General features: G+C 37.4%; 3 protein-coding genes across 6 annotated transcripts; all 3 read left to right on the top strand.

Moving 5' to 3' along the window:
- The first annotated feature begins 464 nt into the window (after window positions 1–464).
- LOC120318124 (collagen alpha-1(XXVIII) chain-like) lies at window positions 465–73,373 on the top strand. 4 transcript variants are annotated; one of them, XM_039365422.1, is made up of 37 exons: window positions 465–560; window positions 23,195–23,367; window positions 24,636–25,204; window positions 26,383–26,403; window positions 26,697–26,756; window positions 27,893–27,946; window positions 28,468–28,512; window positions 29,678–29,704; window positions 29,969–30,013; window positions 30,792–30,836; window positions 33,227–33,280; window positions 36,461–36,529; window positions 37,267–37,335; window positions 41,395–41,463; window positions 44,378–44,446; window positions 44,920–44,988; window positions 45,082–45,150; window positions 45,601–45,669; window positions 48,671–48,742; window positions 50,392–50,460; window positions 50,868–50,939; window positions 52,376–52,444; window positions 53,886–53,954; window positions 54,057–54,125; window positions 54,253–54,321; window positions 55,327–55,395; window positions 56,585–56,653; window positions 57,318–57,386; window positions 58,776–58,856; window positions 59,356–59,391; window positions 61,846–61,882; window positions 63,005–63,562; window positions 66,513–66,754; window positions 67,159–67,249; window positions 67,348–67,485; window positions 70,310–70,501; window positions 71,404–73,373. In XM_039365422.1, the coding sequence occupies exons 2-37, from the start codon at window positions 23,211–23,213 to the stop codon at window positions 71,409–71,411; spliced, it is 3,639 nt and encodes a 1,212-aa protein (XP_039221356.1). In that variant the 5' UTR covers window positions 465–560; window positions 23,195–23,210; the 3' UTR covers window positions 71,412–73,373. The 4 variants fall into 4 exon arrangements, with proteins under 4 accessions (XP_039221356.1, XP_039221353.1, XP_039221352.1 ...); XM_039365419.1 differs by lacking the exon at window positions 465–560 and adding an exon at window positions 15,411–15,458; XM_039365418.1 differs by lacking the exon at window positions 465–560 and adding an exon at window positions 21,643–21,765.
- A 2,755-nt stretch (window positions 73,374–76,128) lies between these two features.
- BBS5 (Bardet-Biedl syndrome 5) lies at window positions 76,129–91,421 on the top strand. The gene is made up of 12 exons (XM_039365424.1): window positions 76,129–76,319; window positions 79,354–79,436; window positions 80,725–80,790; window positions 81,960–82,009; window positions 83,907–84,034; window positions 84,899–85,034; window positions 87,201–87,296; window positions 88,200–88,262; window positions 89,954–90,088; window positions 90,187–90,270; window positions 90,922–90,945; window positions 91,049–91,421. Exons 1-12 carry the CDS (start codon window positions 76,252–76,254, stop codon window positions 91,148–91,150), a joined length of 1,035 nt encoding a protein of 344 aa, XP_039221358.1. The 5' UTR covers window positions 76,129–76,251; the 3' UTR covers window positions 91,151–91,421.
- A 3,232-nt stretch (window positions 91,422–94,653) lies between these two features.
- KLHL41 (kelch like family member 41) lies at window positions 94,654–104,893 on the top strand. Its single transcript, XM_039365423.1, has 6 exons — window positions 94,654–95,840; window positions 97,678–97,835; window positions 97,928–98,035; window positions 100,248–100,433; window positions 102,428–102,574; window positions 104,229–104,893. Exons 1-6 carry the CDS (start codon window positions 94,731–94,733, stop codon window positions 104,338–104,340), a joined length of 1,821 nt encoding a protein of 606 aa, XP_039221357.1. The 5' UTR covers window positions 94,654–94,730; the 3' UTR covers window positions 104,341–104,893.
- The last annotated feature ends 3,800 nt before the right edge of the window (window positions 104,894–108,693 follow it).

Here is a 108,693-nt window from a genome sequence, read left to right as displayed (position 1 = left end):
ATGCAGATCTTAGTGTAATTAGTATTATTATTTTGAGATGTCATAAGACATGAAACTGTTATCTTAGTTGCTCTGTGATAATGAATTCACACATATAAAATAGCGGCTCCAGTATCTACACCACCCACACAATAAATATATGCATTCAAAACTGCAGCTTTTGTTTAAGTATTATTCCTATAGTGTTCATTTTTTTTCTATAATTATATATTTTAATATAAAATACCTACAGGACAGCATTGCTGTTTTTACCCAGTCTACCATACTAGTTTCTTGTGGAAGTAAGGGAAACATCTGTAAATGCAGCCCTGAGCTCTTCAGAGAAAAGACAGGCAATAAATGCAAAAGACAAAAAAACCACATTTGAGAAGTCAAATCCAAATGCATAATATTTTATTGTGCAACTTAGATATTCAGCTTTTCGAGTGATCCATCGTGTAAGACAGTTTGCAAGCTGCTGGAGCTTTCAAAAAAACGCCTAGAACTACCAGCTGTTGAGTTACATTTCTTCTTCCATTGCCAAAGAATGCATGATTGGTTGTAGATGTTCCTCTCAACAGGTACTGTATAAATTTGAGGTGTATGGATATTATTATTGAAACCATCACTACCCCTTCTGCACTGCAACAGTCTATATACAAAGGGAGGCAAAACTATATCTTCAGTATTTGAAAGTAAGGTAGAACTGTTGATTGTGTACTAGGAGACAAGCTTTTTCAGCCCCTCCACTTTTATTCCCCCCCCCTTATTAGATCACTCAAGGACTCTAATCTCCAAAATGTTTCCATTAAGGCGAGGAGGAGGAGGAAAAAGAAGAAGAAAAAAGCACAAGTGTCTGCAGGTTTGGTAGAGTTGTGATTTATGCAGGTTCAGGGTTGCTTGGGGTATGGTACGACACAGCACCGGGGTCAAGCCACAAGAAACTCTGGGGGCAGATCAGAATATTCAATGAGCTTCCTGGCACCTTTGAATCACAAAGAAGGGATAAGATCTCTCCATCACAAGATCCAGAGACATGGAGATTGGAGGAGGGGGAGGAAGAGAAGGGGAGGGACGGAGCGGCTTTTCCAGGCTCTGTCTGCCTGCCTCCATGCGCTGTGGGTGAACAGGGCTTGAAACATTCCTTTCTGCACGGAAGGGCTTTTCCTATTGTTGTTTGCTTTGTGGTTCAGTGGAATTCTTGTCGTGGTTTCACAGCAAGTCCCAGGCAGCAAGCTGGCCAAATGAAACCAGCTGCTCATGGAGAAGAAGGGATTGAGGGGGACGGGGGGGGGGAGGAGGTCTCCCTTTTTTAATCCCAAGCAAAAGGAAGGGGGTAGGAATTTAGGGAAGGCTGCTGATCTCCATTGCCCCAATAGAAAACAGAGGCACTGTTGCTTATTGGCTGCTTACACAGAAGCTGCAAGCGAGCTAGCATGGCCAGCTGAGGCCTAGACACAATACTGCAACACCCCAATTCACTCAAGCAACTGGGTCCCAAAGAAAGCTGGAAGGTTTGCACTTAGGCAACCGGAAAGTCTGAAGATGCAATAGAAAAAATCATCAGCATCTCGTTAAAAGCTTAGCTTGATCTCTACAGAATTGTGCCAGTCTTTCTTGGAAGGAAGCTAGAGCTACTGTGGAATACCACTTCCCAAATTTGGAAATGGGGAGGTGATAATCTATTTTGAACTCAGTTTTCCTATGATGCCTGAACAGTATCTTTTACAAATCTAAAAAATATTTTGGGGATGACTTCAACAAAGATACATTGAAAGCGACATATGAAAATCAAATAATGGTGCAATATTAACCCTTTTTTACTTTTCATGTTCAAAACTCTGTTTTGTTGCATTATCTTTTAAATAGATAAATATATTTTATTTATTTATTTATTTAAAAGATGTATATGGTTACCAAGATAACCGCTTAAAGGAATTGTGAGAATCCCATCTCCTTTTTCAGATATGAGCATTTCTTAAAAGTGGTCAGAGTTTTATGCTCATTCAGTATACCACTTTAAGAAAACACGATTAGTTTCGGGTATCTGTACAATGCTTAAACCACAATTTGCCTAACAATTTGGTTAACTGCATGAGCCACAGTAGCTGGGTTCACATATACTGCATCAATAAACAAAAAAGCACAGTAGGGTATAACACACTGTGTTACTTCAAACTTTCTGATAAAATATATATTACAAATTATATTTAAAAGCCAAGTATTGGCTATATGATTACTTAGGATTGTAATCTTTATTTTAACCTAGAAAAGTTGGATACTATAAAACAACTTTGGTTCTTTTCCCAGCATTTCAGCTTGAATACCTGTTCATATTCAACAGCATTGTGAACATTAAGATATTCAGTAAGGGTATTGATTTATTTGTTTCATGAGAAGTTTGTGTTTGCCAAGACTCTGACCTCAGTCAATATTATCATTCAGGTTGGAAAGGAAACGATACTCTTGGTAATTTAAGAAGATATGCCACAATTGCATTTGTTTGCTTAGATTAGGGAATGTTTGTCTATTCACTTAAAAAACCAGAAAAGTTGTTAGTGGCTTCCTGCTCAAAACAGTCCATTGCACAAGTTGCTGGTAAATCAAATACATGACCCAGCCACTCAGGTTAAAAATGTGAATTTGGACCAGAGTTCATTTTTTGTTGTCTCAAAGTGTGGCAAACTCTTTAGGTTAATGTATGTCAAAATTGAGAAAGGATCAGTAATTAAAGAGGGGCAAAGCATGTCAAAAAGTTAAAACTAAAATGGTAAAATAATTATTAGTAGCCTCTAGCAGTTTTGTTGACAACTTGGTCTCAGAAAATGAAAGACAATACCATTTAATTTTTTTATTACAAAGACTTAAAATAGCTATTTTGACAAAGTAAAAATTGGGCTACATTAATACTTCAGCAGCTTGGTCATGTAACATGAATTGTAAAATGTAACATTGCACTTAAATATAGTATAGTTTATATGCACTTAGCTAAATATGATACATGCACCTAGTGTTTCTGGTTTAAAAATACTTATTATGTGTGAACCAGCCTGCTGCACCTTGTTTTACAAATCATTGTTCACTGAAGTACAATGCAATTTCAGTCAATAATTAGCTAATGAGTTAGCCTCCTACTTTATCTAGCTCTTTGGCGAGGTAAACCAGAATGTCTAATTTGCCTCAAAAAAATATTGTTGGTTTCATCTAAACGTTGCAAACTATAATTCCAGTAAACCTTCGCCTCTCCTGATTTGCTAAGTCTACAGTTGCTATAATTCTCTAATGCTATAACTATGCAGTAGTCCTTAATTTAGAATGTCATAATTTATTCTCAAATAAAATAAATAGTATATTTGTTCGCTGCATGTTGATCCACTTAACAAGATACAAAGTCATTTAATACAGTATAGGTTTGTTACATGTTTAGAATGACTATATAGCAAAACCTGTGTCAAAGTCTTGTTCTCAATAAGGATAATACATATTTATCCTGTTACAAACTTAATAGATCCTTTAATAGACGGACAAGCACCCACTGAGATGATGCCACAAATTAGGGTCCTGAAATTATGACTGATCCATAAATATATATGCAACATTAGTTTGTCCAAAACGTATTGCCCTGCAGCCCATGTCTGTAGATCTGTATTGATAAGAGCATATCAGATTCAGTCTCCTGACCTCTGTTATACAGAATCATGGTATCGCAATAGTCATGATCATTTTAGAAACAATGGAAATGATTAGCCTTGCAGTACAAAGAAAAGCGGTCCTGCAAAGCTAAAATTATTGAGCACTTAATAGGTCACATTACAGAGTCAGTAGGCTATTTAATGTACAGACTAGGTGGAATGATGGAGCATTGGGAAGCAACTCAGCTCATGGACCTGATCAAGGGATATTGGCCCTAGAGAGGCACTTCCCATCTTTATCTTTTAATAGAGCATGTATGAATTGAAAGTCGAAAACTAGTCTCCCCTAGTTTAGTATGGGGAGCAAAACATCTTCTATTCCTGGATTTGATTTTAAATGAGATATACTGACATGGGCCGAATTTTCATCCTAAATTTAAATCTCATCCCATATTTGGTTCAGGTTAGGAAATCCTAACTTTGCACTGTCGATCATATCTACCCCTTCAGTGTAAATGAGGCATGTCCAACCTTTTGGCTTGCCTGAGTTGCATTGAATGAAGAGGAATTGTCCTGGGCCACTATAAAATATATAGTATATTCAATGTATATATATATACATACATTGGGTAAGCTATTTTGTGTGCTCCCTCCTCCAAAAAAAAAAAAAAAGGAATAAGGAGTTTTTCCTGTCACAGGAAAAGGAAGGATCCTGTCCAGAACTGGCTTAGAACCAGATAAATAGCATTCCAGTCTCCAGGAATATAAGACCGGAGATCCAAAAATATTTAGCAGTCTTGGAACTAGTGTCAGCTAGATGTGACTACCATGTTTGGATTAATCATATAAGCTTTGTATACCTTCTATACTTGTTTTGCTTATGTTCTGTATGTACGTGTGTGAGTATTCCTGGTGAGGAAAACCAGTATCTGAAATAGAAGAAAATGACAATTGACATCTGTAGTGTTTGTTTATTTATTTATTTACATGTGTGCACATCCACTCACCTGCGTGTACACACACATAAGCACTTGCATTTCTTTTAAATCAGCATTCTTGTTCTGACAGTGAGTCCATACCGGCTGCCAAGGTAAACAGTTTGCCACTTTCATTTTCCTGGATAAACCAGCACAAAAAGGGATTTTTGTGGATGGTGGATGGTGACAGCACAACCAAGTAAGCTTTCCCTCAGAAGCTGTGGGAAAGTTGTGACTGGTGGATTGAGAGACTCCATTCATGGGATCTGTGGGGACAATACCCCATAACCCAGACATGCCTGTGCTTTGATCATTACAAACATTTACAGTCTGAAGACAATCCTTTCAATAAAAGTAATTGTGTTCAGGTTGGAGAAGACCGATCTCCTAGAATGTATGGAGACTAACCACAGCTTCCCTAAATTTGAGTGTGCCCCTGGGCAGAGATTGTGAATAACAAAGTCAGTTTTACTGAGTGAGATTTAATTCAAAGAGGGGAAAAAAGAATTATACTGAGGAGACATATGGGAAAGTGATACCAGAAAGCAAAAACAAAACCAGCCAAAGTCCTTCTAAGGATTTAGAGAGCAAAGGTGATGGAACAAAGAGAAACAGTGGCATACAGACATCAAGGCAGAGGAGATGGCTGTCCTGGGCACACAGGCACAGAAGCTCCCCAACCAGACCTTTAGTCTTTAAAAACAAAATGCCGCTGAGTACAATCTGCTGCAAAGTTGTCATGCAATCCTAGAGGAATTACACCCTTGTCTAAAGGAGCACAACATATGGGCAGAATGCACACGATCTAAGCCAGTGTCCTTCAAACTTGGTAACCTAAAAATGTGTGGACTTCAACTCCTGGAATTCCTCAGCCAGCATGAGAACATCTTCAGGTTGCCAAGGTTGGAAAATGGTGACTAAGAGCAACCACTTTTGTGTACAAGCACCAGAATACACCTATTCCCCCAAATCAAGCCACCTGCTGTTTAAGCGAACACTAATGCTAGCTTGGGGAACCCAGCAACGCATGCCTTGCGCTGCAGAGAACTCAGCCTACAGTACTGAAGCTTAAGATACAGACAGTTATCTGTTAGTACTGTATAACAGCAAAGCCTCTTCAAACCATAGATATAAACATATACCTCCCACTCTTTGAACATTCCTTTTTACAGTAAGACAACTGTATACTAAGCATTATAGTTTTTCCTCCCATTCTACCACAGCTGATGCTGGTGAGACTGGTGTGATAGTAAAGCTATCCACTTGTATCAGCAGTCATAATCCAGGTGGTATTCATCAAGCCTGATCTGGCTGTAAAGTTCATGGAAAAGGTGTTCATTTTAGCAACCTGGAGTATTTATATGATTGGAAGTGCTGGAAGTATTTATGTGGGCTGAGTAACTGGCATCAATACATTTAAATCCGAATTGTAGGAAGTGATTCCTGAGCTTAAAGGCATCCTTGGGATAGTCAAGGGAGTCAAATAATTAAAGCAACATTATGCTGTTGCAATGCAAGCCTGCTAATGTTATATGTGCATTAGGGTGTCACATAGGCATACAAAAGGGAAGAGCTTGCACCACAACAGCGAACACGTCTGAGATTCATTCTCCTAATAGTGCTCTACTGAATGAAGAGATTGAGCTAGTGCTAAATTCGTTTTGCATTCCCAATTTGTATTTTTACCAAGGGAACCAACACTGTTAGTGAATCATTGCTTCTGGCTGGGACATCATAAATAGAGATGGGTCTTGAAGCAAAACAGGATTAGGCCTGCCACTTTGAGTTGTTTGTAAAAATAATAAAGGTATGATCCAAATAAAATATGTACCTTTTTTTGGCTGACAGCTACACTTGACCTCAGATGGGATCATAGCAAAAAAAAAAAAAAATGAGGGTGGTTAGGATAAAAGCTAAATCTGATTTAATAAAATAAAAAAAAAAATTTACCTTAATCCCTAACCTACCCAGAATAGTACCTCCAACCTTGCCATGAGATTGTTACAGTAGATCAAAGAAATCTTCCAGTTATGCATCTTTTTCTGAGGGATACTATTTAAGGTGGCCAGTTCTGGTTTCTGTACCAGCAGTTTGGTGTAAACATTTTTTTTGACCTTTCTGAAGCCATCCTTGATTACCGCAAGGTAGAGGAGATAATGGCACTTATTTATCTGAAGCCTTTCTTGTTTTATTGGGGATGCAGCCAATTTCATAGAACTTACTGGCTGGGTTTTCTTTTAAGCACAGTCTGATAACACTGACCATTCTATTTATCAACCGATAGTGGGTCATCTTTTCCTTAATGGATTACATTTTGTGGTATTTAAGAGAAGAAAACTTCTTTCTTTCATGCTTATCATATCAAGATGGGGAACCTGCTGATGAATAGAAAATTCTTACCATTAAAAATGAAATGTCAAGGAGGCAATAGATCCCTTTCCTATTAACTACATTTACATAGCCACAATTTCATTAGCCTTTCTAAAGTTGGTTTTGTTTTTGCTTAAATGCCTTGGTATTATATAGCATCTCTTAAAACTAGTAACTATTCTCAGTGGAAAGTTTGATTAGTTTTGTCAACCTACAGCTTCAAACCATGGAATACAAATCCAACTAGGAATAGCTCTGAGGTTATGAATACTGTGGAAATTAACATAATAGATTGAATCTAGGCTAAATTAGTCAAATTTAAGCCTCATTTGAAATAACTATGAAAAATAAATCATGATTCTAATGAAAAGTAAGCAAAAGGATCAGAATCCTATATGTGTCAATTCAGAAAGCAATCATATTTGGTGCAGTATGTATTATTTTCAGGTGATGAAATGTAACGTTATAATCTGGATCCAATCCCACTAAATTTATAAATATTACTGTTAGATTACCTGACTTCATCTAAGGAGGTTTGGTAGGATAGGAGACTATCAGGAAATAGGACAATCCTCAACGGATTGAAAAATCAGAAAAGGTAAAGCAGTTCAATCAGAATTCAATCAAAGCCATATCTGTCAATTGTCCCATCAAAATGAGATCTTTTTCCACCTGAATTTAAAAGGAAATAATATCCTTTTCTCTTATGCAAAATTCTAATAATAATTTTTAAGAACAACTATATCTATATGATCAGTCTTCAGTCTTGTATTAAAATGCTGCTGCAAAACCAGATCCCTTGTTTTCTTCCTGACAAAGTGTGCCAACATTTCCCTTGGAACATTTCTTAATCTCACAGATCTTGTATTTATTCTACATACCTTATCAATTTATGCCTCTGCATTCTCATCCCAATCCAAAAAAATATTCTCTTCTCTAATATCTTCACCACAATCCTCTGCAATTGATTGCTCTGAATCTTAAAGTAAATTCTTTTTTTCTCAAGTTCAATAGATCCACTTATCTATTTTCTTTCCAACTCTCTGTCTATAATTTCTATATTATTCTCCAAAATGTCCACTTTGTCATTATTTTACATCATCAGATACCTGTTTTAAAGAGCTTTTCATCTTAACTTTTTCTTTCATCTTCTCTTTCATCTTTAAAAGTTAGCTGAATCACTTGATACTAAATTGACAGCTTTTGTAAAATTAAAAAAAAAGAATTGTTGAAAGCCTTTATATCATAGCCGTTGAACCGAGAATATGCAGCTATGTACTCTATGCATAGTTGATCACATCTTTGTTCCTTTATGAAATTAAGTTAATGTTCTTCACTAGAAGTTAGAAGTTCTTCCAGTTCTTTCTTTTGTTCAGGGCCGGCAGAAAATATTCATGACTGAGATAAGTTCAGTACAGTTGATGGAAAAAGAGGTCATGAGATATGTTATTCTGATTCTGTTCTTATTGATCTTCCAATTGTAATTACCTACTGAATTTCAGATGTGTTTGCAGGTTGAGGAGATCATCTTATTTAGACAGAGATATATTTTATTTGCTAGTTTTTAATGGAATATTATTACTTTAGCTATCTTGGAAGCATTACTGCAATGATGAATGTTGGATTCAATCTTAAATAAGAAAACAATGTCCATATCATACTGGGAAAAAATATGTTTGCAGGCCTATGGAAATCACAAGGATGCAAGCTCAACTCAGAGGCTTTAATTTGACAACAATATATGCAGCAGGCCAAAACCGTTAGGTTTCAATTCAACATCCATTCTAGATAATGCTGTATCTTAGTGTTTCTCAAACTTGGCAACTTTAAGACGTATGGACTTGAGCTCCTAGAATTCTCCATTCAGCATGCTAAGGAATGTTAAGAAATCCTGCTCCATCTCATCTGCCAATCAGAAACCCAGTACTTGTCTAATCAGTGTTTCTCTTTAAGACTTTCTTTTTAAAGGAATTTTATTTGGATACATTTGTGTGGAATGTATGGAAATGTATGCATGCCTGAACAGAAATAATTTCCATTCTTTTCTTACTCCTAGGTGGATGGGTGCAGAGAAGTATTGTATAACTCTGCAACCTTTCTCAGAATTTTAGAGAAAATGTTTTTAAACTGAGTGACAGTACTAGCAAAGCTACAGTTACGTTGAAGCCCAATCACCAAAAAACAATTGGAAATTAAACCTGCATGATCATCTGGTTTTTTAAGAGATCACTAATGTTGCAGTTTATTTTATAGCCTATTAATTTTGCTGCCTTCAATTTCATTTTTTATTCCATTATACAGTAAAAAAACTAATGCTCTTATAACAAGCAATGCTGCTCAAAGTGACGTCCAACAACAAATGGAGGACTACAGTTTCTATCCTTAGCTAAATGAAGTATTATAAATGAATATTTTAATCCTTACTAGGATTCATTCATTGCAGGTGAATCCTTTTTCCCTGCCTCCTTCCATTACTGTACAGTTGTATTATAGCTGGTTATAATGTCATTACGTAAGTACAGCCATAGCTCTATGATAAAATGCATTGTAACAAAAAATACAGCTTCTTTTCCTCAAATTAGGAAAAAGCTAAACATAGTTCTATTCACTCTTAACATCTGATCTTTCATGAAAGTACAGTTCCAGTACTAGTGATAGTACTATTTCCTCATTTTTATATCTGAATATATTTTAATGATATGTCTTTGATGATTCTGTAACTCCTGGAGATATGCAGCAGGACAGGTTGTCCTTTTTAATAATACAAAAATAAATGGCAGAATCAAATAAAGCAAGAGAAGGAGCAGCTAATGCCTATTTGGTGTACTTAATATGCAATTATATTCAATTTCTGTTTTAACTTCCTATACTGTTTGATGGCAAGTAATTTTTTCCCCCTCTTAACCTTTTGGTCTCTTCCTGATTTTACTCCTTCTTATCTTTCTTCTCTGCTTTTACTCACTTTTCTTCCTCTGTTGATCTCTGCTGTTCAACCATTAATCTTCTGGTGCTGTTTCTTGCATACATTTTCTGTGATGATCCTCCTGGTGGGTAGCACTATCTCCTTTTAAATGATTGACTGGGCTCTGATATGCTCATTATAAATACTTGTTTTCCTTTCTTATGTTTCTCCCACATTTTATTTCATTTTATTTTGGATCACCCTATTTCAAAGTTAACTATTGTTTTCATTAACCTTTTTAGTTTCCCCTGCCTTACCAAGTTTCCTTTGTTCTTTCAAAAAATCCTCCATTTTTCTCTTTTTAGGCTATGACTTTATGCAAAACTTTAAAAGTTTCTACCTGTTAGTATTGTTACATTTTTTTATATAGAACATAGAGCCCATTAAGTACCTTAGAAGCAATAAACATTGGTGCTGGTAGTGAAGTTGTGGCAGAGAGTCTCAGAAGGATTATTTCCTATCCATATATGAGTAGATTAAGAAATGAAAGGAGTAAGTTCCCAGATTATTAACATTTTCATTATTTAGCTGACAAACATTATATTCTGATTCAAGCATAAGGTAAAGAACACGATTTCTCTCTATTTTAGGAGCCTATATATATATATATAGGTCTTTGGTTATTTGGGTTTTCTCCCGCGTAAAATTGGAAGTGTCTTAGCAACATTTCAACAAAGTCCCATTCATCATCTTCAGGCTTGGAAGTGTCTTGGACTTCGTCGAAACGTCGCCAAGACACTTCCAATTTTACGCAGGAGAAAACCTGAATAACCAAAGACCTACATACAAACACCCGCGAAAACCTCAGAATATATATATATATATATATATATATATATATATATATATATATATATATGCCTGTGTTTCATTTTCTACTCTATGAAATGACACAATTCATGAGCCTCTGGTGATACTTAATTCAAATAGAAACTGTCCTTGTAAACCAGTGGTTCTCAACCTTTCTAATGCCGCGACCCCATAATATAGTTCCCCATGTTGTGGTGACCCCCAACCACTTATACTGGGTGCCAGGGGTGTGGCCAAAGAAAATGGGAAAAAAATGGCAGACAGCCTTGTTTGGCGACCCCCGTGAAATGGTCATTCGACCCCAAATGGGGTCCCGACCCACAGGTTAAGAACCACTGTTGTAAACAAAAGGCATGTGTTGTTACCTAATGATATACTGAGATAACAGAGAAGAATAGCTCAGTGGGAAGAGGTTGAAAGTTTAATTAAAAGATTACAAGACCAACAAAATAATAGGCTCACAGGCTCATCATTATGCTAGAGAGATTAGAAAACTTATAGAGGCAATTTAAAACCAAATCAGGTAAATTTAATTGTACCTGGCTGATAGGAACTTTTATCCCCTCAGATGCCTTTGCCAGAAAATGAAATTCTGATTATTTCAGCAAACATAGTTTTAGACTGGAAAATTGCTACATTTCTGATATATAGCAGAGTTACAAGTAAAAATCCTTTCTTCAGTGGAGCACAGAATCATATGACTCCAGCTTACATGGAAGTGTGATTTTACTCACCTCCCAATAAGGATCAAAACTGATCTCATGCCTCTGCTTAATTTAAAAGACCTATTTTGCCTTAATTCTTTTAAAAAGAAAGGTCATCTCTAGCTGCAGCTGCTAAAAAATTTTCCTGCCCCTGCCCTCAACCAGAATCTGATAAAAACCCCAGGCTAGATAAGCAGCTTTCATGTCCTTACATTGCTCCTGCACTGTATCATCTCAGATTGCAACCTTGAAGTCTGGATATATTAAGAAAATACCAGCACATCCCAAAAAATGAGGAAATTCCTAACTCTATGTGGATTACCACATTGTCACAGAAAGCTTTTAAAAATATAAGATAGGTATAGGCATTGCAGTGCCGGATGGGAACTGATCATACATGGCTGCTTAAATTGCCTTAGAAGGACCTCAACATTAAATAAATTAAACTTTTTAATTAAAATGGTCAAAAACTAGAGACTACCAAATATTATGAAATGCTGATGTTCTCACCTGAAATCTTGCAAGAGAATGCCACATCTCATTTTTTTCTGCATTCCTTGACAGGTTGGGGAATTATTTAAAACTAAAGTTTAGCACCCATCACAGGATCAGTTATTAGTGCATTCATGGAGTCCACTGATCTGATCAGTTGGGAAGTATTGAGTTAGAACCCTGTTCCCTAACACACATACATAGTTAGAAGTCTTCTCCCTAATAGAGAAGAATCTTGCAGACTGAACTGATACAGTCCAGCGTAGTTTCACCCTTAACAAATGAGGAGCAAAAAAAGCTGTTCTGCCCTGAGAAACTGAATGGCATAATTACAGACAAGTAAAGGGATCCCCATCCCCAGCCTTTTCAAGAGCTGCCTTTTTAAAGTCTACTTTTCATATGGAGTGGCATGTAATAGTAACACATATAGATGCAGGCAATTTTTGTTTGAGCCTTTTTTTTATCAACCAGCCTTATCTCAACATTTCTCAAACCAGCACATGTACAGGGGCACAGTTATCATGGAAGCTACTTATTTCTATAATAATTGCAGTGTTACGATATAAAACAGGCATATGATAGAAGATATGTGCAAACACCCATTTACAGAAAAAAGAAATGTTCACCAGATGTGTACACTAGGGAAGACTGCATATTAGGTAGTTTCATTCATTGACATTGGACAATATGAATTTATGAATGAACACTAAGGACATTGATGAAGACTAGGTATACATTCATTCTTTCTTCCAGGCCATCGTCCTTCCTTGTCATAAGAGCTGGAAATACAGAGGTTTACAGCAGGGGTCTTCAAACTTAGCCCTTTTATGACTTGTGGACTTCAACTCCCAGAATTCCTCAGCCAGCGTGCCACGTTTGAAGACCCCTGATTTAGAGGGATTGGTTTCAAGAAAAGAATCCCAGCCTCTGAAAGAACCACACTTCTTAATGTAATTAGACCCTAGCTAGTAGCAGCCTAGTTTGAGGTTAGCATTTGTAAGCTTCATGTTCTTCAGCTGAACCTGTGTGCCTCTAGATCCCATAGTGAGCTATCCACGGTCCTGATGGCCTGCTGATTGTCCTGGTTTCTTGTCAGACAATACAGTATAGTCAGTGAGCTTCAGCCAAGAACAGGAGAAAAAGTTGCAGGTATGTCACTCCTTCCCCCCATCCAAATAACTTTATACTGTCTGTGGAAGTGCCCAATCCACAAGCTACAGTAGAAGATTCTGAAGATTGTCACTGCCGAAAGGAGAAACAACAGCAAAGGTTCCTCTGTGAAATCTTAGGCTTGTGTGGCATGATTCCTCTAGTGGTGGCTATGAGTATGGGCCCATACTGCTGGAAACGATCAGTATGGCAGCCACTAGTCCTTATTCCCTCTACAAAAGAGTTGCTGTTGTTGTTGTTGGCTCAATCAACTGAGCCAGACATTTCGTATAACTATCCTAGACCAACTGAGATGCCATGAAGTTAACTGATTGGGGGTGGGGCATTCTCTTCTAATTTCACCAATCCTCCATTTGCCCTACTGGCTACTACTATTTGAAGCTCAGCATTTACTAATTTCCTGTGCGTGGCTCTTAGATCACAGTACTAAAAGACAAAACTTTCCCTTTGAAATTTGTTGTATGTAATATAAAAAAGGAAGTTTGTAAAATAAGATCTACACTGATTGGGTGCAATATATCTCTATCTCTATCTATCTATCTATCTATCTATCTATCTATCTATCTATCTATCTATCTATCTATCTATCTATAAAAAAAAGCAAGAAATTAGGAAGTCAATGCACCTTAATGGGAGCCACAAAGAAAATTATTTTAACAGCCTCCTTTAGTCTCCTCTTCCATTTAAATATGGGTAAAGGCTGACACCCTGTGGTCACAATTGACAACAGAGTTTTTAGTCTGGGTCAGATACATTATTGGCGTGTGTGTGTGTGTGTTCAGGTCTAAAATCACTCAAATCACGGAGAAAAATAATTTAAGGTCTAATTTTAACATGCAATAACTCAGGAAGAGGAATCCTTCCAGTTCCCCTTGCAGCATCTATCTACAAGGTGTTTTGCTTTATTGCACCTCAAATTACTCTGACTGTCTCCAGGGATTTTCAGGAGCTTCCCCCACCCCCTTTTTTTAATCGTTTGGATCTGCTTTGTGACTTCCAGAGTTATCACAGCAAATGGTGGTAGATGATTTTCAAAACCATCAGTAAAGAATGACTAATTTGCAAGCAAAGAGAGAGCAGAGCTAGGCAGCGCTGGCTGAAATATCTAAATTCCCAGAAAATATTGTGTAAAAATGGACACAATTCTTGCTGGAAGTTGGGTCCCTTTTTCTACACAAAGAGGAGTCAGGCTCAATGTATACATTACTCTCTTGTCTCACATCTTGCAATTTAGGTATGCCTTAGTATTTTTTTTTTCTTAAATTACAAGGAATCAACTGAAGGGTAGGGAGCACAAGGGAGAGGAGACTTATCCTTTTCTCAAGTGGGAGATCTTTTGGTTCTTATAATGCAATTTTCCCACTGTCCCTCTCTCTTTGCACATGACTGAAACATATAAGGGGGTGGACTCTAACCTAACTCTTAGCACCTTTTCATGACACCCTCAGGACTGAAGGAACTAATGGAGACTTTGCAGCAGCCTTCTCTGGTGTATGCTGGATGGGGAGGGAAAAAGGAGAGAGAAAAAGATATTGGGAAATGAGAAAGGGAGATAATTGGGGGGGGGGAGGCTATATCCATTATGACTTGGCCCTGCCCTTGTGTTCCGTTGGTCCCTCCCCCCAATTTTGACACAAGATTTCCAATAGATTATCCCCATAAAATAATGCAGCTTTTACTAAATAAAAAGTGCTTCATCTGTCTTTGAGCATAATCGTAGGCATAGCTATGCAGAGGTCAGTCCCACTGAGTTCAATGACACTTGGTCCTAGCTGAATGCTACAGAATTCCATCCTTGTTGTCATTCTACACCAGAATATCAGTTGGTTTAGTGCTAGCAGAATATTAGTTCTGGCTCTTGGAAGCAATTCATTGAGAAGCAGAAGTTAGGAGACTCATATTCTGTCTGCCTGATGAACTGCTGTGCTGTTTTACAACTGAACCTTCTCTGACCTTTTCCTTCTTGTGATATTGTGATTTTCTTCTGTTATACGCCCTGAAAGGTGCCAGTTCTGTAAGGTCTTAGGCCAGCAGTTCTCAACCTGTGGGTCATGACCCCATTTGGGGTCGAATGACCATTTCACGGGGGTCGCCAAACAATGCAGTCTGCCATTTTTTCCCCTTTTCCTTAGCTGTGCTACTCCCTTTTATTCTATTGGCTTTTGAAAGCCAATAGAATAGATTCTCTTGAATAGAGTCTAATTCTATTGGCTTTCAAAAGCCAATAGGAATTGTCCAGGTTGTCTCTGCCCGGCTGAGCCCACCAAAGGTCCCATTCTGCAAACGGTGCTGCAAGTTGTCTGCAGCAAAGGCGAGCTGTCTGGAAGTTTCCACCCCTTCCTGCTGAGCAACTACTAAAAATGTAAGTAAAAGAGGGCCAGGGGTGGGAGATGGGAGGCCGGTGGGCGCAGGGAGGGTTGCTGGTGCGCATGGGGCCCAGTGGGTGCCTTTCCTCCCTTAGGCTCGGCCGGCTGGTTGCCCAGCTGGTGGTCGGCCTGCTCCGTCTCTGCCGCTTGCCAGCTACGCCTCGGCCAGCGCAGGGGGCGGCATCACGCATGTGCGGCGCTCCCGGGCAGGGAAAGTCCTCGACTTATGACCGGTTGGGTAGTCCTCGACTTATGACCGGTTGGGTAGTCCTCAACTTACGACCGGTTGGGTAGTCCTCGACTTACAACCGGTTGGGGCTCGCGGCATTAAAAAGGTTGAGAACCACTGTCTTAGGCAGATGTTTTTCAGACCTTTCTACAGGTAGAGCTTCTTAAACTTATTCTGGGATTCACACCAAATGACTGTTGTCACTTTCATTCTTGAGGTCCCAAGGAGATGAAAAGGGAGAATTGAAGGTCGAGAAGATATCTGAGTTATGTCATGGGGCTACAGCAGGATATCCAAGAGACTAGCTGTGTTGGGGGCTCCCTCACTTATATATCTACTTATTGCACTTATTTTCTCCAGGAATTCTGAGTAGAATTCTTCTCCCTGAAAAGATTTTTATCCCTATGAAATAAGTTAGATTAGACAAATAGTCCTGCCTTTTTCTGGATAGTGGCCACATTTGGCATTTTAAAAGCATGTTATGAGTACTGTGGCCATCAAGGGGATGCTTGCCATTCACAAAATGGCTTTTATGGCTGTTTGTCCAGTCATAAAGCAAATAAATAATTTAGAGTATGGAACCTGAAGAATATAAGGTTATTAGGCATGCTAGTGACCATAGGACATGATTTAAGACTCCAGCCTTAGCAATAGAAAGTGGCATAAAGTTACTCAAAATTGAATAAGAACTTAAACACAGGACAATTTTTGAAACATCATACCTGCTGGTTTTCTTTAAGATAGCAAAGAAAGTTTTTATGCATCCCCAATTTTACCCAGAGGACGTCACCTAACTAGACAGTTAATTTCATATTTACAGCCTTATCAGTTACTGAGAAAGAGTTATGACCAGATGGCAGTAAGGAATATTTTTGTCTCCCTCTTACCAATGCTTCAGGTGCTTTCAATCACTTGCTCCATAGGATTATTAAATTCATAGGGATCCAGAATCCAACCTGATTCTGATGGAGATTTATTACTAAACTATTATCTAACTTGGATGTTGCTGTTCCCTAAAGAAACTTGAATAGAAATGGGGAAATGTGCTTTAGAAGTTTTACAAAAGTAAAACATTCTCATAAGTATATACTTAATTATGATGTATAGAGCACAAATGCTAGGCTCTATCAGTTGCACTTCTATGAGAGGCATCTAAAATATATTCCAATTTAGCATAATTTAATCAAAAGTGTTGAGGTCAAAATCTTTAAAAGGTTTAAAATTATTTTCAGTTTGGGGATATGCTTCAATCTGGAGATACATTTCAGACATTATATAGATAATTTCTTGACCTTTTATAGGCAAATCAAATCTTCAATGCTATGGGTATAAATTTTTGCATAGACCTGAATAATTGTCAGACATTAATTATCATGTCATTCTTTCTCTATGGGAGTGATGCCTTAGGCTCCTTCAACAATTGGAATATACTCTGCATGTAACAACATATCAACACATCAGATTTCTAACATTCCTATTTTTTTAAAAAAAAAATGGTTTTCAACTTCATTATGGATGGATAAGTTAACTCAGAGAGCCTCCAGGCATATGTGGGTTCAGTGGCATATTTTTAAAAAATACTTTAGAGAAAACACATTTTGCAGTTTTAAAAAAATGTATAAAACCAAACAGTTTCTACCTCAGAAAGATTTTGTTCCTGATCCCCTCTTATTACTGAATAGTTGTAGGATTTTTTTCTTAACTACCATTTAGTAACTCAGAGATATAATCCAGCATGGCAACATAAATTAGGAATGTTTGAATACTGCAATATTCTGACACCCATTATCTCTGACAAGACAGGTTAGAGAGTAATATTCATGATGATTTACCAATCATCTCAAATATTCAGGTGAATCCATTAGATAGACCTCTCAGACTCAAGAGACCCATACAGTGACAAATTTATATAGCTCTGTTTGAAACAGATCTATATACCATTAAAACTCTTGGGTCTCATTGTTCGTAACTTTCTTTTGAGCAAAAGAGTGCATCTGAGGGCAATAACTGAACCAACTTTTTGAAATTGGCAAAGTCATGGCCACTTCAATGCTACTGAACACTGTCACTCATGATCACATGATCATTTCCAATGTTCCCTGCTAGCTTCCTACAAGGAATGCCATTGGGGAAGCTGTCAAAAAGTTGGAAGTCACTCCTGCTCCCATTGCTCTTTTGCTCACCCATGTTCATTCTTTTTCTCTGTTGGAGTAAGCAAATATATCTGAAACAATGGGTCATGGGTTTGTCCAGTTGCAACTAAAAGCAAGGCCTGCTTGGTGATGCTAGCTTTGGACTTTTTATTCCAAAGAGTGCAACAAGAGGGGGTTTTGTTTGTTTGTTTCCTCAGTCCTCAGATGTTTTGAATTGTGATTTTCCTTCTTTTTTATTGTTGTTGTTATGTTTGAACTATTTGAATTAATTACATTTGCACAGCTTTGCATTTACATCGTGAGTTACATTGAGACTGTCTGTACTGAAAAATAGGTTGTTAAAAAAAGCAAATAAATAACTCAATGCTGAAGAATATCCAGGATGAATTATTTGTGTAGTGTTATTGTATGAATAGGCAGCTCATTCTATGATAGAACAATTAGATCAGAAATTGGATTTCTGCCTTAGAGTGGGTAAAGACTATATTTAATTATGCTGTTGTGTGTGACAAAATAATACTGCATTTCTGTTATTAATTTTGCTTGTTATTTTTTAAATCAAGCTGTCTGCTTAATGTCTAGGGTGAACATAGACAATCTCAATTTTGCTTACCCCAACACTCCGAAATGCATTTCAGCTCTGATTTATATTACAATTTTAAACAGCTACATGTCTAGAAGTGCCCAGTATAGCAGCCAACCTGTCACATACCATGAATTTTATTTAGGATGATGTCAAGTAGCGCATACTTAAAACTTCTAAGAAATCTACTAACCAACTGGAGGAAAAACACCTGGGCAAAATGAAATAGTGTCCTGTAGGTAATTGTGTTAGTTAATAATGTAATCAGCCTGCAGCTAAGAATTTGCTACTAAATAAATAGATATGCATGCACATACAATCATAAGGAAGATCTAGACTTAGTAATGCTAAACAAACAAATACACACACACACACACACTTTCTTGGTTTATACATTTTCAAACATTTTGTGGTAATGGAAGTATACCAGTATTTCTCAACTTTAGCAACTTTAAGTTGTATCAACTTCAACTTCCAGAATTCCACAGCCAGTTTACTGGTTAGAGAATTCTGGGAGTTGAAGTCCATAAAACCTAAAGTTGTTATGATTGAGTAGCACTATTCTGTACATTGTGTATTATGTTGCTTTTTTAAAAAAATCTGAGGGACTTTGCAGCAGGCAATGCAAGTCAAGACAAGAAAAATAAATAAAATAGGTAATCAGCTGTATTGCATTATCCTGGAACAACCCTGTAAAGTGGGTTGGGCTAAGACAGAGTGACTGGTCAAAAGTCACTCAGACTTTCATGGCTAAGGCTGAACTTGAACCCACAGTCTCCTGCTTTTTATCTTAGTGCCTTAATCACAAGACCAAACTAGCCAAACTGATTCTTTCTTTCTTTCTTTCTTTCTTTCTTCCTTCCTTTCTTTCTTTCTTTCTTTCTTTCTTTCTCTTTTCTTTCTTTCTTTCTCTCTCTCTCTTTCTCTCTCTCTCTCTCTCTCTCTCTCACACACACACACACACACACACACATTCTTTTAGTACATTTAATCCATAAATCTTTTTATAGCTCCACTGAATTCATAAGAAACATATTTATTAAGCACAAAATATGTAATACGTAGTGGGTTTCCAATGTAATCCAATACTAATCAACCTGATAAATTTCCTTGAACTACATAGAGCTTACTGACAGGATTTTGACTTAAAAAAATACATCAAATGAGATCTTTATTACAGCCAGAAGGCCAGCAGTCAGGAAAAAAAATCAAGAATAAATGGAGATTTTTTTATAAAAAAAAATACAGATTCTCCAAGCTTGAGGAAAGGCAGAAGTACGCACAGAGTACATATAGGTAGTACATTTGTTTACTTTAGTATGAAATGGTGTATACTGTAAGAACATTATGAAATGCAATAATCCTGTGATGTTGTATGTGTTTTAGCCAATCATGGAGGGTTCTAAAAAAGACAGGCACTCTTTTATGAATGATAAGGAAACATGGGAAATCTATGGGACTGGAGGATTATTAGCTACTTTGTCCACACCAGCACACTGCAGGCCCAATCCATCTCTCCCACCTGAAACTCTCCCATGGCTAACCATTGGAAGGGAAGTGGAACAAAATGGAGCCACAAAGAAAATAAAGTGGAGCAACAAAGTGAAGCATCAAAGGGACAAAAGGTTGTAGTAGAGCCTCTCTTCCTTTGGTGCTCTAGGCCTACTCTAAAACTGTCCCTCCCCCAAATATCTTTGAGGAAGCACTGCTCAAAAATAATGTAATATGGAATACAAAAGCTGAATAAAGCCTTGTGAGTCTTTAAGAGGTTAAAAAATACATGATAGCATGAATGAGTATAGACCATGCCCATGCTTTTGAGGGTTTTTTATTTTTGTTTTTGTTTGCTGCATCATTCATCCAGTAATGTATGCATCCTAGCTTTAAGTAAAAGCAATCAATTACAAATATGAGTTGGCAGCTGAACACATAACATATTGAAATGGAAGTGGTTGGCCTCCTCCAACTTTCAGATGTCCTGAGCACGCTGGCTGAGGAATTCTGGAAGTTGAAGTTCACAAGTCATAAAAGGGCCAAGTTTGAAGACCTATGCTCTAGCCAGTCATGCAGATGGCAATTATGGAATTGTCCACCTTATTGAAGGACCCAAAGCTGAGGAAGCTTATGGTTTTGCTTCATAAACTCATCAGTATCCAGTTTAGGTATTTATACGATTGATGAAAATTCCAGATATGGTATCACTTTGGAGTTCCCCTAACCTGCTGCCAGTATGATTGATGCTTATTTTATTTTTCCCCAAACTCCCCATTGTCTCTATCTTCTCTAGAGATAGCATGATGGTAGTTGAAGTTCAACACATCTGGACAGCCTACATGTTTGTTTATTTATTTTTCAAAAATGAATCTTCAGTCCAAACTGTTTTCTTCTTCTATCTGATTCTTAATTTTCCTCCTCTACTCCTTGCCTAAAAATTAGGAGGAGGATGGCAGCATTTTTGCAATTATCCATTGCATCTGATGAAGGAATTGTAGCCCATGAAAGCTTGTATTTTTAATAAAATTTGTAAGTCTGGAACAATGCTATTATATTCCTTCTGATTTTTTGATACCATAGGCTAGAGATTTTTAGCCTTGTGGTCCATGAATCCTTGGCAGTCCATAGGCAGATTTTGGGGACCCCAACCTTTTATCCTTCAAGAGAGCACTTATGACCTGGCTCTTTACCCATGCAATGATAGGGTGAGATTTGAGTGAGATGAGAAGGTAGTGAATGGCATCAGGGAAGTGTGATTCTGGCACTAGGTTTTTCTCTTTTGGTTTACTGTTTTTTGCATTTCTATTATTGTGCATATTGTTTTATTCTTGGATTGTAAGCTACCCAGAGTTTGGCTTTCAGTTTGGCTTTTTATTTATTATTAAATAAATAAACAAAATAGATTAACACAGCTCTCTTTCTATAATGTTTCTTATCAGAGGTGAAAGAGTAAAAGAAAATAGGAGGGAAAAAACGTTTTCTCTCAAACTATTTATCATGAAGTATAGCTTCCTCTCTAACTTGGTCATCATGAAATATAGCTTTAGATGTATGACATGTACTCATCTCTTTTATTGATAGAAGTGTGAATAAATGTGTCTGGAAATGTGGATTTCAGTCATTGTGAATGTTGTGAGGGGGAACCTAGATAATGGAGGACTGGTCTGTTGTTGGTTTTTTTGTCCCACTCCCCTCTTCTGTTCCTCTTTCCCTCCCCCTAGTCCCACCCCTTTTCACTGTTTAGCTACTAAATTAGCAAAGCAGCTACACTAGGCAGAAGAATCCACATTCTTCCTGAAGCAGTATCCAGTTTCCACTGCATCCGTATCATTTTACCAAGAGAGGTAAGTCCACAGACAAGAATTAAAAGTTTGCATAAAGTTTCAACCAGATGCTAGATTGGTGTAGTCCTCCTTAGTCATCCTGAGACTAGTGAGAATTTGTAAACAACTTTATCTTGATTTAAGTTGTTGATTTATACTTATCCAGCAATATTTATGGCTGTTGATATTTCTCAGGCAACTTTTACTTAATTGATGTTCTTCTGGGATTGGCACAGAGAATGTGGCAGCCCACAAGGAGGGCAGCAAGCTCCATGAGAAATTCTCAGCATTGTTAAGGACTGCCATTAGCCAACTGTGACAAGCCTGCAAGAGATTCGGCCAAATTTGTAATTGAGGGTAAGAGTTGAAGACAATTGTGGGAATGCTGTTTCTTTTCCATCACAACACACTGTTGATGAATGGCTTCTTGGGGCGAACACCTGCCACTTAAAAGTGGTTTGCATTCATAGCTTACTATAGCATGGATTCTGGTTCTTAACATTAATTGAGATTTTAATTTTTTTTTCTATCCTGTCATTTTTTGCAGGGAACCCAGGGCATATGATGCAGATTATATTTCATTTATCTAATTTCTTTTTTTCTTTATCTCTACAGACTGTAGAAATTGAAAACAAAGCCTTTATTTAATAGTTGTACAATAGTCCTGGGGACAATTTTATTTCTTTAGCAATGATTGTTTCAATTAGATATATTGATACATCTTAATTTGTGGATGTAGCTGGTTATAGCAAGTTTCAATCTCAAGGCACAGTCATCCTACAAAAAGCAAAGGAGGACAATTCTATTTGCATGTTTTATGGCTTCTAGTCTAGACCTTGTTACCCTTTTGATCATTTTTCTTGTTCTTGTACTGCTGTGTGATATAAGTTATCAAAATAATTCAATACACCGAAGTAGCTGAAATATTATTTTGCTGAAATCAAACTTAAAGCTTTGCTCAGTTTGGAATTTTGGGTGGTTTAGAGCAGCACTTTTCAAACTTGGCAACTTTAAGATGGGTGGATTTCAACATCTTCGGTGCTAGCTGGGGAATTCTGGGGGTTGAAGTCCGCATATTTTAAAATCACAAGTGCAAACCCAATCCAAATAGGCATTACAAATCATGGTCACATGTCTATGGGACATTCCAACTGGTTGTAAAGGTAAGCTAGTTGCCAAGTGCCTGAAATGCAGTCATGTGACTACATGGGGATTGCGTGACATTTTAAAATGGCCAAGGGTTGTAAAATACTTGTTCCAGACCCATCATAATTTTGAACAGTTGTTAAATGAATGGTTGTAAGTTGAGGATTACCTCTACTTTAATGGAAGAACATGGAATGAATACTTTATAGATTACACACGTGCATATGCAAAAAGAATTATTTGCATGTCATGCTTTTTGCTAAATGGGGACTATATTTAATTTACTGTTCTTTGTGCTTTTCAGTAAAACAGAGCAAACCATGATCTCTAGATTATTGTGGCCTTTGGTTTTGCTGGATCTTCATGTATTTCTAGTAGAAAACACCAATGAAGAAAAAAGAAATGGAGTCAGAAAGCAGAAGAGCAAACCATTTATCTCAAATGCAGTAGAAAAATATCCCAATTCAAGCGACCAAGGTGATAATTTTTGAATAGTTATTAAACCAAGTTTAATCTACCAGAGTCTAAAATTTATTTTGTATTCTGCAAGTGCAATAGTCTGAATGCTGGACTTATGTATCGCAATCAAGCACTACTTACTCTCCTTAAGGAAGATGAAGCTGGATTGTCTGAGTGCAGCTGGGTGTTTGAACAGGAAATGTAACCCAGCTGTCAAGTTGCCCTACAAGTGTTTTGTATCTGTGATTTGTCAGTTAGGCTATTTCTGGCCGTAGATTTAGTGCTCTTTTGATGTCCATTAAATAGCCAAATGAATAGCTCATTGGCACAGAAGGCCACAGGGTGAAGAATGACTATGCCATTATCACACCCTTTGTGTGTGGTTTTGTGTTATATGATGCCCTCCAGATTGTTACATTATAACTTCCATCAGACATAGCCCAACTAACTGGAAGAGATGGGAAGTTTGTCCAATTTACCTTAAAGATGCTTGATTGGGGAAGATCAAAAACAAGTAAGTGGACACATATACCTTCTACTTCTGAAGTAATATGTATGGCTACAACTTCATTTCTTTAGGTTTACCACAGAGGCAGAAAGATAAACCACAGATTTTCAGCTCTGTTTTCGGGAGAGGCTGCAAAATGGATGGTTCAAAGGCAGGAGCCAACAGATCGTCTACCTCTGTTATATACAAATGAGTGGCTCATCTCAGGAAAAAAAAATATCTAGTTTTTCCAGCTTTTCAGACTTACTCAATATTTTGCAGGAAAATACTTAGTATGTCTGAAAAGCTGGAAAAACTAGATATTAGAAAATATTGACATTTAAATAACTATGTCCACATTTGCCTATTATGCACGCCGTATTTAAAGTTTCTTTATGAGAAACTCATTCTCCAGCATTCAACTCCAGAAAAGCCTTTGCCATTCTAATAGCCACCCCAGCTGGGAATTCTGGGGCCTACAATCCATCCAGAAGCTACCAGACCAGAATAGCTCTGAGAGTGGTATGGGCAGATGCATCTTTTCTCCCAGACACAGACCTATGGCAAGGCCCATGCCCACTTCGGAATAAACTCCTCTGAACTCAGTAGGACTTCCAAGTAGATTTGTATAGAATTGTGCAGAACTGTGTTAGTGTGTGTTGGAGGAAAACAAGTTCAATGTCTTCAGTAGGTTTTCCAAACATCTGTGGAAGACTGAAGGATACAAAAGAGGTCATGTCTTTAGCGTTCAAGTGATTAATCTGAGCTATTTTCTTCCTCTGACTTTTTTGATTTCTAGATGAAGACTGCATTCTGGAAATGGCCTTTCTCTTGGACAGTTCAGAGAGTGCTAAGAACTTCAATCATGAGCAGCAGAAAAAGTTTGTCTTGGAGACAGTAGACAGAATGAAAGGCCTGCAGCTCAGCTCCGGCCGCGCACTCAGCTGGAGGACTGCCTTACTTCAGTATAGCAGCACGGTCCTGATTGAGCAAGCATTTAGAGACTGGACGGGCCCCGAGGCTTTTAAGTCTCGAATTGCTCCCATTACATACATTGGCCATGGGACCTATACCACCTATGCCATTACAAATCTCACTCAGCTCTATATGACTGAGGGAACTCATGGTAGTGTGAAAGTTGCTGTGTTGTTGACTGATGGGGCAGACCATCCGAGAAATCCAGATATTTTTTCAGCTACTGCCGATGCTAAACATCAAGGTATCGTGTTCTTCACTGTGGGAATGACCAGAGTAGCCGAGGAGGTGGCCAATGCTGCCAAACTCCGGCTACTGGCCAGTGTTCCAGCCTCCAGGTTTGTCTTCAATCTGCAGGAAAAAGACGTGGTGGAAAGAATCCTCAAAGAAATGGTAGGGGAAAATACTTCAGTGGGCCAATATACTGGATTTATCCCTTATGCAGATACAATTTTTCAGTGGGTTATGTGCAAATGTTCTGTAATGGAATATCACTTGTAACACATGGCTCCAAACATCCCTCCTTTCAGGAAACCAGAATTATATCCCTCCTCACAAGGTAGCTGTCAAAATGCTAACTGTTCAACGGCATATTAGAATTTAGTCAAATTACTTGAATATGTGCTGCGTAATCAGTTGGAAAAGATGAGCCAAGAGCTGGGTTGATTACTCTTTTAAGAAGATGACAGAAACCAGTCTAGAAATTAGTGTGCAGGACTAGGAACTAAGAGATCATGACTCTCGTCTACCCTCAGCTACAGTAATTCCTTGGCTGACTTTGACCAGCCAGTTGCACCCTGCCCATTCCACCACACAGGTTTGTTGTTGGAGAAATAAGAGGAGGGAGATGTACAAAGGAGGAAGGAAGAGAGAGAAACTGGAGGAAGGAGATGTATAGCTCAAAATGTACACCATCTTGAGCTATACAAAAGAAAGGAAACATAAATACAAGTAAATAAAAAAAACATGGAGGGGCAAAATGTTTTGTTTGTGAGTATGAGGCCATGTTATGGGCCAATAATATAACCAACATGTTCCGTTTTTCCATGCTGATTTATTAAGACACTAGAGTTATGTATGTTTTTGATGTCCTACATTACATTTTTTCCAACCTCTGCTTCCATAATGCATTCATGTAGATATCCAGGGTAGGAAAGCCCTTGCATTTGGGCCTTTGTGGACTGAGGTTTCCCTCTGTTCCAGACTAGGTAGGTTGGGCTTCAGGGTGGTGAGGATGAGGACAGGAGGAATGTTGGGGGTGGAGCTAAAGGTATCTCCCACCTTTTCCAAAAAGCTTTACCACTTTAGAACTTCAAATATATAGATACTAATACTTGTTGTCTTATGTTCTCAGTATATTATGAATCAACTAAGCAACCTTTCCTTGTCCACTCTGTTATGTAACTATTAATTATACAGAGGTTTTGTCAAATAAAACAACAGAAATGGCATAGTACACGTATTGCTATGTTGGAATTATCTTCCCATGACCTTGCTTTTTCACTTTTTAAAGAACTATGCTTTATGATCTGTAAAAATCTAATTTTCTTTCCGTTTATCTATCTCTCTAGAAAGACCTGGCAGAAGAAGGGGTAAGTCATATTTGTGGATAGCTGAATGAAGGAGGGGGGGGATTATGTTTAAAACTAGTTGCCTGATAAATGAACATGAAAGTTAAATAATTATCCACGTTGGTGAAAATGTTACTTAGTTTTATTACTGGTATTCTTTAATCAATACAACCCTCCCTTAATGGTATGGAGGCATTACAAGTGTATGATATAAATTGATTAAAAACAGAAAATATAAGAATAGTTATAAGCAAAACACAGTCTGTCTCAATTATATTGAAGATTCATTTGCTTGGTTGTTTTCCCCCAAAAAGTGTCCTCAGCCTCCTGTATGTGACTGTGAAAAAGGAGAAAAGGGCCTTCCTGGCCCTGCTGTAAGTATCTTTCTCCCCCCCCCCCTCACTTTTCTGGTTCTGTAGCTTACATTCTATGTACAATGTGGATTAATTTTAACAGTGGCACTTTGTTAATTTGCAGTGCTGGTGAAATGTGCATTGAGAAAAGGCAGGCTTGTGATTCAGTAGGACGATCACAGAAACTGTATCTGCATGCAGTTGTGCAGATATATAAACTCGGTTGGCATACCCAAGACAGTTGCTCTAAAGTTGCTTCCCAAAACTCAGTGGGAGAGTTTCAGATGAACAGACATTAGGTTAAACTGAAATTGTCAGCAAGGCCAAGGAGAGTTCATTACATTTCTATTTTGCCTTGTCTTTGGAGAGCAGGGGGTGAGACCCAGGAAAGTCTTCCTTCATTTTATTCTGAGAACAAAAATCACCAGTGAGTTTCATCAAAGAACAATTACAACACAATCATGCGAATTAGAGAGATGCCTGCTTTAGGCACTTTTGTAATTTTTTATCATAGCTTAAGCCATATTTATTTTTTGTTGCTTTGTAACAGATCTTCCCCCTGGCTGTCAAGGCCATCCTCTCTACTCTCTACAGTGCAGCTAGGCCTGGAGGGGGGGGCACACCCTATGTTAGCTCATTAGTCATTTTGAATTATGGAATGGACAGATAGGGAGTTGAAATCATTATGAGTTCAATAAACATGTTATATGATGGAATTAAAGCATGAGAGTAAGTGGAATGTATAATAAATGGTTCAACATTGATGCTGTTGGTTATATGATATATGTAGTCCACTTCTCTTAACTATTCAGAGTAGAAAGATACTGTAAAGATATGTCCCAGTCTCTACATGACTTCCACCCTCCCTCTTGACAAGTGAGAATTTCTCTGTTTTTTCGCAGTATACAGTACATTCTGAGAACTACCTCTACTGTATATTTCCTCTTGCAGCATCACTATGAGCCACAGTCTTTAGTAACAAAATTTAGGTAGTACTTTAAGCAAAAGTTCCTAGAATATTGTTCCTTGTTTTCCTAGCCATCTTCTCTTTTGTTCTTGGGAGCAACAAGTGAAAGTTGTTGAAGTATAATAATGTCTAGGAAGTTGGAGAATAAAGAACTCCATTAACTTTCCACTTTTACATCTTTTACTTCCAGGGTAAAAAAGGTCGCCCAGGGGATGATGGAGCGCCTGGTGCAAAAGGAGGAAAGGTGCTACGATCTTTGAAATATGCTTTAAAAGCTCATTTGTGAAAAATCAGTCATTTAGAACAGGGGTCCCCAACTCCTGGTCCATGGCCCACTACCAGCCCATGGCCTATTCAGAACTGAGCTGCGCACGCAAATGTGCAAAGCTCAACTTGCATGCGCGCTGGCCCACCACTCACGCAAGCACTGTATGCGCATGCACACCGGCCCGTTGCTTGTGTGGCCCAATTCCCCTCTCCTCCCCCCAGTAGGGTCACCAAGCCATAAAGGCTGAGGACCGCTGATTTAGAATGTATCTGGTTGAAATTAAGAGATCTCCCATCGTAGTAGAAATTAGAAGTTAAAGCATAACACATACATTTCAGCATATGAAAGTAGAACTAGACTGGTCTAGAAGACTCCAGCCAATTGAGAATTGTCCATTAAGAGTTTTTAGAATGTTCTCAGAACACTTACAATGTTCACTAAGCTGTGAAAGTAGCAGGTTGTAGAGGAATAGTATTAAAATATCCTATTGCTTCTAGGGGGAGCCAGGCCTAAATGGAATTCCAGGAAGAGATGGGACAGAGGTAAAAATCAGTATTTTGTGTCATGAATTAATTTGCTTTGAAAGAAATATCTAGGTACTTTAAAAATGTATGCCATCACACACTGATAATCACAATTTTCATTCACACAAACAGAAGGAGGTAGCAATCTTTTTTCTATCCAAAGCTGTACTCATTCAGGGAGAGTGTGTGATAAATGGAGATGAGAGCCAAAAAGAGGGGGGCTACCCACTTCTTTTTGTCCAATAATGTCCCCCTTTTTCTTGCTCTCATTTTCTTTCTTTGTGACATTCTCTGCCTAGGCAACAGGCTGCCAGGCAGGAGACAGGATCTTACAACACTATTGATCTGATCCCTCGGATCATGAACAATTAGGCTAAGGTAGGCTTACTGTATGAGGATTTCAAAATGCCAGATAACCACTAGCCATCAGCAAACAGTTAAAATTTTCTGTGTGTCTTTGTGGCTATATAGTGACAATCAGATTTTTGCAATCCAGATTTAGTAGCCTTAGGCTGTTGGTTGCATGGGGTCCACTAATAAAAAGCAAAAAAATGTGAGAAAAAATAAACAAACTTAGCAATGTGTGAAGTACTGCTCCTCCCACATCATCGGCCTCACTCATAAAATCTTTAACCCACTATTCCAACTCATGTGGGCAATCTGGAGTAGATTATGCAGCAACTGTAACATTAATCCCAAACTACAAAAGCTACCTAGACTATCCTGGGATATTGGAAATGGCTAGACTATGGCATGGTCTAGCATAGTGCTAACTGGATTTTTATAATGACAGCCTTAGAGTGGATTTTCATTGACAGAGATTGCAACAATATCCTTTTATTTTATTCAGGAGCTCAGATACTGCTTTGTAAAAAAATGAGACAAAAACAGTGACTGAAGCATTAGTCATCCCTCTGCAAAATCTTTCAGTGGCTTTTCTGGGGGTCTGATGCTAGAGAATCAGGACCCCTGTACATTGCCAAGGTACTGGGTTGAGTTCACCAAATAAAAGTTAAATAAAAAACCAAGTAAAAGAAGAGCCAACCACTGTTTCTTAGTTCCTTTTTCTCACTCCAAGACAGGCACATTTTTTAAATTAAATGCCTAGTGTTAATCCTACATGTTTTGGCTAGCAAGTGCCTGTACTAATTCAGTTAAAAGATATCTCACTTCTTTTTGTTAGGGGAAATCTGGATACAAAGGAGAAAAGGTATGGATTTCTCACCTTCTTGGATCCTCTGTTTGCTGCATGCAAGTAAAAGGTGAGTTACTGGATTTAAAGAGAAAGGATGGAATACTTATTAATTAATGAATTGTATAACCCACATTTTTCTTTTTTTGTAAAATCTTTAACATGTTTCCAAAAAGAAAATATAAGGGGAATGGAAATCTTGAAATGAAGGAAGACCAGAGTTGTTGCTTGCTATTGTCTTTTAATGTGGAGATAATATTAATGGCATTTTTTAAATCTCAGGGTGAAAGAGGTGAATGTGGAACACCAGGCATAAAAGGAGACCGAGTAAGTAACTATCACAGATTTAACTGGGAGGAGGGGAGAGATGGTAAAGTAAAGACTTGGAAAGAAGATAAGGAGATAAGATCTACATAGAGCAGATGTAGATGTAGCCTGATGCTAAAATATCTAAATCAGGAGTGTCAAATTTGCAACGTCGCAACGTATCCAGTGGTGGGATTCAGCCGTTCACACCAATTCGGCAGAACTGGTAGCTAATTTTTTGTTGCCCAGGCCCAGAATGGACTTCCAGAAGCAGCATCCACACAGAGAACTGATTGTTCACATATTTGAATCCCACCACTGGACGTATCATGACTTTTTTTGCCACCCCGGCAATGGGGTGGACGTGATGTATCCGGCCCACGGGCCGGCAATTTGACACTCCTGATCTAGATCATCATTGTGTAAATATGATTAGGAAAGAGAGGACTATTGGGGTGGAAATATTTTCAATAGGTGTAAAGAATATAATAGTATCAATTAGTTTTTAAATTAGCTGCCTTTACATTAATGATCTGTAGCAGGCCTGCAAAAATGTCTTCCTGAATTTGTGGACAGCTGCCACCAATCAGTGTGAGCACTATGAGCCTGGCTAGACTTACACCTTGAGTTGGTCAAAGGCAGCTTTCTAATTCAGTGTTTCTCAACCTTGACAATTTTAAGGCATGTGGACTTCAACTCCCAGAATTCCACAGCCAGCAATTCTGGGAGTTGAAGTCCACATGCCTTAAAATTGTCAAGGTTGAGAAACACTGTTCTAATTTCTTCTCTTATCTTGTAGGGTCCAGAAGGCCCAGGTGGTCCAAGAGGCCCCCGAGGTCTGCAGGTAATAGAGACTAGAAAGTCTGCTTAAAGATTGTGCTACATGCCACCCTTCTCTGTCTCTCCAGATTTAATCCTGATCCCAATTGCTGTTGTAACCTGAGGACTAGTAATTTCATAATGAAGTTTGTTACTGCATAATTTATTCATTTTTAATTGTATTATTATCAGAATAGAGTTGATTAGTGGGGATAATACAAATTCTCACATCATGAGGCTATTTTCTAATGTCATCCTCAAAATATATTTCTTCTGCAGGAAAGAATGGGATGAAATAAACTTGAAATTCTTCAGATGATATTACTTTTTGCATCATAACTCTGATACCTATAACCTATCCTATATGTTTCCTATACCTTTTTCAGTTCCAATCTTTGATCCAGAAATAAATCTTAATCCTAATCCTTTGTATTGTTGCATGTATAATACATATTATTAAAAGTTCAGCAATACAAAGCAATTTTTTTTTTGGTCCTTTGGAGCATCCTGACTTAGTTTTCATTGTCTCAGCCACATTAACTCAGTAGGAGTTATAAAAAGGTGATTGAGAGTCTCTTCATTTTCTTTTTTTTTAAAAGGATATGACTTTGCCTAAAAGTTTGTAGATGACAGAACAAAAACAAGAAGGCAGAATAAATGTCACTCACTAATCAATATTTAATATAAAAACACGGTAGATAAATGCCAAAAAAAGTATTTGCTTAGTTCCACTAAATGAAGATCTTTTCACACATAATTCCCTGCACAAGAACATACTATGTGTAGGAAAATGTTATACTGTTACTTGTTTGTAAGCTCCAAGAACACATGGAAAATGTCCATTAGGTTCCATCTCCAGAAATCTATGACCAGGTAAGCATCTGTGGCATCTCACAAATTCTTGCCTCACAATTCCCACTCCATTTGCCCCAGGTGTTAGTAAATAGTACATAATTTTAGGCTCTAAATAATGTGCCTGGGATCCAGCAATGGTGGGGAGCTCTTACAAAGTCTGTATTGAGTTGATATCAAATGAATGCTGCTGTGAATTGTGATTTTATGTTTTTTAAGCTGATTGTGGACAGTTCTTATATTTGTATCTTTGTTATTAAATTATTTTTACCTGTTGTGAGCCACCCAGAGTCACTTACTGTAGATTGTATGGATGGCCATACAAATTGAATGAATGAATGAATGAATCATTCATTCATTCAATCAATCAATCAATCAATCAATCAATTAGCTAAGTTTGTACATTGTGCCCAGTCATGATTTGTTTTAACAATGGTTGTTGGATAAGTCATAATAGCCTGGTCCACACATGATATTGTTGAGCATTGTATAGCTTAATTAAATATGTGAGACCAGTCATAAATTGACACCCATCATAGTCAACATCTATTTGTAATCTGTCATAATTATAGCCTAGGCATACAAGTACCTAGACTGGGTCATGCATCCCCAGGGGTGCTGTGACAGCTGGAAATTTGAGAACTGGTCATATCTCTATTATTTTCAGCACCACTGTAACTTTGACCAGTCATTTAACAAATGGATTTAAGCTATAAGCACAATTCAGATGCATGACTGTCCCCCAAATCTTTTTCCTTTCCCAGTTTAAATAAACAGTCCTTAAATTTATTGTGGTATATATCAAGATTTGAAGTGTTTATTCCATCTAAGTCCTGTCAAGTGTTTGGAAATCAGCAATTTGGAAATAATTGTACTATAATGATGTATAAGTATACTGACCAGGATTACTTTCACATGAGATGGAAGGCTATACAAATATGATGATGGTGATGGTGAGAATGATGAAGACAGACAGACAGACAGACAGAGTATAAGTAAAACTGGACAGAAAGACAAGTGACCTGGGGGAGGGAGGACCTACTTCCTCTTCCACCCAGTGGCCTCTAATGGACTTTTTCCCCCTTTTTTTCTCTCACCTGCAGTAGGAAATGTTTTTTTCAAATAGAATTTATTTTTATTTATTACATTTATATGTTGCCCATCTTACTGATAAGGTAACTCTGGACAGCTTACAAAAAGTTATGGTTATCCCAGAAAGGCATAACTTTCTACCTATTTCAGAAGATCCATCCAGACCATTAGCAGGAATCTAATCACCGAAGGGAAGGTAACACTGCTGATACCAACATTGTTCTCTTGTTGGCCTTTATTAAGCTATTCCCAGGACTACACTATTTTTTAATATAAATTTACAGACTGTTTGAGATAGAAATTAGCACTGCTGATGCTTCTGGGTGAGTGTAACCAATCTTCAGATATACAGATAAATGATCTTACTACTCAACTATTATGTCTACTGCAGTCAGTTGAACATATCCTTATTTATCTATCATCTTAACTTGAGTCTTTGAAGATCTTTATCATGGTTTCATATTTTAACAGGGGCCCCAAGGAGTGCCTGGAGATCAAGGACCTGAAGGAGTGCAAGGATCAAAGGCAAGCATCCTAATCATCATTTGTTGATTTTCAGCATCATAAAGCATCTCAACTGCATTCATAATCTTGGCAAGCATGTGACTAATTCATAACACTTGGACTAAAGCTCTCCTAGAAAAAGGGAAAAACCAAAAACCCTGAGCTCGGAGCTGCCCAGAGTTTCTTACAAAATAGGCAGCTATATAAATGTTGTACATAAACAAATAAAAACAACCCAGAAGCTCCTTAATTTTAATTTTAAACATAACTATAGAAGTGAGGTTTAAAAGGGACAATGCGATTCAAATTTGTGGAGAACTTGTCTGCTGCTTCAAACATTCCGTGAAAGTTTTCCCAGTTGGCATTTTCAGAGGTCACTGCTTACTCTCTCTGTGTACGTTATTGAAATATAATAATTGCTCAGAAATACTACATTTAATTGTAGCAAAAAGCCCTACTTTTAGTTATAATGTATTTATGTTTCAGACATTATGACTTGGTTATTTTTCAGTGAAGTCATCGTGATATAATTTGTGTCCTTTTATATAAATACTGTAATTTCTGTGATTTGTGTATTATACTTTAGTGGCCGATTAAGTATTGCCAATTAATTAACATAAATATATTTGATAAATAAATAACAGATATTCTCTTCCCCAACTAGTCCATTGAATGGAGGTTTTACAATACTGTTCTGTTTCCTCTGCTACTGATTCTAGCTATCATAGCTAAACTGGAAGAAAGTTCCTTTAAAGTCAAAGCAGAAGTTCATCGAACAGCAAGAATCCAATCTTTCACTGTGGGTTGTAAACAGAAGATCAAGCTGCACAAACAGAAATGTTCACAATATTCCATATCATCAAAATCCCCTTTAAGACACTTCGGTTCATTTGAAACTTTGGTATGGCTTCAAGCCTCAGGGAGCTATAAAAGCACAGCTCATAAATAACATCTTGTTGAGACTTTTATGATTTTTTTTTCTTTAAAGTACAAGAAAGCTATTTAGCTCCAGGGCGTCTTTCCATACCACGTTGCTCTATATGCATAGTAAGAAGTGGATTCACATAACTCTTTTCTTCCTCTTTGATATCGTATTTGAATTCTTTGGAAAATACAGTATTCGTGGTAATGGAACACATGCCTGGCTTCTGAACTGCCTTAAAAATTTTCCTATTTTATGTATAAATGTTATGATTATATAGTTGGTGCAAAGTTCATCTGTGACCTTATTTCCCTCTTGTTTTATTGTTATTTTATTTATTGTATCTGAGTGGTCCTTGTTTAACAACCACCGATGGTTCAAGCTTGTGACAGAGCTGAGTGAGTGGTACTTATGAAGGTGCCTCAGAATTCTGTTCACCATAGCATCCCCATCGTCAGGGGTAGGCAACCTTGGCTCTTTTATGACTTGTGGTCTTCAACTCCCAGAATTCCTGAGCCAGCCAGGAATTCTGGGAGTTGAAGTCCATGGAGTCATAAAAGAGTCAAGGTTGCCTACCCCTGACCATGGTCATCTGATCACTACAGTATTTGCTATATTTTTTTGCTGACTTCCTACAAGCAAAGTCAGTGGGGAAGCCAGCAGGTGTTGCAAATGCTGACCATGTCACATTCTTGCTTAACAACCTGCGGTGATTTGCTTCATCATAGTAACCAGGAATGTCTTTAATTGCTGTCACTAAGCAGCATGGTTGTGTGACATTGCACTTTATAGTCACATCTCGTAGCAATGGCAATTCTGGCCTCAACTGTTAACCGAGGACTACCTGTAGGTCAAATTCTCTTCCAAACCACTGATATGGTAATAAAACACTACACAAAACCAACATTTATGCAGATACATAAGTACACTAAAATGTTCTTCATAAGTGAACATTTTTAACATATATAAGAAGAGCCAAAGATGAATGATGAATTTTGCAATTTCTGAATTTAGAAATTACCCTAGTTTAGCTGAAATTTAGGAGGAGCTGCATCACAAATTGATCTAATTCTGCCCCATGGCATATCCTTAAAAGCCATTTGTCAGCCCTCACAGGAAAATCAGACAGGAAATATGACTAGATGGGCTCATTCTACTTAATTTTAAAACTACATGAACAGAATCCTGCAAATCTCAAGATAGAAACTTCCCACTGCCATTTTTAACTGTCTCAACAATTAGGCCAAGCCCTTTGTAAATTTCTTCCTCTGTCTGTTAATCCATTGGAGGCTCCTGCCTCTCTTGTCTGATAGTTTGCTAAGCAGCATCTTTTCCCCTCATCCCCTGTAATGTATTGGCCACAATTGTTTTAAATCACTTGCTTAATGTCTGACCTATTTTGCTGTATTGTTTAACAGTTGCTGTTACTGAAAGACAGACTGGCTGTCTCCAAGCTGATAATGAGGTTTTGGGGCAGGAAATTGTTACTTTAAACCTATTGGTTGCCACCTAGAGGCTAACTGTATAAATAGCTGTACAGCAGCCTTTAGGGCTGCTTCTGTTCTGAGTTAATAAATTTGTTTGCTGTTTTAACACTCTACCTCAGTGTTTCCCAAACTTGACAATTTTAAGGCATGAGGACTTCAACTCCCAGAATTCCGCAGCCAGCAACGCTGGCTGTGGAATTCTGGGAGTTGAAGTCCACATGCCTTAAAATTGTCAAGTTTGGGAAACACTGCTCTACCTTGTTCAATGCCTAAAGAACTGAAGATACAACATTCCCCAAGTCTATCTACACATTGCATTACATCATTCTATCCTATTTTCACATCAATCTATGATTTTAAAAAAAGAATGAAAATTAAAATGATTTTCTTCATGTTCTAAAATGCTTGATTGTGAATGATTTCTCTATGATACATATTGTTTGTATATATGTGTCTTTCCTATACTATGTATACATGTTCATCTAAATATGTTTATGCTCTAGAACTGTAGTACAGCATTTAGAAAACTGAAAACCAAGTGATAGTTGTGATATTTTTGCTAAGTTTCTATTTTCTATTCTATTCTCTCAAGTTTATATATGCTCTCCATTCTCGTAATATTTTATGCCCTATAGCTAACTCTCACCACTTCATTCCAGACAATAATTACAATTAATTGAAGCATGATGATTTATTTTACAATTATTTCCTTTGAAAAGGAAAAAGAGATAGTTTACCTTCCTTAAAATCTTATCAACATAATTAAAGCATTGATTTCTTTTACCTTTTAAGGGTGAAAGAGGCCTCCCAGGCCCTGTTGGATTGACTGGAGAAACAGGAGTGGGTTTGCCTGGCCCAAAGGTAAAAAATATCAGTCAATCATAGGAAAAGAGGAGACACAGTTAAAGTAATAGATAATATTCCAATAGCAGTGTTCCAATATCTCAGGGGCTGCCATAAAGAAGAGGGAGTCAAGCTATTTTCCAAAGCACCTGAAGGCAGGACAAGAAGCAACGGGTGGAAACTAATCAAGGAGAGAAACAACCTAGAACTAAGGAGAAACTTCCTGACAGTGAGAACAATTAATCAGTGGAACAACCTGCCTCCAGAAACAGTAAATGCTCCAACACTGGAAGTTTTTAAGAAGAGACTGGACAGCCATTTGTCCGAAATGGTGTAGGGTTTCCTGCCCAAGCAGGGGGTTGGACTAGATGACCTCCAAGGTCCCTTCCAACTTTACTACTACTATTATTATTACTAAATGTCAATAAATAATAAAAAGTTCAACCACTACAAATGTCTTTGTATTACTTGGAAATTTTTTTAGAAACTTGGAATACTTTTGGATATACGGTATATATCCAAAAGTATCTGAAGTTTCTAAAAGATTTTTCAAGGAATACAAATATAAATAATTATGAATTATTTTATTAGTAGTATCATTTGATTGTCATGCATGAGGTTATTGGTCCTGGGATAGTATTTGTTTCAATTTCTTCTCACACTGCCAGAGAGATTATAGCCAAAATAAGAATGCTATATTTGTCTAATAAAAACTATATTTTCTTAAATTAAAATATAAAATTTCTGTTTTGAAGGGTGACATTGGCTTGACAGGCAGACCGGGCCCGCCTGGCCCACCAGGTATTGGGGAACCAGGTTTACCGGTATGTATTGAATCTCGGGAAATTCCATGAAGGAAAGGGTTGAAAATAATATGGGTTGCTTTTCTGAAAATAAGATGCAAAACTCATATCTGGTATAAAATGAAGAACATAGTTGAGTATCTTCTAGTCGTATACAGGTAGTCCTTGACTCATGACCGTTCATGTACTGACCATTCAGATTTATGATAACGCTGGAAAAAGTTATTTATGAGCGATCCTTCAGCTTACAACTGTCCCTGCAATCATGTGGTTGCTATCCAAGCACTTGGCAAGTGGCTGGTACTCCTGCAATCACATGATTGCCATTTGCGATCTTCCCTACTGACTTCCAACAAGCAAAGTTAATGGGGTAATTGGGGTCACATGATATCTCCCTTAAAAAGTGTGGCGATTCCAACTATTTTTGTTGGGTGTTATTGTAGATTGTGATGCTAAAAAAACTAATTTGATGTTGAATTTTATAACAGCTGCAAGGTTATTAGTAGGGCAATACTGGAAGAAAGATTCTTTGCCTACTATAGAAGATTAGATGCTTAAGGTGTCAAATTTAGCAGAAATGGCAAAAATTTCTGCTTACTTGAAGGATCACTCACAAGAATGATATATTTCGGTTTGGAGAAGATGGATAGATTATATTCAGAATAAATATGGCATTAAAAAGTTTCATTTAGCTTATGAGTAAACTTTAGAGTATTATTAATAGTTTCTTTTTTAATTTTTATTAGTTTTAGTATGGTTTAACAATATTGATTTGTTTATATTATTATGTTTATTTTTAATTTGTTTATATTTATGTTATAAGGGAGTTAAAGTGCGTTATGGACTTGGTTACTTGTATAGTTGGGTAATGTTTTTTTTTAGAGTTTGATTGTTTATTTGTAACCCTGTACTCAGCTCTGGGAAGTTGGGGGGGAGGGTGGGTGGGTCTTGGGATGTATATCGTATAAAATTTTCAATAAAAAAAGTGTGGCGATTCACTTAACAAACATAACAAAAAAGGTAATTAAAATTGGACGCAATCACAGGATACCTCACTTAACAACTGTACTCCTTAACTATGAATTTTTTGTTGAATGTAAGTCAAGGGCTATCTGTATAACATGTTTTTCAAACTTGGCAATTTTAAGAAGTGTGGACTTCAGCTCTCAGAATTTTATATTGACAATTGTCAATTGTTCTATCCTTTTGCATTTGTCAATCAAAAAAGTTGGGAAAATGTCAGTATGTAGTGCAATGTTATCATTGATTGATTGACTAATCGATTGAATATGTGTCATCAAATTGATGTCAACTTTCAGCTAACACATAGATACATTTTCTCCATGACAATCTCTGTCCCTAATCTGGTCTTTCAGGTCTCCCAAGAGTGCACTCACTGCTACTGTAATTGAGCCATGCACCTTCTGCTTATCCTCTTCTTCTCTTTCTCTCTCCCTTTCCCAGCATCAGAGTCTTTTCCAGAGAGCTAGGTCTTCACATAATGTATTCAAAGTAGGATAATGGAGCCTAATAATTTGCGCCCTGAGTGAGAACTCTGAGTTGATTTGTTCAGGGATCCATTTTATTGTTAACATGAGAACCCATCACTCAAACCTTGGATGAAAGTGACCATGTCATGTTGAAATTCAATATAATGCAAACATAAACAATAGAAAATAATCCAACCAGAGTCTTCAATTTCAAAAGAGCTGATTTTAACAAACTCAGAGAGAACCTAGGAAAGATTCCATGGACAAAAATCCTAAAGGAGAAAACAACCCAAGAGGTATGGGAAACTCTGAAAAATATGATCATAAAAGCTCAATCCAGTACAATACTACTGAAAAAGAAAAACAAGAAATTCAAGAAGAATCCAGCATGGCTGCACAAAGATCTCTCAGACAAACTGAAAAAGGACAAGTACAAAAAATGGAAAGAGGGACACATAACTAAGGCTGGTTATCAGCAGACAGCCAGAACACGCAAAGATGAAGTCAGGAAAGCAAAAGCTCAGAATGAACAAAGACTTGCAACAGAAATCAAGGACAATAAAAAAAGTTTCTTTCAATATATTAATAACAAGAAGAAGGTCAAGGAAACTGTAGGTCCACTAAAGAGAGAAGATGGCAAGGAAGGAACAGCAGTAGGGAGAAAGCAGAACTGCTTAACTCATTCTTTGCATAAGTCTTCACATAAAAAGAAATTGTAGCCCAACATACAAAAAAAACCTACTGCAAAAGACAAACTAGAAACAAAAATTAAAATAAGCAAGAAAATGGTAAGAGAACACCTATCTGACCTTGATGAATATAAATCACCGGGACCAGACAGATTACATCTCAGAGTTCTGAAGGAGCTGGCAGATGTTATCTCAGAACCATTGTACCATATCTTTCAAAAATCCTGGAGCATCTGATGTTTGGAAACTGGCTGATGTGTTTCCCATCTTTAAGAAAGGGGAAAAAAACAGACCCAGGAAACTACAGACCAATCAGTTTAACATCAATACCTGGGAAGATCCTGGAAAAGATAATCAAAAAACAGATCTGCAAACAACTAGAAGCAAACAAAGTTATAACCAGTAGCCAAACTTGAACAATGAGCCCTATCCAACAAAATGAATTTTAATGTGGAGAAAAGCAAAGTTTTACATTTGGGCAGGAAAAATGAAAAGTACAAGTACAGATTAGGCAAGACCTGGCTCAAAAACAGTAACTGTGAGAGGGACCTTGGAGTTCTAGTGGATGATCACTTGACTATGAGCCAGCAGTGTGCAGCAGCAGCCAAAAAAACTAATACAATAGTGGGTTGTATAAATAGAGGCATAGAATCAAGATCATGTGAAGTATTAGTACCGCTTTATAAAACCCTAGTAAGATCACACCTGGAATACCGCAACCGATTTTGGTCACCATATTACAAAAAAGATGTTGAGACCTTGAAAAAAGTTCCAAGAAGAGCAACTAAGATGATCAAAGGCCTGGAGACTAAAACGTATGAAGAACAGCTGCAGATTTGAGTTTGGCTAGTCTAAAGAAAAGAAGAAACAGGGGTGACATGATAGCAGTATTCCAATATTTGAGGGGCTGCCACAAAAAAGAGGGCATCAAACTATTCTCCAAAGCACCAGAGGGCAGGACAAGAAACAATGGTTGGAAACTGATCAAAGAGAGAAGCAACCTGGAATTAAGGAGAAACTTTAACCAGTGGAACAATTAACCAGTGGAATAGTTTGCCTTCAGAAATTGTTGGTGCTCCATCACTGGAGGTTTTTAAGAAGAGACTGGACAGCCACCTGTCTGAAATGGTAGAGGTTCTCCAGCTCGAGCAAGGGGCTGGACTAGAAGACCTCCAATGTCCCTTCCAGCTCTATTCTATTCTAAACTAAACTAAATAAAAGCATGTACATATACTTTTACAAAATTATATTATTGCTACAAAATTATGTTGTTGCCATATGTAGTTACCAGCAAGAATGACTAAGAACTTTACTCCCACAGTGCATCTGCCTGGATGTGTTCAAGCAAGAGACTTTCAGTTTGTATAGGGCAATAGCATATGGTAACCAGAAAGATTTGGCCTCAGTCCATGTGAATAGTTACCATATGCCACTCTTGGGTCTTCATAATCCTTTGCAGTGGTTCTAGCGAATGCATATTAGAACTCTTCAATAAACACTGAAGTGGAAAGTTTTTCTAAGAATGTTGCAAATTACAAGTGTTGACAACTCAAGCACACCTTTGTGTGATCTAATAAGACTCCATTACTGAAGTTTTGCTCATTTTTTATTATATTGCAGGATTATTGCTGGTTTGTCCTCTCAGGTTCATTTTGTTAAAACACTTATTGGGTGCTGTCATGGAAAAAAATGGAATTACCATAGCTTGATATGTCTTGTTGTTGTTGCAGTTCATAGCAAGTTTGTGAATTCATTTTTTTGTGAATTCATCTTGATGCTTACAATCTGGGGCTGGTTGAAACTAGACTCCAACCACAGAGACAAATAAAATCCATATTTTGGTTGAACTGCTATTGATTTTCACAATTTTCTGAATTGTTTTTTAAAAAAATATTTTACAGGGAACTCAAGGACCCCAAGGTGTTCAGGGAGAGCGAGGACCAGAAGGAGAAGGGCTTCCAGGACCAAAGGTGCAATTCTGTTTTTCGTTAATCTTGTGGCATTTAAATAAATATCGTTCTTTTTTTTCAAATTGGCATTTCTACATCTGAATGTATAGAGAAAAAATAGGTTCTAATTTTGTCCTACAACTCATAAATGGTACAAAGATTTCTCCCAAAACATGGCAGCCAACCATGTTTTACAAGCCCTGTCTACCCCCATAATCTGGGGTTGATTTGGGGAATGGGGCCAGGCTAGCAAAAAGAAGCCAAAAGGAGGGAATTTATTTAGCATAAAAAAGCAATAACAATAATGTAATTAGTAACACTTTTGGATTGTCACTATTTTTTATATTCACTTCTACTAAAAAATTAGAATTAATGAACAGACTATATATACCTCTTTCACCAGCTGTGGGTTTTAGTCGTAAGGTATATCATAAGTCTTTGTATCTTTAATATCTTCTAAATGTTTCACATCAAAATATTGATGATTTGGAAATAGAATATCATCAAAGATTGTCAACTTACTTCCTACTATGCTTCATCTGGAAATTGCACAATGTAATACAGCCAAATATCTGCCCCACAGATACAACATCCAAATTGTCAGTGGGAAAAACAGTGGGTTTTATGGGAAAGAAAGGCATTCTGCAAGGAGTTAAAGCATGGTATTTGTGGGGAGGAAACAGAGGGAAAAAAAAAGGTATCAAGACTGGTGAAACCAAACCCTTGACGTGCTAGTGCCAGAAAGAGATAAGGGGGTAGTAGATTTTGGAATCCTATATGCACTTTCAAGCAAATGTAGCTACTTGCTTCTGTTTCCTAATGGGATGATTAAACCCGATAGAAATAGTGTTCACAGTGTTGGCATCCAAGGAATCTGGGATTCCCTTGGATTCTGGCATGGCAGCAAGCAAAGAAGGAAAAGATCACTGACACTTGGGAAACAGACTGGCTTCCTTCCATGGTCTCAGTTCCCAAAAATTAGTTACTGGTATTCAGCTCCAAGGAAATCTAGCCTGCCTTTATCCATCCTACGTCTCATTCCACTTTACTCTCTTGGCTGTTCTGTGCTTGATCTACTTTTCAGTGTGGGTTTCCCATCTTTCCAAGGGATGATAAATCCACATTTTAAAATAGCTGTAAAAACAGCAAAGCTGGAAAGAGGGCAACAGTTGGAAGGCTAGATGTCTTTCTAGCTACCGTCACTCCAATGGTCAGCTTTTTATTCTTTTAAATATTGATGTAGTCTTCTAAATTTAAAAGAACTGCTTTAATGCTCTATGGGCTATTCTGAAATAACTCTAACTGGGCTCCCTCTGAATGCATCTAAGAAAACAATTTTTTTTTTTTTTTTTTTTTGCTAAACCAGGACAGGTTTTAACATGGCTAAACTCTCTAAATTAGCTGTCTGTCAATACTTGTTCCTCCCACAGCCTTACATGTGTAACAAGCCTTACTCTTGTTAGGAAGAGAGATTAGGGGTGTTTTCTTGCCAACTAGTTATGTTTGGTAGAAAGGAAGCAAAGTGAGGAGTGCTTGACATGAAATTTGTAAGAACAGCATCACTCACCAACCTTGTTACTCAGACAGATTAGAACTTGGCTGTTACAGTGGCGCAACTTATGTCCAGCTATGTTTCTGCTGATGCAGGAAGCAGAGGAATATGTGCTAATGCTACTACCTGGATGTACCCATAATTTTATCTTTTACATCATGATTTTATTATAATTTTATACCCATTCAAAGCCATTATGGGAACTGGTGGCATATAAGTCATGCAAACCAATAAACATATAATCATAGTCCTCTCTTCCCTGTATTTTTTTCTCATACTGACACAGCACTAGCACAGAGAGGAATCCCCAGAAATATTACAGAATTCTTCCTCCCCTGCTCCCTTGTCATGGATGAACTCTAGAATGACATGCTAGAAATGGATATGAGTCAGTCCCCATTCATATGAATTCAAAGAAGTTGAGTTCGCTGCATTCCTTGATCAAGTTGAAGCAGCAAATCTAATTTAGATATAGGAAGTGCACAGAAGTCTCTTATTGATAGGTGTAATGTCCAGGACATTCTTGTTCAGCGTTGCTCAGAAGATAAAAGTAAAAAAAAATCAGTTGGTTTCAATGTCAATGAGACACCAGGAAGACCTTCCTATTGGTAATCCCAAAGATGCTTTTTCCAAAAGGCAACTGGATTTTCTTGTTTGTTTGTTTTTTCTTTGAAAACGTTTCACTTCTCAGCCAAGAAGCTGAGAAAAGCACCTTTGGGACAATCATGACCTGGATGATTGAGAATCTGCATAGACATTTCCAATTCATAAGAACTATCCAACAAAGTGATAGAGTGACCCAGGAGGTAGTAGAGGCTCCTTCCTTAAAGAATTTAACCTGAGGCTAGATTTCTAGAATGCTCTGGTTGTGGATTCCTGCTTTGAGCACATGATTGGAATAGATTATTTCCAAAGAGTTTTCCAAGCCTTCATTGACTATGCTTTATGTCAGGGATATACAAATTTTGCAGAACAAAAGCATCACTTAGGGCTATACTGCCCAAATATCCCACTTTGTTGAATACACAGACAAGAGCAGCAGGATTCTTATATGTGACATAAATAGATGATTTTAGGAGATCTCTAGATTAATCCTCTTACTTTTCCTGGGAATAGAGAGATTGCAGCACAACAACCCCTATCCTTGAGCCAAGTTTATATTTCTCTACCCTTAAGCTTGTTCTATCTTATTTCTTCCATTGTTTGCTGATTCTTTTAGGTCAGAATGGAAAATGTAATATTTCTTCAAAGGTAGTCTTCTTCTTGCATTCTTAATATTTCAAATTCTATTTCTATAAGGCCAATAGTCCATCTAGCTATCTGTTTATCTATCATCTCACTTTTAATTGATAATTACCCTATGATTTTGTTTTCTCCATTCAGGGTGACCGTGGTTTTGAAGGTCCAAAAGGACCTCGGGGCCAACCAGGCATTGGCATAAAGGGTGAAAAGGTAAGTCCTAAAAATGCCAAGGGATTGACTCCATCCAAATAAACTTGAATGCCCTGACTGAGAGGCTCAAAAGGTGTAATGAAGCAAAATAAAGAGTTTGCTTTTTTCAGTGAATGTTGGACAGTGCTATAATGAGCTGGTAGATTTATATCCCATAAATCTATTTTAGCATTTTCTTCTAGTAAAAGGTAAATCGAAATGAAGCAGCTTTTAGTCTGTGGGAAAGTTAAGTTTTAGAAGAAAAAGAAAGAAAAATTGCACATGCCTTTCAGCTCCCAAGAAACATGCCTACAGTATTAACTTTGCGTTAATTGTGTTTTGCCGCTCATCTGTATTTAGATCATAATAAAATATAGTACAGCTTATCTGTATTGATACTATACAAATTGCTTGCAGTGAAGATTTCAGTTATTTGTAGGATAGCTCAAGGGTCTGCCTGTTGTGTCAGTAACTAACCAGACTCTGTTTATCAGGGTGAAATAGGTCCACCTGGTTTGCCTGGGCCTATTGGATTACCTGGAATTGGGATTCAAGGCGAGAAAGTAAGTTAGGCACAAGCCAAGGTTTTAAAACTGTTCATTTCACTATAATGACTTTTATTCATTTCTATAAAGTTAATATAATTTATTTCCTAGGGGGTAGAAGGCCCCAAAGGACCACTAGGACCAAGAGGGCCACCTGGACAGGGGTTACCTGGGCCAAAGGTACGTAAGTTCAACCCTAACAGAAATGTCTTGGCTAGATGTTTTAGATCAAATAATTTTAGAAAGATTAGTCTTGCTCTTCACGTTCCAGGTTTAAGCGAATTTCTGTGATTTTTTTTTGGGGGGGGGGGAATATATTACTTTCTAGACTGCTATCCCAACTTTCCAGTCCAAAACAGTGCTCAAGGCAGCCAACAGAAAAAGAAATGAAATGCAAAAGCAAACTGAGATGCCTTTTCTAAAGTCAGGAAGAATAGGGACCCATTTGGATTTCACTAGGAACATGTTGTATAGTGTGGGAAGGAAATGGGACAAGAAGCTCTAAAATTTGAAAACTTGGGCCATGGAGTTGAATAGTGGCAGAGTACCTTTTCTTAGTGTTAAGGGAATTAGCATCTGGTCTTGCTAACATTGAAGTTTCTAACACGATTGCAAAACTTGTTGTTTAAGGGTGATCAAGGTTTGCCAGGAGAAACTGGAGCTCCAGGAGAAAGAGGCCTTGGAGAACCTGGTGCAAAGGTACAGTAGTTCTTAAAATACTGAGCATTTAAAATGTGGATAATCTCTCAGGGATAAGTATTACCAATATGCTGATGATACTTAATTATACATTCCTGCCTCTGGCCACTCAAGTGATGTTATTGAGATTCATTTTTTAGAACCTGGAGGTTGTAAAGATCTAGACATGGAGGAACTGGCTCTGATTCAAGACTGAATAACTGTGGGTTTTAGATTGAGAGAGTTGTCATCGTTAAGTCTAGACCAGGGGTCTGCAACCTTGACAACTTTAAGACTTTTGGACTTCAGCTCCCAGAATTCCTCAGCCAGCTATGCTGGCTGAGGAATTCTGGGAGCTGAAGTCCACAAGTCTTAAGGTTGTCAAGGTTGCAGACCCCTGGTCTAGATCAGTGGTTCTTAACCTTTTTGAATGAATCGCCCCCTTGAGCCAATGAGGAAGTTGTCATCGCCCCCTTCCCCCAACATAATCTCTCAATCACAACATAGGAAATAATTCTTCAATTTATGCAAACACTTTTTTTGTTTTCCTTAAAATTGTCATCAGGACATATCGATGCAAATAATTTATTTCCAGTCTTTTTCCCATATCTCAACTGTGTGAAAAATTTTGGTGCTACCCGTCACTTTATTTCCAAACTTCGTTTTTCATGAATCGTTGATTCATCAATCTGCATCACAAATTCTGTATTTTTCAAGGTGTCAATAAGCCTTTCTTCCACATCAGCAGCCATTTCATCAATTCTTTTTGATACGGTGTCATTGCTCAAAGGAATCGATTACGTGATAGTGCTTGCGCTGGGCCCCAACATGGTGGCAACAATCTGTTTCACTGCTGGTAAAATCAGCGTTTCTCCAATAGTGTGATGTTTGCCACATTTTGCTATCAGCAAAGATACTTCATAGGAACAAATGAGCCCCTTGCCAGCATTGAGTGACGATTTTCCAAATAACTTCCCAACAGTGCTGCGGCCCTCAGACTTGGCCTTTAAGGATTGAAAAAATGATGCCGGTTTGTCAGCTTTATCCGAATGAATTCTTACCAAATGGTCTTTCAGTCAGGAAGGCTTCATCGCTTCATTTGAAAATGTTTTCTCACAAAGAAGACAAAACGGAAGCTGTACGTTGGAAGGAGATGGAATTAATCCCAATTTTAGGTATTCCGTCAAATATTGGCGACACTTCCTCTTCTCGGCCATGTTGGGAGGTCTTCAAAATGAAAGGCACTACCTGCAAATTAAATTTTCGACTCCACTGGAACACTAGAAAAACACACGTGGACATCAATAAACCTAGTTTCAACAGTTACATTGACATTACAGCTGACGTCACAGGGGACAGCCACTCAGCATGCAATGTTTTGAAAGAAGCGCTCCCCCCTCCATCACTGCCCATTCTGGCCAATAGCGTGCCACTGTATGGGTAGAGGCTGCTGCGCAAGGTGCATGAAGATAAGCAATGCGTTTTCACATATGTATGGCATTCTGTACTGAAGCTAGCTGGAGGAACATTTGAAAACACAATTCAATCCACTAATAGCGAGTGATCTGATATTTTTGTATGACAGATATACAGCGATTCACTGTACGAAAAAGTCTCAAAAGTGTCCCCAAAACTTCTCGCTCCATCGCCCCATATCACCCCCTTTTCGTTCCTTCGCCCCTGCGTTGCCCCTTTTCATTCCATCGCCCCCTTGAAAAATGAAATTGCCCCCTGGGGGGCAATATCGCCCAGGTTAAGAACCACTGGTCTAGATGAGGCATCACTCCCCGTCAGACTTGATGTGCACTTTGGATGTCCTCCTGGGATTGTGGCTCTGCTTAAGGAAAAGAGGGCACCTGTGGCCAAAAGGACTTTGCAGAAATCTATCTTGAGCGCTGGTTGCATCCATTCCTGGATCAGAAGGGTCTGCTTATAGTCACCCATTCTTTTGAATCATTGCATGGGTCTGCCCTTGAAGAACTTTTGGAAACTGAGCCTGGTTCAGAAAGAGATAACATGACTAGCCATGTGTACATCATGGTTTGCATACATATTACTATTCCATGTGAGCTGCACTGGCTTCCAATAGCTTTCCAAGCACAATTCAAGTGCTGATGATTACCTATAAAGCCCTTTATGGTATATAGGGCCAAGATTCTTGAGCGATCATCCAGTGCTTGTAATTGCTGTGCTTCCACCAGATCCAGCAGAGGGGCATGTTCCAGGTTGCCTGTATGAATCAATATCGACCTGTGGAAATTAGGACCTTTTCAGGTAGAGCAACTGCCTGTGGAACATGTCCCCCCCCTCTCCCATTCTTCTTGGCTTTTGGGAAGGCTATAAAAACCTGGGTGTTGCTTCAGACTTTAGGGTCAGGATGTTTGTAGAGTCTAGTTTATGTTTTTGCTATATGCTGATGGAAGCGTTTATTAACTGCCTGGCATCTTTTACCCCCTTGTTTTTATATTTATGTTTCTATTTTTACACATTACCCACCCAGAGTTATTTAATTAGGTTATTCTATAGTTATCTAACTAGTCTGCACAACCATTTAGATTTACAGTATATCATAAGTAAATAAATAAAACCTTAAAATACATTATGTATCTGACCGTAAAATGCATACAATGGAGAAATCCAGATACCTGTCCCAATCCAAAAATATGCACACTTGGAAGGAGATGATCTGCACAGCTAAGAGCAGAAAGAAGCCAGCAGGGAAGATCTCAAAAGGTGATCACATGATCACAGGGCACTGCAACTGGTCATAAGTGCAAACTGGTTGTCAAGCACCTAGATCGTGATCATGTGACCACAGAGGTGGTCACTGAGGACTGGTCATAACTACTGTTCAGCACTGTCATAACTTTGAATGGTCACTAAATGAGTAGTCATAAGTCAAGGACCACCTATAATCTTTTACATGCATTTCCCAGCCTTGGCTGCTTGTCAATTCTGCATTAAATAAAATCCAGGATGTCCTGTTTCTTTGAACAACTTTTTCCTTTCTCCCTTACAACAGGGGGAGCCAGGCACTTCAGGTCTGGCAGGATTACCTGGGCTTCCAGGAGAAGACGGTGCACCAGGACAAAAGGTTTGATTGCTATTTTTAAAATAGGCAGGAAGTGCCAACAGTATTGTTTTCCCTTTCGTCTCTCTTACATCTCAGGGAGAGAAGTCTGAGTCAATGAGAGGGGTTTTTTTTACCAGTGTTTTCTTCATTCCTTGGACTGAAAACCGTATTTTTGTAACTGTCACCGCATAATTTCTCCAAGATTGATCTCTGGTTCATCACATTTTTCTGGAATTATTAGACAGTTGCCCTCTGCAGCCCAACGGCAAAGGAGAAAGCACGTTTAGTTTAAAGAATTGCTTGTCTGCTCCCACATACATTTTGTCTTCCTGATGAAAATGGACTCCAATAAATAGGTAATATACTTGTCCATTCTAACCACCAATTTGCCAAAGTGACTATAGTAAATGTATGTTACAACTTCATAACACCAGCTCCACCCTTCGTAGTAGCATTGTTGGGTTGCACACAAATAAGTAAGGGATAGGCTTTGCATTGCAATTTGTGTTTCTTCGTTTGTCTTTTCCTTGCCTCCTCTGTGCTAAGTAAGTCAATATATACAACAAATAATATAGATCTCTATATCCTATTGCTCAATGTAGTATATATAAGATTTATTGCTTGCACAATCCTCTACATGCATCATCTTGTCATAATCGCGCACTTACTTTATATGGAAGATTAAGCAATAAAACTCAAAGATTACAGAAGTGGGCTGAGACTGTGTTATTCCTTTTTAGAAAACTCTTAGCCATGTAATCAGTCAAAAGACATGATTAGCTAATCCATCGTTCTTTAATATGTTAAAAAATGGAATAAATGGTTGGGAAAAGCAGGAAGATTGCAAGTAGAAGATGATATATGGGATCCATTAAAGAATATATGGTGATGGCAAATAAAAAGTGCCTAATTAAAAGTATTGTGAGATTCCACATACGTACCTTTCCTCGAAAACATCTTGTTGTTCGTCCATCGATTTCGATGAAGACCTTGACATCTTGTGGGTTATGGGCCATCAATGATGTGTCCGTAGATGGCTAATAAGACCGATGTTAGCACGGAATGTTCTGCCACATACTGAACAAAGAAATGTAGACACTGTTACTTCAGCATTTGCAGCTCTGGCTTTGCGGAGTGCTCGCTTTTCTTGTGCCAAGATTGTCCTTCTGTGTTCATATGTCTGGCAACCCTGGTACACCAAGGTCAATCATGCACTAGAAGTTCCCAAGAGATGGTGTTAATATCCAGGGACTTAAGAGAGGCTTTCAACGTGTCTTTGTTATCGCTTCTTTTGTCCCCCGTGCGATCGCTTTCCTTGAGACTGCTCACCATAGAAGAGCTGTTTAGGGATGCGATGATCTGGCATCCTTACAACATGGCCTGCCCAGCGCATCTGGGCTTTTATCAACAGAGTGTGAACTGATGATAGGCCTGCTCTGGAGAGGACATCTGTGTCTGGTATCTTATCCTGCCACCGGATCCTCAGAATTCTACGAAGGCAAGTCAAGTGGAAGTAGTTCAGTTGTCTAACATGTCTCCTGTACACTGTCTCGAAAACATACTGTATTGTAGGATGCCATCCAGGGTCTTCCTTATTCATAGAAACATAATCTCTTACTACCTACACTACACCAAAATATTTAATGCTCATATACTATGCTGTGTTACAGGGAGAACCAGGTTTACCTGGCCCACGTGGTCCAGAAGGTGCTCCTGGAATTGGAATTCAGGGTGAAAAGGCAAGGAATTGTTTGTTCATTGTTTCTGGAATTATCATGCCAAAATAAATAAAAGATTTTTCTGTTATTAGAGGCATGAAACACTTTTTAGAAAATGGATTTTATCAAGCATTTTTTTGTTCAGAAATTCAGTGTCAGATGTTGAGAGCGTCCCTTCTTCTCTTCATTTCCTTCCTGAGCCCAGATTTGCTGTGGACATTTTCCCAGTCCTTTAGAGCAGATGTTAAAGATGCATTGATGCAAGAAGGAATTGTCTACTTCTAGCTGTACTGACCAAAGCAAAATGTCTGTCTTTATGTACAGATACATACTGAATTTTCCAATGTCTCTTGCAATAATTTTCTGTTTACTTTCCTCAAGGAAATTAAAGCATGTGTTGTCTGAACACCTTCTAAAACTTTTTCTAGGGCGATCAAGGTCAAAGAGGAATACGTGGTTTGTCAGGACCAACTGGAGTGCCTGGACCTGCTGGGGCTAAAGTATCACTTTATTTTTTATTCTTATTACGATATCTGGTCTTTCAGAAAAACTTTGTGACTGAGACTTTACTTGATATGGTCAAACTAGCCATGATATATGCCATATACTGTAGCTTGCCATCACATTGCTTGTTTATTTATTTAATAGATATATATATGGCTGCCCATCTTACATATGTTAGACCACAGGTGTCAAACTCGCTGCGTCACGTGACGTGTCGTGACGTATCATGACTTTTTTCTGGGGTGGATGGGCATGGCCTCTGCATGATGCAACTGGCCCGCGGGCTGGCAGTTTGACACCCCTGTGTTAGACTAAGCAGCTTACAATAAAAATAATCAGTATCAAAAGGAACTCCACCTACATTGGAAGTCCCTTCCTCTATGCTCCTCCTGAACTGGTTTGCCAAATGAATAACCTACTTCAGAGCAGCTTTGTTAAATTTGGCACAATAGCTTAGAATACTCAGAATTTTAATATTAACCCATTTGGAGGATGCTGGATTTAGGAAGCCTTTGTTAAAGATTTAGGCACAAAGAACAGAGAAACTCATTTGTGATTAGAATTAGTTAGTTCTCCTTTATAAAAAAAAGTCCATAAATATAGTAACATAGGGAATATATCTGATTTTGCTTTTTCAGATATAAAATTGGAGATTATTTTTAAAACATTTAAAAATTGCAGTAATGTATATGCAATCACAGAATTCAACTTTTTAACATAGGGGAAAGGTTTAAACTGATATCAAGCCATTCGTTTATAGCTGGAAATTTAAGTTTGCTAAATACACTATGCGAGTGTTTTTTAACCTCAAGAACCTTATCATGTTTAGACTTCAACTCCCAGAATCCTGGAGAATTCTGGGAGTTGAAATTCACATTTCATAAAGTTCCTGAGGTTGAAAAACACTGCACTAAATAATACTCCAAGGGGTTTTCATGGCAAAGATACTGGAGTGGGTTGCCATGTCCTTCTCCAGTGGATCACATTTTGTCAGAACTCTCTGCTATGACCTGTCCGTCTTGGGTGGCCCTGCATGGCATAGCTCATAGCTTCATTGAGTTACACAAGCCCCTTTGCCACGACAAGGCAGTAATCCATGAAGTTGTCCATGGGGTCACAATGGGTCGGCCACAACTTCACAACTAACAACAACAAAATAATACTCCTTTGAAAACTTTGTTTTCTTTTTTTATTATTATTATTATTTTAAAAATTCCATTTCTGTATTGAACAGTGTGTTGTCTAGGTATACAAGTATTAAAATATAATAATAATCATATTCATAATAATCTTATCAAGATATAATCATATACTAAGAAATAGCAATCAAAATATTAAAAATAGTATTACACACTTCATAAAGTTCCTGAGGTTGAGAAACACTGCACTAAATAATGCTCCTTTGAAAACTTTGTTCTCTTTCTTATGGCAGGGTGAACCTGGTTCCCCAGGACGTCTGGGAATGCCAGGGCTTCCAGGACGTGCCATTATAGGACCCAAGGTAAAAACGTCTTTCATTAATTTTACAATTACACTCGCATGGACATTTCCTAAGTATTCTAATAAACAAAAGGTGGCCTAGCTGAGCATGTGCAGGGCTGTTCTCTTTAACTCTTCCAGCTGGATCCAGTTTCCTTCTTTCCTGGCAGATTAGACAATATCAGAAAATGAAAAGGAAGCTCTTGGAAGCCAGCTGAACCAAAAGTAATTTTCCAAGGAAGATTCTTACAGTATCTTCTTTAACTGGATGTATTGAAATGAAAGGGATAGGGTTGCTAGAATTTCAACACTGAACAATTTCCAGCTTAGAACCAATTTATAATTCACTATACAGGTAGCCCTTGAGTTACGATTGTAACAGACCTTGTCCATTAAAATCATAAATTGTACCAATAGTAAAACAGGTCAGTCACATGATCAACCCAATTCTACAAAGCTTTTTGCAGTAGTTGTTAAACAGACGTAGTCATAAAACAAATGCTGCAGTACTTAGGCGACCACCACAGTCATTAGGCAAACCCATTATTCACTATGGCAAGGTTTTGCTAAAAAATTGTAAGTGCTGGTTTTCACAGCCACATGAAAATGGAATGCTACCATGTTATCAAGCACCCGAAGTGCAGTCAAGTGATTGAGGGGTGGGGGAGAGACTGGTTGAACTTTGAATCCACACCATAAGTCCCTCTTTTCAGGTAGATCATAACTTTAAGCGGTCACTAAGCAACCAGTTGTAAATCGAGGACTATCCATATTAGGCTAGAGCAGGGGTAGGAAACCTTGGTTCTTTTATGACTCGTGGATTGGTTCAGGAATTCTGGGAGTTGAAGTCCACAAGTCATAAAAGAGCCAAGGTTGCCTAGCCCTGGGCTAGAGACTCCTTTGGTTTCTAAAAACTTTCTTATGAATTAGCAAGGATGTGGTTCTTTTACAAAAGCATCTCTTGTGTCTATCAGTCTATTAAGTGTCCACCTCAGCATAAGCATGTCCAGGGCATCCTACAGGAAGAATTCCCTCCTGCACTGAGAAAAGCACTCAATGTAGGACAAAGCAGAAAAACGTGGAACAGTTTCTCTAGTATTCATTTTGCTCAAAGGAGAAAAGAATGGCCTCCCTTGAGGTTCTATTTCCAGATGAGCCAGCCTATGAGCCAGATTAGGACTATAAATTTGAGGTCCTAATAGTGTTTGTTCTTGTTTTTCCTGATGAGGGTGGAAAAAGACAATGTGATGTAATAGCTGATGTTCTAGTTCAAGTGGGGAGACCAAGTGACTTTGAACCAATCATTTTCTCTCAGTCTGACCTACTCACGAGGTTTTAATTGTGAGGGAAAATAGGATGAAGTAGTACTAGATAAGTACTACTAAGGTTTGTCATAAATCCAATAGACAGATGGAAGAACAACAACAAAAATCACAGTTTTTCTTGTATATTTGTAATTGAAGGGTGATATTGGATTACCTGGACCACCTGGACCAATTGGAGAGCAAGGTATAGGGATTCCTGGGGCTAAGGTAACAACCATATTGATAAATCAGTTCCTTTAAAGGAAAACTATTTTATGGAGTGTAACTACAGCTATAATAAAATGTAAATATGTCCTTCTTTGCAAAAAGGGGGACCGTGGACACCCAGGACCTCCTGGTCCATTTGGGCCCAAAGGAGATGGATATCCAGGCCCACCTGTAAGTAGTCAACATTTTCTGTTACTTAAAAAGAGAATGTTGAACAGTGAATCATAGTAAGAAAGAATAAGGACTGTATGCAATTCAGAGCCATTAACAGTTAAATCTATTTACTTCCCTATATCAGGGTCTTCCTGGTCTTCCTGGAGCTCCTGGAGAGCTAGGCCCTGATGGGATTGGATTACCTGGACCAAAGGTGCACTTTATATAGTGTGATTATATGTATACATTAGATAAATAAATAGTGTTACATAAGATAAATAAACTGTATGTATAAAGTAAAGTGTATATAAGATAAATGACAGAGACAGAGAGAGAGAGAGGAGGGAGAGAGAGAATGTGATAGGCTTGTTATTATACAAAGTAAAAAGCTGAGGCTTGTATGCTATTACCTTATTTTACTGTGCTAAAAAGAGTCGGAAGTCAATGCTTTTTTTTTCTTTTCCCATTTACCCTACTCTTTTTCTTGTACTGAAAATATTTTTTTTCCAAAAATTGAGATATGTGTAGAATATTTTTAGCAGAAATTCTTTTAAATGGGTTCATGTACCATCATAATCCGTGTGTGTGTGTGTGTGTGTGTGTGCATGTGTGCGTATGCGTGCTTTATACACATATTAACTAAAATGTTTAAGCAGAGGTGATTAAAAATGCTACAATGACCTAGTTCACTCTATATCAGTAAACCATAAAAACATAAATAATAATTTGTAAATTACAGTATGTACTAGCTAGGCTCACATATCACACTAGGCCAAAATGAAATTAACTATGCTAAAGTTTAGCATAATGCACAAACCGAGCCATAGATTTGAAACATACACTTTGTTGTTCTATACTCTTTACCTGCTTTAAGAAAAGATCTATGAATTATACTTCACAAGTAAATTCATAGGATTAATACATTGCATCTACATCTAAAATCATCAAACAATATCTATTTTTTCCCAGGTCCTTGGGAGGGATTCAACTGAAGGATAAAATGCCAGATCCAGTCTAAATATTTGGCCAAATGTGCAACCAACCATAATAATAATTACATTTTGTGACAATATCTTTAATGCCGTCAAACAACATCTGCCTGTCCCAGGTCCTTGGAAAGGACTTGATGGGTAGATAAAAAAGCCAAATCCAATCTAAAATCTAACTAACTGTGCAATCAACAATAATAATTTGAAATGTTTACAAATATATTTTTTAGGGTGATCCAGGTACGAGAGGACCACCTGGTCCCCCAGGTCTAACAGGAGAAGGCCTTCCAGGACCAAAAGTAAGTCACAATAAGAATTCATATTGGATCATCATGCGTCGAAAACAATAATTATCTTCTCTATCTGTATGTAGTTAGTTTACTATTCATATTAATTTAAAAGGAACTAATGTCATATAATATTTTGTGAATGAAAAGACAAAAGAAAATGAAAATTTACCAAAATCTAATGATGATGATGATGATAATGATGATGATGATGATAATAATAATAATAATAATAATAGTAGTAGTAGTAGTAGTAGTAGTAGTAGTAGTAATGAAACAAATATAAATCATTCTTGTTTCAGGATTCATTATCTTATTAAAATGAAATTTTATTTTTAGATTTTTTTTTATTTATTTATGTAACAAATTTTTATAACTGCTCAACTCACACAATCCAGGCAGCTTGCAAAATTTAAAAATCATAGATAATTTCAGAAATCATAGTTTTCTTCCAGAGGGACATATGGGAAGTATTTTGAGGTAAAATATAAATAATAAGGTAGAGCTATATGAGATTTTTGCAACTTTTCAACTTGTTCACTAAGATACAAATCATTCAACTTAGTTCCTTTAATGGAGCTGCCAGTTGTTGGAACAAGCTGGCCATTTTGCTGTGACTGGGATCAGAATGTCCTTTTGCCATATAATCTTTCCTGGGCCACCTGTTACTAAGCTAGATATAGCAAGTAGGAATGCCACTATAATTATTATAATTATAAGTCACTTTTAAAAAAAATTCAGGTCTAAGTGAATCATTCATAAACTACTTCTAGTTGGAACGATCTAAAATAAAAAGGTAAAATCTTCCTTGAATCGTGTTTATTTCTGTTGGTTTCACAGATACATCTATGTTATATTTAGGCAGCCATATAAAGGTGGTACTGTATGTTACTGTCATCTTTTGGAATGTTTTTTAGACTTCCTGACATAGTCTACTGTTTACCCAATATGACTTGCTTCCAAATATACATACATAGAACTGTCCTTTAAGGCAGTCATGTATATTTGAAAAAAAAGCAGCCCTAAGATATAAAATCAAGAGTATTTCTAGCATACCTACAGTTAGGGTTAATTTGTAAGATATTGCAAACAGTGGAATTTCAAGGAGCTTCATGGTTCTTATACAGATTTTGGACAGCAGCAAAATGGAACATGGTGGCATTTATGATATCTTTAATGATGACTACTCTTTCTTCCTCAGGGAAATATTGGACGACAAGGACCTCCTGGTGCTTTAGGCCCACCTGGTGAAGGTATACAAGGACCAAAGGTATCATGATTTCTTGGATTCAACCAGTGGTGGGATTCAAATATGTGAACAACTAGTTCTCTGTGTGGATGCCGCTTCCGGAAGTTCATTCTAGGCCTGGGCAACAAAAAATTAGCTACCGGTTCTGCCGAAGTGGTGCAAACTGGCTGAATCCCACCACTGGATTCAACGCTTAGGTATAATAAGAGGGAAAAGCAGACTTTACAAACTAGAGGAAATAGAAATATATATATATATATATATTTCTTTACATATTCCATTCTGAGGCGAAAGTGTTAGTATAGGACAGGGTAGGCAACCTTGGCTCTTTTATGACTCGTGGACTTCAATTCTCAGGAATTCTGGGAGTTGAAGTCCATGAGTCATAAAAGAGCCAAGGTTGCCTACCCCTGGTATAGGAAATCAATTACAATTGAGTTTACATCATCTGTAGTATTATAAAATCAATGTCCCTCAGATAACATAAGGGCATATGAAGAATTGAACCAGTACAGATTAGAATATATTTTGGCAAATGTAGCAATGAATGCTTATGTATGCAAGAATAAGCTGAATTTTTTGAAAAATCTAATTTTTATTTATACTTTCAGTCAAATATGGAAAATAAGATTGTATTCAATAACCAATAAAATTGTCAACTGTTCTGTCAATTAATTATAATTAGGGTGAACAGGGAATTCAAGGAATGCCAGGACCACGTGGGCCTCCTGGAGAAGGATTTCTTGGACCAAAGGTATGCACTATGATTCTACAGAAACATCCTATTTAACTCTGTATAGATATGGACTCTTTATTATTAAGAGGCAACATAGGCATTTAATGCTCTCAAGTGGCCTCTCATTATGTAAGAGGACCTTCCAAGAGATGAAAAAAAATCATCTATCTATCTATCTATCTATCTATCTATCTATCTATCTATCTATCTATCTATCTATCTATCAGATTTTGAAATTGCCCATCTCCCTCACAGAGGGACACTGGGCAGTGTACAAATAAAATATTAAAACATAAAAGCAATATATAAAAGTTTGAATTTTAAAAAAGGCAAGGGTGTTTAAAAATCAATGTTAAAAGTTAATGCAAAGACTGGAAACAATGCTATTTGATATTATTACATCAGCAGATTATCATTTGGCAGCATGGGTTCAGGGTGGATGATCTCTGATGGGGAACAATGGACAAGATGTTACACCTTTCTAAGGCAATTATTATAATACTTTCTAAATATTTGTAATAATCCTCTAAGGAAAAAGAAATAAATTCCTAATTTGGTGAGATGGCCCATTTGTTTACTTGGTCACTGAACTCATAAAGATGGAATGTAAATTCCTAAACTGTCGGGTTTTTTCTTTTCCTTTCTGTTCAATTGTGTCCAATTATCAGGGATTGCCTGGACATGTCTCTGCAGTTTTCTTGGCAAGGTTTTTCAGAAATAGTTTGGCTTTGCCTCCATTCTAGGGCTGAGAGAAAGCGATTAGCCCCAGGTCACCCAGCTGGCTTCATGCTTAAGATGGGACTAGCACTCATGCTCTCCTAATTTTTAGCCTGATGCCTTAATCACTATAGCAAAATGGTTCTCAAAGTATCCTACCCATATATTAAATATTTTCCTGGAAATTGTCCTCTACTTATCAATAACTGTGGCAATTAGAATGGGAAATTGTAAGCCAAAGATTAACTTCCTAATAACTCCAAACATTTCCCTTAGTCCTCACCTCATCTAACTTTAAAAAAGAATCACTAAAAATGGCAAAATATTGGCCTCAAGCATCCTCTTGATTGAGGATAATGCTTCTAGATTCCACAGAAAAAGAAAGAAAGAAAGAAAGAAAGAAAGAAAGAAAGAAAGAAAGAAAGAAAGAAAGAAAGAAAGAAAGAAAGAAAGTTACAATACCAAACAACTTGGATGTAAACCCATTTGCCCAGTGGTCTGATAATCACCACCCATTCAGTGAGCATTCAAAGTTATGATGACACTCAGCAAGTGTGATTAGGACGGATCCCCAAAGTTCCTGCTGTTTCAGCAGCTACCTCACACTTATCAATAGTTGCAGGATCCCATGATCTCATTACATTACATTTAAATAAGATGCTTTACAGATTTTCTATAACTAATTCCAAGGGTGATCGTGGAACTGCAGGGGAAAGAGGAAGAAAAGGCGAAAAAGGCAATATGGGAGACCCTGGAGTAGCTGGAGAACCTGTAAGTACATAAAACCTGTCCATCAGGTGCTGCAGAGCATGCTACTAGAACTCTACATGTGCATACATCTTAAGTATTAGCATTAGTTTCAAGCAAATAATTTAAAGATTACAAAATAGCTACTGACCCTTCTTTTAAGAGTCCGGAACAATTATTAAGAAGAATACACTACAGGTAAGCCTTGATTTACAGCCATTCATTTAACAACCAATTTCTTCCTTTGTCTAAGTTGAAGACATGACAAAGATCTGTGGAAATTCTCAGATCTTTCACAAGCATAGCCTCTGGCCCTCATTCTACCAGTTGTAGAACATAGCAAGCAGGCCGGGGAGCAAATTTTCCCTATCTCCAATAGAAAGAGTGGGAGCTGGTGATCCTATTTTCATAGGTTGGTGTGCCATGTCCCTATTATTATATGCGCACTGATTTAGATTGCTTTTTATATCATCAGATCTTAACAATGAATTAGAAATCATAATAAAATGTATTGTCTTTTCAGGGTAGAACTGGCCCCAAGGGAGTACAAGGTCTAACAGTAAGCAATCTTTTTCAGAATCAACTTTATTTTTATTTATTTATTTAAAAAAATTATATTGCCGCTACTCGCACATGGCAACTCAAGCTGGCTTATACTGTATTGTTCTCAATGTGTCCCTAATAAAAATTATGAAAGTGTGGGGAATGAATTACTAATTGATTAGCAAGTATATACAAAATGGATACTAATGGATGAAACCTAAATTGTTTAAAAAATATCTGTAATTTCCTGGCAAGTGAAAGAAAAAAAATGCAGAAGATATCCCTCTGCCTTTTAAAGACTGTTTCAGGAGTTTATTCCCAGTGATTTATTCTACGGATTCTAAGCAACTTAACAACAATTTTTCTAAACCTTAATATTTCTGTCTGAAAGGGATTCACGTGATAAAAATCTAAGAAAATCAAATTATTTCAAGACTAAGAGATGCCAAATAAAGTTAAAAAAATATACTGTAAATATCTTTCTTTCTTTCTTTCTTTCTTTCTCTTTCTTTCTTTCTTTTCTTTCTTTCTTTCTTTCTTTCTTTCTCCTCTACAACCAGTAGACCTGCAATAGCAATGCACTTAGACTTATAAACTGCTTCACAGTGCTTTTAGAGCTCTCTCTGAGTGGTTTAGAGAATCAGCATATTGTCCCAAACAATCTGGATCCTCATTTTATCCACCTCGGAGGGATGGAAGGCTGAGTCAACCTTGAGTCAGTGAGAATCGAACTGCTGGCAGTTGGTAGAATTAGCCTACAATACTGCATTCTAACCATTGTGCCACCACAGCTTTTATTGCCAAACTCCAAATTTATTTCAAAACTCCAGTGTGTGTGTGTGTGTGTGTGTGTGTGTATAACATATGTCTACACACAGAGAGAGAGAGAAATATACAAACATATATGTTTGCCAAGTAAAAAGTTGCAGAATCAACTAGAATGCATGTTTCCTAGAGTTTTGTTTAGATGTAATGGCACTAATTATGCAGAAGCTCTTCCTAAAGATAAATGGAGTTTCACTGTGCTCCACTCTCTGATTTAGGGAAAGAGATATTAGTTGTTTGGATAACTTTGCTCTGCCTGGAAATGAATGAAAAATTGTATAATAACAATTATGCATATATATCAATTTGTTCACAAGTTATAAATTACAGCAGCTGGCAGCTTGTGGCCAACCTTGGCTGATCTCCTGACCTAAATAAGTCTAGCATTAGACTGTGGGATCTCTTGGAAGTATCGGATGGTCTGTAGGCCAGTCCAAACATTATCTGGAAAAAGTGAACAGCAAATCAGTTTGATATTTGTGCTGTCAAACTTTCATCTTGAGCAATAGAGAAATTTCCCTCTAGCAACACAAATATACACTCATGAGCTTAGCTACAGAAGATTTAAGTACAAGATTCAGACAGGTAACTTTATTGCAGAGGCAAAAGAAGCTTTTAGAACAAAGATCTATGAACAATGATTAAGAACCTAGAAAGTCAGTCATATTTCTAAGTCAGCCCCCAGGATTTAAATTCTGAATTTCTTTTTCTTGCTCTTACAAGATAACTTTTTTTTTTTTTTTTGCCTCAGATGTTAAGTTTCCTGCATACAGCATTGTGGTAATGATCTTATCTGGTCGCATATTCTTTACGACTGACCTCACTAACCATAGTCTTTTGTGTTGCTAAAAAAAAGCTACAGTACACTGGACAATTGATGAATTTGCTAGAAGTGGGGCTCAGCTCAAAAAAGATGCTACTATTTATTTATTTAATTAATTTATATGCTGCCTGTCTTACTATCCAGAATGACTTTTGGCACCTTACACCAGCATATATTTTGTAATACATAGGAGAACACAAAATGAATGTATTTATAAAAATATGTGTTTGTGACATAGCTCAGAAGCAAAAATACAATCTGCCATTCCTGGAGGAAATATAAATAATTTTTCTGGCCTAATTGGAACTCTGCGTTAAGAGTGAGAATGTATATGTATGGATTGAATTAGGATTGTGTTTATGAATGAATTTATTGTTTGAATATGAGACAGAGAATTGGCTTTCCCCACCCAGTAATAATCCCCCATGCTTGATGTAAATGTTCATAATGACAATCTTGGAAAATTGAAGTAAAATATTTTTATGAATACAATGTTGCTTGGCTATTATAATTTTTGGTGAAATGCAAGAAGATAAGAGATTTTCTCACACAGAAATGTTTTATTTGAGGAATTTTAATATGTTGCACCCCCATTTGGAATTATATTATTCCATATAAAGAAAAATGTTTATGTGTCTAAGAGTACTTTGCAAGTATTTTAAGTATTGGTGCTGGATAAAATGACTTTCACTGCATGAAAATATCACATTACTCTAAGTATAATAAACACTATTTTTATGTATTTTTCCAAAGGCCGTGTTATACATTGCGGAAAATGACACTGTTCTGTAATACTATATATGTATTTCTTTTTTAATCTAGAGAGAAGATATAATTAAGTTAATTAAAGAGATATGTGGTAAGTCTGCAACCTGCCTTGCCATCATGTCCTAGGGCAGGCTTTTATTCCTTTCCCCAAAATCAGAAAATTATTAGAGTGCCCTTTACTCAAAGGTAAAATGAAAATGCCAACAATTATGGTACCCCTGTAGAATCTGAAAATCGTTGAAGACTTGGGTTTTTTCCCCAAGAATAGGGATAGGGAGGAGTGGGTGAGAGGATTTAATGTGGGATTGTATCTGTGATGGAAGGGAGAGGTGATGTGATGGACTACAGAGAAGCAGCAGTTTCCCAGAAAGGCAGGAGCACATTCCAAGGAGGGGGATGAGACAAGAGGCAGCCTAGCCCAGAGCTGGATAGGAGACAGAGAATCTCCCAGGGTAGATCCATTAGGGCAGTGGTTCTCAACCTTTTTAATGCCGCGACCCCCAACCGGTCATAAGTCGAGGACTACTCAACCGGTCGTAAGTCGAGGACTACTCAACTGGTGCAGCACCGTTTGCAGAATGGGACTTTTGGCGGACTCAGCAGGGCAGAGACAGCCTGGACAATTCCTATTGGCTTTTGAAAGCCAATAGAATTAGACTCTACTCAAGAGAGTCTATTCTATTGGCTTTCAAAAGCCAATAGAATAAAAGGGAGTAGCACAGCTAAGGAAAAGGGGGGAAAAATTGCGGAGTGCGTTGTTTGATGACCCCCGTGAAATGGTCGTTCGACCCCAAATGGAGTCCCGACCCACAGGTTGAGAACCACTGCATTAGGGTGAGAGTAGTAAATTGGGGGTAAGCAAATAAATAACTGAACGTTGATCTTGTTATATGTCGTTCTTGGGCTGGGGCTAACTGTATGTTGGAGGTTTAACTCTGGTGCCAGGTTTTTAATATTTATGGTTTTAACAGATTTAATATAGCATTGTTTTGTTTTATTATTGATATTGTTTTAATTGTTGATTGGAAGCTACCCAGAGTTCAAAATTGGAAGGGAGCTATATAAATGTTTTGAATAGATAAATAAATAAATAGTTTGAATTAAGAATGTAATAATGCTCATGTTCAGCGCACATGGGAAGGCTTGCCATATATAGCTTGATCTATCATAACAAATACTCAGAATTTGGGGCTTTTCTGTTTTCCTTTTACAGGCTGTGGCATTAAATGCAAGGAAATACCTATGGAACTAGTGTTTGTGATTGACAGTTCCGAAAGTGTTGGTCCAGAGAATTTTGAAATAATTAAAGACTTCGTTACTGCTTTAGTAGACAGAGTAACTGTAGGGAGAAATGCTACTAGAATTGGACTTGTCCTCTACAGCCTGGAAGTTCGGCTCGAATTTGGGCTGAATAGGTACACAGCCCAACAAGATGTGAAACAAGCTATCAGAAAGATGTTATATATGGGAGAAGGCACTTACACAGGAACTGCCATCCGCAAAGCCACACAAGAAGGCTTTTTTGGGGCTCGAACTGGTGTAAGGAAAGTTGCCATAGTCCTAACTGATGGGCAAGCCGATAAGAGAGAAGCTGTTAAACTGGATATTGCTGTCCGAGAAGCTCATGCAGCCAACATTGAAATGTATGCAATTGGAATTGTAAATACTTCAGACCCAACACAAGTTGAGTTCTTACGTGAGCTGAATCTAATTGCATCTGATCCAGACAGAGAACATATGTATCTTATTGATGATTTTAATACTCTTCCAGGTGAGCATTTAAACATAGTTCTGAAGATAAACAGATTTCATTGATATATAGTGGGTATCAGATATACACACACATTCCACTGGTACCATTCAAGCTAAAAGGCCTTGGTTCTGTGTTTTGGCGAGTCAGTCAGTGGGTATCTTTGCAATGACTAAGACCCCAAAACAATCAGAGGGAAAACAGAGAACACAACTATGAAAACAATTATATCATTTTTGAATTTTATCATTCCAAACTATGAAGTTATTATTTTATACGTGTTAACCTACCATTCTAGACTAGTATATGATCACAGATTAAGGGTTTTGCCAATAGGAGTTACCAAAGCACCATTTGAATAACATAAAATGACGTACGGTATCTTTTGCTATATGAATACTGCTAGAGATGATCAGGAGTTACATGCAACATTTACAGTTCTGGTCATTTTTATTCAGCGTAAGCCATGGTGAATCTATCCTTAAGAAGATTACAAAGCTTGAGAAAATGTATTTTTTTAAAATTACCTAATATACACGCCTATGATACCTGTATTTATAACCAACACAAGAAAGCCGTGGATGAACCAAGATGTTATTGGTTAGTCTGGGATTCCAATCCAAATGGATGCTCAGGCAGGGACAGGATCCTGGAGAAAGACGTGCTGATAAAAGTTCTGACTTGGACATTATTGCTGGAATGAAAATATTTGATTGTCTTACTATTGGACTGGCATAGTCTGGATTAGAGTGGTTTGATGGGCAAAGCTGAAACAATATGCTTAATTTTCTGACAACCTTTTTTTAATTATTATTTTTTTATTATATCCTCTTCTTACTTGACCAGCAGCCCTTGGGAAAGAACAACTATTTCATATAGAGACCTAATTGATTTCTTAGTAGAAGGTTTTTCAAATTAGAAGGATCTACATCTTGGCTGGAGAACTAAGATCCTAACCCTAACCTAAGTGGATTGGAACTTCCCTATATGTAGCATCTATATACTACTAAAACTCCCACTATGTTTTTCTGTTTGTAATCTCAGGTTAGCCCAAATGGTGCATTATACCACGACAATTTTTGAATCAAGGTATCTAAAATCTGCTAACCTAATGAAGATGTAGAATATCTGGGACCCATTATTACTGTGGAACTGAAATTTCTACAGTGTTCAGATCAGTTAGTTGTGGCCATTGCAGCACCCCCACAGTCATGTAATCATGATTCCCAATGCTCACTGCTCCAATGGTCATACCTTTCTATATAGAAGTCAATTAGGAAGCCAGCAAGAAGTCAGAAGTTGCTCCCACCCCCATGCTATTTTGCTGGCTCATGGTCATTCTCTTTATCTCTTTAAGTAGGTAAATATTGAATTATTGAGATCATTTTTCTAATTGTAATTGCCACTACAATTATTTTTCTATTTATGGTATATATAACTTTTTGGATGATCATGGGACTGTCCTCAACTGAGGTAAAAAAATAACCTAAAATTTAATGTTCATTCGGTAACATTCATTACATCAGGGCTTTTCAACCTTTTCACCCATTGTACCAGTTTTAAGATATGGCAACATCCGAATACCACCAGTTGCCTAGCAAGATGTCAGAAACCTGATGACCAAAAAAATAAAAAGGAAAAAAGTGATAAAGTACAGGTAGTCCTTGACTTACAACAGTTCGCTTAGTGACCGTTCAAAGTTACAATGACACTGAAAAAAGTGCCCCCCAAGCCACAGCCGAGCAAGACACCTGCCTGCAAGCCTGATGGCGTTCTTCCTCCTGTCTGAGGTTTTCATTGTTGTGAGCATTTCTGTTGAGGATTGGCAGCAGGGGTGGGATAGGGGTGTTTGGTTTTTATTCCCCCCGTCTGCTGGGTGGTTGCAGCAGATTTTGGTCACTTCGCATAACTCTGGGACACTGTGACCATCATAAATATGAATCAGTTGCCAAGCATCTGAGTGTAAATCACAAGACCCCAGAGATGCTGCAACATTCCAGCTGATCGGTGCTTCTTCTGGGTTCAGCAGAAGCACCAGGATCAGTGCTGAGCTCCAGCTGGAGCCTGGTGCTGATCCTGGTGCTTCCACTGAGCCCTGACAGCCCCAAAGAAGCGCCGATCAGCTGGAAAGCGGCATTGATCCTGGCACTTCTGCTGAGCCCTGACAGCCGTGCAGGTCCAGCCATCTCTCACTCAGGCTTGTGCGGTGCTGCCACCAGTTCGGCTCATTCCCCTCCCCTGCTACCACTTTTCTAGGATGGTCGTGTACCACCTGCCAGGTGCCAATGTACCACAGGTGGTACCCGTACCATTGGTTGAAAAGCCCTGCATTTCATCACAGTGCACTAGTTTCTCTCAAAGGGTGACCCAAAAGGTCACAGGTTTGCCTGGTGCTTTAGCTAATCCTAACTCTCAATAATCAACTTCTTTTTCTTCTATGAAAAATATGCTACTGGAAATACCTTTGCTATAAACCATTATGCCTATATCAAGATATTTAGATATTTACAGTCAATGGAAAAATATTTTACATTCTGAAATACTGGTAGCATGTCTGTTTCAGCTCTTCATCCTGTAAGCCAAGAGTGACCAATTTAGAAATTTTGGAGAACAACTTTTGTCAACCAGCATAGGAAAGTGTCAGCCAGCATGGAAAAGATCAGAAATAATAAGAATAGTAGTAGAAAATATCTGGAAAATACAAAATTTTTTATTTTTGCTACACATTTTTTCTACACATGCTAATATCTAGGATTTTCTTAACTGATAATACTGGTAAGAGACTATATGCTGAGATGCCAGATGTGAAAGCAATATTCCAAGCGCTATCCATACATCAAAGAACCAGCCAACATTTTTTTAAAAAAAAATATTGATTCATATTTAAAATGCTATGAATATTTGTATTTCTTAGCCAATACTTGTATATTTTACCATACTTTAGACTTTTCCCTTTCTTCTTATTTTAAAGCTTTAGAGTCCAAACTTGTTAACCAGTTTTGTGAGGATGAACATGGTGCCTTAATATACAACCGAGTTGGAAATGGAGGAAGCATCAGTGGATCATTGATTCATTCAGTATCTTCTCACGCTTCACAACATTTATTACACATGAACAATAAGAATGGACAAGCAGTATCTTCAAGTACATATGAAGCATCAGTGAAAGACAATTCCATAAATACTGGCCAGTTTTCTCAACCGTTAATTCTGGTACTTGTCTGAAGTCCACTTCATTTAAAAAAACAAATTGCAGCAATGGAGTGGGTTTCCTTAAAACTTTCTTAGAGAAACATCTCTGTGCATTCCATTTTTTAAATCAGAGTATTTTTAATAAGTGTTTGGGTTAGTTTCTAGATAATTCCAATGATGGATTTTACAATTCTAATAATATAAATAATATTTAGTAATATAATAATCTGATTTCTGAAATGACTTGTTTGATATTATCTGATTGTATAGAGAATTTCTTAAGCTGGAAACACAGAGCCATGGGTTGGAGAATGGAAGTAATAGTGATGGAAGAAGCCTGTTCACCTTTATCTAATATTGAATATGCCTTTTGTGGATAGAAACTCCACCTACATTTTAAAATTAACCAACTGAATTTACTTTAGGAAAAAGGATCACGCAGAATATTTCTTGAGAACTATGATATGGTATCCAACAAAAGTGATCTTCCAGTCTTGCCTCCAGTTAACAATAAAGGTACTTATTTCATAGCTAATTTCTTAATGAAATATGTGCCACAGATAGAAGAAACCCTCCCTTCTCATTTCTTTGTTTTGTAATATTCTTTGCACTAGTTACTCCGGCACTGCCATTGCCAACAACATCTTCACCACCACCACCACCACCATCATCCCTGCCATCTCTAACAGCGGAAAAGACACTGCCACCATCTCATTCATCAGTTTCTTCCATGCAATCTACCGTCAAGCCAGGTCTTTACATATTGCAAAGTTTCAAATTTGTTTTTTTTCTATAATCATTAATTTATATAGTACTGTACATAAATTCTAATTAATTATAATTTTATGCTCAAATCCTTGGCTTTCCCAATATGGTGACCTTCAAATCTGTTTGGATTTCAACTTCTGCACTTTCCAGCTTGCTGAACCGCCATGATAGCTCTTTGCATTTCATGGAGTTTACTTCTTTTTTGTGCTGAACTTCATCACAAAATATCATTTTCTCCAAAACTGCAGAACTTCTGGGAAGCAGATGCATATCTATGGCCCTGTCTCATTCATCACTGCAATTTGTGCTCATGTTTGCCTTTGTACCACTGATGATTTACCTGTACCATAGATAAATAGATAGATAGATAGATAGATAGATAGATAGATAGATAGATAGATAGATAGATGGCTTTTTTGTCATAGAACGCACCGGAACAGAGTTCCGGCATCTTTTTTCAATGGATTTTCCAGAGTTGCGTTCTTTTCCTATTGTTTCCCTTCCTATCTTAGTTTGTTTTTGAAAATGCCCCGCTGGTGGTACAGTGCGAGCGGGGTCCCCTCCAGCGCTCTGCCTCCTCTAGGAGGAGCCATGAGGCATTGGAGCACCACAGCCAGAGCATGGCTTGATTGGACCATGTGGTGCGGAAGCCGATGGTGGCAGTGGGAGACATATAAACATGGAGACCATCTTTCATGAGAGGGTGAGCGAGCCTTTTGCCTTCCCTTACATAAGGTGGGGTGTGAGGTTAAAAAGAGGCAAAGTGAGAGGAAAGAAAGGCGGCTGGCGTGGAAGTTTGCCCGACAACAAAACTTTGCTGTTTCGGTTCCTTGGGTAGTTCAAAGGCTGGGATGTCTACGAAAATCTCTTTTTAGTCTTTTATACTTTATATTCAAACTGCAGAGGGGGAAAATAAGAATAAAGCTAATGTGTTGTGATTTGGAGGTATTATTAATAATAATATATATTAATTATGTATTGGTCAGATGTAAAGGTAGACCTACAATATAAGGTTTAATCAGATCTATTTATTAAATTGGTTTTAACTTAAAGGTAAATTAAAAGTAATCTGTTCACTGACAAAGTTTCAATTTTAATTTGTTTCAAGTCAATATCCATATTAAACTCCAAATTTAAATTTTTCCACCTTGTTTGACAACTTCTTAAAAGTAATTCAATCTTTTACAAGCAACCAAATTTTGTTTTATTGGGCCAATTTCATTCCACATAGAAAGCTGACATTTCCACTCATTAAACGAAATGTGCTAAATGTCCCAAAAAATTAATAACATGCCTTCTTGTAATTTAAAGCCACACATTGCATGGTAACATTAATAGTATTAACTTATCTTGAACAAAATCCTAGTCTTTTAGATACACTAAAAATGGAAGGGTTTTTAACTACAAAGGTAAACTTTGTAGGGTAGGCAAGGCAGATTGTATGACGTGAGTTCCAGCACTTTTTTTTTAAAGCACTGGAGATAGATAGATAGATAGATAGATAGATAGATAGATAGATAGATAGATAGATAGATAGATAGATAGATAGATAGATATGTAGGTCTTTGGTTGTTCGGGTTTTCTCCCGCGTAAAATTGGAAGTGTCTTGGCGACGTTTCGACGAAGTCCCATTCGTCATCTTCAGGCTGGTGTTTTCAGCTTCGTGCTTCGAGCAGCAAATTGCTTGTCCCACCACATACATCGGACAAACCAATAGAAGAATAAGTGCACGCATTGAAGAACATAAGAACTCAGTCAAAAAAGAGGAACCAATATCTTCCCTGGTCCAACACCTTAAAGCCACAGGACATGAAATTGACTTTAAAAATACCAGAACCATTGCCAAAAGTTAACATTTTAATAACAGAATAATCAGAGAAGCCATCGAGATAGAAAAACGCCCACACAGCATGAACAAGCGAGATGATACCTCCCGCCTACCAGCCATTTGGAAACCCGCCCTTATTGACAAACGACTCCCTAACACAAAAAATGATACCAGACCCACACTCACAAAAACCACACAGGATGTCACCACCACACATCCACGCAAAAAACAAACCCAAAGCCACACCGATGACGAGGCACGACCACAAACCAGAAGCCAGACCACAGCTGCATCATTAGCCACTTTAAACCCCTCCAATCCATACATGAAGCAAACTGACACCCTCCATGAAGAGGAGCACGACCACGAACGCGAAGCCAAAAATAGCAAGGCAGCCCAAAATCTTAAACCCCTCTGCAACTCAGACTAACCTGAGCACAATCAAACAGAACACTCCCCCAGCCAATCAGAGCACAGCCAAGCTCCCACCCAATCAGTTCATACCCCCACTGGCAGTTAAAAGGAAGAAACAGCTAAGACCACACATTGCTGCTCAAAGCACGAAGCTGAAAACACCAGCCTGAAGATGACGAATGGGACTTCGTCGAAACGTCGCCAAGACACTTGCAATTTTACGTGGGAGAAAACCCGAACAACCAAAGACCTACATATATATATATATATATATATATATATATATATATGTATATGTATATGTATATGTATATGTATATGTATATGTATATGTATATATGTATATATGTATATATATGTAGCAACTCTATAAGCCAGCAACTCTATAAACCAAATCTCATGCTAGCTGGGGAATTCTGGGAGCTGAAATCCACATATCTTAGAATTGCCAAGGTTGAGAAACACTGCTATAAAATTATTTGGGATTATTAGTGGTTTCTAAATTCCAGTCTTATTACTCCAACAATACATAACAATTACATCTTTTGTTGTTTTTATTTTTAAAGATAATATCCTGAGGCCTCCAAAGTGTCAGTTAAGATTAGATCAAGGACCATGCCGTGTTTATATAATAAAATGGTATTATGATAAGCAAGCCGACTCTTGTGCTCAGTTTTGGTATGGTGGCTGCAATGGAAATGGTAATCGCTTTGATAGTGAAGAAGACTGTAAAAAGACATGTGTTCTTTTCTCTAGAGGTAAGAATTAACTATAGTTTTCACAGTTTAAAATTCATGTTTCTTGTCCTTTGGAGAAACCTATTCTGATCAAATTCAGTTTTTCAAAAGTTGAAATTTGGTAATGAGAGATCTTGTACATATTTTTTCCCTATGAGCAGAGTTTCGGTAGAAAACTCTGAAAAATTAAGCTTAGCCATAAAATATTAAATTAGTATGTTCTAATTTAACACAGGTTGTTATCTGTACTGTGTCAATGGCATATCTTTAGGATTTGGGTTTTATTTTTGTGTCTTGCATCAGTGTTCATCGTCTCGCCTTCTAGATCATCGTCTCGCCTTCTAGTTATTAAACTGGGGGTGATTCCCATTTTCCTTCCCATCCTCTGTGACCATATAGATCCCCAAGTGCTTCCTTGAATTAATCTGTCGCTGTAAATCTCAAGGTCCTCTAGGGCAGAGGATCCCAGACAGAAATGCAAGTAGCCAAAGCATCATGAGCATTATAAAAAGTAATACTATGTTGATCATAAGACAGAAAAAAAATCTAAAATCTGTAGAGGCTTTCCAAATTTCTTTAGGTTTTCCAGTTTCAAGAAGTCTTCATTAGGAAAGTGAGTTTAACAGGAAAAAAGGGGGGGGGGAGTATATGATTCAGTCTCTGTTAAATTTGTTTTTAAAGGTGTTCAGGAAGAAAAGGACATTGTATTGTAACAGGTATAGAATAGTTTTAGATTCTGATGTGGTTTATCCTAAAGAAGAAACAAACATTTTTGTAAAATGCTTCATCTTGGAAATAAATTTCTAACTACTAAAGTTGCACTAATGAACAATTTGAAAACACAACCTAAATATTTGTCACTATTTATTAACAGCTGACTTTCTTTTACTCAACAAAAACGTAATATGACATTTATTTTTCAGGTGCCTAAAGGTTGCCCACCAAACAGAATTGGAACAGAAAAGTCATAAAAAAGTGGTATAAAGCATAAATATCAAGGGTTTTCTTTATACAATGTACTTAATTCATATGAGGATTTTATCCTCAAATCTCTTATTCTGGTATACTCCTACTAAAATCTACAAGAAATGGTGTTTTTTTTTTTACTTCAGAAACTGATAGCACCTGCAGACAATGTTAAAATATGTATTAGAATTATACAGATTTTCTTTGCATCAAAAAACAATATTCATGCCTTGTTGATTGCAAACAAAGCATTTGCACTGGATCCTAGGTACCTCTGTCATTCCAACTGACATTCCTGTAGGACAAACGTTTCTACAACTGTGGCTTGTTTATTTGCACTCTGCTGCATTCCTAGTTCAAATGATTTATAATGTTCCTGGAGAAGTGAGAAATAGAATCAGATACTTCACTTGCCAGAAAATGAATAGAAGTTACTAAGATGAATCCCAGCACAATTCAAGTAACAAAAAATCCTTGAATGTATTATTGTCAGTTGTCATGGAAAAATCATTAATATGGTGCTGGATGTTTTAATCCTCTACCCAGATGATTGGAAGGAAGAACGATGGATATAAGCCCAGCTGCTAAGTTGGAAATGAAAGAAGGTGATGCTATTGATGAAGCAGTTGATGATTCACAATAATTTAGAATGGGATGGCATACTTCTTATGCATGAATGGATTTGGGGAATCTGATAATCTTTTTGAAATATAATCTTGTACAATGTACAGTAAGAAGTATCTAAAATCATTGGCATCAGTGGCCTGATATGTACCTATATTGGTATAAATTTAAGCAACCCGTAGGCCTGTACTCAGTCTTTTCCAAGAAGTTTCAAATAACTGGAAATGGGACTACTTTAAGGGAAAAGATCACATTGCCTTTTCAAAAACACTTGCAAAAAATAAGATGCGCACTAGAGGAAAAATTAGCATATAAATCATGCATTTAATACAAGTACTCCAGTAATTGGCCATGGAAGTCTTTGCTTTCCAAGTCTGAAATCCAACTGGAACAATGAATATTGTAATGAATCTTGTAATATTTGGAAGCTAGAACATTGAAATGTTGTGAGAGTTGGCTAATTTGTATTTACAAAAAAATATTATCATCATCATTACATTTGGTGTCCATATCATCATGCAAAATCATATGATGGTGCCCAGTATATGAAAATTGCTAGCTCTAAAACAAACTCAATCATCAATGTATTAAGATTTAATGTAACAGCTGATTTTAATAAATCTGTGACTGACAACAAAGTAAAAGAAACTGCAATACCATAGTGAATATATTTACACAGTGCCTACTTTGAAAAGCTATTTATAATTATTAGCATCATATCATTAGCATCATGATAATTAACATATAGTAAAAATATATTAATAATAATTAACATGTAAGAAATATATTCTTTGTAAGAACTACAAATGTATTAGTTTCTTTCATGAAAATAATTTAGTCATAATCCTGTTCATTTGTTTTTAATTATGGTAGGATGATATGCAGATCTATATGCCTATGCCTATATACTATGTGAATCAGGTCACACTGGCTTCTTCAAACTGTAATTTAATAGTTGTGGCTTAGATGCACACAATCACCATCTGATTTTTCAAGTATATGCTACAGAATTAACACATGTTTTTAACATGCTTGTTAATAATTCAAAATATCTATTTTAAATGAAAAGGTCAAACCATGCTGTTCCAGTTAGCAGTAGTCAGTTCAACTCTAAAACTATTTCTGAATTTTCAAAACTGGATTTCAGATGCTGATTTACCCAGCAGGCGAGAGATTAATACAAATGTTTAAAATAGGATGTTGAATTTTGTTTTGCCACTTGCCACGTAAGCTGTTGAAAGACTTATATTTCTGCTCTATTTTATATTATACTCATTTATCTTCATTAAATGTCTGAAATGTATTTTTGTGAGTTGAATATATACTAACAAAACTTTTTGTAAATGGACTACTTGTGTCTTTATTTCATCAGCCAGAACATTTTCACTGCTGTAGCAAAACTAATATCAATGTCTCATTTCATCACTTGAATTAAAAACAATTTATTTGTTTTCATCATTTTCAGGAGGAAGATTTTTACCACTGTATTTATGCTGTTGTGAAACTAAGAAAAGTAAGAATGTAGTCTCTTTCTGAAAAAAAAGTATATGGTCAGAAATCACTTACTTAGTTTACTGTTTACAGACATATCTTTTTACAGTGAGACAAGCAAAAGAACTCCCTGCTCTGTTGAATCAAGATTAAGGCTGCAAATTGGTTGTGTAAAAGGGTGTAAAAAGGAATTTCCTTATGAGCTGAACTCAACCACTGATAACTTCACAAACATATTTATGTAGTTTACTTGCCACAGATACAAAGCTATTTGCTATTACTTTCTTTTAATATTCTTTTAACTTATCTGTCCAATTTATAAATCATATTTATTTATGTAAGGCATTTGACAAAGTAGATCACAATCTACTACTTGATAAAATAGAAAAATGTGGGGTAGACAGCATCACCACCAGATGGATCCGTAGCTGGCTGACCGGCTGTACTCAGTGTGTGGTCCTCAACGGAACCACATCTACATGGAGGGAAGTGTGTAGTGGGGTGCCCCATGGCTCTGTTCTAGGCCCAGTGCTCTTCAACATCTTCATCAATGATTTGGATGAGGGGATAGATGGGGAACTCATCAAATTTGCAGATGACACCAAGCTGGTAGGAATAGCCAACACTCCAGAAGACAGGCTTAGGATACAGGAAGACCTGGATAGACTTGAACACTGTGTGCTATCTAACAAAATGAAATTCAATGGTGAAAAAAGTAAGGTTCTACATTTAGGCAAGAAAAAACAAATGTACAGGTATAATATAGGGGGTATCTTGCTCAATAGTAGTAGCTGTGACAGGGATCTCGGAGTCCTAGTGGACAATCATTTAAATATGAGCCAACAGTGTGCTGCAGCTGCCAAAAAAGCCAACACAGTGCTAGGCTGCTTTAACAGGGATAGAATCAAGATCACATGAAGTATTAATACCACTTTACAATGCCTTGGTAAGGCCACACTTGGAATACTGCATCCAGTTTTGGTCACCACGATGTAAAAAAGATGTTGAGATTCTAGAAAGAGTGCAGAGAAGAGCAACAGAGATGATTAGGGGACTGGAGGCTAAAACATATAAGAAACGGTTGCTGGAATTGGGTATGTCTAGTTCAGTGGTTCTCAACCTGTGGGTCGGGACCCCATTTGGGGTCGAATGACCATTTCATGGGGGTCGCCAAACCATGCTGTCCACCATTTTGTTCCCTTTTCCCTAGCTGTCCTACTCCCTCTTTTTGGTGGCCACACCCACTTGGGGGTCACCACAACATGGGGAACTGTATTATGGGGTCACGGCATTAGAAAGGTTGAGAACCACTGGTCTAGTTTAATGAAGAGAAGGACGAGGGGGGACATGATAGCAGTGTTCCAATATCTCAGGGGCTGCCCCAAAGAAGAGGGAGTCAAGCTATTTTCCAAAGCACCGGAAGGCAGGACAAGAAGTAATGGATGGAAACTAACCAAAGAGAGAAGCAACCTAGAACTAAGGAGAAACTTCCTGACAGAACAATTAACCAGTGGAACAATCTACCTCCAGAAGCGGTGAATGCCCCAACACTGAAAGTTTTTAAGAAGAAACTGGACAGCCATTTGTCCGAAATGGTATAGGGTTACCTGCCTGAGCAGGGGGTTGGAGTTGATGATCTCCAAGGTCCCTTCCACCTTCATCATCGTCGTCATCATCATCATCATCATCATCATCATCATCATCATCATCATTATTATTATTATTATTATTATTATTATTATCTTGCATTCAAATATACTACTAACCAGATCTAATTATGCTGCCAAAATCAAGCTGGTGCTGCTGCCATCTAATATTTTCTTCCATACTCAGCAACATATTTAAAGTTGGACATGACTTTGGATATAAACAATAATTGAGATAATATGCATTTAATGTATTTGTACATCTTTTTAAAGAATAGAATACTGGCAGTCATAGTTTTGATAACAAAGCTAATTTTTAAATTTACAAGGTAGGAGACCTTCGTCATAGTAACATACCAAATCTGAATTTTGCCAGTTTTAAAATAGTGGTTTTCTTCAAATATTTTTCTCTTGAGAAATGTTAAATTTTAAATTAAAACTGTACATTTAAAATGTAAATCTTAAAAACGAGCCATAAAATCTAAATTAGCAGCAAAAATTGTTAACTTTAAGCCAAAATGTAATAAATCTGACATGTGAATAAATTGCTCTAACAGCACAAAACCGATTATTCCTCTTAAGGCTGGTGTCTGCTAGGACTGACTTGTCGAACTGTCTGAAATAGAAGTTTGCCTGATAAAATTGGGACGCTAAGAATCGGAACATAACAAGGCAGCGGACCGTCTTCTATTTGGTCAGAGTCCCTTGAAGTTGGGCGGCCAAAAAATTTAAATCACTCACATTAATAACGCTCCTAAGATTATTGAGAACTTTCCCCCGTGCATTAGAACTACAGCTGTCATTATTCCAAGCCAGCTGTAAACGGACTGTGGGTGTTGTAGCTTTAACACATCTGTAAAGGAGCAGATCGAGAAAACGCCTCCCCAAGGAGTTAATCTTCACTTCTGAGGCCGAACGAGCGCCCTCTAGCCCTCCGCAAGTGTAAATCCAGCAGTTTTTCAAACGCGCTGAGGAAGTTTGTCCTTCGTCGACGCTCGTCGGGAAGCTGGAGTCAGGTACACAGAGATACAATTGACGGTTGTCATGGCGGCGGCTGCAACGGCGGATTCGCTGTGGGAGGACCGAGATGTTCGCTTTGACATCTCTTCGCAGTGAGTGCTCTCGCGCGAGCGCATCTTCCCCCTCCCCCGCCTCTCCCTTGCGGGTCGGAAGGGTCTGCCTTGCACGGGAGTGGCGGTTCGACGGGCGGGCGCTTCCCGGCCTTGGAGCCGAGGAGCGAGTTCCGCGAGTCTTTGTGAGATTTTGTTTGTTGTCTTCCTCTCCCCCCCCCCCCCCACGCTGCCGCCTCCATGGGGACGGCCAGCCCTCACAGTGGACCTCGACCCTCCCCCATCCACGGGATTTCAAATCCAAATCGAGATTTTCACACACTTTTTTTTAATATATATATAATATTGTATTAATTTTCCAATTTTACATTTGAGTATTTAAAAAGCAACGTGGTGACTGGGTTAATCAATCGTTCAATAACCAAATCTTTAGTGCAAATCTCAGGTTACAACATCAGATATTTCTTCTCTTTTTCCCTTGATATTTACTGTCTCGTATTCAAGCTAGTACATTTCTAATTATATCAACTCAATAAAAGCATCATTGTTACATTTTATCAATAAATTTTTAGCTTATATATATCTTAATTACATTCAATCTTCATAAACAATCCATATTCTGTTATTAATTTTTTCATAATTTTTAACTTCACACACTTAATTGGTTCCTGTCAAACCTGTGACAGGTGGCTGTTTATGTTTTTGTTCGTATCGGATCAGATTAACCATTTTACTTCAGAGGTGCTTCATTGTTGAAAACCCCAAGGGCAGGGATAAGTGGCAGAAATTACAATTTATGCTGCTATCTAATCTTCCTTACCACTCTTGGGGTGTGCATGCCTTGGAGTCAGTGTTGACTCCTAGCAACTGCCTAGACTAATCCCTGCAGTTTTCTTGACTAGATTTTAGAAGCACAGGTGGTCCTCGGCTTACGGCCACAACTGAGCCCAAACTTTCCATTGCTAAGTGCGACATTTTGTTAAGTGAATTTTGCCCCATTTTACAATCTTTCTTGCCACCGTTGTTAAGTGAAACACTGCAGTTGTTAAGTTGGTTGTTAAGTGAATCGGGCTTCCCCGTTGACTTTGCTCGTCGAAAGGTCACAAAAAGGGATCACATGGCCCCAGGACACTGCAACCATTATAAATATGAGCCGGTTATCAAGTGTTTGCATTTTGATCATGGACATGTTGTAATGGTCATAAGTATGAAAAATGGTCATCACTCACTTTTTTCAGTGCTGTTATAACTTTGAACGGTCACTAAATGAATTGTTGTAAGTTGAGGACTACCTGTAGTTTGCCATTACCTCATCCTTAGGGCTGAGGGAAGGGGACTGGCCAAAGGTCACCCAAGCTGGTACATTAACCACTACAGTAAAGTGACTCCTTCACCTCTTACTATTTTTGAAAACCTCATGAATGAATGAATGAATGAATGAACCTTTATTATCAAAGTATAACATGTATACAGTGAGATTGGCTGAGCCTCCCTCCGTGCCCGCATCACCACAATTCACAGTGACTACAAACCCACCAACTTATTACACCCTGTGAGCTAATTGCACAGCACACTGGCCTCACAAGTCTATCATGCATAAAGTTATGTCCTGTTCAAGAGCCTGACAGCCCATGAATAGAAGCTGTTCTTCAGTCTGTTGGTACGGCTGGCTATATTTCTATATCTCCTACCCAATGGTAGGAGAGTAAAAAAGTACCAACCAGTCATCCCTGAGAATTTTCCTCATGCTACCTTACAGGGTTGTTACCTGTAACCTGAAGGGCAACAGGACATATATTGAACATTTTTGATTAAATCAAAATTAAAACATTTTAATAACATAATTTGAACACTGTCTTCTGTTTTGAACTGAACAAAGGAAGGAAATTAACAGTTTTACACCTGGAAAAGAGATGTATTTCATTTGGCAAAATAAATATTTGATTTGCCTGTTTATATAAAGTTAACTGAGCCTTCAGAAGAATTATCTGTAAATGTAATGGTTCAAGAGAAAGCCTCTTGAATTAAATCATTCAGAAGCAAAATATCTTAAAAGAGATATTATCACTAGATTCCCATTCAGGGGGAACCCACTTTACAATACTTGAAGTGTGATACTGAACAGGATTGAGGGCCACTGGGAGGCTTGATAGTTGTAATTAAGAATTACTGTAGTACTGTCATTTCTTCCTTATCCAATTTATTTTTTTCTTTTAGATCTTAAGTGTGAAGACGGGCTAGCTATTAATAATAATAATAATAATAATAATAATAATAATAATAATAATAATAAAGTTGGAAGGGACCTTGGAGGTCATCTAGTCCAACCCCCTGCTCAGGCAGGAAACCCTATACCATTTTGGACAAATGGCTGTCCAGTCTTTTCTTAAAAACTTCCAGTGTTGGAGCATTCACCGCTTCTGGAGCAGGTTGTTCCACTGGTTAATTGTTCTAACTGTCAGGAAGTTTCTCCTTAGTGCTAGGTTGCTTCTCTCCTTGATTAGTTTCCATCCGTTGCTTCTTGTCCTGCCTTCAGGTGCTTTGGAAAATAGCTTGACTCCCTCTTCTTTGGGGCAGCCCCTGAGATATTGCAATACTGTTATCATGTCCCCCCTCGTCTTTTTCTTCATTAAACTAGACATACCCAATTCCAGCAACTATTCTTTATATGTTTTAGCCTCCAGTCCCCTAATCATCTTTGTTGCTCTTCTCTGTACTCTTTCTAGAGTCTCAACAACTTTTTTACATTGCGGTGACCAAAACTGGATGCAGTATTCCAAGTGTGGCCTTACCAAGGCATTGTAAAGTGGTATTAATACTTCACGTGATCTTGAGTCTATCCCTCTGTTAATGCAGCCCAGCACTGTGTTGGCCTTTTTGGCAGCTGCAGCACACTGCTGGCTCATATTTAGGCAACCTACAAGCCCTTTCACAGAAATTGTAGACTGGGGGGCAAGGTTGTACATAATTGTTACCTCTCAGAAGGCTATTCATATTCAATTAATATGACTGGCCTTTGTAATTAAGAACAAGCAAACTATTTATAGCAATTTTTAAGAATATAATATTGTTTTAGGCAAATGAAAATGAGACCAGGGGAGGTCTTAATTGATTGTTTGGAGCCTATTGAAGATACCAAAGGAAACAATGGAGAGAAAGGTAACAGAGTTTTAAAAAGTTGATTAAACTTGTCCCACAAATATTTCAAAGAAAGAAAACTTTTTCCAGTTGGTTGATTTTGAACATATGCAATACAAAATTGGTCATTTAGAACAGAATGTGAAAGAATGAGAGCTTATTTTTCTGTCTTTTCAGATATTTCATCTCCTAAAACTCCTTTTTCGTGTTTGCGTTAATGATACTCTATTTTAATTAACAAATATTTCTTCCAAATTAAGGTATCCCCCCCATGGATGTAGATGAATTTTATTTTGGTTGTGAATTTTGTGATTCACAATTATCTGAATTTATTACAGAGAATATCATTGTACAACACTGATTTGATTGCCACAATTGTCTTTATTTGTTAAAGTATTTATATCCCACTGTTACGTCCCTTTCCCCCCATGCTATTTGCTATTGGGCTTTTTTCCTCTCTTCTCAAATCTACAAAACATCTGGTTCCTGAAATCTTTCCCCTTACCCTCTAATGTTTGCTTCCTTAGTTTATTTCCCCCATAAATGCTTACATAAGATTGTTTGTTTCTAAGGATGACATTGGTGGTGTTGGTATTTATTTATCTTGTTCTATAACTGTATTCTATTCTTTTAAATCCTATATACTGAGAGCAAACTCATTCCCTCAGTGTGGAGGCTTATTTAGTCAGTATTGCATTATCTACACTATTTGTAACTACAGGAGACTCTCAGTTTGCAGAAGTAAGAAAAACTTTAACACTCTAACAGGACAGAGGGATGCTAGAGGACAGATTGGCCAAAGTCTTGAAGATTCAATGTTAACTTCCACATTGGGGCAACATGCTTCCAAAAAGCAGTTATAGTACAGAAACTAAAGGGGGAGGGTACATCCCATTTTCTATTTGCAAGTATCCCAGAGCATCTGGCTGTTCATTGTGAGAAACAAAATGCTCGCCTAAGATGGGCTTGACCTGATCCAGCAGGCCTGTGCATGCCACAGCTGCAGTCTATTATTAAACTGGGAACGTGCTGGTGAATCCTTTCTGTAAGAGTGTAATTCATTTTCTAGCAGTCATCTTATAGTGGCCTATTATGATTACTTCCAATTGGAATAAGTTAAAAAAGAAAAACAATGACTAAGTTTGTCAACAGGATTTCTCTGGATTGTTTGATCAGAAATCATTGCTGCTTTACGTTATATTTGATTACATGTCCAACTTGTCCATGTCATGCACTTTTTTTTCTGTTTCTCATCTACAAAAACAAAGTTATCATATGCAGAAATTCCAATATTTTTTTTATTTTCTAGGCAGACTCTTAGTAACAAATTTAAGAATTATTTGGCATTCTGTTGTATTGCCTAGAGTCAACCTCTGTAAGTATTTTTTTTCCTTTTTAATGCATATTTTGTCTGTTCCCCCCAGTTGTTAATACTGTGCAGTTTTTAAAAAGTCTGCCAAAAAGTCTCTCTGATGTATTTGTCAAATGTGACAAATTATCACCATAATCTCCAAGGATTCCTGATGATTTATAACATCCCTACTGTAACATATAACAACAGGATTAGCTGTTATTATGTGATGGAAAGTGTAACTGAAAAAGCAGTGGGGAAGTGTTTTGCCAACACAGAGCTTTCCCAGAGGGTTACGGTACTGCACAGTTCCAAGCTGGAGGAAGGAAAAGGTTAGCCATAGTCTAGAATCACTCAGCATATACTTAGTTAGTTTGGTAAAATTCTGTTCATTAGGTATAAGTAAATAAAAGATTGAATTCAGTTGGATTTCTCTGTGTTATCTTTGGGTTTGGGCCTGATATATCTGTTATTAAAACAGCCCAACCCTTTTCAAATGCTCATCAGCCTGAAAAAAGATACTGCTATTTTATTGATTTTAATGAGAAGATTCCTTAAAATAATAGCATCTTGGGCAGGAGGAGGAGAGGGTGATGGTTATATGGAAGCCTAAAAAATGTGTTATGTATTTTAAAGTGTACCATACCCCTAATAGAAATATTGATATAGTAGATACAGGTGGCAGGTGGTGAGCTTCTTTCTTTTCCTGCTATTGTTGGTAGTAAAGGACTGGTAAGATGAGGTCTGCGTGGAGTATTGCAAAATAAGTGAATTGGAAAAAGGTTTTGAAGTCTGTTCTGTAGAAAATAATGATAGAATCAAAAATGTTACTCAGCATACTCTGTGATATTATATTCAGATTCCTCAGAATGTCTTAAATTTTATTGCTCGAGAAGTATGAAGCAATAATAGATTATTTTAAAGCACTCTGAATATTATATATTAATCTGGAATTGTTAAAAATGGAAAATTGCTTTGCTTCACTTTGAATTCCCACTTGTCTTCCTGTGCCTTTATATATTTGCTGTGCATATATTATATAATGTTACTTTATACTAACAGTCTGTTATTAAATCACTATTCTAATGCTAAACAGATTATAACTTTCAGACTTATATTTTTGCGTTCTGCACAGAGATCTGGAGATCATGATGTCTTTAATAACGTTGTGTTTCTTTTCCCTAATTATTTAGCTGTTGGCTACAATTGCTTTGTGAATACAACAACGAGAACTGCTAACTCAGTAAGATTACAAAATTACAAAGAACATTAGTGTTATCCAAATTTTATGTATACGTTATGGCACTGACTTTAATGAATTCACTTGAGCTGTATTAAGTTCTTCACTTAAGCTGAAAATACTTACACAGTTGGGCATAGAAGAAAAATGTAGGCAATGATATCAAACAGGAAATTAATAACAAAAAATATAGACTTTGTTAAAGATATGAAAGATTTGGTGTATAAACCACAATGTGTGATTATGGTCATGCCTCCTGATTTGATGTCAGCTAGCATTTACAAATTGATAAGTATGTTCCAGATACAGAATAAGCATCTTCTGCAGCAGTAGAAGCACATAGATTATCTGTTTCCCAAATTAAAATAGTACTATTTGTGAACGTGTACTATATTTTATCTCTTTTCATTCTTCAAAGTTGGTAGTTTGAAAATGGGAATACAAGTAGTCCTTGGGTTACGGCAGTTATTCAACAATTGTTCAAAGTTACAAGGGCACTGAACATGAGGGACTTACAACCAACCCTCAAAGTTCTATCCATAGCAGCATCCTTGCATCACGTGATCATGATTCATGTGCTTGGCAACCTGTTCACAATTGTGGCATCCCATAGTCACATTTGTGACCTTCCTTGCCAACTTCCCACAAGCAAAATGGAAAAGTTGGCAGGAGGTTGCAAGACACTCCTGCTTCTGCCGCTTTTTCACATCCCCACACTCCATTACAACTACTCACGGAAACCATCCACCCTCTTGTAACCCCCTAGCACAGGGGTAGGCAACTTTGGCTCTTTTATGACTCGTGGACTTCAACTCCCAGAATTCTTGAGCCAGCATGGCTGGCTGAGGAATTCTGGGAGTTGAAGTTCACAAGTCATAAAATAGCCAAGGTTGCGTACCCTTGTCCTAGCACCTTCCTGCAGCACTTCCCTACACATGCTCCATAATGCCTGCCCACAACACACACACACACACACACACACACACACACACACACACTCCCCAATAGGTCTTACTCCTCAGCCTGTTTGCCTGAGACTCCCACCTCCCATGTCACGAACATGTAAAGTCCTCATGTAGTCCTAGGGTTATGACAGCAACTGGGAGTGCTGGGATTGCTATTGCTATGGAATGTGCTATGGAATGTGGTTACATGACATTGTAATTTATGACTGCATCCCTTAACAACAGAAATTCCAGTCCCAGTTGTCATCATAACCCGAAGACCATCGATGAGCCTCCAAATGCTAATCTCCTGGCCCAGATTTCATTCTCATTCCAATGTTATTTAACATGTTCTCAATAATAACTAGAAGTTTTAAAAAAACAAGAAAATAAATATTGAAAAGTAAAAATATGTAATGGCAAAATAAGAATATTAATCAGATATATTTATCTGATATCTTAAATCTATCATCTCACATTAAAACACGTGTTCTCTTAATTCTACATTATTGCACATCCTTTAATAAAATAGCATCTTGGTTAATATAGTTTGGTCTTCAGATTTGACCCATAAGAAAAAAGAGAGAGAGGTGGGGAGAAAGAGGAATGGTAGATATTGATTAGTGCAGATATAAATAATTGGAATTTTAATATAGGTCAGCTTTATTTAATGAGTTTATAATTAAAACTCTCATTACATGTTTTATTAAATGTGTAATTTATCAGAAATGATCTTTTATGTGCTCTACATTTACTGAACCTGAGGTTTATATTACCTACCCAAGGCATTTGTGACAAGGCAGATTATAAATATAGCACACACTTGTATCTCTCAAAAACTGAAGTTTCATCAAGTGCAACTCTATATAACATTTTTCAGAAATGTTAAATGACTATAATGTTCATTTCTTTTAAAAACTGCAATAAAGTATTAAATCTGATATTTTCTCTTATAGAAATTAAGAGGACAGACAGAAGCACTTTATATCTTAACCAAATGCAATAACACACGTTTTGAATTCATATTTACAAATGTGATTCCTGGGAGCCCCAGACTTTTTGCTTCTGTTATTTCTGTTCACAGGTATTTAAGTTTTTTTTAAGTTTTATGTAGAAACACAAAAGACTCACTAAAACAGCCCTAACAAAATTAGTTAATTACATGTGGTACATTAGGTTTCAAAAATTGTGCTGCACTTGTTTGAAATATAATACAATTTAGTATTTACAAATGCAGGTCTCTACCCTGTATTTCAAAATCCTTCTCTTGCCATCCCTTTTCCACAATCTCCTCAACATTTTGTACATTTTAAGTTCATGATAAGTTCTTTTTAATTGAATCCATAGACAGAGAGAGAGAGAGAGAGAGAGAGAGAGAGAGAGAGAGAGAGAGAGAGATGGAGAGAGAGAGAGAGAGAGAATATACAGAGAGAGAAATCTGGATATATTAAAAACTGCTAATGACTATCAAAAATTTTGGGTCCAACTGTGATAGTAACAAAAAACTATTGTTTTCTAAGAAAGGAATTTATATCATTGCTTAGTTCTATTTTTATTTGTATCCTTTTTGTTTTAGTTTAAATGATAGCAAGTTAACCTGCTATTTTTAAAAAATCTAAGAAATACTTGGATACTAAGAATAAGCTTACATTTTGTGCATTGAACAAATGTGTATTTCTATGAGTCTGCATCTTTTATATCAAAAAATATCCAGAACAGTATGGGCCACTTACAGAAGATTGGGGTTGACTGTCAAGATGCTGATATATAATGAATAGGTCTTACTTTTTTCTATATATTTTTTTTACTGCTGCTTAATATGGCCAGTTTACTCATTGGTAAACTGTGGACTGAACTGTACACAAAATGGACTATTTTATGGATATGTTTTTAAGTAAAGTGAGATTAAAAATGAAAATGTTAAAACTATGTGTTCCGCTGTTTCTAGAGCTTATGAAACATCGAAAATGTACCGGGAACTGAAGTTGAGATCTGCATTAATTCAGAACAAGCAATTAAGATTGTTACCAAAAGAACAAGTGTATGACAAAATAAATGGTGTTTGGAACTTATCTAGTGACCAGGTATGAGGTGGCATGAGAAAACAATATTAAAAAAATGGTTTCTTAAAAAATGACTAATGTGCCAAAAGGACTGTATAACCCATACACAATCTATTTTATTATATTATGTAGAATAGTAGACTGTTCTTAGCATTAATACTTCCGATCAAATCAGATCCTTATTACAGTCATAGACCAGCATAATTAATACTTCATTGTCCCATAAAGACTATGCAAGTCACTTAAAACTTAGGGCAGTACAAGAAGTAATGACCATAGTAAGAAAACAGTAGATAATTTAGGAACAAAATGTAACAAGCATTGCATTTGTAAATGAGGAAAGCTATGTAAAGCAGTTTCAAGACAAATAACTTAGATAAAATCAGAAATAAAGTAAGTTAATATTGTAAAAGCAGAGCTAGCCAGTTTCCTATAGATACAGTTGTGCAACCACAAACCATGATGAACAGTGCATTAAACAGAAGTATGCTTGTGTATGTGCCAAAGCTGCAAGTAGAGCTGGGGTTTTTTTTTAACTCTTCTAAAATGCAATAGATCTTTTGTACATATTCTTCATGCTATTTATCATTAATTAGAAAAATGGAAAGTGATTTTTAAAGAGGAAGGTAACCTGTCCGTATTTTCACTACTTTATGATGTTTTAATTGAATTTAGTTGACACATCAGGTTAATGTCAACAGGCATGGCTTGTCTTTTCAGGTGGAAATGTCATTACCATATAGCTTGAAAACCTAAATTGTATACTTTTACAGCTATAAATCTAGCTCAGTGCTTCTGTCTTTGAACCACTACAATAATTACTTCAATAATTATCATAGTAATTAGAAAGGAATCAAAATAATTATCATAGGAAAGCATTGTTACATTTACTAAGAAGTTTTATTTGCTGCAGATAGTTAGACTGTATTTCCTGAGGCAGGAACCACTAAAACTATGATCTTCCAACTTTGACGTCTATTAAACTTGTGTTATATAATAGTATTATAATATTATAGGATCAGAAATATTTATTTATATATTTATCAATTTATCAAGCAGCAATACCTACCATCTCTCCAAAGGCAACTCTAGGTGGCTTACAGACATTGAATAAAATGCACTAAAAAACATTAAAACAATAAATAAGGATCTTAAATTTAAAAAATTAAAATAAAACTAAGCAAGATGGAGAGGGAGGGAACAAAATGCACACAGAGAGTAGGTGGGCTGTTCTCTACTCCATTAGCCACCTCCAACATGCTACCAACTTGCCACCTCATTAGGGCCCCAAGCTAGTTGCCATAGGCATGTCTTCAGGACCTTTTGGAAGGCCAAAATGATGGGAGCAGATCTGACCTCAAGAGACAAAGATGTTCCAGAGGGTGGGAACCACAGCTGAAAAGATTCTTCATCTGGACTCTGCCAGGTGAAATTCCTTGGCTAATGGGGTACGTAGCATGCCTCTTCTGCCAGCACGAGTGGGGCGGGCTAATCCCATCAGGGTGAGCCAGTTTCTCAGATAGTCTGGACCCATAGCATGAAGGACTTTAAAGGTGATAACACCTTGAATTGGATTCGGAAGCAAACTGGCAGCCAATGCAACTTGCGGAATAGCGATGTAATATGGGCCACCCTAGAGGCCTCAAGAACTGCCCATGCAGCTGTTTTCTGGCAATTGTTGCTCAATTGTTTTTCAGTTGTTTCTAACTCTGTGAGTCAAATCAAATTTTTATTATAATCATAGATGGGTACAGCTTGTTCAGTTGGATCTCAGGAATTATTAAAAAAAAATCACAAAGGAACATTTTCTCACATAGAGATATTTTAAAATTTAAGAGTTTAGCTAAAATTGGAAGAAAATCAGCATTACGGAGCAAGACAGCTCTTTTTGAATACTGTCACTTTGATATTAGTAGTTGCCTGTGGAACAATCTAAATTTAATTTGCATGCCATTGTATTTGAATAGCATATTATTTTGAGAACTTGGCAGGAATATCAGAGAGTTTCCTCCTTTGTAGCATGATTTCTATTACAGGTGATTCCCAATGAGTTTCTTATTTAAATAAACGTTTAAATGTCAGTTTTACTTTAGGAAATGTGCTGTTCTATTTAGATTTTACACAAATATGTAGAAATATAAAGGATTCAGGGAGCCTGATTTATTTTGCTTTTATTTCTTTTTCTAGGGAAACCTGGGTACATTTTTTATTACAAATGTTAGAGTGGTTTGGCACGCTAATATGAATGATAGCTTTAATGTCAGTATACCATATCTGCAAATTGTAAGTAGCTACAATTATCTCTCTTATTAGTAATTATCATATATTATATTATTTTAATTGTGAAAAATGTATACTTGGCTCTTGCAATTGAAATTAGTAATCTTTTACTTTCCTACCAGATCACCCACATGTGCTCATAAGTTAGGGTTTAATTATATGTGAAGCTATCTCCTTGTTAATATAGTACTCCATTTTCAAATGGCTGTAATTATTAGGATTGTGTCATTTGAAAAGGAAGCATTTAAGCTTTCTTTCCCTAACTGCAAACCTCATGGAAGAGGACTACTCATTTCTCAGACTAATTATCTTTTTGCTGAGACTGTGGATAAGTAGTAGAGACGTCACACACATCATTGCCATTGATACTTCTATCTCCCACAATTGTAATTTTGTTAAAAAACAAACTAACTGTAAATTGCACAACACTCATGTCTAATTAGTACTAAAGATCTCTTTATCACGTTTATGAGGCAAGTTAGCAGTATTTTCACTACAGTGAAACAGTGGGGAAAGGAAATTAAGCAATAGTACATATTAGAGGTGGTATGATGAGTGGCATTCGGTATGTATAAACTAGAAACTTTGCTTTGGATGTCATGGTCTAAATTAGGAAATTATACCACTCTTTAAATGTGCCAAACTTTATTTGGTTTCCAAGGTAATTATTGTCATGCCAGCTAAAGATGTTGTGGAAGTAACCATACAAATATTAAATTCTGATTTATCACAATATCACGAAAGTTTGCTTTTTCAGTGTGTTTTTTGGTTTTCTCCTTTCAAATATTTTGCATAATTACAAAGAGCTTAATTGCAAGAGACTGTATTGGTATTTTCAGTTACTTTTGTTAAGAATCTATTTTAAAAATGTTTTAACACATATATTTTTATAATCTTTGCATCCAGCGTTCTATAAAGATTAGAGATTCAAAATTTGGCTTGGCACTTGTCATTGAAAGTTCTCAGGCGGTAAGAAACTAATGATATAATTTATTTCTTTCAGTTCATATACCATTTGATTTATAATAAACATATTTTACTTTCTGTTATTCAGTTCTAGAGAAATTGTTGCTTTGATTAGCATAACATAGTAGCCTGGTATTTTACTTGGTAAATAAGCCTAAGTATTGAAACAACATAATAATGACCATGATAAATTAGCAGCAGGTGGCCAATCAGATCTCTGAATGAAACATGGCATACCAGCTTGGTCATGTACTATTTTTGAGCAATGTATTCCTATAAAAATTGTGAGTGCAGTCTTGAAATTGTCTGCTTCTGAGAAGTTGGAGTAAGACTGAATAAATGGCTTTGGAAATGCATGTGTCTTTGCTTATTACTTTTCTCATGCTGCTGCTGAGATTAGTATTTAAAAATAGCTTCCAGCCTTGAACTGTCCAGTTGCTTTTGTAACAGTATCTTAAAAATTATATTCATTCACAAAAAAATGGTACATGAAAATGAACACATGGAAACCCAAGTAAAATGCATTGAAGTTATAACAACTATATAAATGGCTTAGAGGTTATAACAACTGCCTAACATGCAGATAGCCCAGGTTCGAATCTCGGAAGAGTAAGTTTGGCTGAAGAGAGTTAAAGGAACTTGAAATAGCTATACCAGTTCTCTCTTTATTCTTTGTTAGCAACCTTATATATATATATATATATATATATATATATATATATATATATATATATATATATATATCAACCTTATATATATATGTGTGTGTGTGTGTGTGTGTGTGTGTCTTTGGTTTTCGGTTTTATATATATATATATATATATATATATATATATATATATATATATATGTAGGTCTTTGGTTGTTCGGGTTTTCTCCCGCGTAAAATTGGAAGTGTCTTGGTGACGTTTCGACGAAGTCCCATTCGTCATCTTCAGGCTGGTGTTTTCAGCTCCGTGCTTTGAGCAGCAATTGCTCAGGTTTTCTCCCGCGTAAAATTCTCCAGCCAAGACACTTCCAATTTTATATGATTGAGATATATATATATATATGTATGTATGTATGTATGTATGTATGTATGTATGTATGTATGTATATGTATATATATATCATATATATCACATATATCACATATATCACATATATATATCATATATATCATATATATGATAATTTGTATGTGTGTGTGCTTTATATATACACACACAAAACACACACACATACAAATTATCTAATATAAATATATATATATTATACAATGCATTTTAGTTGGGTTTACACACAGACACACACTTTATTTATAGACATATACTGTGTGTATATTGTGTATTTCTACATCCATCCATCCATCTATCCATCCATCCATCCATCCATCCATCCATCCATCCATCCATCTATCTATCTATCTATCTATCTATCTATCTATCTATCTATCTATCTGTAGATAGTATCTATCTACACTTCTGGTTAAGAAGTAGCTCTTACTGCATCTTCTAGTTTTTCTTAAATGTTCAGTTTATCTGTATTACACATTTAAACATGATTTATGGTAAACTAATACCGTGCCATTGATTTCTCATATGATAATGAACCATTTTTGAATCCATAAAATATACTTGATTTACTGAATTTGGATAATTATGCTCAAGCATAATTATTATGTAAGTTTTGTTTAACATATTACTTTTTTACAGACTGGAGGATATGTGCTTGGATTTAAGATTGACCCAACTGAAAAATTAGAGGAAACCGCAAAAGAAATAAATTCATTGCATAAAGTGTTTTCAGTCAGTCCTATATTTGGAGTAGATTATGAAATGGAAGAAAAGGTATACTTTTTGAAATTTCAATCAATCCCAGCTTTTGTTTAAAGATATTAAAGAAATGTAGGTTGTTGTTTCAAAAAAATTTCTTTATTAATATTCAGCCTCAGCAGCTCGAAGATTTGACCGTAGAACAAATAGAGGAGGATGTAGAAATAGAGGCAAATGAGAAGACAGATGCCTTTGTGGTAAGTGTATCTTAAAACTAATAAGCTCCCTGTATGCTTATGTGTACTAAACTGGTCAGTAAATTGTAGTGAGCTCACAAACCGTGTCAAAATGTTAATAAACTAAGATGTATCTGTTGGATATAATATTACATTAACAATTATCATTTTATGCTATTAATCAAGTAACCTAAGAAATTATCAGTTAAAGTTAGTTGTCCTTTATTCATTTACTTATTTATAATTATTGTGTGCTGCCTATTCAAGCAACAGTTTATTTTCAAACAGTGAGAAATAACATTACATTAAACAAGAAATCCCAGCTCTTTTTTTAATATTAGGAATAAATTAGTTGTTTAGTTGCATGTGATATATCAGTTCAAAGCTAATTGTTTATTTGCTGTAAGTTCTATATTTAGAATATATATAATAATATACATATTAATAGGAATGCCTTGGAAAACAGGATTTAAAATTGAAAATGAATTTATTTTATTTAATACTAATTAAATTATTTAGATGATGAGATTTTGCTATCTTTGAAATAATAGAAGTTTTATTTGCATGCCATTGTACAATAGAAAGTTTTTAAATGAATTAATTTACTGCCTGACTTTCAGTTAAAAATAATGCTGAATACCACAATAACTTATTTTTATTTTTCTATCATAGGCTTATTTTGCTGATGGAAACAAGGTATTTTTTTAAAGTTACCATAAAACTGAATTAGATTCTTGTTTACAATACTAACCACAATTTGCTTACAGTTGTTGGTTGTTGTTTTTTGTCCTTCAAATAGCAACAAGACCGTGAGCCTGTTTTTTCTGAAGAGCTAGGACTCGCCATAGAAAAACTAAAAGATGGATTCACACTGCAAGGACTCTGGGAAGTAATGGGTTGATATTCATTTTAAAAAGATGTAATAATTAACAAAATATACTTTGTCTCTAAAAGTCTTGTTGAAGTCTTTTTAATCAGCTAAGCTATAAGCTACCTCTTTTATGTAGATTGCAAGAAAAAAATAGTGTTCTTGTATAGTTTTAATGTAATTGCTTTTATATATAAGATATTTAAGCTCTGTTTTGTACCTTTATACAGTACTGCTTGCATTAACATCCATTATGTATTATTTAAATATCACTGTAAATAAAATTGATAGTTCATAGTGTAAACTGAGAAAAGATGTTCTAAATTTGAATGTTGTGGTTGCTTTGGTAGCTATGATGTTCTGCTCTATATCTTTCAGCTGTGTCTCACAATGAGCCCTAAATAAAGAAGCAAAACAGTTCATACACGCCCAAGTATGAAGATAATTTTGCTGGGCCTTTAGACTCAAGGGAAGTTGATTTTGAATTGTCTTTCCCACTGGAATCCCTAAGTAGGGGAGATATATTGCTATTTCTTGTCCCAGGTTGTGTCTCTTCCCTGACAATGAAAAGTTTGGAATGAGCAGATTGGGAGCTAATTCTGATTTACTCTGGAGTAATTTACTTTGTGGAATTAACTGCCATGGTGGGAATCTTCTCTGCCAAGTGGCTGACTAGTTTCTGAACTAAGAGAACCAGTAAGGGGAGAGTGACTTTCCCAGTGCTACTTAATCTTTCAACGACTTTTGATACCACCAACCATAGTATTCTTCTGAGACAGTGACAAGAATTAACTGAACTCTTAACTGTTAAGCAGTGGTTCTCCTTCCTGAAGAGTGTGTTCCAGTTGACAGAATTGGAAGGGAAGAGGTCAAAGCCTAGGGAGCTCCAGGTCACGGGGAATCTTTCCCTATTGTTCTACATCTTTGTGAAATCATTGGGAGAAGTCATTGGTGGCACAAGGTAATCTGGTATTTCATCAATATGTGGCTGATACAAAGTATTAGCCACAAGCAACCAGAACATCTCCAAGAAATGATTGAAGACTTTTTTTGGTAAAGAACACCAGTGTACAGTATTCTCTCCATCTGCCTTCCTTCCTTTAGGAAATGACATATATACTGCTAATGTCTTGACTTTAAACCAGCGGTTCTCAACCTGTGGGTCGGGACCCCATTTGGGGTCGAATGATCATTTCACGGGGGTCGCCAAACAACACAGTCCGCCATTTTTTCCCCCTTTTCCTTAGCTGTGCTACTCCCTTTTATTCTATTGGCTTTTGAAAGCCAATAGAATAGACTCTCTTGAATAGAGTCTAATTCTATTGGCTTTCAAAAGCCAATAGGAATTGTCTAGGCTGTCTCTGCCCTGCTGAACCCGCCAAAAACCCCAGTCTGCAAACGGTGCTGCAAGTTGTCTGCAGCGAAGGCAAGCTGTCTAGAAGTTTCCACCCCTCCCTGCTGAGCAACTACTAAAAATGTAAGTAAAAGAGGGCCAGGGGTGGGAGATGGGAGGCCGGCAGGCGCAGGGAGGGTTGCTGGCGTGCGTGAGGCCCGGCGGGTGCCTTACCTCCCTTGGGTTGGGCCAGCTGGTGGCCCAGCCGGTGGTCGGCCTGCGCCATCTCTGCCGCTTGCCAGCTACACCTCGGCCGGCACAGGGCGGCACCACGCATGCGTGGCGCTCCCAGGCAGGGAAAGTCCTCGACTTACGACCGGTTGGGTAGTTCTCGACTTATGACCGGTTGGGGGTCGCGGCACTAAAAAGGTTGAGAACCACTGCTTTAAATGCTTCCTCCCCCTCACAGAGTCTAAGATAGAATGTATTTTAACTCCTCCTATCAGAACCTCTTCCTCTTCAGCCAGTGGTTCCACCACCATCCAGTTATGGACATCCTTCCTGAACATGGCAGAAGTTGTGGTGGAGGACCTGAACCTGTCCCCAAAAGCTGATAGGGAGAAACAAACTTAGTCTGAACCCCAGCAAGAGAGAATGGCTGTGGATTCACAAGCCACCTGTTTGCAAAGCTAGTCTGAATACATAGTATATTGAGAAGACTAGCTAAATGTCAACATAGGTAGAATCAATTAGTAATACTGAAATCTTGCAAAATTCAGCAACATTTAATCTTCAGATCTAGCACTAACACTGCCAGTGAAGTCTAAAAATTATATATGTGAAATTCAGTACAATGTTTCAAACAAAAAGCTTTGAATAACATCCTGATCCAATGAAAATTAAAGACCATACAGATAGTCCTCAAGTTTCAACAGCAGATGGGACTGGGATTGCCATTACTAAGCAATGCAGTCATAAATGGCAATGTCACATGACCATATCACTTAGTGCTAGCAGCTCCAGTTGCCATCGTGACCCCAGGACAATGCAGGTCATTAATCAGGAGCCCTAGGGGTGGGGAGGTGCCACAGGTGGGCCAGTGGGGGTCATGGGTAGTGAAGGAGCTATGGGCAGTCACAGCTATGGGCCAGTGGGGGTCATGGGTAGTGAAGGAGCTATGGGCAGGCTACTACAGAGTATGAAATCCCTGAGATATCATACTCCACAGTGGGGCTATTCAGGAGAAAAAGCATTGGGAGCAACTTATATAGAGCAACTTGTTACCTGCCTTGCCGGCTTCCCTATTGACTGTTTGTGGGAAGCTGGCAGGGAAGGTAGCAAGTGGTAAATCACATGATTGTGAGGGTGATGCAATGGCTGCAGCTTCTCAGCCCAGTCATAAGTTCCCCCAGTTTGGTGCTGTTATAATTTTGAATAGTCGTGAACAAATGTTCGTAAGTCAAGGACTACCTATAGTACAGTACACTACTCAAGGTCACAAATACCTAATGCTTTGTTATGATTTCATTGATTCAGCTTAAGCCCTTTTCCTCTTTTCAGCCTATTTAGATTCATACATAATACAAAACACATCCTTAATTTGGTTGAGCATTCATGCCCAGACTGCTGCTATTCTCTGGATTGCTGTTTGAGACTCAACCCTAATTTTATCTTAAATCACTGCACGTGTTACAAAACAATGAGATGAATAATTCCAGTAATAGGCTAAAATAAATTCCCAAATTTACCCCCTAGCACAGCTTTTGGAGGAATTTGTTTTTATAGGCATGTAGATTGAAGATATTCGGTGAAATAATAATCTTTATAGGAGGTTTCAGTCATGTCTGGTTATTGGCCATCACCTGCTAACTTCCATCTTTTTTGGTTCATACTTGAGCTGAAGTATTAAGTGACACAAATGTTATAGAGACCAATTTCTTAGTCACTACATTCAAACCTAATTCTGCGCCGCTGCTAAGTCACAATGCTAAGTATACTTTACAAGTAACCTCCATCATTCAGCATGTGTAATAAGTAAAACTGATTCCCTAGTGACTAAAGCAACAGTTGCTTTTTTCAACATGACAGCTGCACGCTCCATTTTCCAACACCATCCATTCTGAATTCCAGCTAGTGAAACTCTGTACTATATTTAGTTGACCAGATTAAATTACAGAAGCTTCAAGCAGTGCAATGTACATTGATCTGCCTTTTTCAGGCAGACCTAGGTACCAACAAGAGGGGTTTCTTTTGTGCTTTGGTAGCCAAGCCTTCGAGAAAATGGATTCCCAGAGAGAACTTACTGAAGAACTTCGACTTTATCAATCCACTCTTCTTCAAGATGGCCTTAGGGAGCTTTTGGAAGAGAAAAAGTTTGTTGACTGCTCCCTAAAAGCAGGGGATAAAAGTTTGCCATGTCACAGACTGATCTTGTCAGCTTGTAGTCCTTATTTCCGCGAATTCTTCTTATCTGAGCAAAGTGAAGATAAAAAGAAAGAAGTAGTGCTGGATAATGTTGACCCAGCTATCCTTGATATGATTGTGAAATACCTTTATTCTGCAACTATCGACCTTAATGATTCTAATGTGCAAGATATTTTTGCTTTGGCCAGCCGCTTTCAAATTCCATCTATTTTTACTGTCTGTGTTTCTTATCTTCAGAAAAGGCTCGCTGTTGGCAATTGCTTGGCCATACTTAGGTTAGGTCTCCTCCTTGACTGCCCAAGACTTGCATTGTCTGCCCGTGATTTTGTGTCTGACCACTTTGTGAAAATTTGCAAAGAAGAGGACTTCATGCAGCTTGCTCCCCATGAACTTATTTCGATTATTTCACCAGACAGTCTGAATGTTGAAAAGGAGGAAGTCGTTTTCGAAGCTGTCATGAGATGGGTCAAGTCAGATAAAGAGAACCGGGTAAAGAGTCTTGAAGAAGTCTTTGACTGTATCCGTTTTCGCCTGATGGAGGAGAAGTACTTCAAGGACCACGTTGAGAAGGAAGACATCATTAAAAGCAACCCAGACCTTTCAAAAAAAATTAAAGTTATTAAAGATGCCTTTGGTGGGAAATTGCCTGAACCTACAAAAGCAGCAGGAAAGTCAGCCAAAGGAGAGGTTAACGGGGATGTAGGGAATGAAGATTTACTCCCCGGCTTCCTAAATGATGTTCCAAGGCACGGGATGTTTGTTAAAGATCTCATTCTTTTGATCAATGACACTGCCACTGTAGCTTATGACCCTACAGAAAACGAGTGTTATTTAGCAGCACTCTCAGAACTGATTCCCAGAAATCATTCCAGCATAGTCACAAAGCCAAAGCAGGTCTATGTGGTTGGAGGATTGTATGTGGATGAAGAGAACAAGGAACGGCCTTTCCAGTCATACTTCTTTCAGGTATACCTTTATTTCTTTAACTCAGGATAAGAAAATAGACAATAGTTCCATGTGTTAAAAATCTAACATCGATGTAGATGTTTAGTGCCTCGTTTTGATTCTTTCCAGTTCAGGGATGTATTCACATATATGCAAAAGGGTATATATTAGTTTAGCGTAATTTCTAGAGAATCTTTAGAACAATAGCATGTTCTAATCCAGTTTCCTCTATATTTTTCTGCTAAAACATTATCTTTGTGTGCAGCAAATTATGTGTGAAAATGAACCTGTATTGGTTTCATAAGAGATGTTATGGCACTGTCTGCTCTAAAATCACTGATCAGGTGGGTATTTAAACACTTGAATCAAGTCAGCTGGTGGCTGGTGGCCATGCTCAGTCCTGTCTTGTTAGTACCTTTGGCAAAAGGCCTGAAAGAAACTACTCATAGTTGTCATTACACAAGCTCTTTCATTTTTCTGCCAACTGTGAATAAGAACTGTACACAATCTTTTTGTATCCTCGTTCAAATGAATGTTTGAATGAGACTATGTCAACTTTAGTGAGGTTCTTGGTGTGTTTTTAAAAAAATGTTCTTGATTCCTTATTTTTACTCATTGCTTGCCTCAATCCATATCACATGGAGCTCTTCCATTTACACAGTTCCTTGCTCATTTCAAAATAAGAGATATACCAAAAAATAATTCCTCCTAAGTATATGTAGATAGATTTATGTATTTGGGCACATAAAATTACATTTGATCATCTCACTAGTCATCTATATAAAGTCCATTACACTATTGGCAAACATTTGCCCATCTCTGCATTAAGCTATAGTATTACTAAGTCATAGTTTAATGCAGAGATGGACAAATTTTGCTCTTTTATTTATTGGTAGAAAGGACTGGGGCCATCCAGGACAAACAATCTAATGATATCCTCCAAGGGAACAGAGACAGATGTTGTGTAGAATAATCAACAATGTCTTAACAAGCCCAATTGTTCACATGAGTTAGGATCAAGTAACAATTCAGAAACTATACTTATAAGATCTGATAGAAATGAAAAAGGCTTAATTTAAACTTAGAAATAAAAGCCTGCCTTCCTTTAAAGCAGCGGTTCTCAACCTATGGGTCGCCAAACAACACGATCCGCCATTTTTCCCCCTCGGGGTGGCGCCGCACATGCGCGCCGCGCATGGGGGCGCCGCGCATGCGTGCCGCGTCCGTGTGACAGGGGTCGCCGTCACACAAAGGTTGAGAACCGCTGCTTTAAAGCAACTGCTGACACTTTTAAAGAAGTGGATTTCATTCCTTCCACATATATTCTTTTTTTGCAGGGCAAATCTTTGAACTCAGTCTACTCTTGGGAGTGCTTTTGCTTAGCTTTGGAGGCAAATGCTTAACATTCTAAGGAAACTGAAAAGCCCAAGAAAAGCAAAACTCAACATAGGTTCTGCCTAGAAAAATTTGCAGGAGTGGCCACCTTTGGCCACTTTGGCCACTTTAAGACCTGTGGACTTCAACTCCCAGAATTCCCCAGCCAGCCATTTGGGAGTTGAAGTTCACAGGTCTTAAAGTCATCAAGATTGGACACCCGTGCCCTAAAGCCTTGAAGGACTCAGGGGAGTGATTTTCAAAGGATGCATTGACACCCACAAATACATGGAAGGGGGATGGAAATGAAATGGGGAAATGCTGGAAGCCAGAAGTCTCAGGGTTAAGACATAATGTGCTTGTTTCCAGATCTGAAAGTAAAAAGTGACGGGATGTGCTAAAATGTTTATATAATGCTGCTGTGAGCTGTTTTTAATATGCACAGCACATTTGCTAACCATCTTCATTCTACATTTTAATCCAGCTGGACACCATTACATCTGAATGGATTGGCCTGCCTCCCCTGCCTTCTGCCAGATGCTTGTTTGGACTGGGAGAATCAGAGAACAAAGTCTATGTAATTGCAGGCAAAGATCTCCAAACTGAGGAGTCTCTGGATTCAGTCTTATGTTACGATCCAGAGTAAGTTGCTTAACACTGATTTGTTTGACAAGGTATCTAATTGATTGCCTATTAGATTGAAAAGCCTCACGGATGTCCCTTTTCCCTCCCAGGTCAGTCAAGTGGAATGAAGTCAAAAAGTTCCCCCTGAAAGTATATGGCCATGCTACTGCTTCACATAATGGAGCTATATATTGCCTTGGAGGAAAGACAGATGATAAGTGAGTACTGGACAGCTTCAAGAGTGTCGCAAGTATTCCCCACCCCAAATTATCCACACAACTATTTGCTCTGGTTAAAATCCTATTAACAGCTGAGGCTTGCAGCTGAGGTCAGTGTAAACCTTAGTTGCTTTCAAGATCAATGCAGATATTCATCACAGGGAAGGAAAAGGCTTTGAAGATCTGATGACTGATCTGTATATTGTATGTGTATTGGCCCAGACTTGACATTCAAGATGAGTGAAGTTTCGGTTACTCTTTATTTAGATTTCCCAGTGCTGATTTTGGAAGTGTGAAGCCCCATTTCTGCAATGTTCTGAGGAAGATGTTGTTGTAGTGTAGAACTATTAATTCAGTGATTTAACAAGTGTTTAGATTTGCAGTTTTATCATCCAGTAAATCAGAGGATAGAGTAACAAGTGTAGAGATAAATTGTACCTTGAACAAAGTAACACTGTAGGCATGAAAGCTAACAGAACAATATTGATTTTTTAAGAATAAAAATAAGCAATTCATTAGGCACAAACCCAGTGCCTGGCACTGATATAAAAATTAGAAATAACTCACAAATAATATAAAACAGGAATCAGTTCATGTTTGTTTTTACATTCACATTCAGGTTCAACAGTTGGTTTCCATTAACCTTAAGGATTTTATTTTATTATTCCTGACCATCTAATTTTCTGAAATCATCACAGCAGTGGTATAGGAAATCTTCATTAACTAGCCATGGCAATAAAACAATACATCCAGAAATTTGCAATCAAGCTATATCAGAAAATATTTGAGTGGAAAATACCCAAAAGAAGAAGAAGTGCTATAGTAACAGAAATAACTAGTTTTTAACTTTAGAATTCCAAGGGCTTTGTCTGATCTTTAATAAGGATGCATATAAAATAGAAGGTATTTTTTGTTTTAAGCTTGGGATGAAACAATTCTACCTGAAATGTTTCATTTTGTGTAAATAGAAAACATGAAATTCATCAAATGTAACAGAACAAAATTTGAAGAAAGAACTCTGAACAAGCTTCTTTGTTCCCTTATTTTTTACCCATAATATTTAGGCAGAGTGGTGATCCACATTGATATCTGCCACCTAACTACAGAAAACTTTTTACAGGGATTATTTTAAAAATTGAGAACATCACAAATTTCCCATAGGAACACAAAGGCAGCCATCCTTTTTGAGCTCTGAAAAGTTCAACAGCAACAAGGCACAACAGAATGTACACTGTGACTACAGAGATACAAATACTCTCCAAACTAACATGACCAGTAGCTTTTATATTTTTATCCTGTACTCTGAAAACTCAGTATCACAAATGTATGCACAGAGCACATACTGCTTTCACACTATATCTCAGTGATCACCAACATAATTGTTGCATTTACTCTATAGAGCCTGAAAGCCAAAACAGCATTAGTTATAGTCAGGGGTAGGCAACCTTGGTTCTTTTATGACTCGTGGACTTCAACTCCCAGAATTCCTGAGCCAGCCATGCTGAGGAGAAATGGAGAGGTTTCCATGCTGAGCCATGCTGGCTCAGGAATTCTGGGCATTGCAGTCCACGAGTCATAAAAGAGCCAAGGTTGCCTACTCCTGAGTTATGTTTATATATTGCCCAGTTGGCATATACTGTTTGTTAATGGCTACCCATCAACAAAAGAAAATATAGCAGAGAATATTGCATATGTATAGAACAGAGCGCATATCAAATAATTTTTTGAAAAAAGCATCAGGCAGGTCAGCAAGCAACTGAGAGCAATTTTCATTAGTGCATTGTTAAAAATCGGGCATTTGGGATGGGATGGTCTGCCTGCAGGGCTAGCCTATTTCCCCATCCAGCTGAGTCCGTGACTTATCACCCTTCCCATGTACATCAGACAAGAAATATGACCAGATGAGCTCCTTCTACTTTATTGTAAAGCCACCTTAACAGACCCTTGCAAGTCTGATCTCCTGCCCCGTCTCCTTTTACAGCCTGAGAGGTTAGGGAGGGTCCCTCCTGAGACTCTTTCTCTGCCCATTATGCAGTTGCAGGTTGAACCCTCTCTTATCTGATGTTTCCCCAAGCGGCATTTCTTCCCCATGTTTTTCAAGGACTTTCTCGCATAGGATTGCTGGCACCCAATCCAATTTGTCTTAAGTATGTGCTTCGATCATTGCTGTTGTCCCCGTTTTTCAAACTGTTGATTTTCTTCTCGTATACAGAAAATGCACAAACAGAGTATTCATCTACAATTCCAAGCGGGGAGACTGGCGCGATCTGCCTCCCATGAAACTGGCCCGCTCCATGTTTGGTGTTGCCATCCACAAAGGGAAAATTGTGGTTGCCGGAGGTGTTACCGAAGAAGGCCTCTCGGCTTCAGTTGAAGCCCTTGATCTCACCACTAACAAGTTAGTCTACAATCCATCAATTCTTGTTTAATAGCACAGTTTAGGGCCACCATTAATACTTCCTTTGGGGCCCATCAGAATCCTTACCCCTTTATTTATAAATGCAATCAACGTCTTTAAATGGTATAAATATTGTCGCAGTATCTGGCAGTACAGAGCATGGGTAGGTAAGACCAGGAGTGAGTCACAGACTTCTGCCAGTTTAATTGTGGGAGGTCGGCAGAGAAGATCCCACATTATGATTGCATGACTGCAGGATGCTGCAACTGTTGTAAGTATGAGCTAGTTGTCAAACACCCAAATCACGATCAAGTGACAATGGGGACATTCCAGTGGCAGCAACTTTTGGAGACCCGCGGTAAACTCCCCTTGTTCAGCAGTGTTGTAATTGTGAATTATTGCTGAATGAGAAGGTCATAACCTGAGGACTATCTGTATTGTGAACTGGTCTGGAAATATCAATTACTAGGATACAGTATTATAAACATTGTAGCCGGTCCTATGTTGTACGATCTGATCTAAGGAAATAATTTTCACCATACAAGGCTGTGTGTTTCCATCCGCATGCATGTGGGTATGTGCATCTAAAGCACGTTATTACATATTTAAGCTCAGAACATTTTTCAGTAGATGGTCATACTCTTTTGAGCAGAACTATATGCTTTAATTGAATCTGTTTTGCCTTTTCTGAAAAAATTTGTTCTTTATTAATGTACATCTAACTTTATTCAGCCTGTCCACTTCTTAAAACCGTTTCATTCTGACAAATTATTTTGCTTTTAAAAAACAAACAGTTCTTAGTGCAATGCAGTCGTATGTATTCTATTAATTAAAGCACTTAAAAAAATCTCTCGTGGTAGAATAATACATACAGGTATGTAAAGGTATTTTTACTTATCTACATTTCCTACAAGATGCTACAACTATTATCTTTTCCTTTTGTTAACAGAAGGGAACTAGTACAGCATAATCAAATAACTTTGCTAAACAATATTGCAGTGAATATCAATAACAAAACCCCAAATCCAAAAGCCAGCATATTAAAGAGCATAAAGCCAGGGCTCACCAACCACATGCTCTATCTCCCATCCTGACTAAACACCTTGGGGGGGAGGAAACATATTTTAAAGTTTTCTTGAATGCTAACAGGATTGGGGCCATCCAAATCTCTGGGAAGAGGGTAGGGAGAGGAGATTGTTCCAAAGGGCAGGTGCTCCTACATCCCATCAAATGGTATTGTCTGAAGTGTGGGGCCTGAGCCATTATGAAACAGTAAGTGGGGACAAGCAAAGTAACTGGAAATAAGTATGTCTGCAAATTACCTGAATATGTGTTATTTGGGGCTTTGTAGATGATAAACAGCATCTTGAGTTGTACTTGCAAATCTAATAGGAACCAGCACAATTTGTAAAATAGTGATATAATGAGAACATACTGTGGTATGTCTCAAATTATCCACACCACTGCATTCTGCACCAACTACATCAGTGATGGCGAATCTTTTAGACACCGAGTGCCCCAAAACTGCCCCACCCTGCACTGCCCCACCCCTGCCCTTGCCCCGCCCCCACCCGCAGGGCCACCCACCACCTCCACGATCCGCCGCAGATCACCCCGGCAGCCCAGTAGTGCCATGGCTGCCACGCTGTCCACCCGTGCCCCACAGCATAATCTGTTTGCGACGGGGCGCAAGGGCAGAGTCTTGTCCCCACTGCCATGTCCTTGGCTGTGCTACTCCAGGCGGGGCATGCCTGGGGGGGCGACTGTCCTCCAGGGGGGCTGGTGTGGAGGGGGTTGTGGGGGAGGCGGGACTGGGGCGATGGCACGTGTGCCCACAGAGGGCTCCAAATGCTGCCTCTGGCACTCGTGCCATAGGTTCACCACCACTGAACTACATCTTCAGAGGCATGTTACAGATACCCCCCTCCTTTTTAGAAAAAAACATACTCAAACGTTATATTCTAAAACTGAATGTTTTATTCATTAAATTGCAGGTGGGAAGTTATGCCAGAATTCCCCCAGGAGAGAAGTTCCATTAGCTTAGTTGAATTGTCTGGATCCTTGTATGCGATTGGAGGCTTTGCAATGGTTCAGCTTGAATCAAAGGAATTTGCTCCTAATGAAGTTAATGACATCTGGAAGTAAGCTTGTTTCAAATATTTTGTTTCAATTGGCTAACTCAAGAGATTCAAGTTATTCGTATTAGTTATATGTAGGATAACATAGAGTAAAACTCCACTAAAATCTTTAGAAGTACTAAATGAAGACTTGATTTTGCGTTGCCTATTTTTGGTTTTGCTTGAACATATTCTACATATTACATCATTTTAATACCTCTCATAAAAGCATAGTATTAAAAACATCAAATTACATAGCAAAACTGCATGCAGAAAAAAATTTTTTTTATAGAGAGCTACTATATATTTTTTTCCTGAGTGCACTGAGTTTTTGTTTTGGCATAGCAAGGCCTGGATTCAAAAGGAGATCTGTGCTCATCTCTAATTCCTATGACCGATGTCAGGAAACTCCCACTTGCCCACCACAACTTTTTCACAACAGGCTTTAAAATAATGCCTGTCTCTGCACCGTGAGGTAACGTTTTTGGACGCTCATGACAGGGAGGCTACCTTCTTGAAAATCAGCCCTGAGCCAACCAAACTGAAAAAGCGCACCTGCTCTTACTAGAGACTTTGAAAGCAGGGATCTCAAATACAAGTGCCTGAGCCTTTTCATGTATTGATGCGAAAGACTCTTAAATTCTTGTGATGCACATAGTAAAAGAATGCAGTAATAATAATGAGCCAATCACTCAGCCAACTGACCTCACAGGGTTGTTATGGAGAAAACAAGAGCAGGAAGAAGTATTATGTATTTTTCTCACCTGGAGTTTACTTAAAAAGTAATAAAAGCTGGGATTAAAAAAAATAATAAATAAATATGCTGACTCCCAGCAATCTGGGAGAATGAGGAAGCAAGGTGATTCCAGCTGAGACGTAAGCTGAGGCTTGCTGTCCCGGGAAGCACCACCACTGCAGCTTCACAGTGTAAAGTACAGCTGTGTGCTTGGCAGGGTAGGCTGAGGGCAACTGCCCTCCTAACCCTGCATTAAGGTTCCATTGCTGCAGGGCCAAGAGCTATTCCCATTGGCACCTCTGCGCTCCTTGCAACAGCTTAACAGTTCCCAGGAAATCCTGGTTGAAAGCTTGTGTGTATGTGAGACAGAGAAAGAAAGAGAGGAGGGAGGGAGGGAGGGAGGGAGAGAGGAAAGGAAGGAAGGAAGGAAGGAAGGAAGGAAGGAAGGAAGGAAGGAAGGAAGGAAGGAAGGAAGGAAGGAAGGAAGGAAGGAAAAAGATCAGGAGCACATGCAGACAGATGCATGAGAGTAGAAAATGTGCATTGGATACAGCATTTGAAAACACATGAACTAACTGTAAGTCTGAAACTTGGGGAGAAACTTTGAGGACAGGAAGATAGAAATGAGTGAAGAGTTGGCAGAAAAGATGAGGACAGTTCAGACAAATTGAAGCACTTGGGGATTTTAGATAGATGCAAGATTCAGAAACAAAAGCAGGAGGGTTAATATTCCTTTTCAAGACAGGCATTCAGAAGGAAGACGGCATATTGGAATGTCTATTTCCTTGGGTAGCTTGTTACATTCTTAGACTAGCAATTATTCTACAATATCTGTATTAATATAAGACAGGATGCTAAAAAAAAGAAACTTGGAGTTACTGGGTACAGATAGCTTGGAAAAAAGCTAAAGGGCCCCACTTATATAACTCTTTGTTCCTGCAGGTATGACGATGAGAAGAAAGAGTGGTGCGGCATGTTGAAAGAAATCCGCTATGCATCTGGAGCCTCTTGCCTTTCTATTGGCCTAAATATGTTTAAGCTATCAAAGCTGTAAACTAAGTGGCTACTTGATAACAGATGAGGATTTTTTTTTAATAGTCTCTAGTTTTGCTGTTTAAGCCTACCTTGTACAGAGAGTGGTAACTTCAGTTAAGTATTTTGTCTTAAATGTCTATTAACTTCTGTTAAGTATTAGATCCTCCCAACTAACTATATCAGTGGTTCTCAACCTGTGGGTCGGGACCCCATTTGGAGTCGAACGACCATTTCACGGGGGTCGCCAAGCCATGCTGTCCACCATTTTTTTCCCTTTTCCCTAGCTGTCCTACTCCCTCTTATTGGTGGCCACACCCATTTGGGGGTCACCACAACATGGGGAACTGTACTATGGGTCACGGCATTAGAAAGGTTGAGAACCACTGAACTATATGATGGTGAATGAGTTCGGCTATAAACAGCAGTGAATGAAATTGAATTTAACAAAAAAATTATCTTGGAGATTAGACCTTGGACTTCTGTTTTAAAATAAACATCAAAGTTGAAATAAACAACAGTATGACTCCTCTGATTATAGAAAAGGAGTTCGCTGCCAGCAGTTTGCCCTTCTATCTTTTGTTTATGCCACCTGTAATTTGTTTACTTTTCTGCTTACTTTAGAACTTCTCTGAGGATCAGGTTGTTGGAAATTGATTTGACTTTCTACTGAAATATGGTGATGTTTACTGACTACTTTTGGCCATTTCTAGTTTGGTAGCTCTCAATCAGCACTGGAAATTTCAAGAAATGGATAAGACAAAGGGTTTGTCACATCAGACAGCCAACCTTTAATGCCTCAATTGAAGATGGCTGAATGCCTTGCTCCTCCCTCAACTTGCCCTATTCAGCAGCAGCATCAGAAACTATTATTAACTACTGAATTCCATTCTAAAGCATTTAAGAAACATAAACCATCTAGGAAGGTGCTTTACAACAAACGAAAGGGATCAAAGCATACATAATTGGCAGCCCTCCTGTAGTGGAAAAGAGGAACATGAGACTAAAAGTATGGCCTATTGCTAATAACATCTGGTTACCTTCCATAGAAGATTCCCCAGTAAGGGTGAAACAAGTAAACACAGGGCCTCCTTGTGTAACTGATATCATCCCAAAGAAGAGTCTAACTCTACCAAACTTTTAAAAAATGTAAACATGGCCCGAAGCTGAAATGGGAATGTCGTTTATTTTAGTAAAAGAAGATTTAGTGCACATCTCTGAAAGTATTAATAACAGTTTAATGGGGATTTGTTAAAAATTGAGATTTCTATTCAAACTTGTAATTTGGAAACCCAAGAAGAGGTAAGTCCTACTATGGTAGGACATGAACAAACCCTGAAGAATGCTCCTTCTGACACTGGCAACAGGAATTAATCTTCAGATACAGTTGCAGAAACCATGAAGAGGATGAGGAAGCAGCAAAACCCTTCCTCACTTAGAGCACGAAGGGGCCGAGTGTGGTCCTACAATCCCTAGTCCAGGGGAAGGCAACCTTGGCTCTTTTATGACTTGTGGACTTCAACTCCCAGAATTCCTGAGCCACAACTCCTGAGGAATTCTGGGAGTTGAAGTCCACGAGTCATAAAAAAGCCAAGGTTGCCTACCCCTGCCGTAGTCTTAAGATTGAAAGGGAGGAGGAGCTCTTATGTAGGGGAACAAAGGTATTAAGAACTTGGGGATTGTTAAAGTGGAAGATGTGTGTGAAGGGGGATGAACATGACAAGAGCTTGGAGTTTCAGTCTTCAAGATTGTCATTGGCACAAGCAACAAATATTTTATTCTTAGGAACTCAGAATAAATTTAGATTATTTTATAAGGCGCAAAGTATCCAAAGCAGCAACAATGTTATTTTATGATAACCTGTAAATTTATTTCATGGAAAGACAAGATTTGAGGATACAATAAAAAAATAGAATATTTAGTTATGCAATATCTTTTGTTAAGTTACAAGAAACTTAAGAGGATATACAATATAAAAAAACAAAACATTTAATAAACAATATTTTACTCTAGGCACTAATAAGTTTTTTTAAATCCGATTTAAATTTTAAAGTGCAAAGATTTTGGAAAGGTAACAATGGAAAGTTCATATTTAGAATGGGAGGTTCAATCCAAGACCTAAAGGTCAACTAATTGCTAACATAGTTAATATCAATAATGAATTTGTAAGATTTTTAGACACACACACACACACACAATCCCAAAATCTAACGTGGTATATTTTGAAGTACTGTTTTCTCAATACAAGGTAGCACCTAAACTTACTATTTACAAAATCTGAGTAACACCTTTCCAAAATTTAAAAAATGGAAATCGCCAACAAAATTATGTAATCTGCTGAATTTCCAGGATGAGGTTTTCAAATTTTATTCTAGGCATCTCACTTCCACTTCTATTGATAAAATACCCAAATTATAACAAAGGACTACAGTATATATAACTAGGACTATACACAACTGAAATCTTGAACAAGGAAAGGTCTTTACAAAATAAAAAGTTTTCTACAAAAACTTCCATTATATATTATAAATTTAAAAATTATGATCAACAATTGGAACAAAAAGTCCCAGTTTCCTGAGTGGCAGATCAACTGAATCTCTCTCTCTCTCTCTCTCTCTCTCTCACACACACACACACACACACACACACACACTCCAGGTATCTATCTCTTTTTGAAAAAATGCATTTTCCCTCCACAGAACCTAAAGATGTAATCTTGAATCTGATTTTTCTGAAATATATTATGGTGAGGGCTAAAAGAAGTCTGGGACTTAGAGGAATAATTTGACGGTATTATTTGGGAATCTGTATGACAGCATGAACAATTTTTATCAGAATCTATATAGGAAATATTTCTTAAACTTCACATTGATAGCATCAGACTTCAGTAACAATCTCACATGTATGTTTTCAATTTTCATTGAGATGCTAGCAAGGTTAGCAGTCAAAAGGAATATTCCTTCACCTTGTGTTATTTATCATATACATGTCTTACACAATTAATCAATAGATTCAGTTTTTGCCCAAGCTAGGTTTGCTACACATATTTGATGGCCAGGATAAGAAATTAGAAGATAACTCAGTTATTATATATATCACCAATTAGGTTATCACTGAACAATGGAAATAGATATTTCCAGTGCTTTTTTTCTAAAAAAAAAAAAAAAAAAGGTGCCGGAACTCACATACATCATACAACCCGCCTTGCCTACCCTACAAGGTTCCATCCAAAAAAGGTGCCGGAAGTCCGTTCTGGGCGTTCTATGAGAAAAAAAGCCCTGGATATTTCAATGAACAGATCGTAGAATAAGATCTTTACTTGAAAAAAAAATCTCTGATAAAATCAATTGTATGCCAAGCCAAAGTAGTGAATCATTATTTTACAAGGAATGGTGGAATTTCATTATTTATACAAGAAATAAGAATTTGGAAACAGCTTGTATCAAACAAACATTATGGGCATTTAAAAATGTATGGATTTTTTTTTAAAAAATTCAAATTAAAATATAATTAAAAAAGACAATCCTTTGATTGTAATTTATAATGCCCAATAGACTGAAAAACACTAATTACACTTGTATTTCTATTATTTTAAAAGTGCAGTCACAAATCCTAAATTGTATAGAGGGGAAAAAATACAGTATTGTGTGTATGTGTATAATTTCTGTGATTCATTTCCCATCCACCATAGCCAGCATGCCCAATGGTTGCAGGTTAAAGGGTACTATAATCCAAACATATCTGAATGGCTGTTAAGTTTGCATACTGTGACTTTAGCAACTATTACTGGACATATGGTTTGTCTGTTAGTAAGCACTACTGAAATTGTGCTGAAATGTCAGTATAAAATCTGTCACCTTAAAATTTGAGATTTTGTTGGATTAGCATTTTATAGCAGAACTGGGTGCTTGAAAAATCTTGACTTCATGATTCTTAATTTAATTGAAGATTACTTAATTTATAATTTTGAAAAAAATGGTTTCTGATTTATCAACAGAAAGGGATGCCAATCCAGCTCAAGACACAATTTATAGTACTGCATTCAGAACTAGTCTCATGTGCACTGGAAGATGATTGATCAAGTCATTTCAAAACAGGATGACCAACACACAAAATTCAAGTATTCAATAGATGCCACCTGTGCATCTGTTTTTTCTGCACAGCATATAGCTTATTCCCCAGCTTATTCAGTATACTAACAGGCATTGTTTTATTATTTAAATGAATATATGTAGTCCTTGACTTACAACAGTTCACATAGTGACCGTTTGAAGTTACAACGGCACTGAAAAAAATTGACTTATGACCGTTTTTCACACTTATGACCGTTGCAGCATCCCCATGGTCATGTGGTTTACATTTGGATACTTGGCAT

The sequence above is a fragment of the Crotalus tigris genome, unplaced genomic scaffold (genome assembly GCF_016545835.1).
Source record: "Crotalus tigris isolate CLP2741 ecotype Arizona unplaced genomic scaffold, ASM1654583v1 scf7180000020074.1721668, whole genome shotgun sequence".
NCBI lineage: Eukaryota > Metazoa > Chordata > Lepidosauria > Squamata > Viperidae > Crotalus > Crotalus tigris.
Note: the sequence above shows the minus strand (reverse complement) of the source record. Positions and strands in the feature narration are given on the sequence as shown.

Excerpts from the sequence above, each read along its gene's own strand:
- LOC120318124 (XM_039365422.1), top strand. The coding sequence starts at position 23,211 with ATGATCTCTAGATTATTGTGGCCTTTGGTTTTGCTGGATCTTCATGTA. Across the intron at positions 36,530-37,266 it reads TGGGTTTGCCTGGCCCAAAG|GGTGACATTGGCTTGACAGG; the intron begins GTAAAAAATATC and ends TCTGTTTTGAAG. Across the intron at positions 50,461-50,867 it reads TTGGAATTCAGGGTGAAAAG|GGCGATCAAGGTCAAAGAGG; the intron begins GCAAGGAATTGT and ends AACTTTTTCTAG.
- BBS5 (XM_039365424.1), top strand. The coding sequence starts at position 76,252 with ATGGCGGCGGCTGCAACGGCGGATTCGCTGTGGGAGGACCGAGATGTT. Across the intron at positions 79,437-80,724 it reads AGGAAACAATGGAGAGAAAG|GCAGACTCTTAGTAACAAAT; the intron begins GTAACAGAGTTT and ends TTTATTTTCTAG. Across the intron at positions 80,791-81,959 it reads ATTGCCTAGAGTCAACCTCT|CTGTTGGCTACAATTGCTTT; the intron begins GTAAGTATTTTT and ends CTAATTATTTAG.
- KLHL41 (XM_039365423.1), top strand. The coding sequence starts at position 94,731 with ATGGATTCCCAGAGAGAACTTACTGAAGAACTTCGACTTTATCAATCC. Across the intron at positions 95,841-97,677 it reads TCCAGTCATACTTCTTTCAG|CTGGACACCATTACATCTGA; the intron begins GTATACCTTTAT and ends ATTTTAATCCAG. Across the intron at positions 98,036-100,247 it reads GGAGGAAAGACAGATGATAA|AAAATGCACAAACAGAGTAT; the intron begins GTGAGTACTGGA and ends TCTCGTATACAG.